The 116,918-nt window shown below is 38.6% G+C and overlaps 3 protein-coding genes across 3 annotated transcripts; 1 reads left to right on the top strand and 2 right to left on the bottom strand.

Annotated features, from left to right (window-relative positions):
* Positions 1-831: 831 nt before the first annotated feature.
* Positions 832-39,252, bottom strand: LOC140229097 (uncharacterized). The gene is made up of 18 exons (XM_072309363.1): positions 38,854-39,252; positions 37,337-37,636; positions 27,744-27,815; positions 27,085-27,265; positions 25,608-25,688; positions 21,688-21,738; positions 20,676-20,735; positions 13,186-13,401; positions 11,934-12,131; positions 10,868-11,161; positions 7,390-7,413; positions 6,032-6,049; positions 4,621-4,908; positions 3,983-4,053; positions 3,372-3,482; positions 2,591-2,685; positions 1,771-1,840; positions 832-1,142 (listed from the first exon to the last, which is right to left on the bottom strand). Exons 1-18 carry the CDS (start codon positions 39,100-39,102, stop codon positions 912-914), a joined length of 2,610 nt encoding a protein of 869 aa, XP_072165464.1. The 5' UTR covers positions 39,103-39,252; the 3' UTR covers positions 832-911.
* A 2,306-nt stretch (positions 39,253-41,558) lies between these two features.
* Positions 41,559-51,187, top strand: LOC140229096 (protein AMN1 homolog). Its single transcript, XM_072309362.1, has 6 exons — positions 41,559-41,645; positions 43,475-43,607; positions 44,680-44,824; positions 45,561-45,778; positions 47,765-47,933; positions 49,121-51,187. The coding sequence occupies exons 1-6, from the start codon at positions 41,614-41,616 to the stop codon at positions 49,195-49,197; spliced, it is 774 nt and encodes a 257-aa protein (XP_072165463.1). The 5' UTR covers positions 41,559-41,613; the 3' UTR covers positions 49,198-51,187.
* Positions 51,188-97,611: 46,424 nt separating this feature from the next.
* On the bottom strand, positions 97,612-98,532 carry LOC140228520 (G-protein coupled receptor 52-like). Its single transcript, XM_072308753.1, has one exon. The coding sequence runs from the start codon at positions 98,530-98,532 to the stop codon at positions 97,612-97,614; it is 921 nt and encodes a 306-aa protein (XP_072164854.1).
* Between the last annotated feature and the right edge of the window lie 18,386 nt (positions 98,533-116,918).

The raw sequence follows: 116,918 nt of genomic DNA, 5'->3' as shown, positions 1-116,918 counted from the left end.
CTTCATCTTTCTACATGTACCTTAGGAGAGTTCTTACACATACATGTACAGTGCACTCCCATTATAAAAAAATGCAGTTATAACAAAATTTCAGTAATGACAAAGTAAAATTCAGGCCGCAAAATTATCTGATCAATGTTTTTTATTGTTTATTTGTTCGGTTATAATATAATTTTGATACAAAGGTAGTAAACTGTCAGTCCAAAGGACTTCATTATAACGGGGAGTCCACTGTATCACTAGCTTGCAATGTCATGTGTCTTTGAATTGGAGTCACCAGAGCTGAAGTTTCTTTTTGCTCAATTTAATTTTGTGAAAGCTTCAGGTTTCCTCTTCAAGCTTATACATTAACAAACCTAATTTCCAGCTGGTAATGACTTATGGACGGAGAAAATACAGTACTTCTTCAAACTTCTTTGGATTTGTCTGAAAGTCTTAGAAATTCCTAATTTCAATCCTCTTTCTAGTGTCTCAACACTCTTGTTTTATACAGAGACAGCAGTATGTGCATGCAACTGGTGGAGCAGTAGTAAGACACCACTGATGATCCATCTCCTTCTAGCACAAGGGGTGCTCCCCTACACTCTGACTGGATGGCCTGCATCCACATACTTTGGTCTCTCTAAGTAATGGTCAGTCAGTTCCTGGTTTCCCTTCTTCCATCATGACATCATCAATTTGTCCATCTCACATGGTCAAGCAAAGGTCAGTGTAAGTATTGCATGCAGGAATTGAGCACAAGGCATACGTAGTCTTAAATCTCTTGGAGTATGGCCTGCACAACATTGCACAAGATCTACGCTTACAGGAACTCATCCTCATCCTTTTTTCATCATCCTCTTCCTCCTCCTCCTCCTCCTCTTCATCTCCAATTCCTCTCCAGCTATTCTCTCTGCCAAAATATTGCTGACTCATTTGTCCATCGTCATGTCGAGGGGATTCTTGACAACCGAGTCATGGGTGAGGATGAAGAGGGGTAGGTAGGTGAGGAAGTCCAGCATGTCCATGGGGCCCTTGGGGCCCAGGATGTCCTCACACTCCTGCTGGTGCTCCAGGCTCACCCCGCCCGCCTTCAGCTCGATGAGGAGCTTGTCCATCTTCAGCTGCCTGGTGGTCTCATCCAGGCACCAGTTGAACAATTCCTGCAGGTTCACGAGAAAAAGATGGGACCACTTGACAAAAATTGACCAGCTGATCTCATAGGAACGGCACTATAGAAGCTTGGAGATGTACAATGTAAGTGCATCTAAATAGACTTTTTCCCCCTCAAAATCATTGTAGGGTTTGTGCAATTTTTATACTAATATACCTGCAATGACTGTAAAATTATGACAATATCTCACAAAACCATGCAGTTCCTTCACAGAACTTAATACTAGATATTCTTTGATCTACATCTATGGTATGTGAGACAAAGGTAATATGGATTTTTACAAACATTTTATTGAACTATAATGGAAATATGCAACCTAAAGAAGCACATACTTACATTTCAAGAGCAAAACATCATGTCATTAATGAAATGAATAACCTGATTGTTTTCCTAACCACAATTAGAATTATGATGCAGATTGAATACCGAAGAAAAGTAGGAAGATTTGTCCTGAAGTATGGATTATTTATCAAGCAATGGCACTACATTTATTCTCATTACATACCTAAAAGAAGCTGGGCAAGAAGAACATGCCCACATGATAAAATTCCTGTTGTTTATGTACTTAACCTGCAATATCAATCATTTCCATCCAATGTAGTATCAACTCTACTCACCTTGGCACGAAATATTTTCCAGTCCAAGGTTTCCAAGTCCATTTTGGCAATCACATTGCGAACAAACACACTAAAGAAGAAGATGAAATAAACAATTTATGAATTTAGACATCTATAAGTTGCACATACAATGCTGGAATACTCAATTACTGACCAATCTTGGTGAAAGTAAACAGATATGGGCATTTCAAAGTGTGATTTGTTTGTTGTTGTTTTTTTTTCAGTTGGGAATACTTTCTACAAGGCAATGCCACTTTGGCACTTCAACCATCAATTTTGGACAATTTCAAATCATGGGTTGACAGTCTTCTTGATGATTTTGCTTTCAACAAAACTCTAGTATGTGCTGCATAAAGAAATATACACTCAGTTGGCAGTCATGCTTTATATTATCAAAATAGATATGAAAGATAAAAACTAAACAATTGATTGTTACTCTGTTCAATGTAGACATAGCAGGCAAGTGATGACAGTGAACCTGTGAAAGTCATACTGACACATCTCATGTCATTAAAAAAATGTGATTGTTAGCTAATTCTCTTTTTGTCACTTTGAGCACAAGTTACCGTAAGGCCATAAATCACATGGATTACAGACATGCCAAGAAATATAAGACCCTGGGTCTATTGTATAGGAACTACATTGGATTGCGACTAAAAAGACAACCACAATTCTTCAAATGAATAATTCGATGACTGACCACCAGCATGAGAGTGACTTTGCCTCTTCTATTTTGGTTATATTTTGTTTGGTGTCATTGGGCCCTTTTAAAGCCTTTAATCCAATAACATGGAACCTCTTTTCCACTATCTATACTCACTCAATGGAAGAAATCTTTTGGTAGAGTGCCGCCATGAGGGAAAATAATCTGAAGTCTGTGCCATGGTGCAGGTTGTAATCTGCCAACTCCAGTACCTGAGGGGGGCAAACAATCAGTAGTGGCACAAACTTGGTCAGTTCTGATGTTATTACAACATACACTGTACACATTTATCATACATATTCCTGAAAAGCAGCACACCTAAACACACAGACACATCAGTGTCAGGAAGACAACCATGTACGGAAAATGACTGCCTACTGAAGATGGCGTAATTGCGTACGTTTGACGAAAATCAGAGCTGACTCTGAAACACTGCACTATTACTGTAAAAGTGGAAATTTTTGTGGTGCTAAAATTTTCTCGCATTTTGCGCAACCAGAAACCAGAGCAAAAAATAAGACGCACAGGAATATTTTGCTTGCTATGGTCCAGTAGTTCATGTCTTGATTCCATGGAATTAAAAACCCCTAGAAACTCATCTTACCCAGTCAAGCATAAAAATATATTCATGCAAAAATATCCCCTTTTACAGTACTTTCAAGTAAATTGTAGTAATGTGTTCCTGAAAAAAGATAATCAATACTTCTGTTGTTACGCTGCCTCCTCTTGTGTTTAACACTAGGCAACTGACTTTACATGACGTTAATACAAGATTCTCTCTCTCACACACACACACACACACACACACACACATTCTTACACACAAACACATACAATCAATTTTGACTGTGTCAGACATGATTAATAATGAATGATTTCTTGAGAGAGATTTTCTTACTCTTAGGACATAGGCCTCTTCTTTCTCAGTCAGTGTGGAAGCTCCTGTGATGCCTTTCAGAGCCAGGAGGGTCTCAAAAGGGCTCAAAAAGCCATCTTCATCCTCATCAACCTTAAAGGGCATTAAAAAATAAGATAAAATGAATAAATAGGTTAGCTTTAAAGAAAGGCTGCATTTGTTTGGGGTGAGTATGAACAGGTTTGTCAGATGAAATAAAATGAAGGAATTTTGAGACAGGAAACAATGCATCAAGTCAGGAAATGGATTGATCATGTCGAGACGTGAGCTAGGACAGCATCAGGAAGCTTGTTAAACATATTGCTTCCTGGAATGCCCCTGGAGGTATTAGAGAGGGAGAAAAAAAGCCACTTAACTGCTCATAATGCACTACACAGATGCAAATGCCTGGTGACACCATTTTTGATAACCAAAAAATGCCAATATCAACAAGTCCTAATGACTTCAGTTCTAATTCAACAAGAAAATGGCTTCTATTAGATAGGAGAATTATTCTCTGCTCAAATATGAGTGTTCAGATTTGTAATGTCAGTCAAATCTTTATGTTTTCTTCAGATGATGGGTGGAGGGGGAAAAAGGATCAGACAACTTACCGTACTAAAAGCCATCTGGTACATTCTGACCTTCTCTTCTTTTAGTATACAAAACTGGGCCAGCCAGCCATCTGGAAAAAGAACATATGACAAACATATTTTAAATGTATGGTTGATACAACATGTAAAGAGAAGACCTGAACAAACCACATAAACTAAAGATACTAAAGATTATAAGGTGGCATAAAGAGGTACATGTAATTTGAATTTTTAGCACTTAGCATGTGTTCCACACTACACAAGGCAAAACTTCATGAAATATAATCTCGTAAATTAATCAATGACTCCTAAATGTGCAACTTCTCATAACTTTATCAATTTTTAGCCACTTCCAAACTTAGTCATTTTATCACTGTACTGTATGTCAAGAAGACTACACCATAAGCATGGCTATTACTACAAGAAGACTTTGTACAATCACTAAGTTTTGTCAAAGAATGGTTTAACATCTTTCGACCTGGATATGCTAAGGATGAGTTGTCATAATGGCAAATAAATGACTGCCTACCTTCTGTATGAGAACCCATCCATGCTTCACACATAAATGCTACCATGATCTTTACAACAAATCTAGCATTAATTACAAATTTTGTTGGAATTAAGTTTTTCTGCATCGCAGTCTTCCAACTTCAACTTACACTCTTTGAATGATAACTCCTCTGGTACCGCCTTCTCCGGCATCACAAATTTCTTTTTCAGGCTCTCGAAGGCTTCCAGCGCCTTCTGCCGCCGCAACTCTGCCAGTCTCTGTCTCTCCATCTCGGCCAGAAACTCGGGGTCCTTCTCTGCTGGCGGCAGGGGGACCTTCTCTGGTTCAGGCGTGGGCTCCTTTGGAGGGGGTGTAGGGGTTGGAGTGGGAGGGGCCGGCGTGGGGATGGCAGGTTCGGGTTCAGGCGTGGGCTCGGGTGTGGGCTCTGGGGTGGGAACTGGTTGTCCAATTCATTTTGAAAAGAAGACAGACCAAATGAATACACATGAATATGGAAAACATTGTGCATAACATATGGCATCTGTGATATAATATGCTAGTTACAACATGAGGTGATGAACAAATATTTCGGCTTTTTATACAACCAACTATAAAAGTGGGCAAAGGTCTGTTGCAGGGAAAGTATGATTTAAAAGACCATAGAGTTAAGAAATCCTAAAATACTACTGAAATAGATCAGGACAAAGGAATGAATGATACCCGAATGCTTCAAAATTTTCATGTGATTATGGTTCTAGATGATTACTGAATTATTCTACATTTTCATTTGCACTATCTCCATGAAAATTCTAAATTAAAGACATATGTTTAAAATGAATAATTTCACTAGTTATTCAATAATATACAGCAAAAAAGCGAATAAACAAACACATGATCAGTGCAACACCTCAATCAGTGACAAAGACACTTTATATTCTAGAACAAAAAGTACAAAATCATCTATGTGCTCAGACACTTAGATATGTAAAACGTTCTACTTTTTGCATCAGAATTCAGTTAATCCCTACAAACTTGACCTGATTGTAAGTTAGCAAACCAACTAAGGAGTAGTAATGTGCCTCAGTCGGGGGGGGGGGGGGGGGGGGGGGTGCAGAGAGACACAATAGGGGCAAGGGGGCTTTGACATCTGAGCCAATTGGTGAAGAAAGCCCCCCAGTGCATGTGCCAAGTACAGTCAGGGTGAGAAGTTTCACTACATTAAAAAAAAGCTATAACCTTTTGCCACCATTATATCTGCAAAGAACATTCTATTTTGCCTTCATTACAGCACAGGCAAAATTCAAGCTTGAAATCATTCATACATGTAGCAGTGAGAAATCTGAACGTATCTTGAATTTTCCTTCACTATGGATTCTTAATGGCAGATTCTAGTTGCTGTCAGTTCACATTACATAATATCATTTCTTGCTGAGAAAACATACACAGATGAGTGCTGCTTTCCTGATGATTTTCAAAAAGATATCATTGCTAATAGTTGTCACAGTGACAATTAGAGCAGCAATAAAGAAACTGAAGGATGGTAAGGCACCTGGTCTGGATGGGACCTCTGGAGAAATGACAGAATGCAGGAGGAGAGACTGCTGTACATGCCATGAAAGCAATGATTGATAACATCAGGAAAACTGGTATTTGGCCAAGCGACTGGACACAATCTGAAATCATAACCTTACCAAAGGTACGACGAATGCGGGACTGCTCCAAGCATCGAAGCAGCAGTCTGTTGTGCCACCCTTCTAAAGTGCTACTAGAAGTTATTCCAAGCAGGCTAGCACATTTTGTAACACCACAGATCGTAGAGGAGCAGTTTGGTTTTCTCGCTGGCAAAGGGACATCTGACGCTAACCTCACCATTCGCAAACAGCATCGAGAAAACAGTGAAAACACAAAATCAACAACTGTGGCTGATGACTGATGACTGTGGCGCGGTTAATCGTGCTGTCTTGTGGAAAACTCTCCTGGATTATGGCAATCTTAAACATCTAGTTTGGCTACTTGAGAGAATATACTCAGAAAGCTACAGGAGTTATAAGAGTAGAAGGTGGCCACACAGACCAGGATCCCACTTGAGAAAGCAGTTTGGTAGGACTGCATTGTGTCCCCGTTACTCTTCAATGCCTGTGGGGAAGCCATTTTGCGACAGGTGAATGAGACGCTAGATGAAAGATCAGGTAGCAATGCTGGCGGAGGAGCAATATGGAATATCCGCTATGCCGATGACACCCCCCTGCTCGCACGCTCAAAGACAGAACTGGAAAAACAAGCAGCAGAACTAGAGAAATGCAGCCACATCCCCATACACGGTGTATTTGGTCTCCATATAAACTCAGCCAAAACTCATGCTATATGGTTCATGGTAGTAAAGAACAGATCTCCCTTGGTGGAAATGCAATCAGCCAGGTAAACCACTTCAAACACCTTGGCTCAATGGTAAAAATCGATGGAGACTCTACACCAGAGATTTGTGCTAGGCTGGAAATTGCAAGAGATGCCACCAGCCAACTAACTGGATTGCGAAAGGCAAAAGATACTAGCCTGAAACCGAAGAAGCAGCTAAAGAAATCTCTCGTGTGGAGCATAGCCCTCTATGGTGCAGAAAGTTGAGCAGAGTCAAATGAAGATGACAAAATCATCTGAGCTATGGGTTTGGCGCAGAATGGCGCAGGTCAGCTGGATAAATAGGACCAGTGCATGGATTCGTCAAAGAGTAGAAGTTTCAGAAGAAGAAGGTCTGCTTGCCCAGCTAAGGAAGAGGAAGTTGTCTATGTATGGACATTGGAAACGCCGATCAGACAGCCTTGTTCAGATGACAGTAGAAGGAGAGGTAGAAGGGAAGGCCAGGCCAGGACGGAGGAAAACCAGATGGATTGACAATATCAGGAAGTGGACAAATGGAAGAATGGCCGTGGCAAGAGCAAACGCACACAAGAGAATGCCGACAGTTCTATGAAGACTACGGCAATACAGCAGCAGCAGCAGTCACACTTACCAGAGATCACATCAATGGAAAAAATAGTTATCAGACATTTTAGCATTGCATATTTCAGAGAATGGAAAGTGTAAAGTGATGTGCGACAAGACAGTATAAACGACACGGCAAGGTGTGAGAACATGAATGCATCAAACAAAGTGCCAAAATGATATCTCGGGAACACCATCCCCCTCATACACTCTGTCACACACACACACAAACAAACACATTCTCTCTCCCCTTATAATGATAAACCTAGCCTAAAGAGTGAAAAAATGAGACATTTCAAACAGTTTTCTCTTCCAAATGCCAATTCTGTGCTCCCTATAATACCATAAAGACAGACTTCACAATGAATTGGTGCTTCAAAATGTGAAATGGGCATTATGACTCTGGTTTGGATAAAATAATGTAATCAAAACAACAATTATTACAAGTTGTTTTAGACAGACAAAGATATATTACTACCAGACCTTTTTTGCATTATCAAAACATACTTTAAGGCTGATGTGCTCATACACTGGTGCATTGCAAAGACTGTCAAAAACAGAAAAACAGAATAATACTGCCATAAGAATCAAACATTCATACAAATTTCACATAAATTTTGTTGGAATGTAAAGGTGCTCTTCACAATGATTCTAATGTGGTGCAAAAACTCTCAAGAGCAAAGACCACAGCAAATGAATGAGAAAATAAAAAATGTTTTCTCATCCTAGTGGATTTACGTTTAGGCTCTGGAGTGGGCGTTGGAGGAGGAGGAGTACGATAGACAACTGGAGGTAATGGAGGCGGCGCTGTTGGAATGCGATGATGGAGATAAAAGAATGATTGGCCAGCAATTTGGAAAGAAAGGACAGAAACAGGACACATGAAATGACAGTTCAGTACATACATCATTCATTGATATTGTGGTCATTAACCCATCAAGTACCTTGAACCACATTTTTATGGTTTGCTGCTGTATCTTTTTAGTATAATTTTTCTTCATTATTTTTGATAACTCTTCACAAGGGAGAATAAAAATTTTCTTTCATTTGAGCCACATTTAGAGCAAATACTGTTGTTACATGGTAGACATATCACAAGCCAATAAATTGCTATATCTATAACTGATCCTTAAATTGGCAATACAGTATCTGACACTGACAATTGATGGATAGGATTTTTCTGCTTGTTGTTGTTGCAGATTTGATAAATGTAACCACTTCCATCTATTCTCTCTCCAATATAAGAAACAAGTTAAAATTCAGAGTTGCCAATTTAAGGATAGGATGACAGACATTCTCAGCAGCAATAATACCGTGGTACTTCATGGGTTAATGCCTCATCCATATCCAAGGATCAGATATTTGAGTAACAAGAGAGTCAATCACTATTAGTGTTAGTTCCATTTGTCCAGTTCTTGACCAAAGAGGAGCAATGTATCAATGAAGAATTTTGAGTTTATGCAATGTTGCTACCATCACACGCCCACATGCAAAAATCTATTGCCTCCTCTATTTCTTAGGAGTTTTCTTGATTTCACATCAATATCATTTGCTCTTGAGTAAATGACAACTAAAGAATCAGCGATACACAATGTAGGATCTGTTAATAATCATTTGAACATACATTATTAGGACATAAGACATGAATGATCAACACTAAGCTGATAGTATCAAAGAGAAGTGTTGGTAACAGCCTCAAGAAATGTAAAATGAAATCTGACTCCATTAACATGTACAACATTCTAGAGGTATAATTAAGGATGTTTCAATCTTTTGATAAATAATTGATAATTTTGTTGAGTTTCTCACAAGCGACCAAGGCCATCCTGAAGAAATTCATTTTGTGTCATAGATAATGTAGGCTTATACCAAGTATACCAATCACATTAATCTTCAATTTTTACCAGAATTTCATTTTAAACCTTGAAAGTTGAAAATTTTCTGACCTTGAAAGTCACAAATGTCTCAAGTTTCACTGAAAAGAATGATTGACCTTACAGTGATATCCTTTTGAGTTAGCACTTATAGAATTTATTTGAATGCATGAATGAGTTAAGACTTATATCATATCCCATGCTTTGCACATGTTTGACAATTCATTACTAGTAACCCAATATTCATTGCAATAAAGATTAATGTTTCATTTTGTGTCATAGATAATGTAGGCTTATACCAAGTATACCAATCACATTAATCTTCAATTTTTACCAGAATTTCATTTTAAACCTTGAAAGTTGAAAATTTTCTGACCTTGAAAGTCACAAATGTCTCAAGTTTCACTGAAAAGAATGATTGACCTTACAGTGATATCCTTTTGAGTTAACACTTATAGAATTTATTTGAATGCATGAATGAGTTAAGACTTATATCATATCCCATGCTTTGCACATGTTTGACAATTCATTACTAGTAACCCAATATTCATTGCAAAAAAGATTAATGTTTGGATGAAAGTTACAGAAATGCTCAAAATTCCTTCAACAGAGGAGGTTGTAATGAATATAGGATGAGAAATAAAGTCACAGATGACAGTTTCAAGTTCTGAGCCAAAAGAGAGCACAGAAAAATAATTATAATTCTACAGCATGTTTGATTGGAGAGGACATATATATGAGAAAAAAGAAAGTTATTAGTGGAAAAGTGAGCAAAGAAAATGGGATTCCATCGGGATTCGAACCCGAGACCTCCGGATTGCTAGACCGGTGCTCTACCGACTGAGCTATAGAAAGCCCTAGTGCAGTGTTTGTCCCAGAAACCCTTAATTCTCAATGCTCGGGTGGTCAGAAGCTATAGCAGTGTGTTTGTGTGTGACACACACGCACACACTTGAACCTGGCACAGGACGAACACTGCACTAGGGCTTTCTATAGCTCAGTCGGTAGAGCACCGGTCTAGCAATCCGGAGGTCTCGGGTTCGAATCCCGATGGAATCCCATTTTCTTTGCTCACTTTTCCACTAATAATTTATATTCTTTCTGGTCAGTTTATTCTGTCTTTATTTGTTAAAAAAGAAAGTTGTCAGGAAATTGAATAATGATAAACATATAAAAGTAATGATGAGATTAAGACAGGATGATGAAAAATTACAGAAAATTTGTTTCACATAGACAGCTTTATTGGTCAAGAAAGAATACATTCAGTATACTGAAAAAGTACTACTTATCCATTCTACACTCTAAATATCGATTGTTATCTTCACACTTCAATGACATTGAAATAAGAAGAGAAACATGAAGCACTTCATTGTTAATTTTTTAGAAAAATTGCATGGCTTTATGCCATTATAATGACAATTAGTTTAATATCACTTTTCACCATTTTGTACAGCAATTAATTTTTTGTTTCAAATTCACAAAAACACTACAGCAACATTGCGATTGTGAAATGCTTGTACTCTGAAAAAAAAAATTATATTCAATATGTTCAATCATACATACCCAACTTGATCTTTGGTGGTGGTGGTGGGGGCGTGGGTTCCTTGACTGGAGAAGGGGAGGGTGTAGGGGGCTTGGGGGTGGGCTCCTTGGGGGTGGGTGGCTTGGGGGTAGGGGGCTTTGGAGATGGGCACTTTGGGGGTTTGGGCGGGGCAGGCGCCTTTTTCTTCTTCACGATTGGCTTTCGCTTGGGTGCCGGTTTGGGTTGAGATGGAGGTGGGGTGGGAGATTTGGGCGGAGGGGTAGGGGATTTAGGAGGTGGCGGGGTCGGGGACTTCGGCGGAGGTGGAGTTGGTTCTGTGGGGGGAAAAAATTAACAAAGGACACACAAATTTGTTACCTTCAGTCATAATAGGTGCCTACAACACTTGAAAAGGAATATGCTGTAGTGTCGCATAGAGCAACATAGCAGGAACTGCTAGGAGAGGCATGCGTTTGACAATTCTTTTACCATTCATTACTCTTTCACCATATTTCAATTCATTTTCTAGTATTATTGGAGCATAATAGTCAATACTAAAGGACATAAGCTATTGCCCATGAACAGTGACGGATCCAGGGGAGCGCACCAGGCACGTGCTCCCCCTATATTTTTTGTTAAAACAAAAGAAAAAAGAAAAAAAAAAGGAGGGAAGGGTGCCTGTGCCCCCCCCCCTTTAATATTGTACAGCCACCCCCTCTTTATGGAATTCCTGGATCTGCCCCTGCATGAAGGCTCATACTGTGTGTATAAGGGATCACACAACTAAAGAATGAGGTGCCCAATATTTAGAAAATGATTTAGAAACAGCAACATTTACACAGATCTGCAATATGTCATATTGTCATATGTCATATATGTTTCTTGGTACATGAAATCACAGTAAACTACAAATATGACTCTTTCACATTTCTTTTTGATGATACAGAATAACATGTGCCTTTTATCATCCCTTCTGGGAATGTCTAAGTTTACTTTAATGCAAGTGATACAAATCATTTATTTATTCAGTAGTTCACATATCATTTAAAATAATAGATTATGAATATGATGTATGATAATTTAGCTGCATTAGCAAGAGTGACTTACCTCTTGGTGGGGGTGGAGTTGGCACTTTGGGGGCTGGAATGGGGGAGGGTGGGGGACTGTGTAAGTCAATCCTATCTATGTCCTGTACTTCTGGCACCCAGGGTTCCTCAATTTTCAAAGGAGGGTCAAAGGTCACTTCCAGTCCGCTGTATGACCCGACCGATGACATCTGATTTGCATCAAGGGACAATGCTTCACCTGCACATAAAAAAGAAACCATTTCTTCAGTTCACTATGATTATAACTACATAATCAAATTATCAGGTTTCTTTATTTCTCCTGGTGGTACCTTTTGATTGAGATATTCTAAGAGCAATAACAATAATGTATCACATTTATTGCCAAATTTCTATGTGCTCTCTATACTAGCCATTAAAATGTGCAAGTGTCTATTGCAATATAATATACTTATAAAATATGATTAGTGATGAAAAACCGTACCAATTACAGAGCAGGTAGCAAGTCAAGTGGTGGGCACTCTTTATAATTTACACTTATCCAATTAAGTGGATTTTGTACAGGTGGGTTTCATATGCCCTTTTGGGAAGCATGGATATGAACTGTGTGAGATTTCAATTATTTAATTGCTCTTCATTAAACTCTTTAGACATGCTTATGACACTAGCAGTCATATATTGACTAGACACTTTACAACCCTACTGCAGGCAACTTGCTCCTTAACCTAATGAAATAAAAGGCAGGAATATATATCTCAATTAAATTCTATGCAGGTTAAACACAGGTGGTAACATAAAGGTGGTAAAGTGCTACTGTAAATCATGTCCCGGATATTTTCAAAATAAGAACTCCTGAAAAGGCTTTGGAAAATCTTGGAGACAATATTAAGAAAACTCACAAAGCCTAACCCATCATGTTTGACGAGGTCAAGCACATGTTCTCTATTATACACAGAACACAGTAACTCTTATACCATACTAGAACTAGCATAATTATGTGTTCAGAGCACATACTTCAATTGCAAGTTGCTCCAGGCCATTGACTATATGTGGTCTCATGAACTGGTCCAATTACTCATCAAGTTCACTATGGAAAATTAAAATCTTGTGGTCTCTCCAAAGAAGTGGTCTTCTGCTTTAGGTGCCAGCTAGATCAGGTTTGAATGTGACACATATCCTCCTCACGGCTCTGTATACCATTAATTTTGTACATGATCGTTCAAATGACTGAAGAGAAAATGATGCTAACATATATACAGAGCACACAAAACAACGAAGATGATGATGTCACCCACCATAAACTTCAGGCTGGAGGATCTCCACGAAGTCGACAGTGAAGTGGAGCTGGGTGAGACCAGAGGAGGAGACTTCTCCCGGGAGGAGCAGATTCCCATCCTCGTCCTCCTCAAACTGGCCATCTCCTCCTCCCCAACTCATGACCTCTTCCCAGTCAACCGTGGTGGCAGTGTAAGGGGGACTGGGGAGGCGCAAGAGGTCTACCGGTGTCTTGACTGGTGGTGGCACAGGATGGGATGGATGGGGGTGGATGAGGGTGAAAAAAAAAAAAGGAAGAGCTTATCAAACAGACACAGGGGATGGGTTAGGGAAAAGCAGAATGCTAGCATTCATGTGCAATGTGCATTTAGAAATTGGTTAAGGTATTTTGATACATCATATTGAGTACATACAGTAATACTGCGGGTCTGCAGGGGCAGAGCAGGTACGGGCACTGCAGCAGCATATCAGGTGAGTAAAATTACTGCATGTCATATTTATACTCTCTGTGCTTTTGTAATAAGCATCTGCGCAAGCAAATTTTGCAAATTCATGCCATATGCAAGCATACTTTGTATGCCACAGCAGTGCCCATGTCTTCAGTCAGATGCACATTTACATCCAAATCTTGCATGGTGTGATGTGTGATGCTGGGGAGAGGGGTATGAAGGAACTTTTGGATGTCCACCTTGCTAATATGCATAATAAACATATTCATGTATGCACCACTCAGCAGAATGGAGCACATGAGGACACCTTCTATGTACAGGCTCACATGATGTACTCTACATACATTTGTGTGTGATGTTTGCACTGGTACAACCAGATACTTACTATTTCTACTAGCTCTATCCTTTCAAAAGCAAGCAAGCAAACAAACAATCAAACAAACAACTTCACAAACAAAACCAACACTGCCATCATTCATTTCAGCCATTTCTTAGCATTCACACACAGATACTGACAGTGCACACCTTTACATGACATTTTAACCTTATGCAAATGAACATGTGAATATCATGTCCAAACTTTCATAAAGAATGCACACTTACAATTGTAAGTACACACATGTTGTATTGGTATTTTTGCAATTTTATGAATTGCTGATATACAGTTTAAGGCAAGAAACATCTCTGATTATTATATACATCATGTAGCCGCCTTTTCATACATTACTCTACAGGGAGTCTCATAAACAAATTGTACATGTCTGTACTTGTAATCTATCTTTGTTTCATACCATCATTTCCACTTTTGAAGAACATTAGACAATAATATGAAACTCAGCATGTTCATATTAATCCACATTACCATTCACTGACAATTAATCATACACAAATATGTAAATCCTGGCACACATGACAACATCAAAATTGACAACAGAATGCAAAAAATAACAAATTCATTACATCACTATGACCTCCTTGAATTTTTAGTACAACCCCTGAACCTGAAAAACACACTCATATCATCAGTAAAAGAAGAAAGTCACATGTAAAATTTAAAATAGAAAGAAAGACAAGTTATTCCACAAAGTAAACAAATAGCAGTTTATATCATTGTGGTATTCAGCTATTGAAATACTTTGTCTATAATATACAAATTGTACATATCACTAAACTAATCAAGAATTTTTCTTCAAGAATCAGCACTGCAGTCAGGTAAACTCAACTTTCTCTTTTTGTATATGCCTAAAAGAGCCTAACTTATATTCATTATCCGCGTTTGAATTTTCCTCTTCTCTTTCTCTTTCTCATTAACCTCAACCAATAGGATTATGACTTCAAAATATTTGAAAGACACTGCAAAGAATGATATATTAAAGGTAAAATGAAGAGGGGAAAGGAAAGTGATATAAAGAGTATGACAGATATAGAAGAGAGAAAGCCAAAGAGAGAGAGAGATAGAGAGAGATGGAACTTCCAAAGATTAACTCTTAAACTGTTGAGGACGAGTAGATATTGCTAAAGCATGCCTTTCCCGCACCTGTCTGAGTATCGGGGGGGGGGGGGGGGGGGTCTTGTGGGTTAATGTGCTAGTTCACTGGCTGGCAAGCACACTTAAAATGGGCGCAATAATTGTCTGGAAACTTGTTGTCAGTGAATAGAGATTACTTGAATAATTCTCCTCATCCCTATTATGTCACCATGGTCTTCCTTGCTGGACTGAGGTGATTTGTTATACCTGACCAGCCTGACCAATTTTACAATGAGGTCAAGTTTAGATCATGGATTACTGAGTGCTGATGAAAAAGGCTCATCAAGTTTGGCTAACTAGTCCCCAGGCACATAAATAAAGAGTTACTGGAAAGAGATAGAGGTGGAAGTAGAAGCAGAGACAGCAGACTGCTGGGGGTGACTGGAGAAGAGAAGAGATGGACAAAGAGGAGGAAGCTTTATAGTCCGTTGGGGACGAGTCCCGAGTATACTTGGGCAGGTGTTTATGGGAAATGTGTGTTGAAGTAAAATCAGTTTGTCCTCAACGGGTTAAGAGGATACTAAAGTTTTGGTTGAGATGGGAAGTCAGGTTTTAATTTTTTGTGAGATAACTGAAAACCAATAATATGAAATATTAAAGACCAAACAATTCTATGAGGAATTACATGTGCATTTGATGAAAATCAGTTCTAAAATGGCTGAGAAATTAGAGCACAAAGCAAAACAAAGTGGTTCTGAAGGTGAGTCACATCATTTCTAGGACCACTTTGTTTAACTTTGTTTTTTTGGATATCTCGGTCATTTCAAACGCGATTTTCATCAAATTAACTTTGAATACCATTGAGAATGGTTTGCTCTTTAATATTTCATATAAGTGGTTTCTAATTATATCACAAAAAGTTCAAAACTGAATCCCCATCTCAACCAAAACTATACCATCCCTTTATTAACCCTGAGTGAGCTTTCTGTGCCAGTTGGCACAAAACCTCCATAGAATTGTACATACTGTCCAAAGTCCTTGGTACAGAAAGGGTTATAGTACAGAAAAAAGAAGAAGAAGAAGTGACAGATGAAAAGCAAAGGGGCAAAGTTAAGGTGTGTCTTCATCAGCCCGAAGTTCAAACTAGCGGGATATTTTGCGGTCTGGGAAAATAGCCCAATATTGCGAATGTGCGTTTTCATCAGCTCGAAACAGCCCGCTTGGGGAAACTAGCCCGAAATTTGATGTATGCGTGTTGCATCACCAGTAGTTCGAAAGTGGATTTCCCTGTGCAAATCTCCCGTATCACCGAATGTACAATCAGGGAGGTGAACAACAGACTGGTACATCGGACACGTTTCGGTATAGTAGGTATCAGAATAGTACCTCAGTAACAAGCTCGATCGACTCGCGTTCATCGCGTCGATCTCGATCATTCAATTCATGAATTTCTTCAGTCGAGATGTTTTCATTGCAACTGATTGACAAATTGCCCTACATCGACGTAAATAAGCACTGAATTGATCAGCATTCATGAATTGAATAACAAAGCAGTACCCGCTGCATGCTATAAGGATTAGAACCAACACTTGCTGTCGGGTGAAAGCTCGGTAGTCTAGTGGAGATGACGCCTGTCCGGTGATCAGGAGGTCGTGGGTTCGAATCCTGCTCGAGTATGTACGCCCATGATTTTTTATCATGGCTACTACTAAAACACTGATCAATTCAGTGCTTATTTACGTCGATGTAGGGCAATTTGTCAATCAGTTGCAATGAAAACATCTCGACGGAAGAAATTCATGAATTGAATAACAAAGCAGTACCCGCTGCATGCTATAAGGATTAGAACCGACACTTGCTGTCGGGCGAAAGCTCGGTGGTCTAGTGGAGATGACGCCTGTCCGGTGATCAGGAGGTCGTGGGTTTGAATCCTGCTCGAGTATGTATGCCCATGATTTTTTATCATGGCTACTACTAAAACACTGATCAATTCAGTGCTTATTTACGTCGATGTAGGGCAATTTGTCGATCTCGATCATGTACACAATACATGTAATGAGCTTTCAGGTCTATTTTCTACCATTCTGTTAGTACATTAGTGTGCAAATCGTATCAATGTTGACAGTTTACGGAACACCGTATATCCGTGATAAGTAGACGGGGCTTTCGTCGGAAAGCAAAATGAAGGGTACAGTTCGTAATCTGTTGCTTGCATCAGCCAGTGCTTCCCCATAATGTATGGTGGGAACAAGAAATTTTCGGGCTGATAAAGACGCAAATGAATTAGCGTGCTAGTTCATGAACTAGCCCAAGATTTTGGGGGAAATTTTCCCGATCAAATAGCGCGCTATTTGCATCTTTACCACACAAACAGCATGCTATTTGGACATCGGGCTAGTTTCGAAACTTCGGGCTGATGAAGACAGGACTTAGAGTAAAAAGATGGTAGGAGTGAAAAAAAAAGAGGAAAACATAGGAAGTTGACGAGAATGCCACAGAGGATTAACTACGGTGGAGAAAAAGAGAAACAGGGTACAGGATTAAGGGTGGGAAAGGGGGCCAGTGAAATGAGAAAGCCAAGAGAGCAAGGGAAGATCCATCGGCAGATCCCTTTCTCTTTCTCCCTGTGTAATTTCACAGCTTATATTTACTTGGGGTAGTAGTATACCAATCGGATTCAACCCCTGCAGCAAGTGAGTCAATACTTGCAAAGACAGGGTTTTAAGAGAACCATTTTATACTAGAATGTGGTCTGTAAAGTAGCTTCTTTTTTGGGCTCCATACTCATACTTCGTATGATTATCAGAGTGTAACCACATGGCAGTGTAGGTGAATTGTAATGTATCTTATCAGCAGAAACATGTATCTTATAACAGAAAAGAATACTGAAAGAGAAAAAGAGAACAAAGCAAAATAAATCTTAATTACTCCTCAAAATAAAAATGATTAATATCCAGGTGTCCCTTTATTTCTCATTCAGCACAGACACCAATCGATAATTTCAAAAAATTCTTCTTTAACCCGTTGAGGACGAGTCCCGAGTATACTCGGGCAGGTGTCTATGGGAAATGCGTGTTAAATGCGTGTTGTAGCAAAATCAGTCCGTCCTCAACGGGTTAAGAACCACATACAATCTCTCTTCAAAGTCTTCTAAATCAATTATCATTATGAAGTAAAACTTTTCACAAGAACGCAGACTGTTAGGGAACATTTCAAGAATACCAGTAGTTAAAAAGAGGATCACACCCAACTCATCAAACATATCAAAGTCGAATATTGATTTTTTTAATAAAATAGCAAAACAAGCAACATCTATTTTAGGTCTCCTGTTTTATATGCCATCCAAAACAAACACTCATCATCCATCTTAAAATATGTTATTCAAAAACCAAACACCATATTTCAGAAATCACCTTCATCAACACGTTACAGAGTAAACCTTGTTATATTCTCAGAACTTGTTAGAATCTCTCCGGGACAGTTAAAATGATGAAAACATCCCTAAACATCAAACATAACAGACTGAACACACTTTGATAGGTGTGTTTCTGTTGTCACCCCACAAATGCACTCACAAATTAAGACAGAGCATGGGGAGCTAGTGTTGTAGCTCCACAGTCAGAGTTTACTCTGATAAAATGTAATACGAATTTCAAGCAGTGCTCGTGCAAAGACATCAGTTATCACTCTCAGCAAACGGTGGAATGTGGTGCAACAATGAGACTGCAAGCGCCGACAAACCTTCCTCGGGTGTGGGCGGGGACACCCTAATGACGGGGAGTGCGAACAGCGCAGGGAGCGCACCGAATGACGGCACTGCCGTGATCACCGGGAGCGACAACTGAGGCTTGGGCAAAACCTCGTCCTCCTCGGCGGGGCGGGGCGGCGGTGACCACGGGGGGATCGGTGGAGGTGGTGGTGGTGGTGGTGACGGTGATAGTGACGACGACGGCAACGATTGCAGTGGGGGGTGGGGTGGTGGTGATGATGATGGTGCTGAATGCGTGCCGGCATGCATGGCGATGATGATGATGAATGGGTGGTAAGCAACATTCTAGCAGTGACTACTGACAACAACTTGTGGCTGGTGGATTTAGTTTTGAGTGCAACTACTTTATGCAAGCTCTACATGAACAACACTGAACATCTAACAAGTTTCTAATGTGCAGGTTACCCCTAGAAGCAGTAATAGGTTTGACAGATATGAATAATATTGAACTGTTGATGGTATGGGGATACCACCTGTTTTCTTGTAGGCTTTCTGCTTGAGCTACCAGCAACTAAAGCATAGCATGATGCTAAAAAGTTCCAGAGAGGAGCTTTCCTCCACCACTTGCATAAAAATTGAAGCCGCAACCATGAAACCCAAAAGCAGTACTGGAAAGGAGTAACATGAGTATGAAAGCCACAGCCTCTACAGAAGTTTTGATTATTCCCTTTAAACACCACTGTTTCCCATAGATCGTATAGCATAAATACCCAGGAATTCATGTTCAAGGTGGAACTAGTTGCAAGACTAGCATTCCAATCACCATGAAATGGGATGTCTGAATCACTCGCAGAACCAATGCCCTCTATGAACACAGATTTATAATCACACTTTGAACTTACTCGATACAGGTGATTGGTTGATTGGGGTCAGTGAACTTTCAAGCAGGGGAAGTAACCTTTTATATTGAATCCTTGACCTTTTGCCTTTTGAATACATAGCTGACAAAGAATGCATAAATATAGGCAGATAAATTTCTGCAGCACATGGAGGAGCTATGTTTTACGAGCATATTTTCCACAACACAGGGCTTATCTTCCAGTATTTACATCTCCATCTGGAAGTATAAGATTGTCTATGATTTCAAAGTAATTATGATAAAAGTAATATTTCATCATTCAAAGTGAGCTCTGAGGCATATGTGTGCAAATGAGCTGTTTTGTTGCTCTACAGAACAACACATTCCTTCTCAGTTGTGAAGGAAAATACGCAACTATTACGTAATAATTAAGGAGGCCAAAGCCACGTATCTGTCTTTGTGTTACAGTATGCACATTATCAGGAAGATTTTGCAGTTTTCTATGCTATGGGATGACAATATTAAATTTTGCTGTATACTTGTCAGCCAAATAAGTTACAAAGAACTTTGAATACCATTATAGGGTTGAAAAGCACTGTAAGCAAACAAAAATGTTATCGAGCTCCATATCATGACCACATATAACAGTTATATAAGTTTTAAATTGTCTTAAGATTGTAAAAGAGCTTTGATGGGATTATACGCAGATAATCTTTAGCATGTTTAGTGACACCTTTTTTGGTGATAATATGTCTAGCAATATGCATTAAGCAGGATTCTGAGGTATTGGAGGGACTTTAAGCTGTATGCACCCATCCATCAAAATGACAGGTCTATGCTTGCTAAATTTAAACCAGATCTATGGTACTATGTAAGATTAGCTTGAGGAAAGAGACATTGACATATCAAAAGCCAATTCAGCATTTTTTTTTTTGGGGGGGGGGGGGGGGGGGGCGGGGAACAGGGAGCTGGAGGGTTGAGCATGATACAAAGAAACAAAATAGCTCTAGATTTCCCTGTCTTACCAGTGCTGGCTGATATGACGGACTGCTTGTCAAACTCTTTACTCGGCGTCGTTTGCTTTCCTTTATGTTTGGAAGCAGCGTGCAACAAAAGGTGGTGGTAAATTGCCAAAAAACAGTTTGCATTGATGTGTTATCAAACAAAATTTCTGCTATTATAGTGAACACAGAACAAAACAAATATGAATGGTGCATGATGCTATATACTACAATATGTTACTGAATGAAATGAATGAAAACTGCACAAATCAATTCAAAGACCATGCTGTGGATTTACAGCTAAACAGTTATTTGTGCTCTACGTGAAACATCCTATCGGTGAAATTACAACATATTATGTGGAAGCTATAATACGGTAGTGGCTATAAAAACAAAGTAATTGGTCTATTTGTAGTGTGACTGGACATAAGGATTTTACTATTCTTTCTTCAATTAATTCAAAATAACTTTATATGTGCTTGCTGTGTGTGAACACAAGACAGGGTTACAATGATGTGCTTTGTCAAACATGGTATCTAATGGGGACATAGCACTGACTAATGAGACGAGTGTTCCTTTTGTGTTTTTTTCACCGCCTAAATTAACTCTGTCACGAGAGGTCATTTAAACACAGTGGCAATGGCAACTCAATAATCATTAGAATTGTGACACAACATATTTGGCATTTTTGTTTTGTGCACATGTCAATAAATGAATCCACTTTATCATGTAACATCACACTCAAATACATATTGTTAGCCTTTTTTCTTTTTTATTTCATTTTGCAGTTAAAAGTCACACATTTGTTTCCAAAGGTATCAAACAAAAACTGCAGATTTCTGAAAAAAACAAGATTGCCAATTGAGCATTTGACTTCACGTCAGAGTGGTTGCGGAGGCAGCATTTTATCTATTTTTTAATGTTTAAAGCAAAATGTTAGTGCTAAAGTAAAAGTTTTTGCTCTGATTTAGATTAGAAATTTTTCCAAGCAAAGAAAAAAAATAAAAATAAAGGAAATATGTTTGAAATGCCTCACCAGTTGACAGTGATCCATAGTCACTATTCTCCTCTTGTTGACTACTAGGAACTAGAATTGGAGGAACAAAAGATACTGATTGAAATACAGTATATTAAATTTTTCCCCACTTCTTTAATTATACATGCATGCAAATCCCATAAAACCCTGTACATCTTATATTCACCTCCACTATAACTTCACGTACATGCTGGTACTCCAGGATTCCATAAAAAAATGAAGAGCGTGTTCAGTTGCCAAGCAGCTAGATGATGCTAGCAGCTTGCCTCATAAGAATCACACAATTATTTAAAGGGATGGTACAGTTTTGGTTGAGGTAGGGATTCAGACATCAACTTTTTGCGAGATGATTAGAAACCTCTTTATATGAAATATGAAAGAGCATACAATTTTTTATGAGGAATTTTAAGTTTATTTGATGAAAACTTATTTTGAAATGGCCGAGAGATCAAAAAACAAAGTAAAACAAAGTGGTCCTAATAAAAGGTTGGTCTCACCATAGAGCAACTGTTGTATCTCCATGGTGCCACCTTTTATCACGACCTCTTTGTTTTTGGACATCTCAGCCATTTCAAAACCAATTTTCATCAAATAAACTTTGAATTCCATTTCATATGTTGTTTCTCATTATCTCACAATAAAAGCTGGAAATCAACATCTCAACCAAACTATACCATACCATCTACTACTACTGGTTGGACTCTTGTAACATACTATCAAGCTAACTGTTTGGTATCCATTGCTGTTGAGGTTAAGGGATGATGACAGTGATGATGATGATGACGATGGTGATAATACATGAACTCGTGGTCCAGACAAACACAAACTATCAATTCTAAATTGCGTTCAGGCATCACGGTGTATAACAAGGGGTGTGATGAAATAACACACAAAATTATGACATATTAAAACAAATAATCAAAATAAGAGGATGGGCTTTGCAAAGTGTTGAGGCAAATTACTGCATTGCAAACATATTTGTGCTCTTAATTTTGATTATCCACCAGATAAAATGCCAAGACATAACTGCTAAAATGGATTACAGCAATAGCTATCAACTATGCTCAGGTCCCTAATGAGAATTTATCATATAATTTCCTTTGCAAAAATATTGTTACACTTCAAGTAGACTGGCATATATCCCATCCCCCCCTCCCCCCCCCCAAAAAAAAAAAAGAGGAGTAAACTTTGAAGAAGTTTCACCAAACTTGAAATGAACACAGAACATGTTACCATGAATATATTTCTCTTTACTGCAGTAGCTTGACTGAACGACAAAATACGCCTTTACGGGTGCATATATAAGACTTGCTGGAACTCCACACTAAAACAGTGATATGCGTTATCTTTAATATGATTATCTTTCCTGTTCAAATCATGTCATCAGAAACCATAGCAACCATGGCACCAAATCTTAATAACATTACCTTATTCTTGTCATAAACAATTCTGAGTTACTGTACAGTTATTTCAAACATTGCAAACACAGCAAGTTAGAGGATTGATAATTGCGCCTAGTAGTACTCCCTCCTAAGCAAGGCTCACATTCCAATACCATAATTCCACACAGGGTAATCTGTGCAATCCTAAAAACAATATTGTTTTCAGAACCCATTTTACTCTTTATTGTACATCAACAAATGATTCTTACTGTGATCACTATTTTATTTTTTTAATATGATCTTTTTAGTGTACTGTAATCTCATGAATGTGTAATGTAAAATGTACCAACATTCATGGTACATTCAGGTTAATAAAAAAGATTAAATTGTCCTTACAAGTGATGCTTTGACCAACAATTGTACTAATCATTCTCATCTGAAAATTCATTGTGTTTACAAATTGTATGCTACCAAGACAACATTTGTGTTTTGAAGGCCACCCCCCCCCACAAACCACCATAAGAGTTAAGCCAAAGACGGCATTGCTACCTTAAGTACGATTGAATACACACAGCACAACAGACCAATCGGGTTTCCACATCATTAAGCTTACCTTTGAGCCTTTCAACAAATTGAACTTTGGAAAGCATGAACAGGCAAGGGAAATAAAACATGTAACTGTTAAATGAGTATGAGTTTACAGACTGAATATCCAATGCATACAACGACACAAGCATGCATTTTTTTTATATTGTACATGGGAGTTTAATTGAGCCAAACACTATCCAATTGATATTAAAAAAATGTAGTGTGAATTGTCCATAATAATAGAAACACATTCAAATTCAAAAAGATGATCATTGTGAATTTACTGTTTGTTCTACTCCATACATTTTTTGGAGCAATAATTCTTGAGTTAACTGCACACGCCCGCTGTGTCTGTGAACACTTCTTGCTTTACAGTAAGTACTGCAAAGGAAATTAACTTTTGCAGATAAAAGTAATAAAAAGGCATCTGTCTTACAATTGATAAATTCTGCTAATCATATCATAGTGGCATTCAAAATAAAATAAGAACTTTATCACTTTGACAAGCTATTACATGCAAAAATCCAGGGTCTACTATCTGTTTCTAAATTTGTTTACACATTGTTAAAAGTGGCATTCAAATTAGGATCTTATTACTTTCTGCAAGGCACTCAAGAACACTGTCTGGTATCTCTGTTGCTCCTAAACTCCCTCCCTCCTTTTACTTTTTACTTTCACTTTCAATCACCCTCTCACACACTCAAACACACACATAATGAAAGACTGACACTTGTGCCACACTTATCTCAAATACCTGGCATAAAATAATCAACAAAGAAACAAGCAAACAACATCATATAGAATGCAATTCTGAAACGATCTAGACATGGTATGTTAACAGTTAAAAACCTGCAGCATTTTTTTCTTCTTCATCTGTGCAATGAGAGATAGAATGTCCATGCATTCTGGTTTAACATAAGACAATCTAACAAAGTATTGATTATACGCAATAGGAATCAGAAAAACATACAGTAAATCAAAAGATGGCTTGCACACAATCAAATTTCCCTCCACGGCAACGTGCAAGATGACACACAAAACATGATCATATCACGATACGTATCTTTGAACTCCCAGTGACACACACACACACACACACACACATATATATATATATATATATATATATATATATATATATATATATATATATATATATATATATGTATGTATGCAACCATCATGTGTGTGAAACATCAACAACAGCAAAACACAAAATGCCACAAGTATAATGGAACAGAGATATGCTGATCACGAGGTGCGTACGAGGTATGGCATTTAAAAAAAAAAATGAAACATGATGATGAACACACCAACCAGAATAAATTCAAGGGTGATACTACATTGTTTTGCTGGGACTAGGATTGATGAAGTCTTCATGCAATATGTCATCATTCCTTCTATAGTATACTTACTACTTCTACAGATAGAAATGACTTCTACCACTACTATCATGTGCCACTCTAGAGCTAACGAAAAGAGTAAAATGATAGTTAGAATTGATTGGGGCCATGCACGATATCAGTGATCAAAAACTTTACAGATAGAACCAGGGACACCACAGTACAACTCATTTAACGAAATTCCTATTGACATCTTGAAAATGTGATTTTGCTTTAATTTTTGTTTGTTTGTTTGTTTGTTTGTTGTTGTTTTTTTTGAGGGGGATATTGATAATCTTAATTTTGTAGGATTCTGATGGCCAGGTCAGGTTTTTGATTGATAAGAGATACATCTCACAATCATTTTTCTTTAGCACCATGTGTTATAAATTCATATTTCTGTATTCTCTCTTACTAGTATTGTTACATTATGATGAAAAAAGGGGGTACTGCGAAGGAATGACCTATGAGGTATAGTGCTGAAGATGGACTATAACTAACCTACATGTATTTAGGGGAGAGAAAAAAAAAATGGGCCTGTGGGTAGGGCTGCAGAAGAGATATTTACCTGGCGTTGGCATCAAGAGGCTGCTTTCCACCACAGGTGAGGGGTCAGAGGGTGTCAGATTCTCCCACAGGACTGGAGTCACTGTTTGGGGAAGGGGGTTGGGAGCACGCGGTGAAGGGGGTTGGGGTTGAGGGGAGGGCTGGGGGACCGGTCTCACTGTGGTATAAAAGTGGACCGTACAGTATAGGAGAGGTGGAGGGTGGTGACAGGGGGGGTGATGGGAACCAGGGTGGTGTAAAGAACAAGAGATAGAGTGCAACATGCAAGATTGAAAAGAAAAAAAAAACCCTCCTGAGCTAATACAGAAGAGAACAGGTGATTTCCAATTCAAACAGTGATATATGGCAATGGCAACAGTGAAGAAGAATTCACTCATACATGTGCTAAATAACATGCAAAAAAAAAATCAAACAGTGATGGAAATTGCTGTGCAATGTGAAAATTTCTCAAAGTTTCTGTCTAGATAAGCATTCACCTACAATATGTAAAGATGAAATACAGAAATTACACTTTGTAACTAAAGTAGAGTAATGATGCAGAAATATATTTGATAATTTCTGGTGTGCAAACTGTCATTTGAAATGTAAAACAGTGTAGTTGATGTCACTTTCAACTTGTTTGCTTATGAATTGATATCAATTTATAGAAAATAATAACACCCTAAAACCCAGAGCAGTTTGTACTTGTAACTCAAGAATGAATTCATATCGGTAATTGATGAAGCTCTGAAGTTTTAATATATTTATTTACATTTGCTTTTTCATCTTATTTGCTCATTAAACTCATTTTGCTATAAATGTAACTATGATGTAAATCTATATAGAGAACCCAAGCAAGTCATGCAGTATTTCTTTGAGGAGTTAAAAATCTTAGAACAGGTTCATTTTCAAATGGCACTGTCTGAGAAGTGCTGCTGTGTATATAGACCTTTTAAATTAGAAATGTGACTTTTTCATTCTCTGCAATGGTCTATTTCATGAGGATAAAAATAAAATTTGTACACTGACTTTGAAGTGTCAGAGTGAAGTGCCATTTTCTATCTATGTGGCAATCCCCAAATTGTACAATTTGCACACCACTGATTACACGACTACGCAACAGACAATATAGAGAATCATGCATTATATAGATACTACTGCCTACTTTCTAAGTGTCTAATTTGATGCATGCTATAACAGCTACTCTATTATGTCATAGATGTCACAGAAATAAGTGTATCAGTTTGGATTTATTATCTCTTGTCTTCTCTCCTTTTTTAGCCACTTTGGTTTGCCTTGAGACTAATCTACATCTAGTGCTTGCAAGATGTTCAGGAAAGTGCTTCCAAAGATATACCTTTTTTTGCAACACACAGGAAAACCTGGTAAAAATGTTTCACCACAAGCAACACATACAAATCACTGAATGCCTGCACCGACAGACGACCACAGTGACAAAAAGAGACGGTTGCCTTGACAACCAGGCAAATTTTGTCTACCTTTTCTCCTTGGTCTTGACTGTGGTACTGAGATGGGTGTCCTTCCTTTCCAAGTCCAGAACTCTGGTTTCTTAAGGTCCTTCTTCTTTACCTCTTTTACCTTGGTCTTGGCGTTGGGGTCCCGGTGCCAGTGGGCATAGAACCTCGGGCAAGGGTACACGGGGGCATCCTCAAATTCAGGCTGTGGATAGAACAAAAATGTTTTTGAGATAAATTTCATTTTATAGATCTATAGCCAAGCTCTTGCCAACAACAGGACTTGGGGAAAGATTTGAGAAGAGGTGGGAGAATGATACCGAGTGAAAGAGAGGGAGAGAGAGAGAAAGAATGAGATACAGTGAAATATGGGTACTGAAATATATTAACGATTGATTGATTGATTGATTGATTGATTGATAAATTGACAAATAATTGAAAGGATTCATGTATCATGAGTGGGTACATAATTGATTGATTGAGACCACATGCACTGAATTACTGATTGAAGGAAAAAATGACACTTCAATCATTTAACAAATTTACTCCTTCTCTATGTTGATGATCTATAATTCATTTTACTTCTTTGTATTAATCATGCATAACATTCTTTTCTTGCAACATTATCTGATTGGGCCTATTTTATCTGAACAAGTGCTAAATAACATAGATTTTGTACTTACCCGACAATCACAAAGTCCACGGTCATGGAGTGAGAAGGCACCGGCAAAGCTGATGTATGCAAATGCTGAGCCCTAAAATTTGAGGGGTAAAAAAAAATGAGGATTTTTACCACTATGATGATGTCAGAATTAAATCAGTTCATTGATGCAATATGGATAGTGATATTAGTTCCTCTTGTTGAAATATAATAAGCCTACTGGATAGTCTTTTTTTTAAACATTTTATTACCTGTAACAATATGAAATTTCTGTCTCATTAAGAATTCATGACCTACGACCCACAGTGTATACATGTGGGTGATATTAGAAAAAGGAAGAAAACATGGCTTGTATTTGGCAAAGTATTGGGCTATTCATTGCTTTTCTTTTCTTTTATAAGAAGCAAAAATTACTTTGGCACTTTCTCTATAATAACCCAAACTTGTTTTGATCGAGTCGTTGCCATCAACCTTCAATCTTAACCAGAAGCAACTCTCGTCCAATTCTCTACCGTTAGCTGTGCAACCTCCAGATCAATACCTCATTAAGAATTCATGACCTACGACCCGCCGTGGCGCATTGTGCGGCCACTGGAGGGGTCATTCTTCGTCCATTACTTGTTTCCTCCGTGACACTGATGGCCCTCTCTAGAGACCTAAAGAGTCCTTGTGATCACAGAGGTTTGAAGTGGATGTTGAAACTGTGAATTCTGCCAGAACCCACCATACAGACTTAAAACGTATCGATTGGCAATACACTCCCTCTGTGCTCACGTCGGTTGTTTGAAATGTTGGCAGACACTTGACTCTTTAACTGTGTTTTAATCATATTCCCATGTTCTCTACATTGTAATTCTACATAAGACTGATCAATGAAGACACTAAGGGCATGAAATATAGATCTCAAAAGTCTGTCTAAGAAATTACTTCACACTAGCAATATCTCACACACATACATACACGATGCAGATTACTTAAAGGACAAGTTCACCTTCATAAACATAAGGATTGAGAGAATGCAGCAATGTTAGTAGAACACATCAGTGAAAGTTTGAGGAAAATTGGACAATCGATGCAAAAGTTATGAATTTTTACAAATTTTGTGTGCGAACTGCTGGATGAGGAGACTACTAAGGCTTGTGATGTCATATGTGTACAACATTATAAAGAAAATGTAAAGAAAATTCAACATATTTTCACTTTTTTTCGCATAATAACAGAGCACTTGACTTGCTTCTTTCTAAAGGCAATGGGAATAATATTACCCATAATATATGTCAGTAACGAGTCAGGGGAATGTGTACTGTTTTCAAAAGATGAAATTTTGTGAAATTCTCTTTATATTTTCCTTATATTGTTGTACGCATGTGACATTATACACTGCAGTAGTCTTCTCATCCAGCGGTAACTGCACAAAAATTTCAAAAATTCATAACTTTTGAACGGATTGTCCGATTTTCCTCAAACTTTCAATGATGTGTTCTACTAATATTGCTACATTCTCTCAATCCTTATGTTAATGAAGGTGAACTTGTCCTTTGATAAACTTTGACATACTAATTAAACAAAAGACTTGATTTAGGCACTTGTAATTAACATAACATAACTTAACATACAGACAAGATTCTCAAATCATTCACGCAGAACGCAGAAGAAGCTAAGTTGCAAGTGAAATGGTGCTTTAGTAATTTGCTTTGCCACACGTACATTGGTTGGTCGATCCTACTTGCTTTACAAATGGTGATGACCAATTGGTATTAAGAAAAGATGGTTTTGTTTGAAAGACTGGAATGTATCACAGCGTCTTCAGTGATTAGGTGAAGCGACAACTCAGCAAGCCAAACTCCTCAGTGAACAATGGCAGACGACAATTACTTAACATGGTATGCTGCCCTGACAAAGACATCCACAATGAAGTAACAACGGAATGCAATGGACCAAGAGTAAGCTAAAATCAATAGCTAAATGAATGTTCTACAATTGTACATGTCACATTGGTTATAGTCTCTCTCTCCATCCCCCCCTTCCCCCAACTAACCCCTCAAATGATGTTCATTTTTCATACAATCTATGTGGCGGGTTTGATCTCTTACATTTCTTGCTAGCGCAACCAACCCTGCAAACTACAAGAATTCTCAGAAGCATGACCGTGGTAAGCATTGATTACTTCCCCCTAAGCCATCATGCCAAACCACTAATGGCCTCCCCCTTGACTGGTCCACAAAGTTCGTGATGTAATGCAATGGACACTATCTCTACCTATGGTCTCTTTTTCTGGGTAGAAGCTTAGTACACATCTATATACTTAATCTCACTGCCATCACTATTTCACAAAGTTTGCGGATGATGGAAGGATGCTTCTTGGATTAATGTATAAAAAACAAACAAACAAACAAACAACATCCTCATCATGAAGTACATAGTATTGGTGACCCATCATAATGTCACCCTGAAAAGGTCACAGACATTTAATTATTACCGTGGGAAAACTGCTTGCAAGTACTGTGACCTATGAAATTTGACATCTTTGTTGAATGGAAGATTTGATGTCTTAGCAGCACAGTAACTAAATTTTAGTTTGAAAGAATGCTTGGGATTTAAAACTATAAGATTGGTAAATGCTATTGCTTGTTTAGCACTGCAGATGTGTTGACTTGACGTAAAACATATTCTATTGAAATCTTAATCACTTTAGTGCTTGACTTCATCTGAAACAATTTTCTCAAAACTGTAGGCTTACACCTCAAACTAGGTCTTCTGTTTCTGTGGTAGATGTTTGTAAATGAAATATGACATTGACACTGTTACTACATTAAACATCATTTGAAAGCTTACATTGTGGAAAATGCAAAACAACACAGGATTCTAAAATTTGATGTTAAGTAAATTAATCATGCTTTTCTGGTGCCAGGTCAAACTTCATCTTCTAAAAGATACGATTCAAGACACAATGCACCACTGAAAGAACATAAATTAAGCAGTTTTACGACCAACAATGACAATGCATACAATGAAAGATGAAAGCGTTGCAACCCCCCCGCAATCCATTTTCAAGGTATAGTATCTAAAGTGAAACAAGTTGACAAAGAATGGAACTACAGGAGGGTAGGTAAATATCACAGTTGACGTTTCCTGTATATCCTGCTTCTTTGGGTGAACTCTCTATGCGCCATGGTGGCAACCCCCTGTGTGCCATTTTATTCTCAGACACCAACGTTGTCATGCTTTGAGAAAACATTCTGTTTTTTTTTCAAATCTGTTACTTCTATAGATTTCTGTTAAGCTGGAATTGAGTACATTTGTAGAGAAAATGCCAAGCTTTTCTGTGATGTAAATTGTATGACAAACCCATGATTGTTTTTCATTCACTTGACTTGTAGCTAAATTACCGTTAAGGCATGACTTTTGCACGGAAAAACACTGACAGGAACTTAGAATTTATGTACTCGTTAATCCAGTAAGGAGCACCGCTTGTTAGTCAATCACAACATAAAATGCATGATATATGTGAGAGGAATATGCGATAAACGCTTTCATTATACTGCGGCATTTAGCGAGTAATCGATCGGTTTGGGCGGGTTTGTGCGTTTGAGCAGAATATGCGAAGTTAGCACGTCGTCGACCGAGTCGGATGTGCGAATGTGGCACGTAACGAGTTAGCAGCAAAACACTCATTTGATTTCATTATCAGCGGAGCAATCTCATAAAGCTGCACGTATCACTCTGCTTCATATTCAAATTAGAAACATGACACTGAATGCCACTTGTTGAAGCCTTTTTCATCATTCTTGGCACACTTGTTACCATCAAGAAGGATAGATCAATGCCATTTCAAGAATTTACAATGTTCTCCTTCAGTATCGTAACAATACATGCACTCCGTTGTGCTGATAAAGTGAAGTAATGCAATGCACAGTTAAATGTGTTTTATTGGAGCCTGTTATAGGGCGCATTATGGCTGAACATTCAACAATCAGGCTACATGTAGTAATAAGACCGGGTTGAGTGAGCATATCTTGACAAATGGTATAGTTCAATGGTCATAAAGAAGCCCGCACCTAGCAACACCACTTTTTTTTTTCGTCGCTGCGTGGATCAGTTCAGCTCCTAGACACGTCGATTTTTGTGGTGCAAACAAGAGCTATACCGCTGTGAAGCATGATGGATATAAAAGAAATCGCTACGCCGTCTTGCTCTTAGAACCGTCTTCCATTGTTAGAAAACAGTGGCAGGATCAATACTCTGCCCCGCATTCTTCCTCTTTTTGAAGGATTATAAAGGGTCTCTGGGCACAAATTATTTCTTATTGTCAACCTTCAACCCCACCCCCTTCAAATACTCAAACAACTCTTGTACTTTGCCCTCTTATTATCACAAATGCTGTCAAAACTAAGAGAGGTACAATTCTACATCACATTTCTTGAGGGAAAACATGGCAGGAAACTGGGAAACAAAAGTTCCTTTTATTTTTTGTCTGCAAGACCAGCATTCGTTGACATCAAGATGCAATCATTAACGTTAGTAACCATTAAATGGCTACTGCTATTTCGCAGACCTTAGGGCCAATGTCTGACCTTCTTTGAGATTAATTAGTGAATTCTTGAATAGAACTGTAAAGATTAGGCTTGTCCTTGCTATCTAATGAATTCCTCAACAGATTATATGTTGAAAAGCTGTAGAATCATGGTCACTCAATAAGTGTATTGACTATTTTTGTTTGACTACCGCTCTTCCTTGAATTAGTAAATGCTCAGCACTGGGACATTCAAACAAAGGTTCATCTTGAAGACCAAGAAACCCTACAGATTGAATTACTTTCAAATGATGCTGGGTAATGAATTTAGCATGGTGAATTCTTCATTGATTATCTACAATGTGTCAGTGGGCATTTGACTGTATGTACACTATTGTACTTGTATATACTCCTGAGGCTTAACAGTCTTTTACAAGGTGTATCTCTTTGGCAAATGTAACAAATTTTGCATGGTTGAAGAATGTCTCTAAAAATTGTGCATATGAAACCCTATGGTGATACACCTCAGAGCATTTAAAGAAAGAAATGAAAAACTAACCTCATGTCAGTCAAGAATATGCTCCCCTTTTGTAACAAGAATAACAGTTGGATTTTTTTTTTTTCAAATTAATTCACTAGAAATCGATAACATTGTCTCCCCCTCCATCATAAAGAAGTTTCCAGTTTTATCATTCTCATGACAGATTTGAATTACCTGCCTCTACAGTACAATATGCAAGCCTATGAAAGAAATTTAATTTTTCAGGGTTGCGAAAGGGACACATAACTTTAAACAAACCAAACAACTCTTAAAAACAAACAAACAAACAAACAAAAAGGTCCCAGAAGAGCACTGATTGTGCACATTTATGCGTAATTGTAATTATACAAAGATTATGAGGCATACTTAAGTTTTTGTTTGTTCTTATTTTTGTTTTCTTTCTTTTGGCTGTGTACTCAGTATGTAAAAAATAAAGTTTGCTAGTTTAACTTTCCTTAACCCACTGAGGACAGTTTGATTTTGCTGCAATATGCATTTCCCATACATGTAGAAGCTTGCCCAAGTATACTCAAGACTCGTCTTCAACGGATTAAAGGGAAGATTGAAATCAGTAGCAAACAGCACAGTTGTATGCACAGAATACACTGTACAGATGTACAATGTACATCCCATTCTGAATTCTTGCATTGGGTTGCTATACTTCACAATATACAAAATTTAGACTTTGTTAAAGTATAATAGAATTGCAGGCCAGTATAGCTTCACCCCTGTAACTTGTGTGTGAACATGTACGATCTACAATGTATGAGCTCTTTATATCACATGTTGCCACAAAATATACTTCAAATAATCCAATTAGCATACATTACATGTTACCCTGTCACACAGGCTTTCTGGTTAAGTTTGGAACCTTTGTTTGAAAGGCAGTTTTATTCCTGGAATTATGTGGTATATCTATGTCTATATGTGAACCATTTAAGTGAAGTCCATGAGTGGTTTACAATGCCATGGCAGATACGCAATACTGGTTACTTTGTGGTATTAAAATTGTATAGCACGTTTTGAATTACAAAGACCTTGAGGTGCTTCTAATTTGTAACATAACTACAAAGCATACGCTGCACAGGTAAACTGGTTTGTATTTCAAAGCCTCAAAGGCTTGGGGGATAAAGTTTCAAAATATTTGCATGCTGCTACATGGCGCTCTGGTTTACCAGGTGATAAACAACAAGTTGAGCACAATGCTTGAAATGCCAAAATACTGACTGGGAAGCCCTTGTAAATGAAACTTCTGAGGTGTGCATGTCACATTTGACAATAAATGAAAACTCTTCCAATGTAATCTGACAATTTGTAAATAAATGATATCACGTGGACAGCAGTTTTGGAAAAGAGTTCACTGTTCTCCACTACAGTGTCTATGCATGCTAAGATGAACAAAAACAGCACAATTTGTTGTTTTTACTCTCTCCCTCTCTGAGATACTTATTCTAGAACAGCATGTAATTTGAAGCCTTTTGTCCTGTAAAGGACAAGTTCACCTTCGCAACTGATTGACAAATTGCCCTACATCGACGTAAATAAGCACTGAATTGATCAGTGTTTTAGTAGTAGCCATGATAAAAAATCATGGGCGTACATACTCGAGCAGGATATGAACCTGCGACCTCCTGATCACCGGACAGGCGTCATCTCCACTAGACCACCGAGCTTTCGCCCGAAAGCAAGTGTTGGTTCTAATCCTTATAGCATGCAGCGGGTACTGCTTTGTTATTCAAATTCATGATTTTCTTCCGCCAAGATGTTTTCATTGCAACTGATTGACAAATTGCCCTACATCGACGTAAATAAGCACTGAATTGATCAGTGTTTTAGTAGTAGCCATGATAAAAAAATCATGGGCGTACATACTCGAGCAGGATGATCAGGAGGTCGCAGGTTCACATCCTGCTCGAGTATGTATGTACGCCCATGATTTTTTATCATGGCTACTACTAAAACACTGATCAATTCAGTGCTTATTTACGTCGATGTAGGGCAATTTGTCAATCAGTTGCAATGAAAACATCTCGACGGAAGAAAATCATGAATTTGAATAAATCATGAATTTGAATAAGTTCACCTTCATTAACATAAGGATTGAGAAAATGTAGCAATATTAGTAGAACACATCATTGAAAGTTTGAGGAAAATCGGGCAATCCGTTCAAAAGTTATGAATTTTTGAAGTTTTTGTGCAGTAACCGCTGGATGATAAGACTACTGCAGTGTACAATGTCACATGCGTACAACAATATAAGGGAAATATAAAGAGAATTTCACAAAATTTCATCTTTCGAAAAAAGTACACATTCCCTTGACTCGTTACCGACATATGTTATGTCCAATTTTCCTCAAACTTTCACTGATGTGTAGATACTAATATTGCTGCATTCTCTCAATCCTTATGTTTATGAAGGTGAACTTGTCCTTTAAGAATTGATTCATGATTCACTGTGTATTCCTTCGAGAAGACTGCTTCACACCCACTTTTTTTTTTTAAATTCTGAATTACTTTGAAACTGCTTCCAAACCAGATATTGAAAATTGGGAGTCAAAAAGTGGTATTAGGATTTTCAAAGCAATTTTTCACCATGTCTCTGTTATGATTTTGATAAAACACAGTTTGATGAACATAACCTAGTTACTTCAAAATCAAACTTAAAGCACATGAGTATAAATGCAAGTGCAACTACAACTTACAAGCAAGTACAATTAGGTGAAGATGTCACCAATTCAAAACATTCCCACTGCTTTGAGCCCCCCCCCCAAAAAAAAAAAGAAGAGACAATAAAATCATGTTTTTGGTCAATAATTCATCAACTTTAATCCTTTCCCGTCTACTTTACGTAATGAATCCTAGGTTATTGTTTCACAACAAAAGTTATTATTATTTTTTCTCCTAAACTGATCTTTTGCTGAGCAGTTAGGACTGTAGAACAAGACCCAAGGCTTCTGTGCACATACTGTATGTGATCATGCACCACAAAACGAACAGAAAGTCGCATGGCCTGATTTTGTGTGAGGACTGAAAAAAGGTGAAATGAGTCAACCTAGCAATTTTGACTTTTTCACACTTTTTGAAAGAGCAAATCTTCTTCTTCTGTACATTATGCTAAAATTTGAAATCATAAAACGAACACTGAATGTGTGTTTTTTAGCAGTTTATCTTGAACACTTTTTTTTATAATAGTGTGATTAAATGTGTCTTTAGAGTCCCCTTTCATTTCTTGAAAATGCTGTACACACTTTTCACTTTCAACTCTAATAACTTTGGAAAGGATGATGCTACTGCTTTGAAAGTTGGCAATAATCACGGACAGAATGTGTTTATAATAAAGCATGCTCAATTTCAGCTTAATCTGAGAATCCCTTCATTGTTGTTACCCTGGTGGTTTACAGCCTATTTTTTGTCCCATTCATCGCACAGCTAGCACAGCTTGGTATTTTCAAAGCACTTGTAGACCCTGTGCTTCAGAGCCTCTTTTTTCAGTTCACACTTTTCCTGAGTGTGTGCTTTCATTCCAGTATTTAGATAGGTTAGGAGAGTCCATTTGATATGAGTTATACATCATTTTAAAGCTTAAAAGTCCGCTCTTTCAGAATATGCTCTTAACTTAAAATCCATGTCTGGCGACTTTATGTTGGTTTTGTGATGCAGGATCACATACAATGAGCTTCAAGTTCCAGCCCTGCAGGAGTGATCTTTGACACCGCACTTTATCCTTGTCGCCAAGTCTTTCGGCAGAGACTTACAGCCATCAATCTCCATGTGTGAAAGAGCTATACCCTAAGTTGTACGTTAACCCACATCGTGTCTCTCATAAAGCGCATGCTGGAATCCCAGTAAAGTGGTAAAACACAAAAACTGGCTGATATCTGCAATGATATTCAGGACTGAAGGAGGCAGATTATCTTAGGAAAGACTGTCTTGTGTCCAAGAAAATCATGTAAATATCGGGTCAGGTTGAATAAAGGTTGATCACATACACAATTAATGATCATTTTAATAATGCAGGGAATCATTTGTAATACTGCAAGTATAGCCCATGTATTTCACAGTGTTTGCATTTTTTTAATAGAAAATTTGCAAATTTGCAAGCAGTATTAGCAAAATCAACAAGAGGCACCAGAGAGAAATCCAACGGAAATCTGTTCCAAGTGGGAAATCAATAACTTATTTCTAGAAAACAGTACCGATATATGTATTTCTTATCCTGATGCTGTGGTTCTTGAATATGCATTCAACCACTTGCAAAATATGCATAAATTCCATATATTATGTACGCCATACAAAAGTATATTTCTAGTAAATTTTTTTTGTTTTGTTTTTTTTTGCAATTGGGACTTTCTGATAATTCCACAAGTGGTTAAATTCCCAACCATGAAGTACTGTAATGAACAAAGAAATGTACGTTGCATTCACATTGGGATCAGAGTTGACAGTTTTGCGTGTTGCTAAATCCATGAATAGCATCCAACTTGCCAAATTCACGAAAATGAAAACCCTGTGAAGTATATGGCGTAAACAGAATATGGAATGACACTAAATATTCCTTTACCTGTGTTCCAGACACCCAGGCTTTCAAGCATTCGTTCCACTGCGGATCGGCCAGCAGCTCTGCGTTGGCTGTTAGGCTTGTTTCCCCCATCGTCTTCAGCGGGGGCAGGGCGTACGAGGCGGGCACCAGGGGGAGGAGCTCCTGCTCGCGATGGCGGCTGCCGGGCTCCGCTCGGCTGTTGTGCGGCGTCCGTGAGTTGTCGAAGTGCTCGGGGAGCGTCTGGAGGAGGGGGAGGGCTTCCTGGCTGCGCGACTTCTGCTGGTCCCTGTAGGCAATCGGGTGCATGGAGCTGTCATGATTCTATATTGCGGTGAAAGATAAAGGGGAGAAATCAAGTTAACATCTGGACAACCACTGCATTTAAATGACAGCATCTTTCACACAAAGGCCACAGAAGATATCTGAATCAAAAACTGAAAGACCAGAAAGATATGCTTTAATATTCTTTTTAAAATTTTCTGCTGTGGTTACGTTGTAAAGAAAAGTATTGCTTAAAATTACAGACAAATCATCATTTGGATGACATCCTTTTTTACACAGATAACCACAGAAATATCAATGATCAGATATGAGAATCTCAGTGATAAAGGTAGTATCCAATTACTATAATTAAAAAATGAAGATAAAGAGGAAATTGTTTCATGCATAGGAGAGAAAGTTTACATTGTAGCAACTACCACAAAGAAGTTTCCAGAAACAAACGGATCTATCACAATCGAAAATTCTGGAGCAAAGTTTGCATTTATGGGTAGTCTCACAAATGCTGATGAGTTTGTATTGAACAATGACAGATCTGTGCTGGCTTGCACAACCAGCATAACGAAAGAAGAAAGAACATAGCAGGATACACTCCTGCACTGTCTTGGATCATGCAGGTGATACCAACTGGAAGATAAATATCAATACATTGTCATTATCATGATTATATGAAGAGTTTGTTTGCAAAAACCGATAAGTCCATTTTTGAAGATTTTGAAGTACGGTCTCTGTCATAAAGTACAAAATAATACCTTTTAAGTGATAAATGATGTATTGGTCACTACATGATAAAGGTACATTTTTGAAGTTATGGTCAAAAGAAGCAAAAATTTTCTTATTATTCTCTTTATTTTTCTTGAACTTTAATCGCAAATATCTCCATTCGGCAAATATGAACTTATCGGTTTTTGCAAACAAACTCTTCATATACTGTACACCTTTCTTGGAAATCAACTTTCCTTTAAACTGTTCTGTGATCAGCATAATTATAAACAGTTGATCCTTTAGGTGACTGATAGCAAAGTAAAAGTTAGAAAAAAGGTAGATTACTGTTAGGTACACACAGTTTGCAACCTGAAGCAACCATTGCCAACATGAGCAGTGATCAGCACGCTCAGTGTACTAATATGCGGTACTATTGCGACTACTATGTCTGTGTTGAACCATCTCTTGTAGTACAGGTAGTACTCTTTGTTTTCAGACTCCTACCGTATCTCGTCAACAAAACTGGTTCAGTCCTAGTAAGCGAAAATACTTACAAGAGTTGCATAAGAGTCATCTTTCGACGTCAAGAATCTCTTCTTTGGTATTGGAAAGCCACTTGTGTGAGATCGTTGGACAGTTGGTGTGGCATATCTCGGTGAGTTGGGCAACGATAGAGCCTGTCTCGGAGAGGTACCGTTACCCGACCGTCGAGGTCCCCCCAAGTCTCCCGGTAAGCGATAGCGAAAACCCGGAGGCTCCTCCTGGTCATAATTGACCATACAAAGCGTCGGCAATTGTGTCATTTCGACACTATCGCATCACCTTTTTCTACAAAATCCTGGCATTTTTCATTCCTCAAAGTCTCCAACAATGATGAAATCCTCGTCACATTGTGAAAATGATATTATCAAATTATGTTGTAGCGATTGAAAGTTAGTAAAGTTCTCAAAGCTCACGGGGTTTCGTGCACCTTGGTACTTTACCAATGTGCGGTACGGTTCGTGCATGCATATCGGCATCGGGATCAAGTCCATGTTACTCATGGGGTCCAATTTTATCGACTGTATATGATTTGTGATTATTTTCATCTATTCCTCAAAAAATAATTCCTATAAATGTAAACAACATAGTCTCGATATAGCAAGTCTATCTTTTCCGTAATTCATTACCTAAATTCAAGATTTTGAGATGAGGCATACGCCCATTTTAGGACGAAAGTGTGTCCCTCACAAATGGTATTTCCCTAGTTACGAAAAATCGATTCGTCTGTACACTTGTTTCACAAACGCATCTTTGCTTAGCATCAGGGGCTATTCATAGTTCTGCTGTAGACATGTGTAACACAAGTAAGAAAGGAGATTGACATGAATAAGAGGGTTAACAGACAAATACAAGTGTACAAATCTCACCCAGATCCCTTTCTTCTAAGCCGCGAAGCCAATGGTAAAGACAATGTGGATGTCAGGGGAAATCAAGGAAAGGGGAGGGGCTGAATAAAAAAGAAAGTATGAGATCAATTATTAGTTATAATGAGAGAGACTGGAGAAAACAAATACAGTGTAGATAGATTTGATAGAAAGATTTAGATAGATAGATAGATAGATAGATAGATAGATGGATGGATGGATAGATGGATGGATTGACAGATACGTACATACATACATACATACGTACATACTTATGGATATGATTATAAGATAGATAGATAAATAGATAGATAGATTTGATAGATAGATGGATGGATGGATGGATGGATGGATGGATGGATAGACAGATATAGATACGTACGTACGTACATACGTATTGATACATGCATAGATAGATAGATAGATAGATAGATACATACATACATACATAGATAGATAGATGGATGGATAGATAGATAGATAGATAGATAGGTAGGTAGATAGGTAGATAGACAGATAGATAGAAAGCCGCTAGTGTTTAGAGAAAGAGAAAGAGGAGGCAGAATAGAGAGAGCCAAAAAGGAAGATCCAGTGGTAGTACAAACGATACGGGTTTGTATGTTTTATTAGAAGAAACACAAAGAATCACACTACTTGTATTTACAAATGATTAGCATGATTAAAACAGAACATAAAAAAAGTTAGCGGAGGGAAAAAAGGAGAAAAGTGAGGAAGGAAAAAAAGCAGAACAATAAGCTACAAATCAAATTGTTCAAGAGTGAAGTTTCGAGATTGGAAAGGAGAGCCCAATATAAGGATCGCCATCGACATCAACCCACAAAACAAGCGACTAATAACAGTCTCAACCTCACCGAGAACCTGAAAAAACAACAATAACAATAACGACGACGACGACGACAACAACAACAATAACAACAACACCAACAACAACGAGCTTCGCAGAGACTGGAATAGGCAAGGCCGAGGGGCAACCCAAGTAAAACTGTGACTAATTTTTTGACTGCATTTATGATTTTTCTAAACATTATATCATGTACCATGGAAATTTCATGTTTGGTTCGAAAAGTTTTTGCCAATGTGCATTCTAAATGATAATAACTAGCAACATGGACATAATACTAACGACAAACAGGTATATTTACTCATCATAGAATATGTGACAAATATGGATTATAGACCTGTTTACTTTTTGTTGCCATTATATGTAAATTGTTGTCGTTTTTTCATGTGTTATTCTGTTTTTCACTTGTTTCTTCATCTATCTTCCTTTTTATGGTGGACTATTATTATCGCCAATAAGGCCTAATTTCAATATCATATAAAAAGGAATGAGTTCAACTTAGTGCAGTTACCTCATGCTCGATGACTTCTTACTTATCCAGTGCAGTTTCTTTTTATTAACATACAGTTTTGTTGTGATCAATGTTTATATCATCACAATTAATTATGTCATTTTTATGCGATATGTTCAGATAAAGTGAAACTTAGGCCCCATTGCTATATTTTGACGATGTGTGAACAGAACACATTTCCACGCATTATTCAGACAAGTTGAAACAAATAAAAAGCATTTATTATGAAATGAAATAAAAGCAAATGTTCCTGTAAAGTTTGTCCAAGGTTGGCAGCGCAGGAAACACTCAGGTACAGGTACTAGGTAGGGAGCAGGTAGGGAGACCTTGCGCGGCGAGCCTCTATCAGGACGTTTGGTCCAGTCGGGTCCAGTGCATTGGTTTGTGGACGTGCAAGCCACCGAACTAAAAGCATGCTAAAAGATAGCACGCCATCTATTGGTGATTGTTCGTATATTTTTGTAAGCACTTCGAAATCAAAATAAAAATCGCTATCTTAGTTATAGAAATAAAAAATCGCAGTAAATGGTGTAGCATGGATGCCGAAGTGTCGACGTTGTTTTCAGCGTAAGTATTGTGTTTCACAGAAATGTAAGCACCACCTTGGTAGAGCTTGAGTGAATAGGATCTGTCTGTTTTACGGTATATATGGATGGCTTGATGGTTAAGTCGTGCGAAGGGTGAGCTCATTTGTACATTTTGGTACACAGTCCCATATGAGCGATTCTGTGTTAGCTGCCGACAACATAACGCCAGCATCAATTAATGTGATAGGCGCTCCTTGTCATTGCTTGTACAGTTAGAGTCTAGTAGGCCTATGGTTAGTGTGTGTATGTATGCGACTACCGCGCCGACAGTGAAAACATGTGGTAATTTTGCCGGTAAATTTAATTATTACCATGTAGAGGTTTCTAAGTCACTTGTATATTGTATGTCTGGTTGTAACTTAACTGCGACCAGCCCCAACACGCAGTGTTGGGGCTGCGCATTGTAGCAGATATGATCATGACAGGCGAAGTATAGCGCCTAAATATCAGTATGAAAGAGTAAAAATTCTGTAATATGAAGACTTACAGGTGAAGATATAATGTTGAAGACTGACTTCGTTCAACTTTTGGTCCTGCCAATATTCCATTTCTGCTCGAATTGATGAGTTAAATACGACTCGGTCGAAAGGAACTTGGGAGAACGACATCTTATACAGTCAGTGGATTTGAAACTTGTGCGCATGCGCTGGCCGTCAATTCATCTGTACAGCTGTAGCTTTATGGCAAGGCCGTATCATACTGTTGTGGCAAACCCTCTCGCTGTATATTGCGTTGCTTTCTGGGTGGGTACGCGCGCGCAGGCCTTGTCAGAAGGCTAAAAGGCATTGCGACTCCGCCCAGCACATGAATATTTACGTGCGCAGTGTACTGCATACTGATTTCGAAAATGGTGAATGGGATGGGGAGCTAGGAGATGGACCTGTAAAAAAAACGTTTTTTCAAGATCATTGGACCAGTGTGAACAAGAACAAGGTGAACGTATGGTAGGAATTAGATAAAAATCTTATGTATACTATAAAAGTAAGTTTTTTTCTAGTAAAATTCGAAACTTACGGAGGCGCGAAAATCTGTGACAGACTGTGTATGTTTTTCAAGCTTACCGATATAGCACTCTATTGACTCAGGACGCTCCCACAGTGTGTAACTGTGAACACGGAGCGTCCCGGGGTTAGTTGTAACTTAGCTACACGCAGCCGCTGTAGAGACAGCGGCTGCACCTCTATTCCTTCGCAGACGTTGTCATTTTTCAGTGTGGTTGTGCGACTCCTTCATGAATATCTTTATTAATCGTGGAAAACTAAAATACAAGGAATTATCGTAATCTATGATAATCATTCAATAATCGGTATGCGATTTTTTGTTTAATTACGTCAAAAACTCACCGAAATCTGTGGCTGAAATCAGGTCTGTAAACGTCCTTATTGCTTCACTCCTCATCTGCGTGTTATTATGAATGGCATTCACTCTCGTATACTACAACGTACAACGTAGGTAGTCGGAGAGGCGCCCTCATACATGGACTATGTGATTGCGTGAGTTTGTCACGTTTCTGTAATTTTCAGTTTACCTACCATCTGCAATTATGTTGTAACCCTTTTCTCCTTTTCGTATAGCCTTTTCTCATTCTAAGGTCAGAGAATATGAAGTGTCATGCATTACATTCTTCATCTAGATTGCATAACCTCTGAAAACTACAGTGTACATGTATTATTTGTCTAGGGTCATATATGCATACAGTTTCAATTTTACACTCGCGTATATTTGTTTGTGTAAATTTCGTTATGTTTCATCATTTGTACTCAAGATTACTGAATATTCCTTTGAATTCTGATTTCTAATATCTTACAGGTCCCTGCTGTCTGTCATCAAACAGCTGCCATGCTTCATGTCACAGCTGGACAACATGCCTATCAACATAAAGGACAAACTTCTGCATCTTATGTCCAAGCGAGGGCTTATCACAGATGCAAACGTGTCCAAGGTATAACCTACCCATTCTAACCGAAAAACAAAATATTGAGAATTTCTCCATTGTCCAAGCTTACACAGCTTGGAGGAGAAATCATTTAATTGCAGTTTATAGATAATTGTAAAAGTTTGAAATTTGACAAACCAAAGAGATTAAGTTTCATCATTCCACTACATGTAGTTGGATCTCAGTCATGCAAGTAACATTGAAGTAAGTAGACATGTCATTGTGGTACATGCTTGGCATTCATCTTTGTAGATATTTTACCCTTTTTCAGTAATCATGATGATTTTGTCATACAGTGTATCAATAATCATGTACTACTACTCTGTGATTGTCTTATTACCACATATTATCTCTTTAAGCAATGGCAAAGTTACAAAAAAGAAATACATAAACGTATTCATCTATTATAAGTTGCTCACTTTACAACCTTTTCAATTTCTATGAAATTTGCATAAAAGTGGTACTTTGGCAAGCAGTACTTGAAATGTGAATACAGTGTACATTTACTGATTACTTTGACCAAAACATGATATGATAATAAAAGTATTAAATGAGTAAGTTACTTTGAAGGGTGTCACATCGCCCTCATTTGTAAACTCAATACTTGCTAAGTTTGTCTCTGAAGATGTCCTTTTCTCATAGAGAAACCTTTATCAAACTTGACTGCAAATTTCTTTTTTTTTTTTTTTTTTGTATTGTACATGTGCAGCGGGAAGATGAAATAACTTCTTGAGACTCGATATCTGAATGCCAAAGGCTTCTTGTAAGATGCCTATGGATGAACATCTTCTTTTATAGCTTGGTACCAGTGTGTTTACCACTAAATGTACAAGTGTTGTTACACGTCTACTTTGTGCAGCTGGCACAACAGGGCACTTTATAGATATTCATTGATATCAAATACATTTGTATAAATATGTGAGTTAGAGGTTAGCCATGCATACATTTAGTGTCTTGTTCATAACAAGTTTTAATGAAAGCACCAGTATGTTATATTGGGGGGGGGGGGGGGGTAGAGGGGAGGATATGTTGGTTATTTTTGTAAACTTTAGTCATTTTAATCTGTTTTATGGTCTAGGTAGTTCACAAGAGGACAAGAATCCTGGATCTGAGTGAGTCTGAAGTGAGTGACAGAGCTCTCCAGCGGATTGGAGTTTGCCGAAATTTGCGAAAGATTGATCTCAACTCATCTAAGGGCGAAAGAGCTGAAATTACCTCAGAAGGTAAAGTTTAGCATTTTTCCTTTGTAAGAAATCCTGATGGCATTGTCTCTCCTTTTCATACATTGTGTTAAATGTGCTTTGGTGCAAAGAGAAAATTTGTCACACTGTAGTTATGCACTGATATAGTTCCTACTGTGACCCCTGAATGGTGCAAGAAGTAATGAATAAGATAATAGAGGTGAAAGGTTGCAGATCAAGGGTCTCAGAACTTTGCTGATTATTTCATTTTCTAGCCATAACTCAGCATAGGAGTTTTGACTGGTAAGATGATGTGGTACATAGGAAAGAAATGTACATAATGTATCCTTAATCATTGACATAGGTGACAGATAACAAATTTTAGTTGGCAAAATCAAAGGTCGTGATCACTACCAGGTAAACCATGTCTCAATGTACACAGTACGAAGGGCCATACTTGTGAAATTTTATTGTGTCAGAAGGCAGAGACATACATCCCAGTTCACTGCCACTGAGATGAAAAAAACCTGCTGTGGATGTGCATTGTACTGTTAGCAGTTCTCTTGCAGGATCTATGTTTCATGGTCTCAAAATTAGACTTAAACTGCATCAAAAAAAAAAAAAATGCAGTATTCTATCAGAAGGCACTGAAACAAAACATGCCTAGCTCCTCCTTTGAAACCATTTCCTCTCATATAGGTTCTGCATGTACACTGTCTACATGTCACCTGCTAATAACAGTAGGTAAACTAATTTTCCTTGTGATGCCATTTCGTAGGTATTCATGCCCTGGCAAGATCGTGCCCTCTCCTCAGTGTGGCCTACCTGCGCCGATGCGTCAACATCACCGACGAAGCGGTGGTCACCCTTGCCCAATCCTGTCGGCAGCTGGTGGAGCTCAACCTCGGTGGCTGCCCCAGACTGACCGACGCATCGCTTCTGGCCATTGGACAAAACTGCAGAACCCTCAGGAGTCTGAATGTCTCCAAAACACGAGCAAGTGTCAAAGCTACTGCAAAACCAGAATTGTTGCATGCATGAAACTTTTGCAAAGTTTGTGAGGAGCCAAGAGTTGTGAAAGTAGAATGTGAACAAAAGTTTGTGTCTACACAATGCACTGAATGCCAGTCACCAATTGTGAAAGTTTGATACTGTGAAAATGGCCGTCAGCTCCCATTCGCAAAAGTTTCATGCGGTGAATGTCTCTGGTTTTACAGTATGTTTCTGTTGTATTGTTTTTTGTGCCACTTTTTTTCTCTCTCTGTAGTCCCCACCCCCCCCCCCCCCCAAAAAAAAAAAACAACCCACAAAACAACAAACAAACAAACAAAACAAACAAAACAACAAAACAAAACAAACAATTGTCGCTTATTGCAAATTTGAACTGATATCAACAAATTACACTGCAAGTGAAGTTTGTGATTTGTTCACAATAAGATTCCTAATTTGTAATTAGGATAAGATTCCTAATTTGTTCATAATAAGATTCCTGAAGAGATAATGACTTGCTAGAGGTAACATTGGAGGACGATTATGTTCCATCATATTATACTGGAAAATACCCATTCCCGTACTAGACGTAATTGAGCTGGAAGCTCACTTTATGGGGGTTTAATTTAACTGTGGTTCTAGTATCTTTCTGATTTCTTGTGCCATTCTCACTGGTATCAAATGTCTTTCATTAAAAAAGCTTGATATGTTCCTTTAGCGTCAAATGAATAGTGTAAGTCAGTAAACAGAAGTGCCCTTTTTGCAGACTCTGATCACATCATCATGATGTCAGATGCATGTGGAGATGAGTGTCCATTGAATTTTCCAGATTTAAGTCTTAAATTTTGTCACGTCATACATTACTACCTATGTGGGTGTGTCTTTTGTGAAAGCAGTCCTTATTTTATGAAACTGTATCGGGCTCAAGATGGTACTGGTTGTATCTGTACTGTCTTTATGCTTGAATCATTTTCTTTGCATATAACTCTATGGCCAGAATTCTCAAAGCTGGAATAACTATTCTGCGGAATAGGTATTCCGGGGAATAAGTTATTCCACCTTTGAGAATAGATTGCGGGGAATAAATCGCGTCATTTTACGTCACGAGGGCCTGATTTGCATAAGAGGCGTACTAAATCGGCGGAATAAGCGGTGTAATAAAGTTATTCCACCTTTGAGAATTCGGGCCTATATGTGCCATGTTGCAAAACCCCCGTGTGCCATATAATTCTGAGACTGCGACATACAACATGTAATCATACTTTCGGAAACCATTCCGTTGATCTTTAATCTATGTAACTTTTATTCTTTGTTGTTATTCATGAAATGCAATGAGCAAGGTTATAGAGAAAATGCCAAACTTTGTTTGGATATGAATTGTATGACAAATCTATGATTGTTTTTCTTTCAACTGACCAGTAGCTACATTATTGTAGAGGCATGACATTTACACACAAAACAGTGACCGAAACTTAGAATTTACTCACAAATCCAGTAGGGAACACAGCTTGATAGTCAATCACCACATAAAATGCAAGCTGCATGTGACAGGAGTGGAACTGCGAGAAGTGCTTTCATTGTACTGGGGCATTTGGCGATTTATCAATCAATTTGGGCGGGTTTGATGGCATGAACAGAATATGCGAAGTTGGCAGGCAGTCGATTGAGACAGGCGTGCGAATGTGGCACATAAAAAGTTAAAGATGACCTCTATAAAACGTCATCCTAATCTTGTCTGAGAAAGGTGATTCGGTAGATGTGTGTATTAGCCCATTGATGATTATTTAATTTTGTCATATGTGTAGTGCTTACATTTGTATGCTTTTTCATCCATTTAGATCCCAAGTGTTAATGTACTAGATACAAGTCGTGATTAGCACTTTTCAGTATCACCAGTAACCTGTTGGTACACAGTGATCATGTCATCTTTTTACATAGTGGTCCTATAGGGGTTAATGTGAAATCTGCATCATCATTTGCCCTGTCTCCTAGGTAACGGATGAAGGAATCATCAGCCTGTGCATGGGAGTGTGTAAGCAGTCCTTGATGGAGCTCCATCTCAACAACTGTGTGCTCCTGACCGATGAAGCTGTAGAAGCCGTGGTCAATTTCTGCCCGAGGATTGCCATTCTCCTCTTCCATGGATGTCCCCTCATCACTGGTAAGCTACAAAAGCAGTCAAAAACGACATCAAGGTAAATGTATCCACAAGCAAGGGAGGCCTTTGAATATAGCATTTTTATAGGAAGCTGGAGGTTGCATTGATATTGGTTTTTCATCCTAAGTTAGTTTTTAAGAATAAGTGTTAACTTCAAAGCTAAATGTAAGTCATCTTTAATTTAATGTTTCAATTTCCAAGCAAAACCTGGAAAGGTATCATAATTATAGCATTAGATATTCCTGACATGAGCATTTGCAAGTGAATGACTATCGAGTATATTGTACTGGTATTGCCTTTTTAGAGGTGTAATATAACACTTGACATTCCTGAGGGCGTTAACATTTTCTCTGAGACATTAAATCATGAACTATATCAGTAAATCTAGTTGAGTGGATTTACTTGTGTTTTGGAGTAGCAACGTTTCACATCCTCTCCAGGATGCTTCATCAGGCCAACAGATCTTTGGCGGCAATTGGTTGTTGACCCGTGACAGGGTGGGGGAATTTTGGACTGTGGACTTGTAATTCCACCTGACTAGATTTACTGATGCACATGCAGTTCATGATCTACTTAATCTGGATGACTGAGAGCATTCACAAACATATCTGAGACATAGCTTTTGGGTTTATAAAATATTGTTGTGAGGGAAAATATAACTCTCTGTTGATAAGTTATCTCTGTTGATAATTTACCTGTATCTTTTTTACAGTGTTATTTCTATTCATCGCATTGTGGTACTGATTTTCTGACATCTGTGTATATGAATGTTTCATCGTACTTCCAATTATTTTGTTTGTTGGAAATGAAATAAATCAACTTGAACTTGAACTTGAACTCACAGGGGCTTTCAAGTGTTATGATAGACAAGGCAATATTTGTTATATCGAATGGTCTACATGAATACACATTTCGTTCTAGCCCCGTTGGCATCCTGTCAAATGATATTACCTGACTTGATGTCACTGCTCACTAAATAACAATTTCAGTCCTCACTGCATTAGTCATGTGATTGTATTATGACAATTACTGACCATTTTTCATGTAGACCATAATATCTATAATATCAGTTCTAGTAGCATCTCTTGGGGGTCCAAAAGCATGCCTCCCAGTCTCCATAGGAATGAAAGATTAGCTTCCAATCAACATGTCATTCTTTCATTGCTTGCTTAATTCTCGGCCTTACCCAGACCAGTCAAGGCAAGCCCTGGAGATGGTGCAGGGACAAGGGTCCAAGATGAGGCAAGTCACCTGGACAATCTACTGACGGACCAAAGCCTTTAAACCAGAAAATGATTTGTTGGGCCAAAACTGCCACAACCTTGAAGTTCTTTCATGATGAATTATTTGCCATTTGTAATGTGTAATCTTTGACTTGCCTTCAAAATGTGTCTTCTTGGGTTTGGATCATCATCCATCCACCCATTGCTGGGCCACTCTGATATATATTTTTGGCAACACCATATATATGCAGGGGCGGATCCAGGAATTTCGTACAGGGGAGGCGCCTTTACAAAAATCAAAGGGGGGGGGGGGCACATGCACCCCCATTTTCTTTTTATTTCTTATTTCTTTTGTTTTAACAAAAAATAAAGAGGGTGGGTGTGCCAGGCGCACTCCCCTCTGGATCCACCACTGATATGCACCAAATATTTCAAACTCTGAAATTAGGAAAAGGCAAAAGGGTCAGTTTTATTATTTTCCTTAATAGAAGCAATGAATTTGATTATTGAAAATACCAGACGTGCAAACTTTAAATGGAGCCTACAAAGTTTCAGAAAGTTTGAGCAATGTGTTGCAGATTATCTTGCAGTGCAAAGTACACCAATTTGCCAAGAACCACAGTACTGCCAACAATGAGGATGCACAGATCATGCCAAAGATGTAAACTCCGGCCTCAAAATGTGATTAGTCTTCTCATCAAATATGTCTTCCTATGAGATGAAGCTCCATGATAAAGATTAAAAAATGTGACTGTTACAGTTTTCCTTATCTAAGAGTTCCTCCCCCACTGCTGATTGGCTTCAAAGCGTTTTTTTTTTCTTTTTTTTTCGCCATTTTAACGACAGATTAACAGGTACACTGTATTCTGATTCCTGAACTACCACAGGACATTTGTTCCCTTCTTGCAATCTCTCCTGCCACTGGAGCAAAGTCTATTTCTCATACTTTAAGTTAATGTCATCACGTTGTCATAAATACAGGGAAACCTTGTGATAACACTTTCATTTCCACTGAGGCAACACTTTAAAAAAAACTTAACTTTCGCTGTGCCAAATTTCTGTTACTTGGTACTTTATTTAGCCGGTCTTTTTGTTGTATGTTTATGACAAGGTAGTGGTTACAGGTGAGGTATTAGTCATGGCGACCTCACTCTTATGGGGGTTTCCATGTACAACATGTACAGTATATCAAACTTTGACTCTTCCATGTTGATAAAACACTGACAGTTATGAATTACCCAAGTATCATGCGTTAACTTACTTCCGTACCAGTTTGCCTTGAATACAAAGAGTCTGCGTTATGAGTAGGCAAGACGACACCAGCAGAGATCAAATATTTTTGGAACTTCAAATGGCGTTTTTAGAACACCGAGATGATCACCAGACATCCTGGTATTTTTCTGGGGGATGAGGAAAGGAAATATCATTTACAGCAATCCACAGTTCTAGATTCATGGCCAGAGAAAGATGACAATCAACTGCTGACATATAACCCAACCCCCACCTCCAAAAAATGATAAAATATACATATATACATGTACACTGTATATCCTAAACGTCAACAAAGTACTTTCGGAATTGACCAAATGCACAGTACATTTATGATTTTAGAATTTGCAAGATGCTTCGTGAATGAATAAGAGTATTGTTTCATGTGTAACTATTATGATAAAATCTCAGACATTCCTTTATGCCTGGCTGTTTGTCATTGTTATATGTCTGCACTTGGAGATGTAAATTGTACCCTTTTCAATCTCTTTGCAAGGATTGAAATATGCATTATCTATGAAATAAGAAGTAACGTGCAGAGGAATTCACAAATTTAAAAATCAAAGAGAATTTTCATGTGTAAGGATGTCAATTATAGACAAAACACCATATGTGCTTTAAAGTAGAAAATTTTTGCCCCGTTCCATTTTCACGTCATATTTTTCATAATCCACATAATTACCTTTGGTTGTTACAGTGAGCCGTCATTACTGTATCTTTTTTTGAATGGAGTTTGTTCATTTATGCTAGTTTTTGTAAATACACTGTGACATATTGTACATGTATATAAATATATAAATGTATAAATATATAGATATATAAATATATTGTGTATGCATGAAATTTCTGTAATGCTGTACATTAGTTTGTGGAACAGTGTGCAGTGAATAAATGTAACATTCCACAAGGTGTGGTAGTTGGCATGTACCTTCTTTATGACTTTCATTCTACATACACTGTACCTGCTACAATATTGTAGTGTGTTTGTAAGTGACAGTAGAAGAAGAGCTGTGAATGGCTGACATATCAAAAGAGATTCATTACCCTCTGTCATGAACCTTACATGAGTGCTGATATCGTTACATAAAGTGGATCCACATCCAAACTGACACTCGATACACCATACAGCATTCATAAGCTTTTTGCAGTTGTCCGGATGTTTGATACATGTACCAGTACAGTTGACTCCCGTTACTATGAAGTCCTTGGGATCGGCAGTTTTCTTTCGTTATATCAACATTTTGTTATAATCCACCAAATAAACATTTTTAAGGATATAGAGCAGAGAAAACTGGGGCCGGAATTTTCACTTTGTTGTAACCGGAATTTTGTTACAAACTTGTTCGTTATAACGGGAATGCACTGTACATATACCAACGTGTGTATGCCATCAGAACGAAAAATCTTATCAAGGAGAGTTTAAATTTATTCTTCAGTAAAGAAGTTTATAAAACCTCATGATGCACATGGTGATGTAGGAGAGTACTAAATAGTATTGTACTGTATGTATTAGCATTATCAGCCTCTGATGGGTCAGTATTACTAATACTGTATGCTTGACCTGTGAAAGGCTCGTCTAAGTTCTGTTGCGGGACTGTCGTCCTATGCAAGCTTAGCACATTAATGTGTGTGTGTGTGTTTGCATTAGTGTGCTTTATCCATGTATCAATTTATAGTGTGAGTTTTAAGCGCCGTGGCACTAGCAGAATTGTGTATGTCACACCCACACACATACTCGCGAAACATACTCTTAAGTGCTGTAGTTTGTTTCTTGCTGTTTCATAAAGGTCATCAGCATTGGTGGTTTCCCCAATCCACTCTTTTCCCTGTTGTCCCGCTAATACGTAGGGTGTTTACCGCCAGTCGTCGTCACCATCACCTCCCATAATTACAGTTAAACTCGCGTAAGTCGATCTTCTCGGGACTGAGCAAAACACATCGACTTAGGCGATTTTCGACTTGTGCGTAAGTCGAAAAAAAATCGACTTACAGTTACACCACACGTACGTATAATGTACATGTATGTTGTCTACTCTGAAGCCGAGAGCTGGAGCGATGTGCCCGGTATTTGCCCTTCAGCAAGACACTTATCCACATTGATGCAGGCCAAGGCTCCATACTAACTTTTATTTTGGTGGCCCAATCGGGCCACCAAAATGATTGATTTTTATTTTTTGGTGGCCCGGAAAAAAAACCCAAGCAAAACTAAATCGGTCCTACTAAACATAGAAAAATAAGTATTAAGTATTACCGAAGTGATACAGGACGGTACCCACGTGTAAAATAAATAAATATAAAATTTAATCATCTTATACCGTTATTCTGAGTTCTAAGATTTAGCAAATAGGCTTATAGATTATTATAAAAGTTGATGCCTATTTAGGTGGTCAAAATTTACGTTTGAAATGAGAAAGTGGGAGCATTTGCAGACATTTGTAAACATCTGACATTTGTTTTAGCATCGTAAAGAGCCGAAAGTTACCGTTATTTATTTCTGACTGTAAAAGCAATCATCCACCATTTACAAGTACTTTAACACCTTCCGGAGCCGAATGTTACCGTTAATTATTTTTAAATGTAAAAACAAGCAACCGACATTCATTCTAGGATCTTACGGAGCTGAATATTATCCTTATTCATTTCCGAACGTGAAAGCAAACATCCGCTTTTTATTTTATCATCTAACTGAGCCGATTGATACCGTTAATAATTTCCAAATGTAAAAGAAACAATCTGTTACTTATTTTAGCATCGTACGGAGCAGAATATTGCCGTTATTCGATCTCCAAATTCAAAAGCAAACACCCGACATTTATTTTATGATCGTAAGGAGCCGAATGTTACTGCTGTCCACTTCCGGAAGTGAAATGAATCATCCGACAATTATTTCAGCCGAATGTTATACTGTTTTTCATATTCGAACGTCAAGGCAGACATCCGACATTTACTTTACCATCAAACGCAGCTGAATGTTATTGTTATTCATTTCGAAATGTTAAATAGCAAATGTCTGATATTTATTTTAGCATCTTAATTATGGAGCAGAATGTTACTGCTATTCACTTCCGAACGTAAAAGCAATCATCTGACATTTATTTTGGCATCTTCCGGAGCCGAATGTTACATGCTATTTACTTTCGAACGTATAAAAGCGAACATTCGGCATTTATTTCATCATCGTACGGAGTTGAATATTATTGTTATTCATTTCAGAACGTCAAAGGGATCATTCGACATATATTTTAGCATCTTCCGGAGCTGAATGTTATTGCTACTGTGTATTTACTTTCGAACGTGAAAGCGAACTTGGAATTTCATCGACTTAGGCGAGTTAAAAAAAAATCGACTTATGAGTGAATACACATAAGTCAGTGGGGAAAAATCGGGACTTTTTAAAATCATCGACTTGCGCGATTATTCGACATATGCGACGTCGACTTAGGCGAGTTTAACTGTACCCCTTATTTTATCTTCACAACCTCGACAGCTTTTCTCGTCATGACAAAGGCTGAGCTTGTCACTGCTGATTCTTTTTTTTAAGTGATAAAGATGATAGCAACCCACTTCCAAAATTTGTAATTTGCGCAATGTAATGACTGAATAGAATGAAAAGGACGGTGCGTGATAAACGTTGTGGATGTAACAATGAGCTTGTCTTGGGACTCAAACTGCAATTATATTAAGACAGACGGTTGTAAAATAAACGGAGATGACGTTTTCGGCTTCAATGAGGCAACGCGGGAAGAGTGAGTTTTCTTCACGAATCTGATACCATCGTCAGTCAGGTGAGACTAATGTATCACAGGTTACGCCCATCAACACTGGACAGCATCATAGAGAAAGTTTGCGGTGATGAAAGCTAATTTCCCTCGTACAACGCTGGTGTGTGTGTGTGTGTGTGTGTGTGTGTGCGTGTATCTGTTTTCTAATTCTCCCTCACCTCTGTCTCTTTTTCACTCTATCACCCGCCACTTACACACATTACAGCTGCACACGTGTTCACCACACACACACACACACACACACACACACACACACACACGCATATACATTCTCTCTCTTCCGCTCAATTCTCGTCTAACCAAGATGTGAACGTCACGTCACAGCTTGGCAAATGCTACCAACTGTCAGGTAGGGCCTGCCCCCTGCGTAGTTTCTGGTGAAGTATCACTAAACATGATTACAGTATTAGTGTTTGAAGCCAAACTTGGCGTCAGTGACTCAATGCACATGCCAGGATGTAATTCATTGTCATTGAAAACAAACTCTGGTCAATCTGAGAAAAGACAAATAAATTCAACACAGTTTCTCTTATGGCACTTTCCTTAGTCCTCTGGAGTGCACTCGCAGCTATTGGTCTCCTGTTTGATAGCTTGCTCATTGCTATCAAGTTACAGTACTTTAATTCAAGTGGGTCACGTGAACTACACTGTATATCCACACAAAGCAATCAATAACACACAAACATAATAGAAGCCTATACTCCCGCATGTATACGTGATTTGTTGTGTGTTTTTCCCCACTATATCGATGAGTGTACCAGCTTAATTAGGAACTTTTCATACATTTAGTTGATATGATAAATTGAAAGTGCGAGCTGATGAGTCGTCTCGTGTTATACGATCTCAGCACCATTACGTGTTTGCTTTACTGGTATATACCATCACTGATATATTTAAAATGTTTTGACATTTTGCTTTACATCTGATTCGGAAAATATAATGTTTAAAACTTTGTACCTGCTACAAATGTTTCTATGAGCCTACATGTATTTGTGAAAAAAAAAATACAAAAATAATAAAAACAACAACACTAAGTAAATAATGGATTAAACAACAAAATCTCAAAAAGAGAAACTGCATCACAATTAACAAGGACAAAAACGATTACCCTATTCAAACATGACAACAATTCGCCCTTGTGTCATTCCTTGACAAATTGCAATTCTCTGAAAGTGTCTTATAAGTGTCCGGATGAAGTTTTCTCCTGTCCTCAAAGTCAAATATTCACAACTTGAACCAAAATAACATCAAGGCCGACCATGGGCCGACCATACCGCTGACTAGCTGACGTGTAATGAATGATATTCATGCTGCCAGGACTTGCCGTCTGTTCGTGACCTTTGACCGTCCCAACATAACTTTATTAAAGATGTCAGCTTCTCACTTTTATATACAGACATTTTTTATAGCTTTGTTAGTGTTGTTGTTGTTGCTGTTGTTGTTGTTGCTGTTGTTGTTGTTGTTGCGTTATTTCTTCCAGAATAATCTTTTGAGCGTCTTTACAGCATGGTGTCGGAATAATCTATTGGAGAGCAGGTAGAGGAAACAATTCCACCATCTAGTCGACAACTCGACCACTTCCAGGGCTATGGCGAGCGGCAAAACCGAGGCGTTTCCAGTCGTGTAGATCTTAGGGTAAACGTAGAAGGCATTGGTGAGCCAAGTGCTGACGCTGAAGTAGGAGAACCCACTCAAAGCCAAAAGCATGCGCATCGCCTTCGTGTTCGATCGTTTGCGGGTCCTTGCGGCTCTGTTCAGTGCACTGACATGCCGGCGAGATATGACCGCCGAAATTGAGTTTGTGACCGTCGTGACCACCAGCGTGACGACCGCTGGTATTCCAGCTATTAGGACGAAGGGGATTCCTATAGTAATAGCAGTAGGAGTTTGGCCAAGCTCCGTCTCCGTTGAGGTAGGTGGATCCTCTTGTGCGCACATCCGGTGAAGAAATCTCGTGAGTGGGAGGCTTGGTAGTGGCCACAGGACCGCCGTGAACAGGACTGCAGTGATCAGCGCACCTCCGAGAGCGCACTTCGCCCCCTTGGGTGTGGCGATGGTTGGATAGCGCAATGGCCTCATGATTCGGATCACACGATCGATGTTGATGAGGCATAAGACTAAAAGCGTCATATTGAACACTGTGTAGTAAATGGCGGGATAGATCAAACAACAGAGCCATCGTTGCAAGACAGGAACAGCAGCGACCATGATAACATCCCACGAAAAGGCGATAAAGCCTCCAATAATGTCAATGACGCTCATCGCTTGAAAGAACAGACGCATGTTCTCATGGAAACCGGCCCGACACGTTTGAAAGACGTAAACTGCCAGGGAGTTAAAGACGAGGATGAAAAAGAAAGTCAAGCCATAAATGCAGGTGATGATGCTTTTCTCGACCACCGACAATTGCCAGTAAATGGAGAATATAACCACATTTGAGCTCGTCTCATTCATGTTGGCTGAAACCGGCCGCGGCCAAATCTGATCATTCACGGTGAACTCTTCCGTTCCGATATCCCAACAAACGACGCTGACAGTGCAAGCAATTATGAATCACCGAATGGTCAATGGTCAGATACCAGCCATCATCATCATGTGATTACTTGTTATGGACTACAACCCATTTTGTGGAAGGACAGTGTGACACAAGTGACGGAGGTTGCCGATCTTTGAATTGGATGCTCCGTCCTCATTCCCCTCCTTGTTATTAGTGATAACCTAGGTGGTCTCGTGCAAACATCAGATGATGGTTAGGGCAAAGTGCTCATCCGGACACCGGCAGCATAAATTATGCTAAGAAGGAGAAAACATCATCCGAGAAGAAAAGCAAACACGATAACGCGATGTCTGTTTAGACGTAAGTATCACGAGGATTAACGTAACACCCCGTTTGTGTTTAAAGTGTTCTGACAAATATGATAAGAACAAAAAGAAAAAAAAAACTAACGGAAGTTTCATTGCCTGATGAGACGTATGGAACCAGAAAGTTATAGAAATCCTCTTTACACATGTTTTACAACCTCAACACTTTCACAATAGTAATGAAAACACTGTGTGATGTCAGTGCTTCAAATTCCACGTTACCAATGACGTGTAGCTGCCACAACGGTATACTCAAATTCACATGATTATGATTTATTCCTTTTGTTGCATAAAATGAAATTTCGTACAGATTTGGAAGTCAAGATATGATTAGATAACCTTGTGAAGCCTTGACACTAGTGTTTCATCAATGTGTGTGGTGTTCGTCGCCAATGTCACTTACTGTTTTCTGAAAACGTGCTAAAATCAAAGTATCTTTACCTGCCAAGAACTCTCCCTATTCGGTGTGCTTAATCATGATGATTTTTAGTGTACACATCTCCCAAAGAATATATGGATTTAGAATGGATTTTCGCTTGATCTTTTTAAAACGAGATACATCGAAGGCGGAAAAAGCGCTAATTTGATAGAGCAGGTATGGACAATTGTTAGACAATGATACTTTTCTTGAAGATAATGTAAGAAGGGGGTTGAGAACTGGGCCCCGTTTTATCAAGCGTGAGTTATCATTGATCGTGAAATCAATGAGAACTCCAATCCACTTATAATCGATTATAAGTTTTGATAAAAGAGGTCCCTGATGTCGTAACTAATTAAAAGAGGAAACAACACAAAATGTTTGTCAATACTCATGCTGCATAAGAAGAACACATTGCGTGAAAATGGACCTAGTTACCAAAATATAAACAATCATTGTTATAACGTAAATCTGACTAAAGTTAACTCTTTATGGACGAGAAAGATGTGATCATGGTAATCATTTCCGTTGAGATTTTCAATGAGAAATATCGAGAGGTGATTATTTCAACAAACTCGGTGAAAAGGAAAAGAGGAAATCGCGTGACAGCCAAGATCAAAGAGAAAAAGATGGAGATAAAATGGCAAAAGCTGTTGATAATCACATTGTAAACAATCAAAGCATTTGAAATAATCATCTGTTTCGAGCTTAATTTCATAGCTGAATTGATAATTATATTGGGGAGATGGAGTAGACCAATCGGATAAAAGCAAATAGTAAACTAGAAAAAAAAGTTACAATGTAGTAGGATGATGAGGCAAATGGTACATGTGTAGGGCCTTAGCCAAAAGGCGTGATCAGAGAATTGTATTCGATTGAACATATACAGAGAAAATAACAACATTGCAGAGAATACACTGAGTTGAAAAACGGTTGGGCAAGATGAAAATGTGTATTTCGATATGGAGGTGACGTACTGATCTATGTCGGTCCATCGATTGGACTTGAGTCTAAGACATCGCCATCACCGCATGTATCCAGGCGCACCGATTGGAATGACAAATTCTCCGAAATGAATTTGTTGTTTGTTTGTTTGTTCATTTCCATCTGAGAAGATGGCTGGAAAGCCCATATTCAGCTACACTAAGCTGGTCTTCCATGGGGCCCAGTTGGATGTGAGGTGGGACCACTTCACCGGGTTAAACACCCTGCTCTTTGCGATGAATGAATGAAGCGGGATCTTTTACGTGCATGAGTTGTGACTCTCTCATACGCGCCAGGACCTCCATTTTATGTCCTATCCGAGGGACAGAGTGTTTTGCCTCTTGCTAGAGGGGACATTGCTCAGTCCAGACTCGGGTTCGAACCCGGGACCTTAGGATTATGAGGCAGACGCGTTACCGACTGAGCCAGCTCATCGAAATCGCAAGATTACTGTTTATTACGATGTTATGATGTACAATGGATAGAGACTTTGTTTTCATGTCGACGAAGTAAACTAATCGAAGTGGATGACGTCACATGGAAAGCATTTGCTCATGGTTTGCGGTCGCCCAGGAACCCTGGTCCACGAATTCGTACATTCTGATGACAGCAGTACGCTTTCTGAAGAAGTTTTGCAGTGTGGTGACGAAATTGTCGATTGGTCAAGAGGTAAACGATGCAGTTCCACCACCTGGCCGACAACTGTATGACTTCAGATGCGACATATAGTCGGTCGAACCTGATGTCTTCAGTATGCCACAGCCTAGGGTATACGTACAATGCACAGAACAGCCAAGAGCCTATATGAAGGTACGAGAAGGCGGTGATCACAAGCACTGTCCTCACTCCCTTCAAGTACGAACAACGATGATTACTCGGTACTCTGTTTGACCTGAGGACATATCTGATTGTTGCGAAAGCAAGGCCTAAATTTGTGACGGTTGTTACGATGAATGTGGCTGCGCTTGGAATCAGGACTACGTGCACTGCACTGGATGGTTGATTTTCAGGTTCTTGCGCGCCACCGAAGTGACAGTGGTTCCAGGTGACTTTTGTTGCTGGGAATCCTGGTAGCGGCAACAGGACCAACGCACACAGAACAGATGTGACGAGCGCAGTGGCGAGGGCGCCCTTTGCCCGCGTGGATGTAGCGATGGTCGGATAGCGAAGAGGCCTCATGATTCGCAGCAGACGGTCGATATTGATACAGCATAGGATTAGGAATGTTCCATTTAACAAGGTGTGTTGCAAAATAGGAACGATGAGGCAGAAACGACTGTGGAGTACAAAATCATACCAGCTTCTTAAGAGGGCATTGATATTTATCCCTACGCTCAACATCCCTCCGCAGAAATCGATGAGAGTCAATGATTGAAAATAGAGGCGCATGTTTCGATGGAAAACTTTGCGATTCGATCTCAGAATGTAGAATGTCAACGAATTACTGGCCAGGATTAATACAGCTTTCAAGCAAAACACTGCGAGGACAACACTTCTTTCAGAAGTGGACAGTTTCGTGTAAAACGGAAAAAATTCGCGTTTCCCACTTGAGTAATTCATGTTGGTCGCACCAGTGAGTTCGACAAAAAAACATTCGGTCCTGATCGATGTGTTTTCACGAATCATAAGCAATGGAACAGCATCGACAACAACACGAATGTATATCGAAAGGCAGGCAAATTTATAACCATACAGTGATTAATCAACAACCCACTACCCTTCCTGTATGTGGTCCGTCAAGCGGGTCATCGTCGCTGCCGTCATCTGACGTAACAGGAAGCTCGGCACTCCGCAGAATGATTAGTGTAATGTTTAGCAGCATTCGTTATTTTCTCCGACTTTGGTCGAGGGTGATGATAACGGATGGCATTGATGACCGTGTTCCTACTTGAGCACATTTCCACCGTTGAGTGGTGTTATCGAAGCTCGTTTTTTTTAAAGTGCCAATTCACACCATCTCCAAGTTACGTATACACATATAAAAGAATATTAGACAAACAGAAAAGATTTTAAGGACGGCTTCGTCAAAATCGGATTCAAAATAGAGCAAAATACTGGGAATTTTATTGTTTCACATGCTTGCACGAAACGGTAATAGTGTGGCAACAACAGACGCGAATTGGAAGAAGTTATGATGTCATCGCCTCACGAGCCTCCACCTTTGACCTGTCGACCTTTCTAAAATGTTCTCCTTTTTCAGTTATAAGCAGTAAGTACTCCTTCCCATCCAAGTATTGCAGTCAAATGATAATATAATAACAGGGACATTGCACTATCTCGGGGAAAAAGATTGTAACTACATGTAATATAGATTATCGATCAAAACCATAAATTATGCGTTTTACGTAGGGGCCATCAAATTAATGGAAGAGTTGCAAATTGATACTAACACCTCTTCCATTCTGTGTCTAATTTGCTTTTTGTACTTGGTAATTTTTAGGTGGAGGCGAGGGGAGGGAGAGAGCTACAGCTTCGTACCCACCCACGATCCGCAATTCATTAAAAAAAAATGTTTCTTCAAAAATATAATGGCAACAGGCGAATGGATGCCAAAGATGGATCTGTGTGAGGAGGAGAGGGAGGGGAAAGTCTGTATTTCAAATAATTCTTTGCTCTCCCAGTATTTCCTAATGATTCCAGAGGTCGTATAGACAGAGGGAGCTGATACATCATCATCAAGGACGACCCATCCATGTCATAAAGCCATTTTCGTATTACAGAAGAAATCCACTCCAAAATTTTATCAATTTCATAAGAACAGAAATGAAATCCCTGAAGAACAGTTCAAAAATGATCAAAATCGGATAAGAAGTAAGGAAGTTGTGGAATTCTGAAATTTCAAAATTTTTCACAAGGATTGGTCAAGAAATGTTTAAAAAGAGTCAGATTTAAAAATGTCCTATAAAATCTTCCTCATTTCTTGACTGTTTTTATTCTCCATTTTTGAACGTTCTGTATTTTTCCCTTTTCTTTTAGAATTTAGTTACTTTTGGGTGAATTTCCTGACAGCAACTGATAATCGGCAATCAAATCAATGTTATAATGTGCATGGCGATCGAGCATCATCAATTTCTGCAGAGTCCTGGCTAGCTCATTTGCAGGACATCTACGAAAGAGACGTATATATGCGTCCAAGTCAACACAGAAAAGGGGCTGCTTGTTGTTTTATAATGTGGATGGCTGTCATTTATGGAACGCGGCATGGAATGCATGCGTGTTACCCTTTGCCATTGTCCTGTAATTACAGACCAGCGTTTGGGGGTAATTACTACTCGATGATTACAAGTCACTTAAAAGATAATGACTATGGAACGCGGAAAGGACAACCTTGATTTGGTCGCCTACACGGTTTTATCACTGCTACTTTTCATTTGATCACCGTCACTTTTCATTTGATCACCGTCACTTTTTATGTGATGGCTCTCCATAGTACCAGCCATCAAATGGTTTCTGGCAGCGATCAAATCAATTGTCCTTTCCGCGTTCGTAGTGTGCGCGCGAAAAGGACAGTTTTAATTTGTTCGGAGCCACTTCTCATTTGATGGTGGCCACTTTTCATTTGATGATGGTCACTTTTTATTTGATGATGGCCACTTTTCATTTGATGATGGCCACTTTTTATATGATCGCTCCCACTTTTAATATGATGATGGCCACTTTTCATTTATTTTGATGATGACCACTTTTTATATGATCGCTGCCACTTTTAATATGATGATGGCCATTTTTCATTTATTTTGATGATGGCCACTTTTTATTTGATCGTGGCCACTTTTCATTTGATGATGGCCACTTTTCATTTGATGATGGTCACTTTTTATTTGATCGCCGCCACGTTTAATTTGATGATGGCCACTTTTCATTTGATCGCCGCCACTTTTAATTTGATGGTGGCCACTTTCATCTCATGATGGTCACTTTTTATTTGCTCGCCGCCACTTTTGATTGATGATTGCCACTTTTCATTTGATCGCAGCCACTTTTGATTTGATGATGGCCACTTTGAATTTGATGGTGGCCACTTTTCATTTGATGATGGTCACTTTTCATTTGACCGCAGCCACTTTTTATTTGATGGTGGCCACTTTTCATTTGATGATGGTCTCTTTTTATTTGATCGCAGCCACTTTTAATTTTATCGCAGCCACTTTTAATTTGATGATGGCCCCTTTTTATTTGATCACCGCCACTTTTAATTTGATGGTGGCCACTTTTCATCTGATGATGGCCACTTTTCATTTGATCACCGCCACTTTTCATTTGATCACCGCCACTTTTCATTTGATCATGGCCACTTTTGATTTGTTTGCAGCCACTTCTAATTTGATGGAGGCCACTTTTCATTTGATCACCGCCACTTTTCATTTGATCACCGCCACTTTTCATTTGATCATGGCCACTTTTGATTTGTTTGCAGCCACTTCTAATTTGATGGAGGCCACTTTTCATTTGATCACCGCCACTTTTCATTTGATGATTGACACTTTTCATTTGATCGCAGCCACTTTTGATTTGATGATGGCCACTTTGAATTTGATGGTGGCCACTTTTCATTTGATGATGGTCACTTTTCATTTGATCGCAGCCACTTTTTATTTGATAGTGGCCACTTTTCATTTGATGATGGTCTCTTTTTATTTGATCGCAGCCACTTTTAATTTCATCGACGTCACTTTTAATTTGATGATGGCCCCTTTTTATTTGATCACCGCCACTTTTAATTTGATGATGGCCACTTTTTATTTGATCACCGCCACTTTTCATTTGATGATGGCCACTTTTCATTTGATGATGGTCTCTTTTTATTTGATCGCAGCCACTTTTAATTTCATCGACGTCACTTTTAATTTGATGATGGCCCCTTTTTATTTGATCACCGCCACTTTTAATTTGATGATGGCCACTTTTCATTTGATGATGGCCACTTTTTATTTGATCGTGGCCACTTTTCATTTGATGATGGCTACTTTTCATTTGATCACCGCCACTTTTCATTTGATGATGGTCTCTTTTTATTTGATCGCAGCCACTTTTAATTTCATCGACGTCACTTTTAATTTGATGATGGCCACTTTTTATTTGATCACCGCCACTTTTAATTTGATGGTGGCCACTTTTCATTTGATGATGGCTACTTTTCATTTGATCACCGCCACTTTTCATTTGATGATGGCCACTTTTCATTTGATCACCGTCACTTTTTTTTTCATCGCCACTTTTCATTTGATCGCCGTCACTTTTTTTTTCTTTTCATCGTCACTTTTCATTTATGACTTTCACGTTAAATCGATTGTCACTTTTGAATCGATCATCACTTTTCATTTGACGGTCTGTAATTACAGGACAATGGCAAAGGGCAACACGCATGCATATGGGCTTACTGAGTTTGCCTTCATTTTTCTTTGGCAAACAGATCAGCGTGTCGGTCGATATGTCGACAATTTAAACCCTATAGGTCTTCACACGGCTTCTGGGAAAAATAGAAAATGAGGATGAAAGTCACATGCTACAGGTTTCTGATAGAATCTTTAATATTTTCATTTTCTTCACACCTATATGATACCTCAATATATAAGAAAGAATTTCTTTCAAACAGAAAATCGGGAAGTTGCAGTAGTTCACAAGGCGTTCTCCCGAGAGCCAAGAAGAGAGAAAGAGAGAAAAAAAAGACCCCAAACTGCCTTCATTAACCTTGTGCTGATTTGCAGCAGACCATTGACACGGCATTCTAGATAAATTGAGTGATTACTGGACGCTTTTAGTTGTTACGTCAACGACCATTCATGAGCTCTCAAGTAGTACCAACAGTAGTTACAAGAATATCTTGCTCTTTACATATTGATAGTAGAACATGGTCTTACTAACTTAGCTCGCTTTCACACTGATTTCAAATCACGCATCTCCAATTACCTGGATCCCTGAATAGCAGATTCCATGAGGGAGTGCTTTCAAACGTATTATCATGATTAATAAATTCAAAACGAGTGAATGAATGAGTATGTATTCCCTTAGATGAAAGTGTACGTAACTGCATGATACATTGACGACAAAGAATTTGGTCAGAACACCATATCCAAATCTGCGCGACAGAGAAGCATATAGCAAACGGTTTATTAGTACGGAAAGGTAACTTCAAATATAATAATGATGACAAACATGATTTTCTCGCATATGAAGCGACAACCACCCTTGATTCTGTCACTCCAGATTACAGCTATTTGTATAAGACTGTTAAGTGGTATAGCGAGAATATCAATAAGCGAGCGGGCTTCCATCTTATCATACGGCTTCGTTAGGCCGAACGGTGAATCGCTGACAAGCACTCATGCAATAAGTGATTTATGATTAACTACTCCAGTCCCGTGACAGTATTGCTCAATAATGGACGTGTCAACGTTTTTACAGTATTGCACGGAGATGGAAACCTAAATAAACCGAAATTAGAGTAATGTAATACATACACTGGTAAGGTAATTACTGCTATCACGTGAGATTTTGATTGATTGATCAAGAGATATACCGGTAGATTCAGTCACTAAATCATTAATTAACCCTAATCCCACCAGGTTTTTTGAGGGACTTGAAACCACGGGGGGGGGGGGGGGGGGCTTTTTGCCCCCCCCCCCCCCCCCTTCAGATCTCGGTCGTGGATCGCGCAATCCTCGGGAAAATTTGCACTAAAGTAGAGGCCAATGTAATCTAAAAGACTGTATAGTTAGATTTTTCAAATTTTAATGTATGTATTTTATATTAATCAATTTATGCAATAAAAATTCTTTTGCCTATAAAAAAAAAAATAAAGCTCCAAGACTTCTAATTTTTGGTGAACATATTCTTTTCAATATCCTCAAAAATTCGGCTTCATAATTATTTGTTATGTATTTTATTGTTTATTGAATTTTATATGTATTTCTTTGTTTTTACATTTTCTTTTTGTTATTTTTTTTTCGTCAAAATTTGTCGCAGAAACTTTTAAAGCATAATCAGGATAAAATAAATCATTATCAGCCATTGAAAGTAAAAACACTTATTTTCATATGAATTAATTGCAAAAACACAATTTACATTGGCTTTGTACACAAAAATCATGTTTTTGAGCAATTTTTGGGTCGACAAATTTTTTTCAAAGAGACGTGGCTTCAAAACGGTAGGCTCGGAAGCAACAAATTTGGTCTCAAAAGTTGCGCGATACTTGAAAGACAAAAACGTCGGGGGGGGGGGGGAGGGGGGCATTTTCCCCGTGGGAATAGGGTTAATAGCTATTGTAATTAAGAAAAGAAATTACCAGAATCTGTTTGCATAGGCAGAAGCCTGACTTTGCATCACTTGAGATGCGCTCATTGACTTTGAAAATGAATACAATATTCCCATTTGCATAAGAAACTATCTATACTAATCACTGATTAAAACAATAAGTTGGAATACTTTGCTACATTATTTCTGTGTATAATTTCACATAATAAACAAACCAAAAAAAAAAACACCTCTTTTATGTATAGATGGGGGAGGGGAAGAGACGAATCAAGATGAAACTTACATACGATTTAAAGCCTAAATGTTCTTCATACAGAGTCTATTTATTATCATTATTGATGTTCTTCTTTCCTTCTTTTTCTTTCATTTCGGGAAAAAAAGCAAAGTGGCGGTATACTTTAACCCCCGAATCTGATGTTCCTATATACCAATCGATCTCTGTTGGCATCATTGTTCCTTTTTGAACGATGAATATTATCGAACTTATGAATATGCTTAGGTTCATTCATGGAAAAATTATGCGCAGAAATACTGAATGGGACTCGGCCGATAAGTTTTCTATCCCTGACTTTTTCCTGGAAACAATCTTTATAACAAGGCAGTAGCTATTTTTCTTTTTTATTTCCGATAGCACTCATATCTTGACTATCACTGATATTGAAACAGAATAATCATTAACAAACACAGTGGCTGATGCAACTACTACTTTAGTATGGGATCAAGTCTTCACCGAAAATCAGCAAATAGACTCGGGGTGACAAGAAATGACATTTTTTTTTTACCATTATTGAGACAACAGAGGTATACAAAGGTGTACATACCACAACATTGTATTAAAACATTTGAACAGAAAGTTCTTCTCCTAAACGTAACTGTTCATCTAGAGATCATGTAAACTGCACATAAAGAGTTCATGATAACCAATCTATTTTAATTACAAACAAAAACGTAAATATTGTCGACGTTTATAATCGCATCAAACTCTGGCACACAGGCGTAATTTCCGAAAGGTGCTTTTGGCTTGAGTCCTGAAACCCTTGTTGGTCAATAGATAGATGGCGCCGTTCCACCATCTCGTCGAGAGTTCAATGAACCCAGACACTATGAAGAGCTCCCGGTAAGGCGAGGATGCCAATCTGGGATAGACGACCAGAGTGCCGAAGAGCCAAGTGCACATTCCTAGGTAGGAACAGCCAGTGATGACGATAACGGTCCGGACTCCCCTCGTCATATCGGCGGACGGTGATGCGTTCAGGGATGCGTCATTCTGGGATCGAGGGATGATGCGTCCAAGACTTCGAGCTTGACGACACGCTATGATAATGAGTCCCAAATTCGAGATGGTGACTATCGCCATGGTGAGACTGCAGGACAAGATGATGGGGAGAAAGCTCCAGAAGAACACGTCATCGGCACGATCATCATCGGAGCTCTCTAATCTGCAAGTGCTTCTCAGAACGTTGGTGGCCGGGAAACTTGACAAGGGCCAGAGACCACATGTTAGGAGGATCGGGATAACGAGAGCGAAGCCCAGGGCCAAGGCGGCTCGCGTGACGGTAGCGAATCGAAGATATTTCATCGGTCTTAAGATGGTGAGGAGCCTGTCGACGTTTATACAACAGAGAACGAAGAGCGTCTGACCGAAGAAAGTATAGTAGATGGTCGGGAGTAACATGCAGAAAGGACCGCCCACCCCGAAGGATAGTTCTGACGGCGTCAGCACGCTCATGTCTATGCAAAATCCAATGGTACCACCAATCACATCCACCACCGCTAGGGCCTGGTAAAAGAGCCGCGTGTTGTCGGGAAACGCCCTTTCGTCACAGGCCCGCAGCACGTAGAATGTGAAGACATTAAAAGTGAGAATCAGAATTTCGGACAGACTGTACAGAGACATGCCTGTTACCTGAACACCTAAGGGATATCTCACTAGGAAGGGGCTTGGTTGCTGAGACGAGTTCGTAGACATTGTATCGACTTACCAGCAGTCCTCCAAGCTCTCCGTTGCTATTTATTGGACGGGATGAAACCAACCTTTACCAATAATCAATGGTTGGATTTTCAGTTTGTATCATCCAGATGTAGTACATGGCGTGGTTCTGCTGTCTTGGTTTGCCGTCGCGATATGAAGTGTCTTTGATCATACGCAGCGTTCTCTGCTCCAAGTTGTGTTTTACGAACATCACATTCAACTTCAGCTACCCTGCGATAATAACACAATGGAACATGAGGCGTTACAGCTCTACGAGAAGAGTGTCGAGATCACTCTGTGTCTGAAGTTCAGAACAAGGTCCCGCAGTCGATCTAGCTGGCGGGTCGACTTAGAAAAGGGTACAAAGTCGACTTAAAAAAGGGTACAATATCAGCACTGCTGTACAGGCCTGATGTAAGCTTCCACGTTCTAAGCCAGCAAAAATCATCATGTTAATTTGATCTCTTCTGTAGATTTTAGAACTAACACATTGCTATTCTTAGTTCAGCAATATGTCTTCAGGAGACCAATCTAAACCACAGAAACGACAATAAATCTTTCTTACTCACGGCATAGAGTTACTGTGCGGTACCAACGTCCGTCACCGATGTCGCGATAAAAACCTTTCTAATAAAGTACTCATTAAGCACTCTTTCCACTCCTATCCTACTTTGACAATGGCCGCGGCAGACAATAATGTGCGTCCGACGAAGTCCGTTCCATTAGTGTGCCTAACACCATTATGCAAACGCTGCTGCCATCATTTAAAACTAATATGGACAGCAAACAGGCGCGGATCTTTCCACCTAAGCATAGGCCTATATAGAGGAGCAAAAGTAGATGGAAAAAGAGGGGAGAAGGGGAGGAGAAATAGAGATAAGACAGAAAGTGAGCTACAGTCTATAAGCAATTACATATTGCATAGCTTTTTTATCTCTACAGAGGTATTTTGTTCATTCATTTTCTTCATGTGAATAACATACTAGATGAAACATTGTGGTTTGTTTGTTCATTTTCCATCTGACAAGATGGCTGGATAGCCCATATTCAGCTACGTTAAGCTGGTCTTCCATGGGGTCCAGTTGGATGTGAGGTGGGACCGCTTCACCGGGTTAAACACCCTGCTCTTTGCGATGAATGAATGAAGCGGGATCTTTTACATGCATGAGTTGTGACTCTCTCATACAACTGTCCGTTAGCGATCGACGGAGTGCCATCCTCTCATTGGTCCGTTAAGGACGTGCGGAAGCACGAAAACAGTGCGATCCCGTACGTAGAATCCCCGGCGAATTACCAATAATTGCAACCGTACAATTTTAAAGGATCCAAAACAGAATTCTAAGCAAATCAAACCTGGTTTTGGATCAGATACCAAGTACAAATATATCAATACAGCACTTAAAGTAGTGGTCCGAATGATATTATACCACAAGTTCACTGCCTCTAGCTCACGTTACTGTTGGATCGGCATACGGCAAGTACGTGGTGCTGCTGCATAAAGCACAAGTACGAACGTACGTACGTACGTGCGAGCGGATCTACTCATTAGACTTTACACAACAGTCGTTTCATTAGTGTACCGAAATGGAGAGTTTCGTTATGTTCCCAGTCTCTCGCTCTCGGAGCCGACAGAAACATATCATTAATTGCAATCACATTAGGTCTATATGTCAGACGAACTATATGAATAAAATCAATCAAACAAACTTCAAAGTGAGGCAAATAGATTTTGAGAGATAATGTAAGAATTATGTGATTATAGGTCAACAGTCATGCCGGTCATCAGGGCCTACTGGATATCATGTATGGCAACATGCCGGTCAGTTCTACTGAATATATCATATATGGCAACATGCCGGTCAGTCCTATACTGAATATATCATTATGGCAACATGCCGGTCAGTCCTACTGAATATCATATGGCAACATGCCGGTCAGTTCCACTGAATATATCATATATGGCAACATGCCGGTCAATCCTACTGAATATATCATTATGGCAACATGCCGGTCACTCCTACTGAATATCATATGGCAACATGCCGGTCAGTCCTACTGAATATATCACATATGGCAACATGCCGGTCAGTCCTACTGAATATATCATTATGGCAACATGCCGGTCAGTCCTACTGAATATATCATTATGGCAACATGCCGGTCAGTCCTACTGAATATATCATATATGGCAACATGCCGGTCACTCCTACTGAATATCATATGGCAACATGCCGGTCAGTCCTACTGAATATATCATATATGGCAACATGCCGTTCAGTTCCACTGAATATATCATATATGGCAACATGCCGGTCAGTCCTACTGAATATATCATTATGGCAACATGCCGGTCACTCCTACTGAATATCATATGGCAACATGCCGGTCAGTCCTACTGAATATATCATATATGGCAACATGCCGGTCAGTCCTACTGAATATATCATTATGGCAACATGCCGGTCAGTCCTACTGAATATATCATTATGGCAACATGCCGGTCAGTCCTACTGAATATATCATATATGGCAACATGCCGGTCACTCCTACTGAATATCATATGGCAACATGCCGGTCAGTCCTACTGAATATATCATATATGGCAACATGCCGTTCAGTTCCACTGAATATATCATATATGGCAACATGCCGGTCAGTCCTACTGTTGTTGTAGGCCTACCATCATCACCTTGATATGAACTGTGGACACAACTTCTGGCTTGACTTTGGCTGTAATTATGAGATTACTATCATGGAACGCTCAACATGACTTTAGAAGTAAACAAGTGCAACATTTACCATATTATCCCCAATTCTGGATTGCAATTTGATTTTATTGTGGAATTTCATCTCTCATAGTGAAATCCCCCCCCCCCCACGAATCCACTCACAATGAACAAAATATAACTGCCAACAAGGCTTACACAGTGCAATCACTTGGTGGCATGGCATGCTGGGACTTGATAATATCTTTGCAAATACTTGTGTCAAAAGTTAGACTGTAATTTGTGCTGTAGACAGTAATGAACATTCATATTTGGGATTCACATGTGTTTTTTTGGCTTTCTGCATTATGGATCTGAAAAACAAACCAAAACAATGCCATGGGTACTACTCTCCCAACAACTGTGCCAGCATGTTCATACAGCTGAAATTGATATTTTGTCAATTACAAATCATCATTTTAGTTTAGTTTAAATCTGAGAGGTTGGACCTGTTAAATATATAGGGCCTAGCAATTACGCTTTATTTGGATGCCCAGGTTAATATTGGAAACAACCTAAAGTTTGCTATAACCCTCACAACTTCCCAGCAAATGAAACCACTACTTTTGTTCACTATTATTATGCATCTTACATAATTATCACAAGTAAATTGTCTACCGTTCATACAATCAGTACAAAAATGTTTTAAGCCAAAATATATGTATATATGAAGAGTTTGTTTGCAAAAACCGATAAGTCCATATTTGCGATTAAAGGTCAAGAAAAATAAAGAGAATAATAAGAAAATTTTTGCTTCTTTTGACCATAACTTTAAAAATGTACCTCTATATGTAGTGGCCGATACATCATTTTAAAGGTATTATTTTGTACTTTATGACAGAGACTGTACTTCAAAATCTTCAAAAATGGACTTATCGGTTTTTGCGAACAAACTCTTCATATATATGCATGTTCTTCAGCTTGACTTTTATTTAGCCTTCATCTTATAAATCACAACATTATTTTTTTTTTACAGATTAGATGAAGGCTGACTCCAAGAATTGTCCCAGTTGAAAGTGAAAAACAAGTAGACTATCAAACGATTTTCTGAGATGCTACCTGTGGTAACGTATCTGACATTTGGATTTGACACGTTCAAAATGACTTATTACTAAGAGTTTGGTAACGTTTCTGGAGAAAACTATTACTATTAAAAAATCACCCATTGATTGTTGTACATTTGTTTCTGAATTTATTAAAGTTTCTGATTCGTAATTGCTAAATGTTGAATGAAATCTTCGATTTGGAGTTTTTAGTCATTTGTACAACTAGATGAGTGCACACTTTTTTTGGACAATGGCCCTTTAGCATTTCACACCCAGTGGCGGATGCAGTTGGTGTTCCCAGATGATTTCATGATGCACATGCATCAACTGCAACAACTATAGTCATATCTTCTCATTCTCAATTGTGTTTTGAACACTTCATTTCCACAGTAGCCCTACAAAAATCCTGACATTCTGGTCGTCACTGGCTTCCGCTAAAAACATGGACTGCAGTACTGCACCATGACAACAAAGTCATGACACTGTAAGTGATGGTGTGTATTTTAGTCACAGGTGAAGTCTGTGGTTTTGATAGGATAATGTGAGCACCATAGGAGAATTAAATACCTCTTTACAATATGTCAGCTTCTTTGTATAGTGGCCAGGAAAGGTTTCATGCACACAGGCTAGGGAATGCATTGTTTTGGCTTGAGTGGCCACCCTGAATGTAATCAGCTCTGTACATTGTGGGGATTAAGTGGATAAACATTTTTGTCCGTGGAATCTTTTGTTTGGAGTTGAGGAGGGCTCTCTTTCTTGGAGGAAGGTTTCAATGTTGTTGATGAGGCAATATACAGCTGTCAGTACTTAGTGTCTGTAACTTAGCTCAGTTAGGTGTCCCATACAGTCCCACATGTAGACAAAGCCCTTCATAGTTATGAGGAGGGTTCTCTTTCTTGGAGGAAGGTTTCTATGTTGTCTCATATATAGGGATGAAGCAATACACAGCTACCAGACTTACAATGTACCAAGTGTCTAAAAGTACTGCTGGTCAAATAATGTTTGACAACCACATGCAGCTACATGTTTTCAATTTGGTATTCTTCCATTGTTCTTTCATCAAAAACTAAGTGAATTCTTGAATGCAAATGATTTACTACACCCTAATCAATCTGGTTTTAAGATAACTGTTGCACTAAACAAAGTAATGGGGTGGATTATTAAAGGGGAAATTTCATTCTTTCATTGAATGGTAGTCTGATTAGAATAGTTCAGTTCACCAAATGTTTAGGTGTTTTGATATATGAAGAACTGAAATGGTCTAAACAAATTTGAAAAAAAAAATCAACATTTCTATCACTTTATTCAAAATCAAATTTTGTGAAATTCTCTTTTTGTTTTCATTATATCGTTGTATGCAGGTTACATCAAACACTTTAGTAGTCTTCTCATCCTGCAGTGACTGCTCAGATACTTAAAAATATTCATAACTTCCGAACGGATTGTCCGATTTTCCTCAAACTTTCACTGATCTGTTCTACTAATATTGCTGCATTCTCCAGCATTATTGCCATAGACATGTAGCCCAAAGTTGCCTGTATTGCTGTAGATTTTACCTATTTCTTTTCTCTTTCTATTTTTTCTTTAAATGAAGCAGGACCAGTGGAGAGTTCCAGTGTCCAAATAAAACTCAACTTTGTTACAAGTCATTCATTAAATATTGACATCTCAAAAGCACACAGATCCCGACACAACAGTATGTATGTGTGTTCATATATTATGTGTATTTGTATACAATTATTATACATACGTATTCTTATATCACATATACATATATATATATATATATATATATATATATATATATATATATATATATATATATATATATATATATATAATTATTATACATGTGTTTATATATTGTGTATATATATTCTTATATCACATATACATGTATATGTAATATTGTACATACATATATGATATATAAAGTTCGAATTCCACGATAGACCATCTACAACAATATAAATGCACTGTGTTTTATCAAAAGCAGAATATTGCCTTCTCATTCGATGACAAATTACATTGCCTAAGAGTGTGCCTGTGATATATTCAGTAGGTTTAATAGATAAATAGATACAGATATTTCAGATACATATATGTTCAGTAGGGCTGACCAGCATGTTGCCATGTGATATCAGTCGGACTGACCGGCACATTGCAATATGAAATTTAGTAGGACTGACCAGCATGTTGTCATATGATATTCAGTAGGAGTGACCGGCATGTTGCCATACATGATATATTCAGTGGAACTGACCGGCATGTTGCCATATGATATTCAGTAGGACTGACCGGCATGTTGCCATAATGATATATTCAGTATAGGACTGACCGGCATGTTGCCATATATGATATATTCAGTGGAACTGACTGGCATGTTGCCATATGATATTCAGTAGGAGTGACCGGCATGTTGCCATATATGATATATTCAGTAGGACTGACCGGCATGTTGCCATATGATATTCAGTAGGAGTGACCGGCATGTTGCCATAATGATATATTCAGTAGGACTGACCGGCATGTTGCCATATATGATATATTCAGTGGAACTGAACGGCATGTTGCCATATATGATATATTCAGTAGGACTGACCGGCATGTTGCCATATGATATTCAGTAGGAGTGACCGGCATGTTGCCATATATGATATATTCAGTAGGACTGACCGGCATGTTGCCATAATGATATATTCAGTAGGACTGACCGGCATGTTGCCATAATGATATATTCAGTAGGACTGACCGGCATGTTGCCATATATGATATATTCAGTAGGACTGACCGGCATGTTGCCATATGATATTCAGTAGGAGTGACCGGCATGTTGCCATAATGATATATTCAGTAGGACTGACCGGCATGTTGCCATATATGATATATTCAGTGGAACTGAACGGCATGTTGCCATATATGATATATTCAGTAGGACTGACCGGCATGTTGCCATATGATATTCAGTAGGAGTGACCGGCATGTTGCCATATATGATATATTCAGTAGGACTGACCGGCATGTTGCCATAATGATATATTCAGTAGGACTGACCGGCATGTTGCCATAATGATATATTCAGTAGGACTGACCGGCATGTTGCCATATGTGATATATTCAGTAGGACTGACCGGCATGTTGCCATATGATATTCAGTAGGAGTGACCGGCATGTTGCCATAATGATATATTCAGTAGGATTGACCGGCATGTTGCCATATATGATATATTCAGTGGAACTGACCGGCATGTTACCATATGATATTCAGTAGGACTGACCGGCATGTTGCCATAATGATATATTCAGTATAGGACTGACCGGCATGTTGCCATATATGATATATTCAGTAGAACTGACCGGCATGTTGCCATACATGATATCCAGTAGGCCCTGATGACCGGCATGACTGTTGACCTATAATCACATAATTCTTACATTATCTCTCAAAATCTATTTGCCTCACTTTGAAGTTTGTTTGATTGATTTTATTCATATAGTTCGTCTGACATATAGACCTAATGTGATTGCAATTAATGATATGTTTCTGTCGGCTCCGAGAGCGAGAGACTGGGAACATAACGAAACTCTCCATTTCGGTACACTAATGAAACGACTGTTGTGTAAAGTCTAATGAGTAGATCCGCTCGCACGTACGTACGTACGTTCGTACTTGTGCTTTATGCAGCAGCACCACGTACTTGCCGTATGCCGATCCAACAGTAACGTGAGCTAGAGGCAGTGAACTTGTGGTATAATATCATTCGGACCACTACTTTAAGTGCTGTATTGATATATTTGTACTTGGTATCTGATCCAAAACCAGGTTTGATTTGCTTAGAATTCTGTTTTGGATCCTTTAAAATTGTACGGTTGCAATTATTGGTAATTCGCCGGGGATTCTACGTACGGGATCGCACTGTTTTCGTGCTTCCGCACGTCCTTAACGGACCAATGAGAGGATGGCACTCCGTCGATCGCTAACGGACAGTCTCATACACGGGACCTCCATTTTATGTCCTATCCGAGGGACAGAGTGTTTTGCCTCTTGCTAGAGGGGGCGGTATGTTTACACACAACATTGCTCAGTCCAGACTCGGGTTCGAACCCGGGCCGCGTGATCGTGAGGCAGACGCGCTACCAACTGAGCCAACTCACCGCCCTGGTAGATGGTATAACAGTAATATATGCTTTAATTGAAAAACTTTGTTTTTTGAAGAATGGCACAAGAAAGGTATCTTGACACTTCATGATGTAGTCGAAAATGGATTTTTAAAATCTCTTGAGTCAATTTGTTGCGCTCTTCATTCTGATAGTTTATCAGTGGACTTTAAGTATTCAAAACTTAAAAAGGCAATTCCAAAGATATGGGTGGAACGTATATCAGAAGTAGATAAATGTGAAAACGCTCACAAAGATTGTGATATTGATTTATATGCAATACAGGACAATGATTATATCAGATTATCTAAAACAACATCGAAACAATTTTATAATTTGTTATGTGAGAGTAAGAAAGTGATCTAACTATATTGTTATATTGGAAAGAGAGATTTGATTTGAACACTAATTTTGATTGGAATACTGTTTTGAAACAGAAAATTCGAAAACTAAGGAACAACAAAGTTAAGCAATGCTACTTCAAGACATTACATGGTATTTTACCTTATAGATATTCACTTTTTAAATGGAAAATTGTAAGTGAAAATTTGTGTACATTTTGCTCTGAAACAGAAACCTTTTGTCATGTTCTCCTGGGGTGTCGCAAAGGGTCTATGTTTTGGAAAAAGATCACTGATTTTACTCATTTCGCTTTCAGAGAAACAATTTTATTAAACGAGAAATTATTGATTATTGGAGTGGAATCAAGGAGTCCAAATGTAATATGAATAAGATACTGATATATGCTCAGTATGCAATTTATAAACAATATATGATACGTTTATTTCAAGGACATTCATACAATAGTTTAAAATATGGATTAGTTTTAGAAATGAAATACTGTTGGATAATATTTCTGAGATTGAATCAAACATGATGAGCTCATTTACTTAGCATGCTTAGTAACCAATGAAGAATCTGTACTTTTTTGAGTATGTGCCCATTCAATTGTTTCAAAAAAGAAATCGCTCGACGCATAGTTTTGGAAATTGAAAATACATATTACATAGATGGGTGACCAAAAAAAAAAAAATACCTGAATTCATGGCGGGACAATTTGCTTCGTCTATTTTACATTGCAATATAGAATACATGTACTCTATCATGTCTATACGAAGCCTTGCTTCCCATAGTATTCAAGTTCTTTTCTTCAAGTATCAGGGTTGGCCGTCATACTTGTTTCAGGCGTTTCGTATTAAGTGCCAAACGGTGTGATTACCGTGTGTGCAAACTGGAATAGTTGCTACGAATTCAATGACCGAAGTTAGTCATTTAACAGCTTGACTTGCGCAAAATGATTGTATCAACACAAAAGATTCATCTTATTATCTTAGAAGAAGTGACAATGCATATTACTGCTGTGTAGCTATTGGATTGGTACGATTTTTATTACGTATTTTGCAATTTCATCGGATCCATTCTGGCTTGCTTTTGTACTAACACTTGAGAAAAAATACCCTCGTGTTGACTTGCTGCAAACCTAGCTTTTTAATAACCAATGACGATATTATAGGGTATCTATAAGATAATAAGTAATAATAAGTGATTTTCTGATTAACGACTCCAGTCTCGTCACTGCATTGCTCAATAATAGACGTGTCAACGTTTTCACATTATTGAACCGAGCTGAATCCGTAAAAACCTAAATTAGAGTAATATAAGTAAGGTAATTACTGCTATCACGTAAGATATTGATTGATCGATCAAGAGATATAGATTCAGTCGCTGAATCACTGATTAATGGCTATTGTTATTAAGAAAAGAAATTATCGGAATCTGTTTGATTTAACAGATGCTTGACTTTGCATCACCTGAGATGCGCTTATTGGCTTTGAAAATAAATACAATATTCCCATTTGCATACGAAACTATCTATACTCATTAGTGATTAAAAGTGTCAAGTTGGAATACTTTACTATGCTATGTGATTTCTATGCAATTTTACATAATAAACAAAACTCTTTTATGTATGGATGGGGGAGGGGATAGAGATTTAAAGCCTAAATGTTGTTGTTGTTGTTGTTCTTGTTCATTTTCCATCTGTGAAGATGGCTGGATAGCCCATATTCAGCTACACTAAGCTGGTCTTCCATGGGGTCCAGTTGGATGTGGGGTGGGACCACTTCACCGGGTTAGACACCCTGCTCTTTGCGATGAATGAATGAAGCGGGATCTTTTACGTGCATGAGTTGTGACTCTCTCACACACGGGACCTCCATTTTATGTCCTATCCGAGGGACAGAGTGTTTTGCCTCTTGCTAGAGGGGACGGTATGTTTACACACAACATTGCTCAGTCCAGACTCGGGTGCGAACCCGGGCCGCGTGATCGTGAGGCAGACGCACTACCGACTGAGCCAACTCACCGCCCTGTTCATACAAAGTCTATTGAAAAACAAGATGAATCAAGATAAAACTTATATACGATTTAAAGCCTAAATGTTGTTCATACATAGTTCATTCAAGATCATTATTACTCTCGCTCTTTCTTTCTGTCTTTTTTCGTTTCCGGATAAAAAGTAAATTAGCGGTATACTTTAACCCAAAAATCTGATGTTATAATTCCTTTATATACATACTGATATCTATTGGTGGCATTACTTGTTTCTTTTGAACGATGAATTATCGGGCACAATATGAATATATTTAGGTTCATTCGTGACAATATTATGCGCAGAAATACTGTATGAGATTGGACCTATTTTGTCTTCTATTCCTGTCTTTTTCTGGGAAACAATCTTTATAAAAAGGCAGTAGCCATTAAATTGTTTATTCCGATGACACTCATGTCTGACTATCACTGACACTCATGTCTGACTATCACTGACATTGCAGTACATTAATCATGAACAACACAGTGGCTTTCTTTGCAGGATGGATGCAACTACTACTTCATTATGGGATCAAGTCTTCACCGGAAATCATCAAAATAAAAAACTTGGGGTGACAAGAAATTACTTTTTTACGTTATTGAGACAACAGAGGTATACAAAGGTGTACATACCACAACGTTGTATTAAAACATTTGAACTGAAAGTTCTTCTCCTAAACGTAACTGTTCATCTGGAGATCATGTAAATTGCACAGAAAGAGTTCATGATAACCAATCTATTTCAATTACAAACAAAAACGTGAATATTGTCGACGTTTGTAATCGCATCAAAGTCTGGCACACAGGCGTAATTTGCGATAGGTGCTTTTAGCTTGAGTCCTGAAACCCTTGTTGGTCAATAGATAGATGGCGCCGTTCCACCATCTCGTCGAGAGTTCAATGAATAGAGACACTATGAAGAGCTCCCGGTAAGGCGAGGACGCCAATCTGGGATAGATGACCAAAGTGCCGAAGAGCCAAGTGCACATTCCTAGGTAGGAGCAGCCAGTGATGACGATAACGGTCCGGACTCCCCTCGTCATATCGGCGGACGGTGATGCGTTCAGGGATGCGTCATTCTGGGATCGAGGGATGATGCGTCCAAGACTTCGAGCTCGACGACACGCTATGATAATGAGTCCCACATTCGAGATGGTGACTATCGCCATGGTGAGACTGCAGGACAAGATGATGGGGAGAAAGCTCCAGAAGAACACGTCATCGGCAAGATCATCGTCAGAGGTCTCTAATCCGCAAGTGCTTCTCAGAAGGTTGGTGGCCGGGAAACTCGGCAAGGGCCAGAGACCACACGTTAGGAGGATCGGGATGACGAGAGCGAAGCCAAGGGCCCAGGCGGCTCGCTTGACGGTAGCGAATTGAAGATATTTCATCGGTCTTAAGATGGTGAGAAGCCTGTCGACGTTAATACAACAGAGAACGAAGAGGGTTTGACCGAAGAAAGTATAGTAGATCATCGGGACCAACATGCAGAAAGGACCGCCCTCCCCGAAGGATAGTTCTGTAGGCGTCAGCACGCTTATGTCCGTGCAAAATCCAATGGTACCACCAATTACATCCACCACCGCTAGAGCCTGGTAAAAGAGCCGGGTGTTGTCGGGAAACGCCCTTCCGTCACAGGAGCGCAACACATAGAATGTGAAGACATTGAAGGTGAGAATCAATATTTCGGACAGACTGAACAGAGTCATGCCTGTAACCTGAACACCTTTGGGATATCTCACTAATATGAAGGGGCTTATTTGCTGAGACGAGTTAGTAGACATTGTATTGACTTGCCAGCAGTCCTCAAAGTTCTCCGTTGCTATTATTGGACGGGATGAAACCAACCTTTACCAATTATCAATGGCTGGATTTTCAGTCTGTATCATTCATATGTAGTACATGGCATGGTTCTGCTGTCTTGGTTTGCCGTCGCGAGATGAGATGTCTGTGATCATACGCAGCTTTCTCTGCCCCAAGTTGTGTTTCACGAACCCCTTCAGCTACCCTGCGATAATAACACAATAGAATGTGACGCGTTACAGCTCTACGATAAATTGCGTGGAGATCACTGTGTGTCTGAAGTTCAGAACAAGGTCCCGCAGTCGATTAAGAAGAGCTAACGGGTACGAAAGTAGACTTATTAAAGGTTTTATAATACCAACACTGCTGTACAGGCCTGATGTAAGTTTGAACGTTATAAGCCAGCCTGATGTAAGTTTGAACGTTATAAGCCAGCAAGAATCATCATGTTAATTTGATCCTTTCTTTAGGTTTTATAACAAACACATTGCTATTCTTAGTTCAGCAATATGTCTTCAGGAGACCAATCTAAACCACAGAAACAACAATAAATCATTCTTACTCACGGCATAGAGATACTGTGCAGTACCAATATCCGTCACAGATGTCGCGATAAAAACCTTTCTAATAAAGTACTCATTAAGCACTCTTTGCACTCCTATCCTACTTTGACAATGGCCGCGGCAAACAATAATGTGCGTCCGACGGAGTCCCTTCCATTAGTGTGCCTAACACCATTATGCAAACGCTGCTGCCATCATTTAAAACTGATATGGACAGCAAACAGGCGCGGATCTTTCCACCTAAGCATAGGCCTATATAGAGGAGCAAAATTGGATGGAAAAAGAGAGAGAAGGGGAGGAGAAATAGAGATAAGACAGAAAGTGAGCTACAGTCTATAAGCAATTACATATTGCATAGCTTTTTTTTTTTTATCTCTACAGAGGTACTTTATTCATTCATTTTTTTTTTTCATGTGAATAACATACTAGATGAAGCATTGTGGTATAACAGTAATATATGCTTTAATTGAAAAACTTTGTTTTTTGAAGAATGGCACAAGAAAGGTATCTTGACACTTCATGATGTAGTCGAAAATCTCTTGAGTCAATTTGTTGTGCTCTTCATTCTGATAGTTTATCAGTTTATCAGTGTATCAAACATGATGAGCTCATTTACTTAGTAACCAATGAAGAATCTGTACATTTTTGAGTATATGCCCATTCAATTGTTTCAAAAAAGAAATCGCTCGACGTATAGTTTGGGAAATTGAAAATTTATATTACATAGATGGTTGACAAAAAAATATCTGAATTAAATGCATGGCGGGACAATTTGTTTCGTCTATTTTACATTGCAATATAAAATACATGTACTCTATCATGTCTATACGAAGCCTTGTTTCCCATAGTATTCAAGTTCTTTTCTTCAAGTATCATGGTTGGCCGTCAAACTTGTTTCAGGCGTTCCGTATAAAGTGCCAAACGGTGTGATTACTGTGTTGGTTAACTGGAATGGCTGCTACGAATTCAATGGCCGAAGTGAGTCATTTAACAGCTTGACTTGCGCAAAATGATGATTGTATCAACATAAAAGATTCATCTTATTATCTTAGAAGAAGTGACAATGCATATTACTGCTGTATAGCTATTGGATTGGTACAATTTTTATTACCTATTTTGCACTTTCATCGGATCCATTCTGGCTCGCTTTTGTACTAACACTTGGGGAAAAATACCCTCGTGTTGGCTCGCTGGAAACCTAGCTTTTCATAACCAATGACGATATTATAGAGTACCTATAAGATGATAAGTAATAATAAGTGATTTTCTGATTAACGACTCCAGTCTCGTCACTGCATAGCTCAATAATAGACGTGTCAACGTTTTTACATTATTGCACCAAGATGAAACCGTAAAAACCGAAATTAGAGTAATATCAGTAAGGTAATTACTCTTATCACGTGAGATATTGATTGATCGATCAAGAGATATAGATTCAGTCGCTGAATCACTAATTAATGGCTATTGCAATTAAGAAAAGAAATTACCGGAATCTGTTTGCGCAGACAGAAGCTTGACTGTGCATCACCTGAGATGCGCTTATTGGCTTTAAAAATGAATACAATATTTCCCATTTGCATAAGAAACTGTCTATACTCATTAGTGATTAAAAGTGTCAAGTTGGAATACTTTGCTATGTGATTTCTATGTAATTTTACATAATAAAACAAAACTCTTTTATGTATGGATGGGGGAGGGGGTAGAGATGAATCAAGATAAAACTTATATACGATTTAAAGCCTAAATGTTGTTCATACATAGTCTATTCAAGATCATTATTACTGTTGTTCATTCATTCTTTCTTTCTTTTTTCGTTTCCGGATAAAAAGTCAATTAGCGGTATACTTTAACCCAAAAATCTGATGTTATAACTCCTTTATATACATACTGATATCTGTTGGTGGCATTCCTTGTTTCTTTTGAACAATGAATTATCGGGCACAATATGAATATATTTAGGTTCATTCGTGACAATATTATGCGCAGAAATACTGTATGAGATTGGACCTATTATGTCTTTTATTTCTGCCTTTTTCTTGGAAACAATCTTTATAGAAAGGCAGTAGCCATTAAATTGTTTCACCAGAAATCAGCAAAATAATAGACTTGGGGTGACAAGAAATTACTTTTTTTTTTACGTTATTGAGACAACAGAGGTATACAAAGGTGTACATACCACAACATTGTAATAAAACATTTGAACTGAAAGTTCTTCTCCTAAACGTACTAGTAACTGTTTATCTGGGGATTATGTAAAGTGCACAGAAAGAGTTCATGATAACCGTTCTATTTTAATTACAAACAAAAACGTGAATATTGTCGACGTTTGTAATCGCATCAAACTCTGGCACACAGGCGTAATTTCCGAAAGGTGCTTTTAGCTTGAGTCCTGAAACCCTTATTGGTCAATAGATAGATGGCGCCGTTCCACCATCTCGTCGAGAGTTTAATGAACCCAGACACTATGAAGAGCTCCCGGTAAGGCGAGGATACCAATCTGGGATAGATGACCAAAGTGCCGAAGAGCCAAGTACACATTCCTAGGTAGGAGCAGACAGTGATGACAATAACGGTCCGGTCTCCCCTCGTCATATCGGCGGACGGCGATGCGTTCAGGGATGCGTCATTCTGGGATCGAGGGATGATGCGTCCAAGACTTCGAGCTTGACGACAAGCTATGATAATGAGTCCCAAATTCGAGATGGTGACTATCGCCATGGTGAGACTGCAGGACAAGATGATGGGGAGAAAGCTCCAGAAGAACACGTCATCGGCAAGATCATCGTCAGAGGTCTCTAATCCGCAAGTGCTTCTCAGAAGGTTGGTGGCCGGGAAACTCGGCAAGGGCCACAGACCACACGTTAGGAGGATCGGGATAACGAGAGCGAAGCCAAGGGCCCAGGCGGCTCACTTGACGGTAGCGAAGTGAAGATATTTCATCGGTCTTAAGATGGTGAGAAGCCTGTCGACGTTAATACAACAGAGAACGAAGAGGGTTTGACAGAAGAAAGAATAGTAGATCATCGGGAACAACATGCAGAAAGGACCGCTTGCCCCGAAGGATAGTTCTGTAGGCGTCAGCACGCTTATGTCCATGCAAAATCCAATAGTACCACCAATCACATCCACCACCGCTAGGGCCTGGTAAAAGAGCCGCGTGTTGTCGGGAAACGCCCTTCCGTCACAGGCGCGAAACACTTACAATGTGAAGACATTAAAGGTGAGAATCAATATTTCGAACAGACTGAACAGAGTCATGCCTGTTACTTGAACGCCTTTGGGATATCTCACTAATACGAAGGGGCTTATTTGCTGAGACGAGTTCGTAGACATTGTATCGACTTACCAACAGTCCTCAAAGTTCTCCGTTGCTATTGGACGGGATGAAACCAACCTTTACCAATAATCAATGGCTGGATTTTCAGTCTGTATCATCCAGATGTAGTACATGGCATGGTTCTGCTGTCTTAGTTTGCCGTCGCGAGATGAAGTGTCTGTGATCAGACGCAGGGTTCTCTGGCTCCAAGTTCTGTTTTACGAACCCCTTCAGCTACCCTGCGATAATAAGACAATGGAACATGAGGCGTTACTGCTCTACGAGATGATGTGTCGAGATCACTGTGTGTCTGAAGTTCAGAACAAGGTCCCGCAGTCGATCTAGCTAACGGGTACGAAAGTCGACTTAAAAAAGGTTACAATATCAGCACTGATGTACAGGCCTGATGTAAGATTGCACGCTGTAAGCCAGCAAATATTACCTTGTTAATTTGAACTCTCTTTTTTTTAAAGAATTTAAAACTAACACACTGCTATTCTTAGTTCAGCAAAATGTCTGCAGGTGACCATTCTAAACCATAGAAACAACAATAAATCATTCTTACTCATGGCATAGAGTAACTGTCCGTTACCAATGTCCGTCACCGATGTCGCGATAAAAACCTTCCTAATAAAGTTCTCATTAAGAGCTCTTTACACTACTATCCTACTTTGACAATGGCCGCGGCAGACAATAATGTGCGTCCGACGGAGTTCGTTCCGTCAGTGTGCCTAACACCATTATGCAAACGCTGCCCTCATCATTTAAGATTAATATGGACAGCAAACAGGCGAGGATCTTTCCACCTAAGCACAGGCCTATATAGAGGAGCAAAATTGGATGGAAAAAGATGGGAGAAGGGGAGGAGAAATAGAGATTACACAGAAACTGAGCTACAGGCTATAAGCAATTACAAAGATTGCATAGATGGTTGACGTAAGATACCTGAATGCATTGAATGTGTAATACATGTACTTTCTACGAAGCCTTATTTATTATTCAAGTTCTTTTCTTCAAGTATCAGCGTTGGGTGTCAACCTTGTTTCAGGCGTTCCGTATAAAGTGCCAAACGGTGTGATTATTGTGTGTGCTAATTGGAATAATTACTACGAATTCAATGGCCGAAGTTAGTCATATAACAGCTTGACTTGCGCAAAATGATGATTGTATCAACATAAAAGATTTATCTTATTGTCTTAGAAGAATGACAATGCATATTACTGGTGTATAGCTATTGGATTGGTACAATTTTTATTTCCTATTTTGGACTTTCATCGGATCCATTCCAGCTTTTTTGCTTGTAATAGTACTAACACTTGAGAAAAAAAAAATACCCTCGTGTTGACTCGCTGCAAACCTAGCTTTTCATAACCAATGACGATCTTTGGGGGGTACCTTTCAGATAATAAGTACTAGTAAGTGATTTATGGTTAAGTCCCAGTCACATAAGCCATGTTCACACGTACTTCTACAGTCGGGTAAAATTTTATGGCGCAGCAATTAAAATTCAAGTTTATACATGTCTTACCACGACCCTGTGTCCACACGACGGTCTTTGGAAGAACCTCCGACCAATTTGCCACGGCCTTCGCGGGGATCACCGTGGAGTGTCGGTGTAACTTCCGGAAGTGGTAGCGCCTCGCACGTCGACCATACGATTATTTTTTTTTGTTGTTGTTGTTGTTGTTGTTTTTTTTTTTTACCAGCGGCATTTGTCTTCTCCATTCTTGTTGATGGAAATTTTTTAGCGCTAGCTTCTGCGTCGTGATCGATTAGATTAGAATTGCAGTACACGCGCACGTGTACTCGCAAAATGTCAACATTGCGATTTGACCCCGGAAGTTTTACCTAGTTCGTAAGTTATGTAAGTTCAAAGATACTTCGAGGGCTTGTCCGCAGGAATTCACTCCGACTGGCTAGTAGTTGTAGCGAGATACTCCTAAGAAAACTCAGGAGTATCTTGGTCGGAGGAAGAGGTCGTGGTAAGTTCCTCCGACCGGAGGAAGTTACCACGACCTTGTTCAGACGGGCACTACTCCGACCTTTCCTCCGAAGTTACTCCGACCAAGCTTCCTCCGACCCTTCCTCCGAAGCTACTTGTACTCAGACCAAAACTGCTCTCGTCTAAACATAGCTAAATAAACACGGATCCTCAAAGATCTACGCGGTGATCTGGGGAGAACCGGGGAGATCCGGGATAGTTTCGACCTCGATGAAGTGTCGACGAGCGTTTATATGACTGTACACACGGTATCGACAAGGGAGCTACACGGATAACGCCGGCAGAGTGCGGCGTCCACACGGACAAACACGGCATCTACATGGATCAACACGGCAGCTACACGGCAGCCACACGGACCATCCCGGATCGCTCTGCCAACACGGAAATCCCCTTATGACGCCGGATGACTTTGACCTTCAATATTTGCCGTGTTAGCCTACCGGATGTTCCCGGATATACACGGACATACACGGATGTCCAAGGATGTCCAAGGCGTGAACACAGATCTCTCCCCGGATCACCCCGAATCAGATCCGCGGTGGTTCGGGGTGATCCGGGATGTCTATGTGACTGGGACATTAACGACTCCAATGTTGTGACTGCATTGCTCAATAATAAACGTGTCTAAGTTTTTACATTATTGCACCAAGATCACACCGTAAAAACCGAAATAAGAGTAAAATAAGTAAGATAATTACTGCTTTCACGCGAGAAATTGGTTGATTGATTGATCAAGAGATATAGATTCAGTCGCTAAATCACCGATTAATGGCTATTGCAATAAGAAAAGATTTTACCGGAATCTGTTTACATAAACAGAAGCTTGACTTTGCATCACTTGAGATGTGCGTATTGGCTTTGAAAATAAATAAGATATTCCATTTGCATAATATGAAACTATCCACACTCTGCAGCTATTTAACGTGCCGAGTTGCACCGAATATTTTGCTATATGATTTCTATGTAATTTCACATAATAAAACAAAACTCTTTTATGTATGGATGGGGGTGGTATAAAGAGACGAATCAAGATTGAACTTATATATGATTTAAAGCCTAAATGTTGTTCATACAGAGTCTATTCCTTATCATTATTACTGGGGTTTTTTTTCTTTCTTTTTTGTTTCCCGATGAAAAGCAGAGTGGCGGTATACTTTAACCCCAAATCTGATGTCATTCCTCTATACCAATCGATATCTGTTGGTAGCATTATTTCTTTTTAATTATGAATTATCGATCATATGAATATGTTTAGGTTCATTCGTGACAAAATTATGCGCAGAAATACTGTATGGGACTCGACCGATAAGTCTTCTATTTCTTGGTTTTTCTTGGAAACAATCTATATAAGATACAGTAACCATTTTCTTTATTCCTATGGCATTCACTTCTTGACTATCACTGACATTGTAGCACAATAATCATTAACAAAACAATGGCTTTCTTTGCAGGATGGATGCAACAACTACTTCAGTATGGGATCAAGTCTTCACCGGAAATCAGCAAATGGACTTCGGATGACAAGAAATGACATTTCTTTACATTATTGAAACAACAATGATGTCCAAAGGAGTACACACCACAGCATTGTATAATAACCTTTGAACAGAAAGTTCTCTTAAACGTAACTGTTCATCAAAAGATTATGTAAATTGCACAGAAAGAGTTTATGATAACCGATCTATTTCAATTACAAACAAAACGTAAATATTGTCGACGTTTGTAATCACACCAAACTCTGGCACACAGGCGTAATTTGCGAAAGGTGCTTTTGGCTTGAGTCCTGAAACCCTTGTTGGTCAATAGAGAGATAGCGCCGTTCCACCATCTCGTCGAGAGTTCAATGAACCCAGACACTATGAAGAGCTCCCGGTAAGGCGAAGATGCCGATCTGGGATAGATGACCAAAGTGCCGAAAAGGAGCAGCCAGTAATGATGACAACGGTCCGGACTCCCCTCGTCATATCGGCGGACTGTGATGCGTTCAGGGATGGGTCATTCTGGGACTGAGGGGTGATGCGTCCAAGACTTCGAGCTTGACGACACGCTATGATAATGAGTCCCAAATTCGAGGTGGTGACTATCGCCATGGTGAGACTGCAGGACAAGATGATGGGGAGAAAGCTCCAGAAGAACACGTCATCGGCAAGATCATCGTCAGAGGTCTCTAATCCGCAAGTGCCTCTCAGAAGGTTGGTGGCCGGGAAACTCGGCAAGAAGGAACGGAATGACGAGAGCGAAGCCAAGGGCTCAGGCGGCTCGCTTGACGGTAGCAAATTGAAGATTATTTCATCGGTCTTCAGATGGTGAGAATCATGTCGACGTTTATACAACAGAGAACGAAGAGGGTTCGACCGAAGAAAGCACAGTATATCATCGGGAACAACATGCAAAAAGGACCGCTCACCCCGAAGGATAGTTCTGTAGGCGTGAGCACGCTTATGTCCATGCAAAATCCAATGGTACCACCAATCACATCCACCACCGCTGGCTCTATGTTGTGTTCTAAGAACATAACATTCCACTTCAGCTACCCTGTGATAAAAATCCAATGGAACATGAGGCGTTACAGCTCTACGAGAAGATGTGTCGAGATCACTGTCCCGCAAGTTGATCTAGCTAACGGGTACTAAACACTGCGAAAGTCGACTTTGTAAAGTCACAATATCAGCACTGCTGTACAAGCCTGAAGTAAGCTTGCACGTTCTAAGCCAGCAAAAATCATCATCTTAATTTGATGTCTTCTTTAGAATTTAGAACTAAGACATTGCTATTCTTAGTTCAGCAATATGTATTCAGGTGACCAATGTAAACCATAGAAGCAACAATAAATCATTCTTAATCACGGCATAGACTTATTGCCCGGTACCAATGTCCGTCACCGCTGTCACGATAAAAACCTTTCTAATAAAGTACTCATTAAGCGCTCTTTCCACTCCTATCCTGCTTTGACAATGGCCGCGGCAGACAATAATGTGCGTCCGACGGAGTCAGTTCCGTTAATGTGCCTAACACCATTATTCAAACGTTGCTGCCATCATTAAAAATTAACATGGACCTATGCATAGGCCTATATAGAAGAGCAAAATTGGATGGAAAAGAGGGAAGAAAGGGAGGGGAAATAAGGAGATAAGACAGAAACCGAGCTACAGTCTATAAGCAATTGCATATTGCAAAGATGATTGACGAAAGATAACTGAATGCACGGCAGGACAATTTGTTTCGTTTATTGTACATTTTAATCTGAAATACATGCACTCTATACGAAACTTCGTTTAGTCTTCAAGTTCTTTTCTTTCCTTAAGTATCAGGGTTGGCCGTCAAGCTTGTTTCAGGCGTTCCGTATAAAGTGTCAAACGGTGTGATTACCGTGTGTGCTACAGTGCACTCCCGTTACAACGAACACGGTTATAACGAAATATAATACAACAAAGTAAATACAACAAAATACAACAAAGTGAAACTTCTGGTCTCAAAATTATCTCCACTAAAGTCTAAGGTGCAAAATTCGCTTATAAAGAACACGGATATAACAAAATTTTCGTCATAACGATCTTTTCCGAGCGTCACTGACAAAGAAAAACGAAAGAAATGTGCTCCGTTATACCCCGGTCACACAGCACTCCAAGTCTAAATCACATACAAAACGTTATGGAAATCTGATGGACGTGGTCGTAAGTGGTAATTTTTTTGGTCAATTTTGGTTTGGTCGTGGTTGTCCGCGGAGTAAAATTTTGAGCAGTTCAAAACTTTTTACCGCTTCCGACGCCGTTCCGATTTTTCCCTCGTCCTGCCACGTCTATAAATCGACCGTAGCTCGTATTAAGCTCGACATCAACGCGAACAACATCGTCTGCTTCACGGGAGACCACTTCTAGACGAGTTTTGGCCGTGATAAATCCGTAAAGCGCTGTGTGACCGGGGCTTTATTACGAAACGCGGATCACTTTCGAAAATACGTGTTCGCACGGTGTGTCATGCACGTTTTCCGAGATGAACTTGCGTTATTGTAATATACAATAATCTGAAATTAAATACGGTTCGTTTCATTGTTCCGAAGGTTTTTTATTACAAAACACACAGATTCTGATACACCTGAATGTCCGTTAGTTCGGAAATGAAATAGGGTTTGCTATTGCGAACATTTTGGCATTATTAACAAGGTTCGTCAATCCGACAATGAAATATGGTTCTTATTACGACGGTTCGTTAGTCCGAAAATGACACGATTTCCAAACGTTCGTCAATCGGAAGAATGGAAAAAAGTTTCGTTAATCCAAAGGAGAAAAAGGTCAGTCCACTAACAAAACTTAGGAATTACAAACCTTATAATCATCATAAGATAACCGAATCTTCAAAATAATCAACCTTTCTCATTTTTTATTAATAAACCTTCTTCGGAATAACGAACCTTATTTGATTTTCGAATTAAAAAAAAAAAAAAAAAAAACCTTCGGAACAACGAACCTTCGGAATAGTGAACCTTTCTCATATTTTTATTTAGAAACCTTTGGAATGACGAACCTTATTTCTTTTTCCGATTAACGAACCTTCAGAAAACGAACAATATATTACTATCTACATTACAAATATTCGAAATAACGAATCTTCGGAAGTGCGAAGCTTCAGATAAACAAACCTTCGGAATCCCGGGAATGGTGAAACTTCGGAAAGATAAGGAGCCTTCGGAGCAACGAACTTTAGTAAGAAACGAACCTTCAGAATAGCGAACTGTAACCGAATCCTAAACCATCATTTTCTGTACATGTGTGACAATACAAACAACGTTGTGCTCTCTTTTAAATGTAATATTTAAACGAAATTAAAAAGGTACCATCCCATTTCACATTACTTTCCAGTGTATGATGAGTATTCAACAAACAGAATATGATATATGGGTGGTTTCCTTGTTTTTGTTATACACGTATATTGTATTTGTTCGGTTATAACGAAATTTCGTGATAATGAAAGAAAATTGCCGGTCCCAAGCATTTCGTATACCGGGAGTGCACTGTAAATGGAATAGTTGCTACAAATTCAATTGCCGAAGTTAGTCATATAACAGCTTGACTTGGGCAAAATGATTGTATCAACATAAAAGATTCATCTTATTACCTTTGAAGTTACAATGCATATTACTGGTGTATAGCTATTGGATTGGTACGATTTTTATTACCTACTTTACACTTTCATCGGATCCATTCTGGCTTGCTTTTGTACTAACACTTAAGAAAAATACCCTTGTGTTGATTCCCTGCAAATCTACTCCAGTCTCGTGAGCGAATTGCTCAATAATAGACGTATCAACATTTTTTACATTGTTGCACCGACATGAAACCGTAGAAACCAAAATTAGAGTAACATAAGGTAATCACTCCTGTCACGTAAGATATTGATTGATTGATCAAGAGATAAAGATTCAGTCGCTGAATCACTGATTAACGGTTACTGTAATTAAGAAAAGAAATTACCGGAATCTGTTTGCGCAGACAGGAGCTTGACTTTGCATCACCTGAGATGCGCTTATTGGCTTTGAAAATAAATACAATATTCCCATTTGCTTAAGAAACTATCTATACTCATCAGTAATTAAAAGTGTCAAGTTGGAATTCTTTGCTATGTGAATTCTATGTAATTTTACATAATAAAACAGAACTCTTTAATGTATGGATGGGGGAGGGGATAGAGACGAATCAAGATAAAAGTTATATACGATTTAAAGTCTCAATGTTGTTCATACATAGTCTATTCAAGATCATTATTACCGTTCTTTCCTTTTTTTTTGTTTCCGGATAAAAAAGTAAATTAGAGGTATACTTTAACCCAAAAATCTGATGTTATTCCTTTATACTAACTGTATCTGTTGGTGGCATTACTTGTTTCTTTTGAACGATGAATTATTGACCATAATATGAATATAATTGGTCATTCGGGACAATATTATGCGCCGAAATACTGTATGAGATTGGACATATATGTCTTCTATCCCTGTCTTTTTCTTGGAAACAATCTTTATAACAAGGCAGTAACCATAATCTTTTTTTTTTTTATTCTGATGATACTCACTTCTTATCACTGACATTGCAGCAGATGCAATAATAATTAACACGACAGTGGCTTTCTTAGCAGAATGGATGCAATTACTACTCCAGGATTGGATCAAGTCTTCACCAGAAATCAGCAAAATAATAGACTTGGGGTGACAAGAAATTACTTTTTTTTTACGTTATTGAGACAACAGAGGTATACAAAGGTGTACATACCACAACATTGTAATAAAACATTTGAACTGAAAGTTCCTCTCCTAAACGTACTAGTAATTGTTTATGCTGGGGATCATGTAAAATCATTAAATAAACTTGTTGTGACAAGAAATGACATTTCTTTTACATTATTGAGAGAGCAGAAGTATCATGTAAAATCATTAAATAAACTTGTTGTGACAAGAAATGACATTTCTTTTAATTCAAATTCAAATTCAAATTCAAATTCAAATTTATTTCACATGCTAAAAAGAAAACATCACGTTCACAATCAAACAGAAGAGAAAAATATACAATCAACATAGCACGTGAGGGATCAGTAAAGGCTGTATGAAGCCTATCGAGGCCGATTCCCTTACAAACAATAAATAGTACGCAATTTCCATCAAATATACAACAAAGAAACATCACAGAAAAAAAAAGTGGCAAAATTATTACAATAATTACTCAATTGCACTGTGTATTAATAACATTTTATATTTACGTTTAAAAGATGACAGTGTTGGACTCTCTTTAATAAAAGTTGGCAACTCATTCCAGCATTTTGCTCCAGTGTATCTAATTGTAGTCTTAGAGAACTTATATCTGTAAAAAGGTAAACATATCTCGTTGGCATATCTAGTGTTGTAGGCATGGATTGCACTATTTGGGGTAAACGAATCATGGAACGTGACAGGTAAGACACCTTTAAAGTATGAAAACATAAATGTAGCCACTTGTAATTGCACAATTTGATCAATTTTCAAAATTTTCAATTTCTTAAACAGTACTGCAGTGTGTGCAAACGGATCTACATTACAGAGTATTCTTATTGCACGCTTTTGTAACATCAAAACTCGATTCAATAAATATAAAGAACTATGACCCCATATTATTGCACAATACGTTAAATGTGGGGAAATCATTGTATGATATATGGTTAATAGAATTTTTAAAGGAAATATATGTTTCAGATAATTTATGACACCAACAATTCTACTTATTTTGATACAAATATCATCAAAATGACCTACTAAAATCATAATGTGGTGACGGAACTATATGTTATATACAAATTAAAAGAATTTACCTGTGTAAAGTATACTTCCGACTTAATGTAGTTACAATCTATCCAGATCATTCCTGTTGTGGATCTGCTTTCGCATAGTCTTTCCTCCAGTTGTTTTGACAGAGACCAGGATTCTTCCATCTACAGACCAGGCCGCGAGAATGTTGCTGTCTCTTTTTTTTTTGCTGGCAAGAAAGGCATCTTGAAGGAGCTTCCGGTTGAGGTCTGTGAGGTCTTCACAAATGCTCATACCCGAACCCTTGAGCTTCCTCCGATTTCTCAGCAGCTGCTGGCGATGCTTGTAGGACGTCAGTTTCACTATGATAGCTCTTGGTCTTGCTTTTCCTGGCGTTGGTTGGGCATCACGATCGCGATAGATGCGATGACTGCGATCGATATCCTCTGATTTCAGGTCCACGCCGAGCTGTTGTTTGGCGATGCGACATACGACTGCATCTGAATTGAATAACTGAAACTGCACCGGTCTTACACTCGAGACACAGTAAACAGTTCCAGCATATTTATTTTCATATTTCACATGAGATATACATTTCATCAAAACACACTGAAAAGAATACAAACCAAGCAAGATACAAAATATGTCATAAATCGGGGCATGGACAGAAAGTGTGTCAACGTATATAATGTACATAAGACAATTCTCTATAACTTGTGAAATATGATGGAACCGCAAAAGCAAAGCTTGTAAACGCAGGTTCCAAGAAAATATACCAGTGTAAATTTGATATGCATTCAATGGAGATAGGACACAAAGTAATAATGACGAAACTATATAAAAACTAAATTATCAAGGTACAAAGGAAAAAAAATTATCATTACAAATAATAATACATTATTGAGAGAGCAGAAGTATACAAAGGTGTACATACCACAAAATTGTATTAACAAATTTGAACAGAAAGTCCTTCTCCTAAACGTAACTGTTCATCTGGAGATCATGTAAATTGCACAGAAAGAGTTCATGATAATCAATCTATTTCTATTACAAACAAAACGCGAGTATTGTCGACGTTTGTAATCGCATCAAAGTCTGGCACACAGGCGTAATTTGCGAAAGGTGCTTTTGGCTTGAGTCCTGAAACCCTTGTTGGTCAATAGATAGATGGCGCCGTTCCACCATCTCGTCGAGAGTTCAATAAACCCAGACACTATGAAGAGCTCCCGGTAAGGCGAAGATGCCAATCTGGGATAGATGACCAAAGTGCCAAAAAGCCAAGTGAAAATTCCTAGGTAGGAGCAGCCAGTGATGACGATAACGGTCCGGACTCCCCTCGTCATATAGGGGGACGGCGATGCGTTCAGGGATGCGTCATTCTGGGTCCATGGGGTGATGCGTCCAAGACTTCGAGCTTGACGACAAGCTATGATAATGAGTCCCAAATTCGAGATGGTGACTGTCGCCATGGTGAGACTGCAGGACAAGATGATGGGAAGAAAGCTCCAGAAGAACACGTCATCGGTAAGATCATCGTTGGAGATATCTAATCCGCAAGTGCTTCTCAGTAGGTTGGTGGCCGGGAAACTCGGCAATGGCCAGAGACCACACGTTAGGACGAGCGGAATGACGAGAGCGAGGCCCAGGGCCCAGGAGGCTAGCTTGACGGTAGCGAATTGAAGATATTTCATCGGTCTTAAGATGGTGAGAAGCCTGTCGACGTTTATACAACAGAGAACGAAGAGGGTTTGACCGAAGAAAGAATAGTAGATCATCGGTACAAACGTGCAGAAATGGCCGCCCACCCCGTAAGATAGTTCTGTAGGCGTCAGCAGGCTTATGTCCATGCAAAAACCAATGGTACCACCAATTATATCCACCACCGCTAGAGCCTGGTAAAAGAGCCGTGTGTTGTCGGGAAACGCCCTTCCGTCACAGGAGCGCAACACATAGAATGTGAAGACATTGAAGGTGAGAATCAATATTTCCGACAGACTGTACAGAGTCATGCCTGTTACCTGAACATCTAAGGGATATCTCACTAGGAAGGGGCTTGGTTGCTGAGACGAATTCGTAGACATTGTATCGACTTACCAGCAGTCCACCAAGTTCTCCGTTGCTCTTTATTAGACGGGATGAAACCAACCTTTACCAATAATCAATGTTTGGATTTTAAGTTTGCATCATCCACATGACATGGCATGGTTCTGCTGTCTTGGTTTGCCGTCACGATACGAGGTGTCTTTCATCAGATGCAGCGTTCTCTGCTCCAAGTTGCGTTTTACGAACATCACATTCCACTTCAGCTACCCTGCGATAACAACACAATGGAACATGAGACCTAACAGCTGTACGAAAAGATGTGTCGAGATCACTGTGTGTCTGAAGTTCAGAATGAGGTCCCGCAGTCGATCTAGCCGGCAGGTCCGAAAGACTAATAAATGGTTAGAATATCAGCACTGCTGTACAGGCCTGATGTAATCTTGCACCTTCTAAGCCAGCAAAAAACCATCATGTTAATTTGATGTCTTTTTTAGATTTTAGGACTAACACATTCCTATTCTTAGTTCAGCAATATGGTTACAGGTGACCAATCTCAGCCATAGATACAACAATAAATCATTCTTACTCACGGCATAGAATTACTGTCCGGTACCAATGTCCGTCACCGATGTCGCGATAAAAACCTTTCTAATAAAGTACTCATTAAGCGATCTTTCCACTCCTATCCTTCTTTGACAATGGCCGCGGCAGACAATAATGTGCGTCCGAGGGAGTCAGTTCCGTTAGTGTGCCTAACACCATTATGCAAACGCTGCTGACATCATTTAAAATTCATACGGACAGCAAACAGGCGAGGATCTTTTCACCTAAGTATAGGAATAAACAGAGGAGCAAAATTGGATGGAAAAAGAGGGAAGAAAGGGAGGAGAAATAAGGAGATAAGACAGAGACTGAGCTACAGTCTATAAGCAATTAGATATTGCAAAGATGGTTGACGAAAGATAATTGAATGCACGGCGGGACAATTTGTTTCGTTTATTGTACATTTTAATCTAAATTTTATGATACATGCACTCTATACGAAGCCTTACTAAGTATTCAAGTTCTTTTCTTTAAATATCAGGGTTTGCCGTCAAACTTGTTTCAGGCGTTCCGTATATAGAGCCAAACGGTGTAATTACAGTGAGTGCTTATTGGAATATTTGCTACGAAATCAATGACCGAAGTTACATAACAGCTTGACTTGCGCAAAATGATGATTGTATCAACATAAAAGATTCATCTTATTATCTTAGAGGAAGTGACAATGCATACTACTGGTGAATTGCTATTAGATTGGTACGATTTTTATTACCTATTTTGAACTTCCATCGGACCCATTCCAGCTTTTTTGCTTTTGTACTAACACTTGCGGAAAAATACCCTCGTGTTGACTCGCTGCAAACCTAGTTTTTTTATAGCCAATGACGATCTTATAGGGTACCTATAAGATCATAAGTAATAATAAGTGGTTTTCTGAATAACGACTCCTGTCTCGTGACTGCATTGCTCAATAACAGACGTGTCAACATTTTTTACATTTTTGCACCGAGATGAAACCGTAAAAACCGAAATTAGAGTAATGAAAGTAAGGTAATTACTCCTATCACGTGAGATTTTGATTGATTGATCAAGTGATATAGATTTAGTCGCTGAATCACCGATTGATAGCTATTGTAATTAAGAAAAGAAATTATACCGGATCTGTTTGCATAGACAGAAGCTTGACTTTACATCACTTGAGATGCACTGGATTTGGCTTTGAAAATAAATACAATTTCCCCATTTGCATATGAAACTATCTACACCATACAGCCAATGAACCCTGTCGAGTTGGCATATTTTGCTATATGATTTCTATGTATAATCACATAATAAAACAAAACTCTTTTATGTATGGAAGGGGGTAGAGACGAATCAAGATAAAACTTATAAATATGATTTAAAACCTTCATTAACATTATATCTGTTCTTTTTTCCTTTTTTTTTTTCATTTCAGGGAAAAAAGCAAAGTGGTAATATACTTTAAACCCCAAATCTGATGTTGTTCCTGTAAACCAATCGATCTCTGTTTGTGGCATTGTTTCTTTTGAACAATGAATAACCGACCATATGAATATGTTTAGGTTCATTCGTGGCAAAATTATGCGCAGAAATGGCTCGACCGATAAGTCTTCTATCCCCTTTTTTTTTTCTTGGAGACAATCTTTATGACAATACAGTAGCCATTGAATCTTTTTATTCCGATAACACTCACGTCTTGACTATCACTGAAATTGTAGCACAATGATAATTAACAACACAGTTTCTTTCTTTGCAGTCGGATACAACTACTACTTTAGTATTGAATGATGTTTTCACCGGAAATCAGCAAAATAATAGACTTGGGGTGACAAGAAATTACTTTTATTTAACGTTACTGAGACAACAGAGACATACAAAGCATTAAAACATTTGAACAGAGAGTACTCCTAAACGTAACTGCTCATCTGGAGATCATGTAAATTTCACAGAAAGAGTTTATGATAACCAATCTATTTCTATTACAAACAAAACGTGAATATTGTCGACGTTTATAAACGCTTCAAAGTCTGGCACACAGGCATAATTTGCGAAAGGTGTTTTTGGCTTGAGTCCTGAAACCCTTGTTGGTCAACAGATAGATGGCGCCGTTCCACCATCTCGTCGAGAGTTCAATGAACCCAGACACTATGAAGAGCTCACGGTATGGCGAGGATGCCAATCTGGGATAGATGACCAAAGTGCCGAAGAGCCAAGTGCACATTCCTAGATAGGAGCAGCCAGTGATGACGATAACGGTCCGGACTCCCCTCATCATATCGGGGGACGGTGATGCGTTCAGGGATGCGTCATTCTGGGATCGAGGGATGATGCGTCCAAGACTTCGAGCTTGACGACATGCTATGATAATGAGTCCCACATTCGAGATGGTGACTATCGCCATGGTGAGACTGCAGGACAAGATGATGGGGAGAAAGCTCCAGAAGAACACGTCATCGGCAAGATCATCGTCAGAGGTCTCTAATCCGCAAGTGCTTCTCAGAAGGTTGGTGGCCGGGAAACTCGGCAAGGGCCAGAGACCACACGTTAGGAGGATCGGAATAACGAGAGCGAAGCCAAGGGCCCAGGAGGCTCGCTTGACGGTAGCAAATTGAAGATATTTCATCGGTCTTAAGATGGTGAGAAGCCTGTCGACGTTAATACAACAGAGAACGAAGAGGGTTTGACCGAAGAAAGAATAGTAGATCATCGGGAACAACATGCAGAAAGGACCGCCCACCCCGAAGGATAGTTCTGTAGACGTCAGCACGCTTATGTCCATGCAAAATCCAGTGGTACCACCAATCACATCCACCACCGCTAGGGCCTGGTAAAAGAGCCGCGTGTTGTCGGGAAACGCCCTTCCGTCACAGGCGCGCAACACATAAAATGTGAAGACATTGAAGGTGAGAATCAATATTTCGGACAGACTGAACAGAGTCATGCCTGTTACCTGAATACCTTTGGGATATCTCACTAGTACGAAGGGGCTTATTTGCTGAGACGAGTTCGTAGACATTGTATCGACTTACCAACAGTCCTCAAAGTTCTCCGTTGCTATTGGACGGGATGAAACCAACCTTTACCAATAATCAATGACTGGATTTTCAGTCTGTATCATCCAGATGTAGTACATGGCATGGTTCTGCTGTCTTGGTTTGCCGTCGCGAGATGAGGTGTCTGTGATCAGACGCAGCGTTCTCTGCCCCAAGTTGTGTTTCACGAACCCCTTTTTTTTTATCCTTTCTTTAGATTATTTTTATAACAAACATATTGCTATTCTTAGTTCTACAGTATGTCTTCAGGTGGCCAATCTAACCTATAGAAGCAACAATAAATCATTCTTACTCACGGCATAGAGTTACTGTCCGGTACCAATGTCCGTCACCGATGTCGCGATAAAAACCTTTCTTACCAAGTACTCATTAAGCGCTCTTTCCACTCTTAACCGTTTAACAATGGCCGCGGCAGACAATAATGCGCGTCCGACGGAGTCCGTTCCGTTAGTGTGCCTAACACCATTATGCAAACGCTGCTGCCATTATTTAACATTAATGTGGACAGCAAACAGGCGAGGATCTTTTCACCTAAGTATAGGAATAAACAGAGGAGCAAAATTGGATGGAAAAAGAGGGAGAAGGGAGGAGAAATAGAGAAGACAGAGACTGAGCTACAGTCTATAGGCACTTACATATTGCATAGATGGTTGACGAAAGATACCTGAATGCATGACGGGACAATTTGTTTCGTTTATTGTACATTGTAATGTATACTACATGCACTCTACGAAGCCTTGTTTAGTATTCAAGTTCTTTTCTTTAAGTATCAGGGTTGGTCGTCAAGCTTGTTTCAGACGTTCCATATATAGAGGCAAACAGTGTGATTACAGTGAGTGCTTATTGGAATATTTGCTACGAATTCAATGACCGAAGTTAGTCATATAACAGCTTGACTTGCGCAAAATGACGAATGTATCAACATAAAAGATTCATCTTATTATCTTAGAAGAAGTGACAGCGCATATAATTACTGGTGTATAGCTATTGGATTGGTACGATTTTTATTACGTATTTTGCACTTTCATCGGATCCATTCTGGCTTGCTTTTGTACTAACACTTAAGAAAAAAACAAAACCCAGTGTTGACTCTCTGGAAACCTAGCTTTTCATAACCAATGACGATCTTATAGGGTACCGTGAATGTAGTGAACCGTCTTATCCAGACACATCCAGCATGGATGAATGAAACTCCTGGATTGATTTTAGATCCGCAATTCGTTTCATTTTAGAACATTTTCCGCAGTGTACTGAGCAGTACAATAATGAAGGTTGTACGCGGAGATCATGTTGCATTTACAAAGATTTGTGAATCACAGAATATAGCACACTCACACAGAATGCAGCCAAATGAGAATCACAAAGATGTGTTCGAGAAGAGTAGTCAGTGCTTGTGGAATATTGTCAGACATTACAATATGACCGAAGCCCTCGCTGCAAGCGTCCCTTTAAGAAAAAAAACAAAAAACTAAGCTCCGCAAAAAAGTGGAAATCTGAGTTTGAGCCATTATTCCCCCCTTTCGTATGAATAATCGATATATGCATGGTACCATCAGAAAGTTTATTTGGTTTTCCTTAAAATGATACCCTCCTTGTTTGATTTTGGGAAAGAAAATATTTCAAAATATGCGATTTGACCTAAACTGAAAAGTTTCAAAATGAACACTTATTTAAATAGATATTTATTTATTTATTGAAAATAATTTTCTTTATTTACATATATATTACATTCTTTTGTATTGAGTTATGTCTTTTCTTCTTAGCTGGTCAGCTATGAATGCCAATATCAATAGAATTCAGAATTTAACATTTTAACATTAACGTCACGTGATGTCGGAGTAGCGGCAACGCTTTTGTAGAGAGCTCCCGTTTATATTCCGAATTTTGGGGGAAATACGCTATATTTGGATCATATTTCTTCACATTATGGATGTAAGGAGAGGGGATTATAATTTCCGCTCTCAGACAAGTGGAAAACCTAAGCAACCACCATCAAATACGAGAAAGGAACCGTCATATCTCAGTGGTTGTGTTACTCGAAATTCAAGCACACAGGGAGCTATGCAGACCAGCGGATCTACTTGTGGCGCCACGAGCAGCACCATGGGCGGAGCCTCGCCCGCCAACACTTCAGCTACGTCTACGACTAGCAATGCGTCCCTGCTTGAGTCCAGCGACCAGCCGGTCCCTACAGCTGCCGCGCCTCCTGAACTTCTCTCATTCATGAGGGAAATCAAGGACATGTTTCGCTCCTTCACGAGTCAGGTAAACACAAAACTCGACTCTGTAGTGAACGAAATAGCTTCGCTCAAGAATGACCTTGCATGCACGAAAAAGACGGTTTCTGACCTGGAAACGGGTCTAACTGATGCTTCTGATCGGCTGTGCACAGTGGAGAGGGATACCCTTCCTCAGCTGCGTATCTACATCGACAACAAAATTGAGGAATTAGATGAAAAACTTACCTTGAGCGAAATACATGACAGGAAGCAGAATCTCCTTGTCTATGGCGTACCACCTAAACACAACGAAAACATTCATGAAGTTGTCACTGAAGTACTTACCAACTTCCTGAACATCTCCACAACGGAGGCCTCGTCGATACCCATCATCAATGCTCATCGCTTGCCCCCAGCTAATCGTGGACCCCATGACTCTGGACGCCAGCCACCGGCTCTCATCATAAGATTTGCACGCATGACGGATAGAGACCGGCTCTTGAACGCCTACGAGCATCGCCCCCGCCAACGCCGTGACCAAGGCCAGCAACCCCCACCTCCTGGTAGTGACGCCTCTCCAGCCCCGAACCCCTTCAGTCGAGTTTCCATCCGTACTGATCTTCCCCCGAAGATGAAGCGTGAGAGAGGGAGACTGGCAGCAACGGCATACAACATCAGGAAAAACAATGACCTATCGACCAGGATAAAGGTAGTTGGAACCAAAGTCATCCTCCAAACCAGGAAAAGCACACGAAATGGAGGGAACGCCGACCGTTGGACTGACTGGAAGGAATAACATGTGAGATTAGTATCATTCGAATTTGTTTTACTCTTGGATATTACAGCCCGTCTCTAATGTGAATTGATATTATTTTCGCTCCATTCATATTTTTTTTTCTCTATCTCATACTTCAAACAGTACAATAAGTATCACATGTAACTCTAGATGCTTATTACTTATTACTTTTATTTTCCTGCCGAAGTATTTGGTGACTCTGAATCTCTGTCTTAATTATCCGTTCTCATGTTTTCACTTCAAACCAGTCGTCAAGTGGCTTACCCCTAATTCCCCCTAAATTAAATGGTAAATTATAAAGTAAATCTCCCCTAAATAATATTGCAATTTATTGTTAAATTATATATCAAATTATAATAAAAATCCTTCTTTTGTATACAGTGACTCATCTTATAATTCTGTTGTTGTCAGTTACGAGATCAACTGAATTGTGAATTCAATACATTGCTGTTTGTAAGCCTCACTCCAAAACTGTCACTAAAGTCACTGACGCGATACGTAGCATGTCCTCCACATTCCTCCAATTTCGCATGTTTTTGTCTGAAATCATCATGCTCAAACTTATAATTACCCCATGCAAAAAAAAAAATACTAAGTAGTGTATGTTATCTTCTTTTTTTAATCTGCCAATGAGGAACTAAATTTTGTGTTATGTTAACGACTTATTTTCATGTTATCAAAACCGATGTCTGTTATGCGTCCAGCTAAATTTACGATTTGTATGTATACATTTCTGTTGTGTATCTCCCTTGAAGAAGGATACTGAAGGCACTTGGGCGACTTACAGTAATTTCCCACATGATTCTTCTTATCCCAATTGCATACAGAGTGCATAGAACTCGTCCATACACCCTCCATTGATATCCACTTGTGTGTATTCCTTAAGATTGTTTCGTTTGCCTTATACTCATAATGTGTTTAACATATTCTTGCATTATAAGACACTGTGGAATCCAAATAACACTCACTCTTTTGAAGGTCTCGGTGTCTTTTGAAACCTGTTCCACTCCCCATTGGTATTCACACACTATAAGACGCATTTATTTTATGGACATGTGTACTCCTAATTGGATTCTAATTGTCGTTTTCCCAATACTCATAATGTCTTCAGTTGTATCCGTTTTCACAATGCCCATGGATTTTTTTCCCAATCATATGCAATTGTTTCAACCCGAGTTAGAAAACGACGAGAGGGTCATTACGTGTATGTTCTCCTTATTCATCCCTTACAACCCCCCCCCCCCCACACACACACACACACTAATCGAGTGCAGTCACCTCAACCACTTACTTTACATGCTTTATAGCCAGATTTGCTGCATTTTGATCCGTCCTGTATACCTCCCCTGTTATGTAACATTGCGCGTGAACTGTTTTCAAATTTTTCTATATACTTGTTATGTAACAGGACGCGTGAACTGCTCCGCATATTTTCGTACCTTTTGTGAGTCAATGCCCGGCAAAACTTGACCGAGAAGGTCGTTTGTCTACCTCTAATTCCTCGCAAGTTCACCCACCTTGTAAAAACTGAATTGCATATGCATGCAAGTGTTTAAAACAGTCTAGCATTTCACATGCCGTTTTCTTTTTTTAGCACCTGCCTATGAAATATTCGTCTATCCCATCTCCGTCCTCTTCACCCTCCCCAACAAACACTTTGTTTGTTTCATTTCTTTCTACTCCTTTTATGCATGAACGCCTATAATTTCCACTGTTTTCCCCCACCTTGTCAAACAATACAAATTACACATGCAACCAGTGCGTTTAAAACTCCAGGAGGGTTGAATCGGGAGCGGAGGTGGGACATGCAGTACATCCTTTTCTGAATAATAGGATCTGTTTATTTATTCATGTATCCAAATATATGTACAGCGCTTTCCCTGAGACTTTGGAATGATCTGTTATTGTTGTTTTTGTTTCCTTCCCTTTTGTACGTATGGTATTCAGTTCGCATACAGCTGTTGTCCCATCTGCCCATGCGAGGGTTTTCAGTAGTACAGTACTATATATTGTCCACTCATTGCAGCAGTTGTCCGACATACGTAATGTCTGCAAATTAATTCAAACCTGTTCCACTCACGTACTCGTATTCTCACACTATAATAGTCATGATGATAATATTCTATGTATGTACATGTGTATCCCCATTTTGATTCACCTTGTCGGCATTATCGATCCCAATACTCATAATGTTTTCAGTGGTATTCTTTTTCACAATGCCCATGTTTGTTTGTTTGTTTTTTTAATCGTATGTATCTGTTTCAATCCGAGCTAGAATACGACCAGAGGGTCATTACGTGTATGTTCTCTTTATTCCCACCCCACAACTATCGAGAGTAGTCACCTCAGCCACTTACCTTCAGATCAGCTATAATTTTAATGTGCATTCTGATGCGTCCTGAATACCCCTATGTAACCCCTGTGTACCCCTCCTTGTTATGTAACATTGCACGAGAATTGTTTTCACATTTTTCATACTTCTTTTGTAAGCCAATGGAGGGTAACACTAGACCGAGAAGGTTGTTAATCTGCCTTGGTTGCACGCAAGTTCGCCCAACCAGTAAGAATTGGATTGTATATCAGGGAGGTGGGACTGTGTTAAATCAGCCTCAGCATTTTACATGCTGATTTTTTTTTTTTTTTTTTTTTTTTTTTTTTTTTTTTGGCGACGCATGCCTAGCATGAAATATTTGTCTATCCCTCCTCCGCCCTCTTCACCTTCCTCAGCAAAATACTTTGTTTGTTTTATTTATATATATATATATATATATTTGCTCTTTTTACAAGTGAGCGCCTATAATTCCACTGTTTTTTCCCCACTTCGTCAAACAATAGAAGTTAGTTTCCATATATATATGCAACCAGTGCGATGAACTCCGGGAGGGTTGAATCGGGAGCGAAGGTGGGATATACAGTACATCTTTTTTCGAACAATAGCCCGGTTTATTTGTGCATCCAAATGATAAATGACGCTTTCCCTAGGACTTTGGAATGAAGTGGGTTTTTTTTTCTTATTATTGCCTTGTCACCTTTTGTAAACATGGTATCTAGTTCACATACAGCTGTTGCCCCGTCTGCCCCTGCGAGGGCTGTCAGTATTATTATGTTGTTCACTCATTTCAGCAGTTGTCCGACATGGCTATTGTGTAATTTCAGCATATTATTTTAACTTAATTATTCTGATTCTGTGTGAACGCAGCCTTATGTACAGCCTTATGTACGATGTATAATGAATGTTAGACTTCCGGGCCTTGGTAATATTATGATACTACATAATGATCCAAGAAATGAAAGGGGTTTTATTTTTTACACGCATTTATTATGCATTCACTATATTTTCATCTTATAAATCTATCATTATTTCCTATAAACAACAAATAATTTTTCCAAATTCGGGAGCTATCTCTATGTCCGTTTATATGCTTGCACTGGTTCTGTCAAAGTTCTTTTACAGGCTTTGACTATTTGTGTGTACGCTTTCTTCCTGTGTTGTTAATGTATTCTATGTTCTTTGATTATGTTGCCTAAGGTCTATGTTTTCATGAATTTGCCTACTCGCTGTACTATCCGTGAACCCGGAATTGTTCGTGCATCTTTTGTGCCAAATATTTTCATTCCTCTGCTAACTCGTCAGTTGACATGCCTTCATATACCTTATGCCTCTTTTTATGGCTAATCGACTTAATGTAGCATTTGATTCCCTTGATGATGATGAACTCTTTGATCTGTTTAGACGTTCCCCTTCGGAATTGAGTCGGAATAAGTCACAATCGTCTGCTTTTTTTGACGATCTTATTGTCAATAATGTCAACTCATCTTCAAAAGATATATACAATGAATTTGATTTTGAATATGACTCCCCTCAAATTCCTTCTAAATATGTAACTGTTGACCAATTTAAAGATTATAAAAAAAGTTTTTCACAAAGTATATTTTCCATGTTACATTTAAATATAAGGAGTATTAATAAACATTTTGATGAGTTACAGATATTATTAGATAATCAAAATAAACAACAAATTTCAGTAATAGGTTTAACTGAAACATGGTTATCATTTGACGTTAATTTGCCGTATGCATTAAATGGTTATGATTTTATTGTTAATAATAGAGTAAACAGGACGGGTGGTGGAGTCGCTTTTTATTTATCTAAAAAATTTGAATTTAGTGTTTGTGATGAATTAAATGTAATAAATGAAATTGTAGAGACTTTGTTTGTGGAAATTTGTATTCCGCAAAGTAAGAATATTATAATTGGTATTGTTTATAGACCCCCAAGTTCTAGTTCCAAAGATTTTTTGAATTGTATGACAAATTTATTAAAAAGTCCTCTATTTATTAATAAAAGCACTTTCATAATGGGTGATTTTAATATTGATTTGATTAAGAATGATGATAACACATCTCAAGAATTTCTAGAAATGTTTTTGTCAGCCTCTTTCTTGCTATTAATTTCGAAGCCAACTCGTGTTACAAATCACTCCGCAACCCTTCTTGATAATATTTTTTCTAATTCTGTGCAGATTTTAAATTCTGCTATAATTTTATCTGATATAACTGATCATTTCCCTATTATAACATGTTTTGATCTTAAACATTTGGTTAATAGGTTTCAGTTTTCTTCATTTAGACGTAGAGCTTCACCGGAAAATTTGGCTAGTCTTGGTGCTTGCTTAGATAGGGCTGACTGGTCCAGTGTTTATGATAATGATGATGTAAATGCATCATTTGAAAATTTTTCAGGGATTATGAATGAATATTTAGATGAATATATTCCTAAATTAAAAGATAAGTCAGTTAATTATAAAACGTCTCCTAAACTTCCATGGATTTCAAAATCTGTTCTTCGTGCAATAAATAGGAAAAATAGGTTATACTATAAATTCAAAATGGAAAAAACTGAGAAGTCAAAAAATAAATACACTTCGTATAAAAACATTTTAACGAAGATTATACGGTTGGAAAAGAGGAAATATTATATGATTCAGTTAGAAAAATATAAACATGATATAAAGAATACATGGAAGGTTTTGAAGCAGGCTATGAATATATCAAAAAAGAAATTAAATATTACAAAGTTAAAACATGATAATATACTTGTTGAAGATCCTAATGATATAGTTAATATTTTTAATTCTTATTTTTCAATAATTGGGGAAAATCTGGCAGAAAAAGTACCACAGTCAAATACGCATTTTTCTACATTCTTAGGTGAACCTAATTCTAGTTCCATTTTTTTTTTGTTCCAACAACCAAATATGAAATAATAGATATTGTTACTGCAATGAATAATAAGCGAAGTGCTGGTTATGATGATATAAGTAATTTTATTTTAAAGGGAATTATATCATCAATTGCTGACCCACTTTCACATATTTTCAATAAATCTATACTAAGTGGTGTTTTTCCTGAATTTATGAAAATAGCTAAGGTTTTTCCTTTATTTAAAAAAGGAGATGAATTTGATGTACGTAATTATAGACCCATTTCATTGCTTTCATCCTTATCTAAAATTTTGGAAAAATTGGTGTTTGTAAGAACAATTAATTTTCTTAATTTTCATAATGTTTTTACAAATTCTCAATTTGGGTTTCGTCAGAAACACAGTACCATTCATGCCCTTTTGAAGTTTATTGACCACGCCGCGCATACTATTGATAATCATTCTCATCTTATTGGTATCTTCCTGGACTTCTCCAAGGCCTTCGATACGATAAATCATGAAATTTTATTATATAAATTGTCTCATTATGGAATACGGGGGAAGGCCTTGGAGTGGTTCAGGAGTTACCTACAAAATCGAAAACAATATGTATCTCTGAACGGGAATGACTCAAATCTAGAATTTATTAAATGTGGCGTCCCACAGGGTAGCTTATTAGGACCTTTACTTTTTATCATTTATATTAATGACTTTTGTAGATCATCTGATATACTCTCATTTATACTTTTTGCTGATGATTCCAACGTTTTCTTTTCTCACCGAAATCCAGATACTCTCATACGCATTGTTAATTCCGAATTGAAAAAAAGTTACTCAGTGGATAAGAGCTAATAAATTATCACTTAATCTCCAGAAAACTAAGTATATGCTTTTTAGCAATTCCGTAGAAGATTTGCGCACAAATATCATTTTTGATGACACTCTGCTAGAACGTGTATCTCATATAAAATTCCTTGGTATCACAGTGGACGATAAACTTTCATGGAGACCGCACATTATTAACATTAGTACCATAATTTCTCGTAATATTGGTATCATAAATAGACTCAAGTCTCATATTCCAATGTCCTCTTTGTTGACCTTGTATTTTTCTCTAATTTTACCGTATCTTAATTACGGACTCCTAGCATGGGGTAGTGCCCATCAAATTTTGCTAGATAAATTACTGTTACTGCAGAAAAAGGCACTTCGTATTATTTGTGGCGTCCCACCACGTTCCCATTCAGAGCCACTGTTTAATAAATATAAGATTTTGAAAATTAAAGATTTGTATTTTTTACAGCTTGGTCAGTTTATGTTTAATTACAATGCAAATGCACTTCCCAGTATTTTCAATTCAATGTTTCCACGGAACCAGTTTTTTCATAATTATCCCACTAGGCAATCTAATGAGTTTCATTTGCCCCTCCTGAGAACTTTATTAGCCCAGAGTACATTTATATACACCGGTCCTAGATTTTGGAATTCATTAAGCTGTGAAATAAAAAATTCCCCTTCTTTGCATTCTTTTAAGCGCAAGTTGAAATCATTTCTCTTAAATCCTCTCTGATATATTCTTTATTAGTTAGATCTCATCAACCTCAGGGTTCATCATCCATCCACCAATCTTTCGATCACTGGCTTCATTATTGCGTAATAGATTACGTGTTTTATTATGTAATAGCCATCAAATCCTTGCACAGCTGCGTCCAGTACCAGCCCTCTGAAGCACATTTTCAATCACCCCCTGTTCCATTTCCCTAGTTCAGCGTGTAGGCATATTCTCTTTTTTCTCTTCTTTTCTCTCTCTCCATTCTTTCCGTCTTTTTTGTCAAGACGTGTCATGTCTTTTGTATTTCTCCTGTCTTGTTCTGTTCTGTCGTAGTTTGATAAGTATTTGTAAATAAGTAATTCATAACTTTGTTCATTTTTTGAGTGGTTCACAACATACAAGCTTGCTTTTTAGTGAACCTCTCAGTTCTTTTTTTTTTCTCAACTGAAGCATAACTTTGTACTTTTTTCCAGTATGTGTTCTTTCGTTTATCTGTATCATTTATCTTTTGCAAAGTCGAATGTTTATATTTATGATGTAATTCCAAATTTATTATGTGTTATGTTTTGTTGGAAAAAAGAAGAATGAAAAATAAATGAATTGAATTGAATTGAATTGAATTTAAGCTTGTAGTGGTATACCATGCCAGGCAAGGTTGATATCTCATTTTGTTCTTGGTTGTTCTTTCATACGACGTGTAACCACTGTTCAGAAGGCCCGGGAAAAAAGGTCAAATCAAAACTACGATGCTTAAAAAAGATGTTGCTGAGAGTCTACGTGCAAGTCCTGCATGGGACCATCACCAAAATATGGAAACAAAAATTCCCAGTAATCGGAGATGTCAAGAACCGACCCAGGAGCGGACGTCCGAAGATCACAACGGAAAAGCAAGCCAGTCACATCAGGATGCTTGCTTTGCAGGATCGCAGACAAACGCCACAGAGTAGAAGTGTTGTTAAAAGGTACTATACAAAAGGGTATGTGATGAGACTGTGAGAAACCATTCCGCCATGCTGCCCATCTCAAGAATCACAGAATCCAGCAATGACTGCCAATAGAAGCACGCACACATTCGTTGCTGCGGCGAACATCTCTATACTAGAACATTGTCATTGAAATAATGATAATAAAAACCCCCACTGATGAAATCAAAATTATAAAAAAAAAAGAAATGCACATGCACGTAGACTCTTTTGGTTTGAAGTCTTGCTCAATGAACACAACCCTTATACGCGCTATATTCGTCCTTGTGGGAAGAAGAGAAAACAACGAAGCCCCTATACATACCTTTAACATGGGATAGGTATTGATAGCCATCTCGTTTCGACACGCACGGACACTGAGGCACATGCTCACGCACACGTGTGCAGATTACACATACAGTCAAACCTGCCCTAGCGGCCGCGTGTCTGTAGCGGCCACCTGGCCTGTGCGGCTAGCCGGCTACTGACACCCCCCCCCCCCCCCCCGGAAAATCCATGTTAAACACCCTCTGTATAACAGCCACCAAATTTGTCTCCCACAGTACATTTTAGCCTTTCTATAACGACTACAGACCAACACGAAGCCTCAGCCTAGCCGATAATTCAGCGTGTTTTGTTTTTTGTTTGTTTGTGTGTGTATGTGTGTGTGTATGTTTTCTGCTTTGCAGCCGTGCCGATCATTATAGCCAACGCTCAGTGATCGCCATCCCTGAATTCATGCGCCATTCGGTCACTGAAATGCGCTAGTGACAAGCTTCCTTGAAGAACGCCTTTACTGTACAACAACTACAGAGTAATTGATCAATTCCGGAATTGTCAAACGAATGCATGAAACACACGTGTGCATACGTATAATATACACATATACATGCACATGTCTATAGGGCCTACTTCTACAAATATACAACGATGATACATGTACATATAGGCAATGCACACAAAATATCGGATAACCTGTCAGCAACCTGTCAACGGCCACTCTTCACCTCTCTCTTAGGGTTGTCATAGACAGGTTTGACTGTAGGCCCCTAATTCCTCCATTGCACAAGAAATCATCCATGCACAACGTGTAACGAAATTCGAGAATATCAGATTATACTTGTACACATTTACTTCTATTTGGATTAACTTCCTGTCATTATGAACCCACCTCGTTGATTTATTCGTCACTGAAGGAAGTGGTTGAGTTTTTTGAACAAACGTTGTGTTGCATGCATGGGTATCAATTCTTAGCATAAAACACTCACTACCGAGCCTCAGATCTGCGACGCAAGCGCCTATGACGACGCAGCCTCCCGGGTTGAACAAGCTATACAGCTGCTTCGCGCATGTGCAGAATTAGCGTCGTCATAGAGTTCGCGTCGCAGATCTAAAGCTCGCTATCCTAGAACTTCGCCTGTTGAGAATGAGAAGGGCGTTAAGTGGTCTTGAACACTATGGGTTTTGTGGCAACTTAACACCCTTATCATTCTCAGCCGACGCAGTATGCACACGCAGACGATCGCGCTAATGGGTACACATATTATATGCACAGACAGACACATAAAATATGCACGATCAACAACGCACTGAAATACAGAGACAAATACGAAATCCCTCAAATGAATGTTTATTGCACACTCATAGAGAGACAGACCAATTTTATACGCAGGTAGTCAAGAACTTCCTACAAATATACCGCCAGACAGACACCCACGAACACACGTACAGACAGACGGATCACCCGCAAGCAATCAAGTACAACATCAAAATCAATACAGCTTGTTTGTGGTACTGAGCATGCGTACTTCCGCGCCTTTCATCTGGCAGTATAATAGGCTTACCTCCTACCCGCGTTCTGCACTTAATATCCACTTAATCATAATACTCTCTCGAGGTTAATGGTGACGGACTTTTCGATTGGTTATCGTGGTTGGTAATTGATATTTAATGGTCCGATGATGTATAAATAGTTATTGCCATAAACTTGCAATGGCAATCACTCGGTCATACCTGCTCGCTTGTACTTTTTTTATTTTTTTTTTTTAACATAAGCTTATTTTCAGACTTTTCCCCCAGTGAACAACGTGAATTTTCTAAGAGGGTATTAATGAGAATTGATAGTCAGCTAGGTCAGCAGGCTTTCGTGGTACTACCAGGACCAAAATAAAATGCGTCAGGATGAGATGATGTTTTGAAACTAATAGGGTGTTAGATCTTCTGGCTCTGGTACAGCAGCTATTATGTAGTTTATAGTGGGCGTATATATACCGAGAGAACAGATTCTCAGAGTTACGGGGAAACACAGCCACGAAGACGGACGAGACATATGGATGTGTGTCCTATCAAAAACAAAAACAAGATAATGGGGATTTTAGAACAGAGAGGGGTGTTGTGAAAGGGACAGAAATAGCAGAATCAAATACAGAAAAGGAGGGGTAGCGAGACATACGCATTTAAGGGCTGGTATAGTTTTGGTTGAGACGGGGCTTCAGATTTCCATTTGTGTGTGTGTGTGTGTGTGTGTGTGTGTGTGTGTGTGTGTGTGTGTGTGTGTGTGTGTGTGTGTGTGTGAGGGAGGGAGAAGGAGAGAGAGGGAGAGATAATGAGAAACCTCTTAAATGAAATATTAAAGAGCCTACAATTCTAAGAGGAATTCAAAGTTCATTTGATGAAAATTGGTGGAAGTAGCTGAGATATCCAAAACATATTAGGTGCCAAACAAAGATAGGACCCACCTTTTATTACAACCACATTGTTTTACTTTTACTTTTACTCAGCCATTTCAAAACTGATTTTCATCAAATAATCCTTGAATTACTCTTAGCATTGTATGCGCTTAATATTTCATAAAAGGTTTTTCTGTATCTCGCAAAAAGTGAAAATCTAATCCCCCGTCTTAACCAAACTTTATCATTCCTTTAAAAGAGCGAGAGAGAGAGAGAGAGAGAGAGAGAGAGACAGAGAGAGAGTGAGAGAGAGACAGACAGACAGACAGAAAGCAGAAATAGACTTATAGAGGCGAGGGGTAAAATGATATTGCTGCTTTTAAGATACAAGATATCAAATAATTAAGCAAAATGCATCTATTCCAACATATTATCTGTGAAAACTACGAGATTACGCACTATAAAAATATTCTTCTAGTTTCGGAATGATAATTGTAAGGAAAACAAACTGTAGGCCTACATCATAGTTACATAGATTCTTGGGACAGTTCATATCAATAACACTGTGAGACGGATCCAAGGGAAATTGCGTGAATCAAACCACCATTGTAAACATACTGAATGAAAGAATGAAGGGAAATGAAAATAAACAAGACTCACCCTCTCAATGTAACTTGTGTGACAAGAATGATTAGTTACACATAGGCGTATCAATGTTGTATGGGTACTTGTGAGTAGGCAGCTATATATTTATACGGTGCACGTGTGTTTGTATACATTGTAATAAAAGATGAACGTGTGGGTGTGCATTTGGGTCACTGTACATTATTATCTTTAAGTGTGTGCTTAGAACAAAATTTGTTTCACAGGTCAATTTGTACTGTCATATTGCCAAAATTGTCAGTGCGAACTTGATGAGTGTTCCGACATGCTGTCTGACAAGAATCAACTATTTTAGTCCCGTAAATTAGGAGCACTTCTCAAGTAAGTCTTTACCCTTTCAGACCACCTCTTTATGATTATGATGTGTGCAAATACGCTCAGTGGTAAGTGTGCGCACGTGATGGATTTTTTTTTTTTTTGTGCGTATACCTATGATAGGAAAATCGCTCGAAGAGAGTTTATTTTGTACTTCTGCGGTCAAGCCAAAATTATGATTTCTGAAATATTGTACCAACAGATATTCATTTTTTTTTTCCGGAAGTGTAGGTCCTAATAGCCGTTGATTGTGCACAGGACATCAATGAAAGGGAGCGAGCAGTACCTGGTTGGGGGGGGGGGGGGTGGATAATGTGCAATATGTGTAATTATTTACGGATTATGGTATTGGTGTAATTTGTATGAAATATTCTGTAACGAAATATGCTTTAAAATTTGTAGTTATCAATGTTTTGGTTTTTTTTGAAATGGTTGATTTTTTATATTGTTTTGAGTGCATATTTTCTCTCTTATATTATACTCACCATAATGGGAAACGATGATATAGTTTGTGTTTTGACTGAATGTTTAGTTCCTTGTAGCAGTTTACGTATCCATTCGATGTAATGTAATTTGGTTGTTTTTTGTATTTGCTGTTAAGATGTGTCCATAGTGAACATGTGACCAAATCAAATCTCATATGTTTTATTCATAACTTTGACAAATAAAGAAATGAAATGAAATCAACTGAAATCATTACTGAATTTTTGTTCTAAATTTGTTATACAATTTGAAGTATAAACTAGGTATAGCTACGAAAGCTTTGACCAAAGTCCTCACCTCTTAGCAGAACATAGATGTAGACATAGTCTTCACAAGCTGAATTTACATTGAGTGTCAGGATATTTAATCTGTGTGTGTGTTATCTTTCTGTTTGTCTGTTTGTTTGTCTGTCTGTCTGTCTTTCTTTTCTTTTCCTTTTTAATCTTACAGGGCAGGAAATGTCAAATTTCCAGTTCATATACGTAGTAATATTTGGAGATGTTAAAGGTTTTCCAGATGGTAATGGGAATTAGAATGACATGTCGAACAATTGATTTCGAATCACAATAAATGCCGCAGTCGGATGCATGCGCATTAGATGTGAATAACATTGATAAAAACTATTGTATAATTAAAGCTATGTATACAATCAATATTTTAGATATGTAAACATTCGGCATTTAGTGACTGACGTAGTTGGCGAGTGGAGATAATTTGATGATGTCACGTATTTCTATGATATTAAAGATATCATAAACACAATATCAATCAATCCTTGCTGAATACCGCTTTGGGTCTATCAACGTTAATCCTGTGACTGAAACGATACGCTCGTTTGCTAGTATTACTGATTACAGAAATCCATGAAAGTGATAAGGTATGAAAACCGCATATTTCTACGAATTGTTAACTAGCATAAGCATATAGTCAATAATAGAGTCAATTGCTGCCAATACAGGCCCTTGACTACTCTAATGATAACGTTCTTTATAAGCAAAATATTCTCTTCTTTCCACTTAGTTAGATACTTAAACAGCTAATTGGACGGTGGCGTAACATATTCCAGCCAAAATGGATGGGACTGACTACATTTCAGGAAAACATATGGAACATAACACATGCATCTGGAAAAGTTTTAGGAAACGTCTGTAATTAATCTTCTATATACGACGAAATCTTTGGGATGCTGCACTGGCAGAAATGAAACGGGCCTGTATAGGAAATACGTCTGCCGTATAACTGGAATCGTGGGTCTTTTATTAACTGGAATAGCATTTAATAACAGCAATTGTTTTGAAACTCATTAATATATCGGATTGGCAGAGTTCACACTGTGGCGCTGCGTTAACCCCTCTCGCGCATCGGTGTGGACTATAGGTCTCTTAAAGAAATCTGTTCGATGCAAAGAGCTAGATTGTCCACAAGATGCAACCCCAGAAAAAAAAAAACAAACAAAAGTGGTAGGACCGTTCATTGACACCGGACCTGAGGATCCCTCATGAAAAGTATAACCAAAAGTAACCAAAACAGTTAAAAGCTACAGAAACCCACACGTTGGTGGCGTCAATATTCGGCACACGAATCGGATGCCAAAAATCCCGAAAATCACCACCAAAAGCAACAACAACAATGAACACTGTAGAGTATTCCTGTTTGATATTAATGAACTTTCGGTCCATAATAGCATGACCAGTTTAAACCCGTCGATTATAATCCATCCTACTAATACTGCACACACACACACACACACACACACACACACGCAGTATGTATATATATATATATATATATATATATATATATATATATATATATATGATATCATACAGATAGATAACATGCTATACTTGCTTCAAAGGGGTCCCGTCGTTGATTGTTAAACATGTTCATGTATATACGCATTGTCTTTGTTTTATTGTGTACATAGTGTACTTCTTATTTCTTGCGCGGAATATATTGAATTGAATTTGATAGAAAGATACTAGTAGATAGGATCGATCAATCGATCGATAGATTAGATAGATAGAAAGATAGATGATAGATAGCTTTTCAAATATCGACTGCTGTGTTGGAGGGGCACGGCAAACCTATTTACTCAGAGATGTTTTCTCAATAATGCTATGCCCTTCGACTTAGTCTCTGGCATCGAGAAATCTCCGAGGGCAAAATAGTTTCCGAAAAGAAGCTCTCTCTCTCTCTATATATATATTGTTTGCATACCGCGTCCCACAAAGATATTAGTGCCAAACTAAGGTCACAGAAATTACATCAGGTATAATTTCACAACCCGCAAATAAGTATACGAGCGCAAGAGATATTTATGCACATCTTCAAAAACTACTGGCAGACTGTCGGGCAGTGTAGCGAAATCTTTAGTGACTGCACCTTTGTTCTATCAGAATCGAGGATTCAGCAAAATGAGGTATAATATGTGTATCTTATATACAATGTATATTGTATAGGGCCTATATGTCTATGTTATATATATATATATATATATATATATATATATGTGTGTGTGTGTGTGTGTGTGTGTGTGTGTGTGTGTGTTTGTTATAAATGTACGTATTATGTTATATACATACAGGGAGAGAAATATATATGTATATAATTATATATATCTATATAGATAGATATCTGTATATTTTTTTGCGCAATAATAGGGCGTGGCATATATAAACAATGACAGTGTAAATATTCTTCTGGCAACAGTGACCTATATTGCATTATTCCATGTCCATTTTAAGATCATAATGTTTTTCCCCATGGGTATCTGAAGATTATTCTTGCTTGTACCAGTGTCACCAGGGACCTAGAAATAATCTCCCCGTGGCTCATACACCCGACTTGTTTTTTGCATATGTCTTTGTTGTATAGACAGGTCTATATTATGCTGATGACGCTCATCTAAAATGTTTTATCGCAATATAGGCTAATAAGGAGGAAATTAACTCGTTCCTTATGGACTAAGTCCAAGCAATTTTAGAATTAAGTGTGGAACGGGTTAATGACAGGAGGTAAACCGCACTGATATTTTTGATGTATAAACGTTTATGGTTTTGTTTTGTTTTTTGTTTTTGTTTTTTTTTGTAGTTCGTGATTCCGCAAAAGAAGAGCAATATGTTGAAACGACATTGTTACATGTTCGGGTTCACAAAGGAGGAATTGCCTGTGCATATGTACAAAGCGAAGTCGTGGAACGATCATGCAGGCATTATTGATAGACACGCTGTATTAAATCCAACCCAGACAACAAAGCGGTACCAGCATGCCTGTATACATAATCCAGCTATATGAATTTCCTGTCATATGGTGAAACACACTCAACAGCGGCGGAACAGATGCTAACTACTCGTATCACCGAGGCAGTTGAAAGGTCACTTGAAACTGATTATGCAGTTTATGCAGTTTC

The sequence above is a fragment of the Diadema setosum genome, chromosome 5 (assembly GCF_964275005.1).
Source record: "Diadema setosum chromosome 5, eeDiaSeto1, whole genome shotgun sequence".
Taxonomy (NCBI): domain Eukaryota; kingdom Metazoa; phylum Echinodermata; class Echinoidea; order Diadematoida; family Diadematidae; genus Diadema; species Diadema setosum.
The sequence above is the reverse complement of the archived record's forward strand: the minus strand, read 5'-3'. Positions and strand labels throughout refer to the sequence as shown.

What these genes read in the sequence shown, in the direction of transcription:
- LOC140229097 (XM_072309363.1), bottom strand. Translation starts at nt 39,102, where the DNA reads ATGACACAATTGCCGACGCTTTGTATGGTCAATTATGACCAGGAGGAG. An exon ending in GTGGACTTTGTGATTGTCGG is followed by an intron (nt 27,266 to 27,743) that starts GTAAGTACAAAA and finishes TTCTATCCACAG; the next exon opens with CCTGAATTTGAGGATGCCCC. An exon ending in CAAAAGATTTCTTCCATTGA is followed by an intron (nt 1,841 to 2,590) that starts GTGAGTATAGAT and finishes CTTCTTCTTTAG; the next exon opens with TGTGTTTGTTCGCAATGTGA.
- LOC140229096 (XM_072309362.1), top strand. Translation starts at nt 41,614, where the DNA reads ATGGATGCCGAAGTGTCGACGTTGTTTTCAGC. An exon ending in GTGTCGACGTTGTTTTCAGC is followed by an intron (nt 41,646 to 43,474) that starts GTAAGTATTGTG and finishes AATATCTTACAG; the next exon opens with GTCCCTGCTGTCTGTCATCA. An exon ending in AGCTGAAATTACCTCAGAAG is followed by an intron (nt 44,825 to 45,560) that starts GTAAAGTTTAGC and finishes GCCATTTCGTAG; the next exon opens with GTATTCATGCCCTGGCAAGA.
- LOC140228520 (XM_072308753.1), bottom strand. Translation starts at nt 98,532, where the DNA reads ATGACTCTGTTCAGTCTGTCCGAAATATTGATTCTCACCTTCAATGTC.